Source organism: Urocitellus parryii, chromosome 10 (assembly GCF_045843805.1).
Source record: "Urocitellus parryii isolate mUroPar1 chromosome 10, mUroPar1.hap1, whole genome shotgun sequence".
In the NCBI taxonomy this organism is placed as follows: domain Eukaryota; kingdom Metazoa; phylum Chordata; class Mammalia; order Rodentia; family Sciuridae; genus Urocitellus; species Urocitellus parryii.
Genome location: NC_135540.1, coordinates 104,995,340 through 105,139,518, shown reverse-complemented (window position 1 = coordinate 105,139,518; position 144,179 = coordinate 104,995,340). Strand labels below are relative to the sequence as shown.

The 144,179-nt window shown below is 43.2% G+C and overlaps 1 protein-coding gene across 2 annotated transcripts; it reads left to right on the top strand.

Annotated features, from left to right (window-relative positions):
* The first annotated feature begins 71,421 nt into the window (after positions 1–71,421).
* Positions 71,422–119,833, top strand: Pdgfra (platelet derived growth factor receptor alpha). Of its 2 annotated transcripts, XM_077803343.1 has the most exons (24): positions 71,422–71,553; positions 74,861–75,186; positions 81,101–81,161; positions 82,696–83,013; positions 85,789–86,049; positions 87,502–87,632; positions 88,775–88,946; positions 89,038–89,227; positions 92,493–92,608; positions 94,202–94,328; positions 96,035–96,228; positions 96,969–97,063; positions 97,264–97,396; positions 99,149–99,253; positions 99,651–99,761; positions 100,015–100,168; positions 101,384–101,550; positions 106,682–106,797; positions 107,160–107,282; positions 108,603–108,714; positions 110,004–110,103; positions 110,211–110,316; positions 112,186–112,427; positions 116,778–119,833. In XM_077803343.1, exons 3-24 carry the CDS (start codon positions 81,113–81,115, stop codon positions 116,923–116,925), a joined length of 3,270 nt encoding a protein of 1,089 aa, XP_077659469.1. In that variant the 5' UTR covers positions 71,422–71,553; positions 74,861–75,186; positions 81,101–81,112; the 3' UTR covers positions 116,926–119,833. The 2 variants fall into 2 exon arrangements, with proteins under 2 accessions (XP_077659469.1, XP_026241179.1); XM_026385394.2 differs by lacking the exon at positions 74,861–75,186.
* Positions 119,834–144,179: the final 24,346 nt, after the last annotated feature.

Here is a 144,179-nt window from a genome sequence, read left to right as displayed (position 1 = left end):
CTGGGAATGGAACCACCAATGGACCCAGCTATCCCTCTCCTTGGTCTATACCCAAAGGACCTAAAAACAGTATACTACAGGGACACAGCCACATCAATGTTTATTGTTTTGTGATTTCTATTTCCTTAAAATATCTTATACATAATTAAATATTTTGTGCCTGATAAATATAATATCTGAAGTTATTGGTGTCTAAATCTGTTGTTTGTGATTTTTGTAGCCTCTCATTCAAAAGTACTTCATTTCCATACAGACTTGAAGATGACATTGGTTATCCTTAACCTCTGGAAAATCTATCTGTATGCTGAAACTTTGGATGGGTTATCTTCTGCTAGGAGCCATTTTAGACCCTTTTCTTTAATCAGGAAGTCTCAAATTTGTCATCTTCTTCCACTTATCCGAAATTCCAGTTCCATATTACAGAATTGATACCAGCACATGCTTGTAGGACAAGCTGATCTTTGCCAGATCTTAGTACTTCTGGTTTTATTTAGTTCAAGATTTTCTCATGTCAGAGGTTTGCCTTATTTCCTGAAATCCAAGTAATAAATATTTTGTTCTGTGCAGGGTCTCATTATTTTGCAGTAGGAAGTCCTTTTAGACTATCTTGTCTTCCATAATAACAAGTTTCTTATCTCTCTCCCTCTTTCCTTAGCAAAGGGTGATTTTTTCCACTCTTTTTTTAAATTATTAATTCATATGTTAAATAGTCAAACTTACTTTAAAGGTGTGTCAGAATGATAAATTTTGGCTACATAGCTGACAAATAGATTTGTGAATAGAATAGAGATTATAGAAACATATCCAGGTATTTGTTAGGGCTTAATACATGATAAGGATTGCACTTCATTAATAAAGCATGCTCACATAATAAGGGTGTTAACATATTTGTTTGTATATCTAAATGCACTGCATATATAATTTCATTATATAAATATGTGTGTATAGACATACACTAAATCTGATGTCATGATATTAAAGTAAAAGGTATAAATATAGAACACTTCTTTAATCATTAAACCAATGTTTTTTGAGTGCCTACTATATATTAGATGCTGGCAGGATTTAGGAATATAGTGTAAAGGAGATTGATAAGACCTCATGAAGCTTACATACAAATATTAATGGCCAATGCAGTGACTTTTGCTTTGTAGGATTGGGACTTGGGCCAAAGCGCACTTTTAAAATATTTTCTCTATTTTTACTTTTATTTCTACCTTACACAACACTGAATTGGAAGGCTTTTTTTTTTTTTTTTTTGAGAATGGTTGTGTGTGTGTGTGTGTGTGTGTGTGTGTGTGTGTTGTTAGGGCCAAATCCAGGGTCTCACACATGCTGAGCACATCTTACCACTGAACTATATCTCTAGTGTCAGATTACATAATTTTAAAAACCAATAAAGATTTTTTTATTCTTTTTTAAAATTTATATATGACAGCAAAAACCCAATAAAGAGTTTTTAAAACCTCAACCATTACTATCTATATGTTCAAACATTTATCTCACAGTTTCAGAAAACTCATTAAAGAAACTGGTTATTGGTAGAGTGTCAGCCTAGCATATGAAGCCTTGGATTCGAATCCCAGCACCAAAAAAAAAAAAAGGAAAAATCTGCTTGTAAAATGTGCTCATCCTAGAATTCAAAGCTTTCTCAACAATCCTGTGGAGGCATTGGGTGATCACATGACAGCAGAGATGCAATTGGTTGCTAAGAAGACTGACAAGTCAAATGACTGGTTTTGCATAGGGATAATAGTGAAAACTTGGGTTCTTTGCAGGGAAAAAAAAAAAGAAAAAGAAGTAAGAAGTAACCAGGCTTAGGGGTAATGTCCTGTAATCACAGTAATTTAGGAGGCTGAGGCAGGAGGATCTCAAACTCAAGGCCAGCCTCAGCAACTTAGTAAGTCCCTCTCCAAAATAAAAAATAAAAAGGGCTGAGGATACAGCAAAATGGTAGTGGGCTCCTGGGTTCAATTTCCACTAAAAAACAAAACTATGCTGGTGATGAAATCTGCAGAAACTAGAAGGAATTATGAGCACATCCATGCACTACTTCACCAAGTGGTATTTTTGTTGTTTTTAAGAAAAATATTTTAATTAAATTTATTTTTTGATTGACATGAAAGATTTGTCCATATTTATGAAATTTTGATTCAGGTATACATGGAATGAAGCATCAATTTAAGATAATTTGCATATCACCTTTAACTTTTATCATTTTCTATGGGTGAGTGTACTTAAAATCTTAATTTTTGATACATAATGTATTATTATTAATAACATGCATTATTAATAATAATATTATCCATAATATTATAAATAATATTTCCGATGTCATGGAACATCAGAAACATCCAATCTAACTGACAGTTTGTAGCTGTTGACTAGCCTCCCTCTATTCCCTCTGCCTCCTCCTCTCCCCGGCCTCTGGTAACCACTATACTACTCTAAATTTCTTTAGATTCCCCAAGTAAGTAAGATCATGTGGTGAATATCTTTCTGTGCCTGATTTATTTCACTTTACCAATGGTCTCCAGTTCCAACCATGTTGTCATAAATGACAGGATTCTTGTTTTTTTATGGCTGAATAGTATTCCATTTTATACATAGCCCACATTTTCTTTTTCCACCCATCCACGGATGGACATTTAAGCTGATACCATACCTGGGCTATTGTAAATGATGTTACAAAAAACATGGGTGTGCAGGTGTCTTTGTGACATGTTGCTTTAATTTCCTTTGAGACTTTCACTTGGCAGTGGAATTAATGGATCACCTGGTAGTTCTATTTCTAGTTTTTTTTTTTTTTTTGAGGAAACTTCCTATTCTCCATAATGGCTGTGCTAATTTACATCTTCATCAATATTGTCTAAGTTTCCCTTTCTTTGCATCCTTACCTGAATTTGTCTTTGTTGCTGTTGTTCCAGGGATTGAATGCAGCAGCACTCTACCACTGAGCTGCATCCCTAGCCATTTTTATTTTGAGACAGGGTCTCATTAAGTTGTCCGTGTTGGCTTTGAACTTGGGATCCTTCTGTTTCAGTCTCCCAAATCACTGTGATTGCAAAGACCTGCCTCAAAATGGAGTCTTTGAACCACTTGCTTATCACCCAGGAAGATGTCAGGATGCACATTCCTGCTCCCATTTTAGACTGCCCACATCACCCCTCCCACTGGGGTCCTGTATTGTAAGCAGACACTACTTGACCTGCAGACAAGTGTTAAACACAATCTAGCTCCTGGGACTCATTACACCAGAGAATGAATTTGCCTTTCCTTGGCCAAATTTACTCTGGATTCTTTTTTTTTTTTTTTTTTTAATCGTCAGCACAAATAAGAATCTGTTACCAATTAGTTTTGTTCCTTATTCTAAAAGGTCTATGTATCTCATTAAATCTAATAACTTGATTGCTAGGGGCTAAAGTCTACAGAGAAGATAATGCTATTTTTGGTGTTTAATTTAGGCACCAATTAGTAATTAGTGAGTCAAGTGTCTGTGCTCCTTGGCAGCGAGTGGCTCTGAGTGTTTCTTCCCTGGTGGAAGCCCCTACACTCAGCCCCAGTCTGCCCTGCTACTCTGCCTTTTCAGGTGTTGAATTCATTTGAGCTGAATGGGAACCTTCACCATGGCTCCCTCCACTCTCTACTCACCAGGGAAACTTCACACATTTTGTTCCTGAACTCCACTTCATACAGAATCAAAAATACCTGGAGCTGGCACCAGGGCACATGCCTGTAATCCAGGATTGGGAGGCTGCTGAGAGCCATAGCCAAGTAGGAATGACGCATGGCATTTTGGGTTGAAAGGTGATGCCAGCAAGCCATTGAGATGATAATGATTATGTTAAGATGTGCATTCAATTCGAGATTAGACCCCTGCTGTCCGTCTGCTACTTTGGAGCTCTGGGACTTCCAGAGAGTTCCCATTGGTTGGGAAAGTGCAGAAGGAAGGAATTCCGGAGGAGGGATTTCCTGTTGGTGTAGTGTGTCCCGGGAGAAGGCCGCGTGCGTGGCATTCGTGGGAGTTTTGGAAATAAAGTTTGTTCCTGCTTGAGTGGCTCGTGATTTTGTGCCCAGCCAGACTGCAGCAGGAGGCTGAGGCAGGAGGATGGCAAGTTCAGGACCAACCTCAGCAACTTAACAAAGCCCTATGCAACTTAGCAAGACTCTGTCTTAAAATAAAAAATAAAAGGGGCTGGGGATGTAGCTCAATGGGAGAGTGCCCTCGGTTTAATCCCTGATACCCAAATAATACTAATACTATTGCCATTACTATTACTAATAGTAATAATAGATAAAATAATGAAAATGAGTCATTTTTTTATGATTCCTTGCTCTTTCTTTCTTTTCTTTTTTTTTTTTTTTTTATTAATGCCCAGTTTCTAGTCATGATCTAGCTGGATAAAGAGCCACCTACTCTTATTCCATTTAAGTGGCTGATGAGTTCAGTAACATGATGTTGTTAATTGACTTTTAAGCACACAAGCAACAAATAGACATATCTTCTTCATTAAAAATTGATATTACAAATATGGCTAAATCCCCCTTGACCTCCCCAATCCTGCTCTTCTTCTGTTCTCTCTAGTGGTATCATTATTTAGTATGTATTCCTTTAGGCCATTTCTGAGGCACTTAAATAGACAAATACGTGTTATGTGTATATATATCTATATTTTTTTTAAGAAAATGATAATCAATGAATCATTCTGCAATTGAGTTTTCATACTCACCAGTAGATTTTGAAGATCTTTCTAGGTTAGTATATAAAGATCCATCTCATCCTTATTAATAAGTGCCTCATTTTTTTTAACTGTAGAACTATATTACTACAGTTTATGTAGCTGTTCATTTATTGATGGGCATTTTTAGATAAACATTATGTTAGTCAGCTTTTCCTCTCCGTGACAAAATACATGAGATATCAACTTATAGGGTGGAAAGGTTTATTTTGGCTTGTAGTCTTGTAGATTTCAGTTAATGGCCACTTGGTCCTATTGCATTGGGCCTGTGGCAGACAGCACAGTATATCATGGAGGGATAGTGTGGTGGAGCAAGACCATGCACCTCATAGCAGCCAGGAAGCAAATAAAGAGAAAAGGAGGGACTGTATCCCAGTATCCCAATATTCAAGGACATGACTTCATTTCCTCCAGCTAGGCTCACATCCTAAAGGTCCCACTACCTCCCAATAGTACCATATGCTGGGGACCAAGCCTTTAATACAGGGGCCTTTGAAGGACGTTTCAGTTCCAAACTATAACAAACATATTTACTATTTTAAATAATTGTGCAACAAGTATGCTTATATATTTTTTCTTTGTATGTGGACATGAAAATGTAGACTCATTTCACCTTCGAAGTTTTATTTATTTATTTTTATTTAATTTTTTCCTACACAGTTTTAAAATCCCGGATTTCTCTCTCCCTCTTTCTAATTTTGCTGTTTTCTTTTTTTTTTAATTTATTTTTTATTAGTTGCTCGAGACAATACAATGATCTTGACATATCACACATTTGACTCAAATGGGGGTATGAATTCTCATATTTCCACGTGTACAGATTGCAGGATCACATTGGTTATACAGCCACGTATATACATACAGCAATACTAGTGTCTGCCCTCCCTGTTTTCTATAGGAAATAAACAACTTCATGAATGTGAAAAAAAAAATTCCAGTAGAATATTTCACATTTCCCTTAAAGGCCTCAGTATCAATTCCTGCTCCCAGCAGCACAGAATGAAAATGCCTATCTTGCTACATGTGGTGTGCAGACTTATAATTCTTGCTACTTGGGAGGCTGAGAGAGGAGGAAAGTTCAAGGCCAGCCTCAGCAACTTAGTGAGTTCCTAAGCAACTTAGTGAGACCCTTTCTCAAAATAAAAGATAAAAAACCTGGAGATGTAGCTCAGTGGTTAAGCCCCTCTGGGTTCAATCCTCAGTACCAAAAAAAAAAAAAAAAAAAAGAAAGAAAAGAAAAGCCTATCTTCCCATAGTCTTCCAATATTTGAAATTGTTAAACTTGGTGTTTTTGCCAACATATGAAAAAAAAAAAAAGTTACTCCACTTTTATGTTTATTCACTTTTTTTGCCATTTTTAATAAAGTGGAGTCTTTCCATGTTTACTGTTTCCATTTCTATTTTTTCAAACTACCTATTGATGCATTCTTTAAATTATAGTATTTATTTATTAAGTAAATTAAGTTACAGTTGTGCAAAGATTTTAGTTGGAGTTCTGGTGAGCACCCTAGCAATGTCTATGAGGCCGGCATGGATCATATACACTGCATATTTGATTTCAAGCAGAAGACCTCTCCTAACATATTCTATGATCCATTTTTGTCAATTCAGATTGGTGATCCTCAAAAGAGTCCTTCTTTCCCCTTGCTGACGCTTGCTTGTGGGGGTGGGCTCCTGTATTCCCACTGGCCCACTGGCCTGCTCCAGCTTGCCACCCAATGTGCAGAAGGAGAAAAAGAAGAAAAGGAAGATAGAGGGGAAAGAGAGAGAGAGAGGGGGGAGAGAGAGAGAGAGAAGAGAGAGAGAGAGAGAGAGAGAGAGAGAGAGAGAGAGAGAGAGAGAGAAAATAACAAAGGGGAGGATTTGGAACTACATGTTCAAGTGCACTGCTTTGAGAGATGCTGGACACCTGTTGATGTGTTCTGGTGTGCGCTTGTGTCAGTGAAATCACTGGTTTGGGGAATAATGGTTTTTGTTTTGTTTTGTACCCAGAATTGGACCCAGTGGTGCTTAACCACTGATGCATACCCAGCTCTTATTTTTTTTTTTTTTATTTTGAGGCAGGATGTCCCCAAGTTGCTTAGGGCCTCACTAAGTTGTTGAGGCTGGCTTTGAACTTGCCATGCTCCTGCCTTAGCCTCTCGAATTGCTGGCATGACATGCATGCACCATTGCACCCAATTGGAAGTAAAAGTTTTTAACCCTAGACAAAACTGAGAAGCCAATTCATCAATGAGACTTTGGAGATGGTGTCCTAGTCTAAATATTTCTGTGCCCCACCCATGACTCATCCTTATGTTGAAATCCTAACCTCCAAGTTTATATGGAGGTGGGGCTTTTGGGGAGGTGATCAGATTGTGGGGATGAAGCTCTCACAAACAAGATTTGTGTCCTTATAAAAGGGGCCTGTTAGAAAGGGGACCTTCAACCAGATACAAAATCTGTCTGTACCTTGACTTCTGGACTTTCCAGAGTTCAGAATTGTGAGAAATAAATTTCTATTCTCTACAAGCTACCCAGTTCATGCTATATACTATAACAGCCTGAACAGGTGAAGACAGTGGGATATGATTTCTTATCAGGATATACTGCAGTACAGTTAAAATGAGTTGAGCTGGGCACGGTGGCACACACCTGTAATCCCAGCAGTTTGGGAGCCTGAGGCAAAGGATTGCAAGTTCAAGAATGGCCTCAGCAATTTAGCAAGGCCCCAGGCTGCTTATGGAGACCCTGTCTCTAAACAGACAAACAAACAAATAAATAAATAAAAATAAAAAAGGGCTTGGGATGTGATTCAATGGTAAAATGCTCCTGGGTTCATTTCCCAGTAACACCACACACACATACACACACACACACACACACACACACACACACACACGTTAAATTTGCAGCAGATAGGACTAAACCATTGATCACATGGTCCAATGCAGTGTGCAGCAAACAAAGGGGAATCCCCCCCCACCAATCTCCCCCAGCCAAGGTGTAGAGCAGGAAAAAGCTCTTTCAATTAGAAAGGAACTTAGATACTTATGAAGCCATTGGTTTTGAGAAGAAGCAAAAGTTGGTGACTGACTAGATTTTTGGCTTCAAGGTGGCTTCATCATTGCATCCAGGGTCCAGTGGTCAGGAAGCCAATATGTCTGCTGAGTGAACAACGACACATGTTGCACAGCTGCTGTGTGCACTCCCATCTGCTGGAGCCCATGCTTCCTCTAGGACCTCCTCAGAAAACCATTGGCTGCCACCTTGCTTCTGCTTCCAGATCTCAAGTGTCTCAGGGGCCCAACCCACACCTCTCAAGGGGACTGGGAACTCTCATGTTTAGCGGTGGATGCTGAGGGATGGAGCATGTTTGAGGAGGACGGAAATACACGTGCAATAGCAATAGTCTCCGTCTTCCCAACACAGTATTTAAACCTTGGTCATCGCTGGGAGGATACTAAGAGCCTACTCTGTGCACAGCTTTCTCATTTATCTTGACTAACCACTTCATAGGTAGAGTTTCCATGAAATACCAAATGGTGGACAGACAGCACTCAGTCTCTGCAGTGCTCAGCTACTCTCTCCAGGTCTCAGGCTGGCAGGTGCAGGTGTGGGGTGGGAGGCAACAGAAGCTGTTCTCTGAGTCCCTTCCCCTCCTGAATTGTCCTCTTCTCAGTGGCTCACCTTCACTTCCTTAGCAGCTCATTGTAGAACTTGAAATAATGTCTGTTTTCTCACATTTTCTTATCAATAGATTGCATTTTGGGCTTAAGAAAATTTATGTCATAGTCCTCTGCCAGCCACTTTCATGGGATATTGCTCTATGGGACATTTACAAATTATTAAAAAAAATAGAATGTGAGGGCTGGAGATAATAGCTCAGTGGTGGAGTGCTTGCCTAGCATGTGTGTGACCCTGAGTTCGATCCCTAGTACTACAAAATAATTCAATGATAAATAAAAAACAATCCAATAAAATGTGGCTCTTTTGTATTCTAAACATATTTACAAAAGAAAATGGGGAAAAATCAATTTATTGCTGATTAAATCTTCCTAATAGATGACAGTTAATGAGTTCTCAGTTTAATATCATCTAAAAGTTGTATGGGCAAAAGCTACTTTTATTTTCTTTTAAGGTTTGTCCAGAACTCAGGCACCCCATGCCATTCATTGTTTCCTGTGGTTTAGCCAGGCTTCTAGAATATATATTCTTTAGATATTACCTACAATTATTTCTTGGAAGTTATTTTTTGGACTATGTCCATAGGTTCCACATTCCAAGATCCAACCAACCCCATATCTAAAGTATTCATAGGGGGAAAAAACACATCTATACTGAAGAGTTTTCTTATCATTATTCCCCTAAAAATACAGTATAATAAGGATTTGTACAGCATTTACATTGTGTTGGTATTATAAGTAATCTAGAGATGATTTAAAGTATATGAAAGATACATGGGTTATATGCAAACACTACTCCATTTTATATAAAGGACTTGAGAATCTGCAGATTTTTGGCATCTGTGGGTGAGGGAATAGTGGTGTCCTGGAACCATTCTCCTGTGATACAGAGAGAGGAATTTTACACACACACACACACACACACACACACACACAGTATAAAGAGCTAAATTGGGGCTGGGATTGTAGCTCAGTGGTGGAGTGCTTGCTTAGCATGTGTGTGAGGCACTGGGTTCAATTCTCAGCACCACATATAAATAAATAAATAAAATAAAGGACATCAATAACTGAAAATATATATTTTTTAAAAAAGAGCTAAATTGTTGCTCATACACATAAGAACAGTTATGGGCTCAGTGGTGTATGCTCAGGAGCCTAAGGCAGGAGGATCATGAGTTTAATGCCAGCCTCGGCAATTTAGGGAGGCCCTAAATAACTTAGTAAGACTCTGTCTCTGAATAAAATATTAAAAATGGCTGGGAATGTGGTTCAGTGGTTAAATGCCCTTGAGTTCAATTCCCAGTACCCCCCCCCCAAAAAAAAAAGTTTCCAAACTTTTGAGTACATGAAGTGCAGCAGCCAATAGCAAAGGACAGAGCAACTGTGCTTTTCTTTCTTTCTTCCTCTTCTTAAAAAAAAAAAAAATTTCTTTCCTTTTTTTTTTTTTTTTAAATTGGACTTTCTTTCTTTTGGTCTACTCAGAAATTTTCAAACCTATAGGAAATTACCCAAAGGAAATGTAAATCCTGTGGGGAGGATATAGTCACAATGTTTAAAATGTGTCCTTGAAAGAGTACATACAGTGTTTTTTAATTGTTGGGAAATAGTTTATTCTCAAATGTGTGAACCTTTGTTTTAATTTGTCACATTCCGAGAAAGGGAGTGTAAGAGGACATAGTTTTTAAGATATATTTTATAAATTCTAGAACTTTTTGATCAGAGGACTTTCAAATGAAATGTATTTAGAGCTGGGGCGGTAGCTCAGTGGTAGAGCTCTTTCCTGGTGTGTGTGAGGCCCTGGGTTCCATCCCTAGCACTGCAAATAAACAAAGCAAATGGAATATATTTATAGAGTTGAAATCCAGAACATAATTTAAAAAAATAAATAAAAGTGAAATATGTGACCTAAATAGATTTTGAATTTATCTATAATTTTGTTTTCTAATAAGCTTGAATTTAAAATGAAGAAGTAGGGATGATTATTACCTTTTAAATTTTTTTTTGCATTGTTTTTGAAACCATAAAAATAAATTGTATCTTTCTCAGAGCTCCCACAAGCTATAAAAATCCATAGCTTATCCTTGCAAATAAGCTTTACTTTCAGTCTTATCAGGAATTTCAAAAAAATTTCACTTTGAAGCAGAATTAGTGGTATGAAGAGTACTGAACTAGAAGATTAAGGGCCCAGCTGGGTTTTAGCTCTGGGTGCTTTTCTTACAACAATTATTTTTGCAAAAAAATAATTATTGAATGTCTCTCTCTCTCTCTCTCTCTCTCTCTCTCTCTCTCTCTCTCTCTCTCTCAACTAGAATTAGATTCCCAGCCCTTTTTGTTTTATTATTATTATTTTTTAATTTTGACATGATTAGTGCCCAGGCTGGCTTTGAACTTTCAATTCTCCTGCCTCAGCCTCCAAGTCACTGGAATTACAGATGTGCGCTTATTGGGCCTGGCTTGTTTAACCTCTTTGATCTGCAGTTTTTCTTATTTGTAAAGCAGAGAGTTGTGAGGATTAAATGAGATAACATACGGACAGAACAGTACCTTGCATACTAAAACACCATGCAGATACTGGGTTATGAAGCAGTTTAGTCCAAATCCCAACAGCTGTTGAAAGATGAAGATAAAGGATAAAATGTTTACATGATTGGTTTTATAGAGTGAACAGGAAGATGGCCAGGACAGTAGAGGATGGGGAACTAAGGCTGTCATCTGGAGAACTGAACACTATTTGTAGCCTGGCCTCATGGAAGCCCTTCTGTGTGATCTGGCCTAACCAGTGTCAGACTTTTAAAAATATTTCTTTTTAATTCAGATATGAATTATCACCTTCTCTCCCTTATTTTCCCCTCCTTTTAATATTCCCTTAATCTAAAAACCAGAAAGGGAGGCCTGTCTTCACGTGTTCCAGGTTGGTGTCTCTGTGCATGCAGAATCCTTTCAACGCCAAAAGAGAGGTAAAAGTGACATTTGGACATGGTCCCAAGACAAAGGTCAACACATTTATCCTGGAGGAACGTGAAGGAAATAGAAATGAAAGAGGAGGACAACAACAGGTCAAAAAAGTTTGACCTTTGAGGCCCCTCGGGACTGGGAGGTGTTGAATGGCAGGTTGGATGTACTTGACTCGGCTTCTCAGCGCAGTGGTGTGCTCAAGCCGATTGCTCAGGAATGCACTGTGTGTTGGGAACATCAGTTTGCATTCAACCTATTGTTTACGTACTTTCTATTGTTTAATCAAATTAAGATTGATGTTTGGAACTCCAATTCCCAGGCATTCCATTGTTTCTCTTTTCTCATAATAAAGATTCTGCCTTTCTCCCTCTTTTTAATTCAATCAAGTAAGACAGTGAGTTTAATGAGTTTTGATGTCTTCCAGTACGGAAGACCTGTCAATATTTCGTAGCAAGCAAAAAGAGGCACTAAAAGGGTCCTATTAAAATATTTTAGTCACTTCTGAAGATGTGAAGACAGGTTCCTTTTTTTTTTTTTTTTTGCAAAGCTTTATTCTCTTTTATGAATTCCTCTCTTTGCTGATTTGTCTTTTGTGATTACTCAAAGATCCAGCAGCTCATACAACGCAGGAGTCCGTTTTATGGATCTGGCAAGGTAGCCTGTTGACTTGCCTTCTTAGCTGTCAACGTGTAATTAAGTTGTCATACAATTTCAGCTCACTACCTATTTTCTGTATAAACAATTGGTTGCTGGTTTCGAACTATTTGTGAATACGGGAATTTTTTTAAAAAAACATTTCTTTGGTTTTAAAAGAGCATCCTTAAAAAAAGGAAACTTACAAAATAGTTGATGTTTCATTAGAGATATGAATATTTAATTGGAGTTGTAATTTTTGGCATAATGAAGAGTGAAGCAAAGATTTTGAGAGATTTGAGGGATTTCATTGTGTGAATTGACAGATATATGTGTATGGTTATAATAGCATCATCATCCCCGTGGAAGTGGCTTCATTAGCAGAAAATATAATATTCAGGTTATATAATTAGAAGCTTGCTGCTCTGAATGCTCCTTCTTTCATCTATTTATACTCTGTACCAAGGAAAGGCTCTCCCTGAAAATGCAGTGGGCTAGATACGAACTGCTCCATGATATTTGATGTATGAGTTGCTACCTTTTATCTGTATGCTCTAATCAAATTAGCTTTGATCCTTGGCCTTCACTGGCCACAGCAGTGAGAAAGTCCACTTCCATGATGTTGTGGGGATTTCTCCCTCTTATTAGGGTTGTCTAAAAATCCGGGTTGGATGGGGTCATTGTCTTGTCCAGCAAATGGGAGGGACCTGGTCTTGAGTCCAAAGCCCTGGACTTCACAACTCTTCTTTCCTGCCATGAACTGTCCAGCTGCTCCAGCTGCTCCTCGCTGCCAGTCAGGCTCAAAGACACGGTGACTATTTGCCTTAGCTGTGGAGACACTCCCTGGGGTCCCCAAGCTTCTTGTGCTTGGTTCCTGTCTCCCAGGGCTTCCTGCAGCCATTTTTCACAGGATGCTGTGTTCAAGTACAACCTGGGCCTCTATTGCTCTCCCTACGGCTCCCAGCACCTTCGTTCTGTTTAGTCTCCAGAGATGACATTTTTTTCCTAAGTCACCAGCTTCTCCTCCTTCCCTTTGGTAGACTTCTACAACCCCCCTTGTCCCCTCTCTCCCTAAAACCAAAATAAAACAAGCAAAGACAACTTGTGAGGTTCGACTTCTAGGATTTGGCCACAGCAGATGTTAGCACCAATCTACCCATCTCAGCCCCCAGGTGCCCTCCAGAGAGGTGGTGGTGACACAACATTATGACATTGTGAGTGTCCCACATGCCATAGAATTGTTAGTGGGTTTTTTTTTTTTTTTTTTTAACTCAGGAAGCTGAGGTAGGAGGATTGTAAGTTCAAGGGTAGCCTGGGCAACTTAGCAAGACTCTGTCTCAAAATGAGAAATAAAAAGGGCCGGGGATATGGCTCAGTGTAGAGTAATTGCCCAGATATGCAAAGCTTCCGGGTTCAACTCCCAGTACTAGGCAAATAAATAACTGTGTTAATTTTGTGTCTACACCAGTTTCACCTAAATAAGTTGTTAAAAGAAAAACAAAGTCAGTTGATTCTTCACGCTGGTGCTATGGATTCCATGCCCAGGTAGCACAGTGAGCTACAAAGAGCCACCACTCACACAGGCACCCCCCTCCCCCCCACTGAGTCAAGTACCTCATCCCCAGGTTTTTCATCCATAAAATGGTGAAAATAATTCTCATCCAGTAAGGATACTGTCATGACAAAATTAGGTAATTTGCATAAGGAGCAGGCACAGTGTTTAGTCAATTAAGGGAGTGATATGGACAGAATTATGTCCTTCCAAATTTACATGTTTAAATTCTCATCCCCAGTATGAAGGTCTCTGGAGATAAAGTCTTCAGGAGATAGCGAATATTAAATGTATAGGACATGGTGGCACATACCTATCACAAGTTCAAGGCCAGCCTCAGCAACTTAGTGAGATCCTGCCTCAGGAAAAAATCAGAAAGAGCTTTGGATGTAACCTCAGTGGTAGAGCCTAGCATCCGAGAAGCCCTGGGTTCAATCTCTAGTACTACAACAAACAAACAAGCAAACAACAACGGAGATTAAATCAGTGGGACTGAGTGTGTAGCTCAGTGGCAGAGTGTGTGCTTAGTAGGCATGAGGCCTTGGTTTGCATCCCCAGCAACACACACACACACACACACACACACACACACACACGCAAATGTGGCTGTAAGAGAGGGACCATAATCCAATAGGACTTCAGCCTTATATGAAGAAGAGGGAGAGAGATCTCAGTTTCTCTTTCCCCCAAGGAAGGACATAGTAAGAAAATGGTCATCTTGAAGCTAGGACAAGAGTCCATAACTTAATCAAATAGGCTGACTTTATTTTTAGTAACAGGGATAGAACCCAGAGGTGTTTGACCACCGAGTCACATCCTCAGCCCTTTTTATTTTCATTTTTTAAAATTTTCATACAGGGAGTATTGTATCCTCCCATAACACTCAGGGTCTCATTAAGTTGCTTAGGATCTCTCTAGATTGCTGCGGCTGGCTTTGAACTTGTGATCCTCCTGCCCTAGCTTCTAGAGCTGCTGGGATTACCGGTGGGGGCCACCGTGCCCAGCTGTGCTGGCATCTTGATGTTAGACTTTCCAGCCTCCGAAACTGAGAAATGACATTTCTGTTGGTTAAGACACCCAATCTATACTATTTTGTTATGGCAGCCTAAGGAGACTAATATAGATGTGCCATGAAGTGTCCCCCAAACACCCACGTGTTGAAGACTTTCTAATGCGGCAATGCTCAGAGGTGGGGATTTGGGGAAGTAATTGTTATCAAGAGGTTTCTGATCTCATCAATAGATTAATCCATTTAGGGATTCTATAGGTGGCATTATCAGGGGGTAGTGACAACCGTAGGTGCTCGTTGGAGCTCTGGGGCTGCACCCTGGAAGGGTATGTCTTGTCCTGGCTACTTCTTCACTCTCTGCTCTCTGGCTGCCATGAGCTGAGAAGTTTTCCTCTACGATGCCCTTCTGCCATCATGTTGTGTCAAAAACCTGCCAGCTGACCATGGACTAGGACCTGTGAAATTGTGAGCTAAGATAAGTTTTTCCTCCTCTCAGTTGTTTTTCTCAGGTATTTTGTCCCAGCAATAAAAAGCTGACTAAGATAGGAGGTCACTTTTCCACTCCAGCTCCTGATCCCTGCTTCTTATGTAGATGATACGAGTTCTGCCAAAGCCTTGTTTTTTACCGACTGGCTTTGGGGGATGGAAGGAAATGTCATCACCACAGTAGGAGAAGATATTGGCTAGATGGAAAAAGATGCTCTGGGCATGTGCTGAATTTGAGAGAATTATGGAGTGTTAACAGGTCGGGAGCTGGAGACTGGGCAGCATACGATGGCAGTTGTTCTGTATGTCTTAGATTTGAGTCATCCGTATGTAGAGGTCTTCAGGAAGGATATGCCTCTTGGGGAGACTGGAGTAAAAAGGGCAGAGGGCTTGGGATGAAAGATTAAGGAACACCAAAATTCCAGAGTTGGGTAAGCTGGGTATGGTGGCACACACCTGTAATCCAAGTGACAAGGGAGGCTGAGGCAGGAGGATCGTAAGTTTGAGGCTTGCCTAGGCAACTTAGTGAGAGTGTGTCTCAAAATTTAAAAAACGGGTGGGGGTTGGGATTGTGGCTCAGTGGCAGAGCGCTTGCCTAGCATGTTCAAGGCACTGGGTTCAAGTCTCAGCATCACATATAAATAAATAAAGGCCCATCAATAATTAATAAAAAATAAAAACAGGTGGGTGGTTGTTCTGGAGTTGTAGCATCCCTGGGTTCAAGGACCACTCCTGGAAAACAAAGTAACAAAAAAGGATTAGGCAAATCCTATGCTCATTAATGTCATTTGGCCAGCTCTGTCCCAGCCTACTTGTCCCTCGCCATCTCTGCTTCCTCCGTTCTGACTCTGCTCATCTCTCTAGACTTCTGACTGTGGAGTTTTTCTGCTCTTGACATTTGCTTGGTTTGCTTCTCTGCTCTTGGCTCAGAGGATTGAACCCAGGGCCTCACATGTGCGAGACAAGCACTTCACCACTGAGCCCCAGCCCCAGCCCTTCATCATCTTTTCTAATATGTAAGTTTTAAGATTGTACTATGTGTTTGTTCTCTCCATTCCCTTCTGACAGCCCTCAGAGATTCCTGCAGATCCAGCTTCCGTCTGGATTCATTTCTCTTTAGCCTCAAAAGCTTCCTTGAGTGCGTCTCATAGTTGAGGCCTGGAAGTGACAAATTTTCTCTGTTTGTATTTTCATTTTAATTTTTACTTGTATTTTATTTATTTATTTATTTATTTAGGTACTGGGGAGTGAACCCAGGGGCACTTAACCACCGAGGCACATCCCTGGCCCATATTTTTACTTATTTTTTAATTTTTGGTTCTGGTGATTGAACCCAGGGACTCTCTTGTCTTCCCCCATTTTTTTTCCCCCTACCTGTGGTACTGGGAATTGAACCCAGTGTTGCTCTACCATGAACTGCATCCCTAGGGCTATTTTATTATTTATTTTTTAAAATTTGAGACAGGTTCTTGCTAAATTGCCCGGGGCTGGTCTCCAGTTTGCTGTCCTCTTGCTTGGGCCTACCAAGTAGCTGGGATTATAGGAAATTGCCACGGGGCCTAGTTTCTTACCTTCATTTCTCTTTCTTTCTTTCTTTTTTTTTTTTTTTTTTTGGTACCAGGGATTGAATCTAGGGCCACTCAACCACTGAGCCCCATCTGCAGACTCTTTTCATTTTTTATTTGAAGCAGTGTCTCCTTAAGTTCCTGAGGCTGGCATTGAACTGGCAATCCTCCTGCCTCAACCTTCAGAGTTTCTGGGATGAGAGTTGTGTGCCACTGTGCACCTGGCTATTGACCTGTCTTGGAGTTCATTTATTCTTTTTTTTCTGTTATATTGATTGGTGACTCAACTCACTCAATGGATTCTTCATTTTGGATATTGTGGAATTCTTTTTTTAAAGAGGTTTCCATTTCTTGGCTACAATTCTTTACCTCTTTACTCATTTGGCTCATCTTTTTATCTAAATTTTTAATATTTTTAATATTATTTGACCAGCTCATTTGTTTGCTAATTCCAACACTGGGATTAGTTATAATGTGGGAAACTGAATCCAGGACCTCACACATGCTAGACAAAGCCTTTAGCAGGGCTTTGAAGTCTTGGTACCATGGAACTACAGGATCGTTGCTCTCTAGCCCAGTCATTGGTTTTTTTTTTTTTTTTGTGTGTGTGTGTGTTCGTGTGTGTGTGTGCTGTAGGAGCCAAACAGGTAATTTAAAAGGCAGGAGTCATGAAAGTGGGGACTATTGTGATCTGGAGTGGCGGGGGGTGGGGTGCGTGATGATGGTGGGTGGTGTCAAAATTGACTCTGTGTTACTGATACCATGTAGGAATTTGAGTCCTGGCTGTCAGATTGTCTCTTCCTTCTCCTCTGCTGCCTCCTCCTCTTTTCCTGAAAGATTCCTGAAATTCACATCCATTCATGAAATTTCCCAGCATTTCATGTTGGTGAATGTTTCGAAATTCTTTGAAAACACAACTCAGGCCTAATAAAATATGTTAGCTTAACTCAGTATATGGACTACCAGTTCTCAGTTTCCATCGTGGTCTGACTTCTTCATGTTAGATAAAAAGCTAAGGCCCCAGAGGACTTAACCTTAGTTCAGCAAAGAGGACTTTCTGGAGCTAAAAACTAAACAAATGAACAATGAAACATTCTTAGAAATTAATACAATTTTGAATTTGATTGCAGCTTTATTATGTGTTTGCATCAGATTTTGCCCAAGTGAGAAAATATGAAAATGATTCATTCAGTGGAAAATGGGATGGTGGATTAGTTCTAGAAGGAAGTTTAATCTTCTAGGTGTGATGGCACATGCCTATAATCCTGGGAGGAAGTGGGTTAAGCACCTTCTGGGTCCAATATCTGGTATCAATAAAAAAGGAAGTTGTGTCTAAGTGTAGATTTTCTACTTCGAAGACAGGTATATTAATAGTTTCTGATAGTTAAAGAAATAGACAAAACTACTCAATACCAAATAATGGTTTTTACCCTATAGCCATGTATTGCTTTGCCCTTTATTCTCAGAGAAACACAAATATTTTCTCTCCACAGCTTATTTCTGTGTTCATGAGATCTACTATAGAATACAGCCATAAGTATGCATTCCAGGAAAACTCGTACTTTAAAGTGATTATTTTTTGCAACTTTTCATATCAAAATCTTATTTTCTATTTATAAATACCCATTTGTAGCCAGGTGCAGTGGTTCACGCCTGTAATCCCAGCACCTTTGGAGGCTGAGGCAGGAGGATCTCGAGTTCAGAGCTGGTCTCAGCAATTTATCCAGGCCCTAAGCAACTCAGTGAGACCCTGTTTCTAAATAAAATACAATAAAGGGCTGGGGATGTGGCTCAGTGGTTGAATGCCCCTGGATTCAATACCTGATTAAAAAAAAATCCTATTTGTTTCAGCTGCTGGTCTGGTTGGAATGACAAAGAAAGTGTTTTGAATATGTCTCCCAAAAGTTTCTGTTAGAAACTTTATTCCCAAATGCATATGTTGATGATACTTGGAGGTAGAGACTTTGGGAAGTAATTAGGATTAGATGAGAGGACAAGGGTGGGGCTTCCTCATGAGGTTTTTGTAGTGTTACAAGAAGAGAAAGAAAGAGAACTGATTTTTTTTTGGTTGGGAGGCGGTGGCGGGTGGGGTATTGGATGGGGTATGGGGGATTGAACTCAGGGGCACTTGACCACCGAGCCACATGCCCAACACTGTTTTGCATATTATTTAGAGACAGAAGTTTTTGCTGAGGCTGGCTTTGAACTCTCGATCCTTCTGCCTCAGTCTTCGGAACCACTGGGATTACAGGCATGCACCACCGTGCCTGGTGAGACATCTGATTGGGTTTTTTTTAGTTGTCAATGGACCTTTATTTTATTTATTTATATGCAGTGCTGAGACTCGAACCCAGTGCCTCACACATGCTAGGCAGGTGCTCTGCCTCTGAGCCACGAGCCCAGCCCCAGAGAGAACTAATTTTTAAGCTGCAGATTCCTTGCCCTCCATCATGTTATGAGGCCACAGTATAACAGAGGCTGGCACCCTGCTCTTGGACTTCCAGCCTCTGGAACTATAGGAAAAAGTTGTTTATTTGATATAAGTTACCCCGTCTCAGCTATTCTGTCATAGCAGCAGAAACAGACTAAAACAAAAGACAATGGATATTCCTTCCTCATAACTGATTTAATGGCTGCTTTTCCAAAGTTTCCCTAAACAAACATGATTATGGGGACTGGGGTGCTGAATTTTGTAATTAAATCCTAAAGGTCATCCTTTGTCTTCTGTCCCTTCACATCCTTATATCTAGTCACCCTTCTACTTCCCACAGGCACAGAATCACAATTCTACAACTGACTGGAATGAATGTATTTAAGGTGTATTTATTTCTCTTTCTAAGCTCTGGATGAAAAAATGGGCTATAAGCCGATGGCCATTACATACTTGCCAAGAAGCTACTGTTATTTGTTCAAAACATATTCATAGAGTTGCCACTATAACGACTTGGAAAGTAGTTTAAGATCCTCTTCCATCCTCCAGCAAATCTGCGTTCCGACTCTCACTGAACATTTCAGGAATAACCAACAGGACTCAGATTTTTGTTTTTTAAACCGGTAGGCTTGGCATTTGAGTGGTCCTGGGGTGTAAAGTCTTGGAAGGTGCTATGCTTTGGATATGTTTTGTCTTCAAAGATTCATGTGCATCAAGCCTGGTCCCCAGTTTCAGTGTGGAGAGGAATTGGGGTCTTTGAGTGGGATTGATGCTTTTCTCATAGGAGTAAGTTCTGACTCTCTTGGGACTGGATTGATTATTCTGAGAGTGGATTGTTTTAAGTGTGCCTGGCACTTTTCCCAAGTCCCTGTTCTACACACACACCATGGCTGCTCTCACATGTGTTTCCAGTGTGTGATACCATCCACCATGTTGTGAAGCAGCATGAGGCCCTCACCAGAGGCCAGTGCTGGCATCTTACTCTTGTGCCTCCAGAACTTTGAACTTAATCAACATGTTTATAAAGCACCCATTCTCAGGTGTTTTGTTAGAGCAACACAAAATAGACAAGAAAGTGTGATCTCCTTTCCCTTTTCTTGTCCCTAAATGTAGATAACCCTAAGATTTTGTCCTTTCCTTACTCCTATTCTATTCCTCAGAGCTCTCACCCATGGGATCAGTGATTTCTTTTGTAAGGATGGTTAGCAGATCTAGCATCTTTTGTGCATGTGTGTAATATAAAAATAGCATGAAATTTAAAATATATTCTTCAATAGTATTAAATGTTCAAGCATCACCACTATCATCCATCCCCAGAACTTTTCATCATTCCAAGCTAAAATTCTGCATTCACTAAATAATAATTCTGTTGGGCACAGTCGCATACACCTATAATGTCCATGAATTGGGAGGCTGAGGTAGGAACTTGATTGCACGTTGAAGGCCAGCCTTAGCAACTAAGTGAGGCCCTGTGACACCCTGTTTCCAAATAAAATATAAAAAGAGCTGGGGATGTGTCCCAGTGGTTAAGTACCCGTGGGTTCAATCCCTGGTATAAAAACAAAAACAAAAAACCCTGCCAACTATTCATTCATCTCTCTGTATAGCACCTAGCAAATGCCCTTCTACTATGTAAAATACCAAGGCACAAGGATTACATACTTCTACTCCAGCATGGGCAACTTATTGAGTCCCTGTCTCAATATTTAAATAATAAAAAGGGTTGGGGATGTAGCTTAGTGGCAGAGTGTCCCCCCTGGGTTCAACTCATCATACCAAATTTTTAAAAAGCCATTCTACTTGCTGTCTCTATGACTTTGACTTGTTGTATGGAATCATATATAGGTGGCATCATAAAATACCTATTTGAATCTAGTTTATTTCACTTGGCATAATGTCTTCAAGGTCCATCCATGTATGCCATGCACCAGAATTTCCTTCCTTTTTAATACTGAATAATATTCCATTCCATGCATGTATATGTCACATTTTGCTTAAGCATTAATCTCTTTGTAGATAGCTGAACTGTTTCCACCTTTTGGCTCTTGTGAACAATGCTGCTATGTAGGTGGTGTGCTAGTATCTGCTGTAACATCTCTTTTGGTGGTTTCTGTCCTTAACTCCATCTCCACGTTTCCAACGATTTCTGGATCTTTTCCTTTAGCTAAACTCCTTCTGAATGAGATTCCTGCTTCCCCAGCAACTTGAGCTTAAGAAGTACAATTATCATTTACTTTTAATTCATTTTTAATGATGTCAACATCTAAACTGAGGCCCTTAATATTTCTTCTGTTCTTCCAATTCATCCTGTTCTATGCTGCCAACATAAGTGTCTTAAAATATCTTCCATCACTTTCCATTCCAAATGCCTCTATCCTTTATTGAGGATTGTCCAAAATTTTTGGATACATATTTAAGACCCTCATTTCCTCTTCTTCTTCCTCCTCCTCCTCCTCCTCCTTCTTTTTGGTGGGGAGTGTGTGTGTGTGTGTGTGTGTGTGTGTGTTTCTGGGAATTGAACCCAAGAAGTATTCTAAAACTGGACTATATCCCCAGCCCTATTTATTTATTTATTTATTTATTTTTGAGACAGGGTCTCACTAAGTTGCCAAGGCTGGCCTGGGGCTTGTGATCCTCCTGTCTCAGCAGTCCCTGGGACTACAGGGCATGCACCACTACACCTGGCTAACATTTCTGTTTTCATTTCAGTTGACTCATCTCGGTAACCTTCTACTTCACTTTATCTCTGCCCATTAAACTCACTAAATGCTGTGGGTTTTCCTGCCCCGGTAACCTAGGAATCCTTTCTTCCCCTCATGCCTCTTATCCTGGCCTTTGGAGACACCTTTGTGTGCACCCCAGCACGCACTGACCTCTCCCCTTTCTGGATCTCTTTAGTAAGTATTTCAAATCTCTCTTTTAGCCCATAGCAAATGGCTGTCTTGGTATTTTCCACCTTCCTAGGTCTCAGCACCCAGTCTGGATTGCATATTCTTGGAGCCAGGGACTTATTCATTTCACAGTGAGTATCTGCTGTTATGGCCCTGTCCTGGGTTACAAAGCTGTTTGTAGTATATGCTTTGATTCTAAGAGAGTCACATTGTCACATCGGATTGTAGTGGTTTGTTTTTGTAGGGATGAAGGCACAAAAACAAACTACTACAATCCGATGTGACAATGGCTTTAGAAGAGCTACCAATGGCAAAGGAATGGTTAACTTTGCCCAGGTGAGCTGGAAAGGGCTGATGCCTCTTCACATTTCCACATTGACTAACAGCCTGGAAATCACAGAAGTTCCTTGTAGGTGACAATACATGATTTCTCACAATTGATTTCTCTGTCTCCTTGTAAAACCGTTAGTCTCTTCATGCATTGGCCTGCAGCATTCACATGCATAAAAGTTTTTAAACCACTTGTTTGAAAAAATGGGCCCTAACAAGTTAGACTGATGATTCTCACAATTCAGATTTATGATGGATACATATGCTGCCCAACCTTGAAGACAGTATTCCAGGGGCCAGAGGAAATTCATCAGGGTACATGACCCAGAAACCTGGCTGATTAATGGAGGAGTGAGCTGGAAAGTGACAGCATTCAGGTGTCAGTGCTCAAGAGAAAGGGCCATCAAATTTTGAAAGATGAGATTATTTTTGATGCGGGTGTGTGCATTCCTGCTGCTATAACAAAACACCACACACTAGGTTATTTATTTATTCATTCATTTATTTATTTGTTGGTACTGGGGATTACATGATTTTTTAAATTTTTAATTTTTCTCTCTCTGTCTCTCCTTTTTTTTTTTTTTTGGCAGGGATATAGAACCCAGGTTTACTTAAATACTGAGCCACATTCCCAGCCCTTTCTATTTTATTTTATTTTATTTTTGATACAGGGTCTCACTAAGTTGGTTACAACCTCACTATTTGCTGAGACTGGCCTCAAACCTGTAGTCCTCTTGCCTGCAGCCTCCCTAGCAGCTGGAATTGTGTGTGCCTCTGTCCATGTCTGGCTTCTTTAACCTCTTGTATAAGAACACTTAATACCATTCATGAGGTGGACTGCTTATGCCCTAATTACTTCTCAAATGGCCTGCCTCTTAATACTATCACATGGGGTATTAGGTTCCAATATATGGATTTTGGAGGGACATATACATTCAAGCCATAACAGGGTGGGCATCTGACATATAGTCTTTGCTGCACTCTCCTTCCTATGAGGTCTATACCCCCAAACCTGCTGCATGCAGGTGATTTCATGGGTTAGAGAAGGGAAAACCCTTCCCTGTTTCAGACCGCCTTTGCCAGCGTTCAACTAATTAGAAAAGGGGAAAATCTGGACTTGAAATTCTTCCCCCACTGGGTGCTATCCCAGCTCCTTGATGCTGCATCTACAATATTTCTCAGCTGTAAGTTCAATGAAATTTGAGGCCCTGCCCCACCCCCCACCTCCAACCATCACTACGGAAGATCACCTGCCTGCTAGGGGCTCAGGGTAAATCACACAATCTAGAGGAGGGACAAGCAACTTCACAAACCAGAGGAGATTAGACACTGTGACAGGGTCTAGGAAGGAAGCACAGATTGCAGTGACAGAGAAAAATGAAGTCAGAGCCCTGAGTTTCTCCAGAGAGGGGTTTTCCAAGAGGATCACCTTTAAATTGTCAGAAAGAGAAGAAGGAGCCGGGTACCCTTAGAGAGGATGAAGGCATGTCCCAGGGAAGAGAGAAGAGCACCTGTGAGGGTCCCTGGGTCAGGGTGTGTGTGGAGGGGACAGCCAGAGAGCACAGCCTCTAACAGGGCAGGATGGGATGGGAGTTACAGTACAGACCCGGGACTAGGCTGCCTGGGTTCAGGCCCCGGTTCCACCACCTCTGGCTAACCTGATGACCTCATGTAAGTTTAACTATATGTATATATAGCCATATCTTATCTCGCAGGGTTTAAAGAGAGGCTTTTTTACATGCAATCTCCCAACATTTAAATTTTGATCATTAATTTTAAAAGAACATTTAAAAAAAATAACTGAGCAATTTAAGCCCCACTGTGAACTCCTGATGACTTAGGGTCATCAGTTTCCAGCCTTTCATTGGGAGCCTCATACACCATGCACCATGGTTTGATTTTTTTTCCCCCAAGTATTTTGGGAATTCATTGAAGTGACCTGGTCTGTCTGACCGTTTTTGTTTTTTTTCTCCTCTACTGGGGCTTGAACCCAAGGCCTCATGCACGCAAGGCCAATGCTCTACCACTGAACTATATCCAGCACTTATTTTAATTTTAACACAGAATCTTGCTAAGTCGATGCAGCTAGCCTTAAATTTGTGATCCTCCTGTCTCAGCCTCCCAAACTGATGGGTTTACAGGTGTGTGTCACGACACCTGAGTGGACCTAGGTTTTAAAGGTGCTGTGATTGCCAGCAAAAATAGTGATTAGAGAAGATAACAGTGAAAATAGTGAAACTCGTAAAGACTTGGATGCAATTTCTGGAAGGACCCCAGAAAATGTTAATAATCCAGCTGTATTGTGCAGTGCTTTCTTTTCCATCTCACCCATCCAAAAAGCCACAAGTCCAGAATTATTTTAAGACTTTCTTAGGCCCTATTTACTTTGGGGAACTCCAGCCCACACTGTCTACCTACCTGGGCATCTGTCCACCTGTTCAGCAAACACTTCCTCATTGTTTTCCTCGGTGCCAGGCACTGTTCTGAACACTCGGCTTTTACTTCTCACCGCCTTCTGGAGGTAGGTTCCCTTATTATCCCATTTTGTAGATGGGATAATAATATATCCTATTTCTTGCCTAAGGTGACACTTCTAGAAGGAGGAAAAGATTTTTTGTCTGAACAGCCTGGTTTCAGAATCTTGTCAGTGTTTGTTCTTCATTCTGAGCATTTGCTGCTACAATATCCTACTTTGAATATGAAATATTGCTGGGCGTGGTGGTGCACGCCTGTAATCCCAGCAGCTTGTGGGGGCTCAGGCAGGAGGATCCTGAGTTCAAAGCCAGCCTCAGAAAAGTGAGGCTCTAAGCAACTCAGTGAGTTCCTGTCTCTAAATAAAATACAAAATAGTGCTGGGGATGTGGCTCAGAGGTTGAGTGCCCCTGAGTTTAATCCTCAGTACCAATAAATAAGTAAATAGAATGCATAGTTTGTTGGGGAAAATGGTGGCGATTGCTACAATTTTGATTTTGAAAATACATATCTTAGGATCTCAAGCACATACATTCAGTGACTTGGGAGGCTGAGGCCAGAGGCTGGCAAGTTTGAGGTTAATCTTAGCAATTTAACAAGACCTTGTATCAAAATAAACTAAGAGGTGTTGAATGTAGCTCAGTCGTAGAGAGAGCCTTGCCTAGAATGTGCAAGGCCCTGGGTTCAATCCCCAGTACTACAAGACAAAACAAAACAAAATCAGAATCTCACTAAATTTATGGTAGATATGCTTACTAGGAAAATCTTACAAATGAGAAAATCTAATCTACAACTAATTTTCAATGTTGGTGAAATGTTGGTGAATACTAAATTAACCATGAGTGACAGTGACATAATGCAAGGGTTTGTAGACATTTAATCTTTAATTTTGAGTTTGCTGATTCAAAAGCATTTTATTTCAGGTTCAAGGTCCACGGAAATTCTTCCTGTGGACCTTGAACCCTAAGAAGCTCAGCTCCTGCCCCTAGTGCCCTGAGGAAATGGGCTAGTCCTGTGCTCCCCTGTCTTAATGCCCCAGTCTGTGTCTCTGTCCTCTGCTCCAGTCTCCATCTGTATCTGGGACCCCTGGCCCTGCTGGCTGAACCTGCTAAGTGCCTGCTCTGGGCTGGGTTCCTGCCCCTCGGTTTCCTCTTGCTAGTTGTGTAACAGGGGCATGGAATCTTGTCTCAGGGTTCAGGGCACTGAGTCCTAAGAAGCCGTCCTGGGCAGCCTGGCCTGCTCTCCTGCCCTGTGAGCCTAGTCTGCAGCTGAATCCCACTCCATCTTAGATTATCAGACTGGAAATCATGAGCTGCAACCACTTCTGAATAAAGGCCTGAGAACACCATGCATTGTGCTCCTTCCTTGGACCCTGTGCCATTTGGGCAGAGTTGCTGTTCAGCCTCCTTCATACCCTACAGCTCAGGACTTGTGCTGGGCCCTCATGTGGGTTTGGGTCTTTGCCCACTGTCTCCTTTACATTTGCTTATGTGATCCTTTGAATCCAAGTGGCCTTCCATGCTCTCCATAGATTCTGCAGGGGCAGGATGAGTGTGGCCCAGCACTGGGTCCCAGCACCCCACACAGGGCCATGTGCCTAGAAGGTGCTCAGTGTAGCTTTATTGCCAAGCAAGTGACACAGATACTTTTTTGACTGACTCTTCCTCTTTAGCGCCAGTCTTTTCCCCCTTTCCATTTTCCCCTGGTTCCTCTTCTTGTCCTCCTCATACTCTTGATCCCTTTACGTGATAAAAGGCATTTCTCCTTTCATGGCTAATGCTTTGAAGCAAAGAGCTGTTGTCCCACCACCAAACTCTCATCCTCATTTTCAAACGTGTGGTCACTCAGTGCTGCTCCTCCCTAATATATATGGTAGCGCCAGCGAATGAGATCACGAGGTGAATGCACATATAGTACCTTAAATTTAGTAACACGTAAAAAGAATGGTCAGATGAGAAAGACACGTAGACTCTGCTCTGGAATAAAGAGAGTTGGTAATAGTTGTCAAAAATGTCTAAATCTCTCTATGGGCTTTCCTTAGGAGACAACTTGTGAATTGTTTTAAAACTTCAAAATTTGTGTGCACAACAAGTCCATATAACTTGATGAATCACAAGTATGTTTTGTTTTGTTCCTACTTGGGATTGAACTAAGGAGCATGCTACTTCTGAGTTGAGTCCCCAGTCCTTTTTATTTTGGGATAGGGTCCCCACTCAGTGACCCAGTCTGGTCTTGAACTTGGGATCCTCCAGTCTCAGCCTCCTGAGTAGCTGGGATTACAGGTGCCTAGCTCAGACATGAAGAATGAGGATTCTTGTCAGATTTGGACATAATAACAACCCATTAATCTAGACCTCTTTAAAATAAGACTCTTTCTTACAACGATTTTCTTTTTTGTACTAGAGATTAAATCCAGGAGCACTTAACCACTGAGCCACATCCTCAGCCCTTTTTGTATTTTATTTGTAGGCAGGGTCTTGCTAAGTTGCTTAGAGCCTTGCTAAATTGCTGAGGCTGTCTTTCAACTCTTGATCCTCCTGCCTCAGCCTCCCAAGTCACTGGGATCATAGGCGTGCGCCACCACACCCGGCACAATAAATATTTTTTAATTCCTAAAATGCTTGCCTCTGAGGCCTTCCAATTGCCAGCCAATACAAATGGTCTTACATTCCTGTGGACAAATGCATTTCATAATATTCTGCACTGTGGACAGTGTTTCTTGGGGGAGCCTGAGCCTAGCTCATCCTCAGGTCAGTGAGACAGAGAGGCAAGGATACACTTAGGACATGAGACTTCCTATTTTATAAGCCAAGAAATGAATGCCCAGAGGTCAAGTGACCACACAGCATTTCCTGGATAAACAGATGGAACTATGGGGAACTTGCAGAAAGCCCAGATTTCTCTTCTGGGGCTCATTAGCTCTGAGGAATTAAAGGAAAGGGGAAATCTTGATTTGTCCTTTGTTGAAAAGTTCGTTAATCTTTTGACCCTCACATAATTCTGGGCTATTCAGTATTCTTTTATACCATTAGGAAGTAAACCAATAGATTGGTTGGTTTGTACATTTAGGACAACTTTTCTGGAATCTTGGGGAAAGCCACACTGCAGAGAGAGCAGCCGTCGGACGGCTCAGTGTCTCCAGTCCTGGTCCTGCCATGGAGTAACTGTCTGTGTGGCCCTGGGCACATCATTCCCTGCTCCAGACTCAACTCCTCAACCATCAGAAGAGGTGGAGCTCAAATGATGAAAAGAAAGGAAAGGAAGAAGAAAGGAAAGGAGGAAGAACTGAACAAAACTATCAAGTTATATATTAGTCGTAATAATCAAAAACATGACTCTTTGTAAAATTTCCTGTTTTGTCCAAAAAATTATTTTGGTTCTTAAAAAATTATTTTTACTCTGTTACAACAGTTTCATAAGAGCTACCTCATAAGAGAAAATATGAAGTCATGGCTGATACACTGGACTTTCTTCCTTCTGCTTCTGGTAGGATATCCAATGAACGTCTTCATTCTAGAATTATTATTATTATTATTATTATTATTATTATTATTTTGCTCTGTGTTTTCTCATTAAAATAAGAAGCTGTTTAATCACAATACCAGGCCTTAAATTATACTGCAGAGCTATAGTAACAAAATGGCATGGTATTGGCACCAAATTAGACATGAAGACCAATGGTACAGAATAAGAGTCACAGAGACAAACCCGCATAAATACAGTTATCTCATACCAGACAAAGGCATCATAAACATGTATTGGAGAAAAGATAGCCTCTTCAACAAATGGTGCTGGGAAAACTGGGAATCCTATGTAGTAAAATGAAATTAGATCCCATCTCTTACCTGCATAAAAATCAACTCAAAGTGGATCAAGGACATAGGCATTAGACCAGACCCTATACCTACTAGAAGAAAAGGGCCCAAATCTCCATCATGTTGGCTTTGGAGTGAATTCCTCAACAAGACTCCTAAAGTGCAAGGAAAAAAAAATCAAGAATCAATAAATGGGATGGTATCAAACTAAAAAGCTTATTTTTTTTTAAAGAGAAAGTGAGAGAGGAGAGAGAGAGAGAGAGAGAGAGAGAGAGAGAGAGAGAGAGAGAGAGAATTTTTAATATTTATTTTTTAGTTCTCGGCAGACACAACATCTTTGTAGGTATGTGGTACTGAGGATCGAACCCGGGCCGCACGCATGCCAGGCAAGCGCGCTACCGCTTGAGCCACATCCCCAGCCCCTAAAAAGCTTCTTCACAGCAAAGGAAACAATCAAGAATGTGAAGAGAGAGCCTACAGAATAGGAGAAAATCTTTGCCACCTGCATCTCAGATAGAACATTAATCTCCAAGACATATAAAGAAATCAAAAAACACCCAAACCCCCGAATAACCCAATCAATAAATGTGCAAAGGAACTAAACAGACACTTCACAGAAGAAGAAATATAATCAGTCAACAAATCTATGAAAAAATGTTCAACATCTCTAGCAATTAGAGAAATGCAAATTTAAACTACACTGAGATTTCATCTCACTCCAGTCAGAATGGCAATTATCAAGATTACAAGTGACAATAAACATTGGCGAGAATGTGGGGGGAAAAGGCACACTCATATATTGCTGATGGGACTGCAAATTGGTGCAACCACTCTGGAAAGCAGTATGGAGATTCCTCAGAAAATTTGGAATGGAACCATCATTTGACCTAGTTATCTCACTCTTCGGTATATGCCCAAAGATCAGCACACTATAGTGAAGTGACCACATCAATGTTTATAGCAACTCAATTCATAATAGCTAAGCTATAGAACCAACCTAAGTGCCCTTCAACAGATAAATGCATAAAGAAAATGTGGTACATATACATAATGAAATATTACTCTACCATAAAGAAGAAGGTAATCATAGCATATGCCAGTAAATGAATGGAATTAGAGACTATCATGCTTAGTGAAATAAGCCCATCCCTCAAAAAACAGAAGCCGAATGTATTTTCTGATATGCAGATGCTAATTTAAAATAAGTGGGGTGGTGATGGAGGGGAAAGCATAGAAGTTCCCTGGATTAGACAAAGGGGAATGAAGGGAAGGAGGGGTGGGAATAGGAAAGACAGTAGAATGCATCAGACACAACTCTCCTATATTCTTATATGAGTACATGATCAGTGTAACTCCACATCATGCACAACCACAAGAATGGGAAGTTATTCTCCATGTAAGTAAAATATGTCAAAATACATCTATTGTCATGTATAACTAAAAAAAAAAAAAAAAAAGAAGAAGAAGAAGAAGCAGTTTAGCTATGCATGGTGGCACAGACCTAAAATTCCAGCTACTCAGGAAGATCACAGATTTGAAGCCAACCTGGGCTCCAAAAAAAAAAAAAAAAGGAAGGTGGGCAGGGGTGGGGGGCTGATATAGCTCAGAGGTAGATTGCCCCAGTGTTCAATCCCAACGTAGCCAACAACAACAACAAAAAAAAACAAAAACAAAAAACATCAAAAAGGATTTAACCAGTCTGGGTCATAAGAGGACAGACACCCTCTGCTCCATGGCTGGGAGAGTTGAACAGGGGCAGAGTTGCTGGCTGACAGGGGCAGAAGCTGCAGGGGCCCTGTGCTCTTATTTCCTTCTTATGCTGTGGGTCAGGTTTCTAGAAAAAAACATGTACCCAGTCTGGGGAATATAGGGAGGTCAAATGCACTGTCCCCACCGAAGTGAGATCTGGATGGATGCAGAGAAATGGGTTCCTTCTCCTCCCCTTTGTTTACGTGCTTAGTGCAAAGGCTAGAAAATTCCTACTCAAATTAACCTCAGCAAGGGGAGCTCCTGGGCTGCTGCACATGTGACAGTTCAGGCACAGCTGGATTGCAAGATGCAGAGGATGTCACCGAGGCAGGCCTACGTCTTACCTCGACCTCCCCGCCAGTGACTTGGCTCTCAGGCAGGCCAGTAGAGTAGCCAGATCTATCTTCACAGTGTGTGTCCAAGCGACACCGAGTACCTGTTTTTCTGGTCTCCTCAGCCAAAGTTGTGGGATTGGTTCCCAGTGTGTCTGGTTGGGTGGGGCGCCCTTCCTGAATCTGTCACTCTACTGCTGAACGGGGTGCTTCAGGTCTTGTTAAAGGTCGGTACAAGGGACTGGGCATGGTGGCAAATGCTTGCAATCCCAGTAGCTCAGGAGGGGGAGGCTGGAGCATCGCTAGTTCAGACTAGCCCAGGCAAATTAGGGAAACCTGTCTCAATAACTAACTAAATAAATAAACATATAATAAAAGGGCTAGGGAATATAGCTCAGTGGTAGAGCACCCTTGGGCCCAATTCTTATTACTGGGGAGGAAAGAAAAAAAAAGGTCAATTCAAGGAGCTAAGAATGTGGCCATCATCTTAACTACAGGAATTGATAGCGTGGAGGAAAAAGGAGAGACATAATTATCTCCCAAAGAATAAGAGAATGCTGGCCAGGACTATGCCAACCACCTTATTCCACAGTATGAATCTCTCCACTCAGGAGAGTAAAGGGGGCTGGACAGGGGGTGAGAAATGGGAGATCAGTCCTGTTTAGGTTGGACACTAACTTAACTCAGGAGTGTCGTTTTCTGTGGATTCACTGGACCAAGTAGTAAATCTGCTTGTCCACTTCTCTGCAAATCTTCATCACATTACAAGTTAGAATTCTTACCAAATTCTTATGGAAGCTGCTCCTTACAATGTGTACACAGGGTTTTAGTAGATTATTGTCCCAATGTTGAAAAGGGTTTCTTATTTCATCCCTCATTCATGTTGGCTTTTCATAGTGTGCAATTTTGCTGCATTTATGATCATTATGCACTTTGTTTAGGAAGAATACATTTTGTCATAAAAGCTCTTCACAAAACTAGAAGAATGATCAGCATCACCATCAATATCGCAGCACAACCTGTTTTTTTTTTTCCCCCCTGGCCTGAGAATATTTCAAATAAATTGTGAAATTCATATGGATAGCAATTGAAAATAGAAAACTGAAGCGAATTGGATTCTCTTAATCAAGAAATAATTAATTTGTGCATAACAATATTAGAGTACTGCATAAAAAGGACTGGACGTATTATTCCTCTCCATTTTCCTTTCAAGAAGTTACAATTTAAATCCAGCTTTGTTTGTGATATAATAATGTAGAGCTTGTGCACAAAGTGAGACAAAACTAATGGGAAGACTTTTCTTATGAATAGGAGAAATGAATGTTTTTTTAATTTAAAGGAAACGGTATTTAAAATGCAATTTTTGGAAAATATAATAAAGTGAAATATAAATATTGTGAGCAGATGTTTCTTAAGAAGCTTCTGAAATGAATAGTCACCATCTGGAACTATTCACAATGAGAAGAAGGTAAGCAGGCACCTGTTCCTTTCTTTAAAAAGATGCAATCTTTGTACCAAATTATAAACAAGTATGGTAGTTTCCCTAAAAATGTTATATTCCATTTGCCAAACTTTAGAGAAATATTGATAAGAATGTTGATGGTTTAGAAAAGTGTGCTTCTAAAAGCCTTCGTCTGATTTCAGATGTCTTCGCTTACTTGTAATTTTTTTTTAAGATAAAACTCTTCAAAGTGGATGAATGTCCTATATTTTTTAAATTATGTGGGGAAGAGGAATGTGCATTACCGCGGCCACTGCCACCACTGTTGGCCAGGTGTCTGTTGGCCCTTTACCACATTTTAGATGCTGCTGAGGACAGAGGAAATCTCTACCATCCTGTATCCTTGGTAGATGGATTGAATTGATGGTTCCAGTTTATGGCCTTTCCGTATCCTTGTCCTTGGGTGTGGCTGCAACTCCCACCAAGAGGTGAAGCTATTTTCCCCATCCACTCCATCTAGGCTGCATTTCTGATTTGCTTTGGCCAATAGTATGCAGGGAAAGGGTTGGGCATAGTGATGTGTATGTGTGGTCCCAGCTACTAGAGGAGCTGAGGCAGGAGGATCACTTGAGCCAATGAGTTTAAGATCATCCTGGGCAACACAGTGAGATTCCATCGAGAAAGAAGGTAGGAAAGGATGGGCCAGTGCAAATCTAGATCTTAAAGAAATTTCAGGCTTCCATTCTCTCTCTCTCTTGTGGGACTGAGGATTGAACCCAAGGGATGCTGTACCACAGAGCCACATCCCCAGCCTCTTGTATTTTTTATTTGGAGACAGGGTCTCCCTAAGTTACCCAGGCTGGTCTAAACTTGCAATGCTCCAGCCTCAGTCTCCCCAGTAGTGGGAATGACATGCCTGTGCCACCACTATCTGGTGCAGCCCTTCTCTGTCATGTAAATAAGCTGGGCCAGCCTGCTGGAGGGTGAGAGGCCACACAGAACAGAGCCTAGTTATTCCGTGAAAGCCATGCTAGTACAGCTATAGCCAACTGACTCTCCAGCATGTGAGGGCCAGCCAGGATCAGCAGAGCTGCCTGCAGGGTGCACAGGCCCTGGCCTTTTTGCCTCCAGAGAGAGGGCTTTGATTTCTGCATGTCTAAATGGCTGGAGTGGGTGATGCAAGTTGCTAAAGGATATGGGAACTTCTGGCTGCTGTTCTTGAGCTTTTGGCACAGGTGCAGAGAGAGAGTTCAAAACAGAAGATGCTGGGATTTACAGATCTTGATATGAGGTCGGAGGCTGTAAATACATGAAGGAAAAACAAACTGAGATGATATTAAAACATGGTTAATTTACTGAATAGGAGAATCTATTTTTTCTATTGTTTCACTAATTTCTGGATATTTATGACTATAATTTAAAATGATGCTGCAGGCCATGGTGGTGCATGCCTGTAATCCCAGCGGCTCTGGAGACTGAGACAGGAGGACTGTGAGTTCAAAGCCAGCCTTAGTAGTTTAGTGAGGCCCTAAGCAACTCAGCAAGACCCTGTCTGCAAATAAAAATATAAAAAGGGCTGGGGATGTGGCTCAGTGGTTGACAGCCCCTGGGTTCAGTCCCTGGTACAAGGAAATAAAATAAAAGGGCTGGGGATGTAGCTCAGTGGTAAAGTATCCCTGGATTCAAGCCCCAGTACAAGAGGGGGAGGAGGAGGAGGAGGAGGAGGAGGAGGAGGAGGAGGAGGGGGAGGAGGAGGAGGAGGAGGGGGAGGAGGAGGAGGAGGAGGAGGAGGAGGGGGAGGGGGAGGAGGAGGAGGAGGAGGAGGAGGAGGAGGAGGAGGAGGCTAATCTTTTTGTCAAAACTTAACCTTTCTATGAGGGAATTCTTGTTCAACATCTGGCTCTGCATGGTATATGTTCTTTTAAAATTTCAACCAATTAATTTATAAAGTAATTCTACTTGTTTCCTGGTCAGTTAATCTTAATTAAAATAGTTTTACTGTAACTGAACTAATTGAGTTGTATTAACCCTGTTAATAATAGATTGACCTTATGGCTATTGAAGCTGAGTTTCAAAGAGTAAAGCAACGAAAGCTTATGTTTTATATTTGTGATGATCATTTATTAGTTACTTTCCTGCCATCCATTTTTCACTTTTTTCTCTATCCTTATTTCAAAACTATTTTCCCTTATTCCTGGTCCTGTGGTCTGGGTAGAAATAACTTTACAAAAAAGTTTCAGGATGGGCTCTGATTGGCTAATGTCCCCTGGCCTCCTGGATTGGTTCTGGAGAGATGAACAACACATTCAGAGCCAATCAGACACAAGGAGATGCTTGGGGAGCTTCTGTTATTGGGAAGCTGGGCTGTACCCTTGCATGCTGTGAGATCTGGAATTAAGGGAGTCTTTTTTCCAGAAGGAGATGCTTGGTTGCAAGTGGGCCACAAAATACAGCCTAAGTGTAGAGCCAAACCATAGAAAGCAGAAAAAAAAAAAAAAAGAAAGAAAGATATATAGAGAAAATAAATGGGTCATTGGAAACAATGAGCTGCTGGATATAACCTTGCCTGAAGTTAACTTTATCTTTGGAGTTTTCACTGAGGTGATCAATAAATCCCTGTGTTAATCACTGTAAGTGAAAAAGGCACTCATTATACCTAGTCTACTGATCATTCCAGCTTAGCCACACAGAACACGGAAAAGTGCTCATTTTCCCTTTCACGATCAGCTGGCTGACTGGGAGCTATGGCTTGCTACCCTGAATCTTGAGAGAATCCTGTATATATTAGTAGCCCAGGAAAAGGCCCAAATTTAAAATTTAAAGTATGATCTCCTCTGAATGTGTATCACTTTTGCATCATCAAGAGTAAGAAAATGTCCAGGTATGCTGGTGTAGGCCTGTAATCCCAGCCACTCAGGAGGCTAAAGCAGGAAGATTACAAATTGGAGGTCAGCCTCAGCAACTTAGTGAGACCTTGTCTCAAAATAAAAAGTAAAAAGGACTGGAGATATAGCTCAGTTGCAGAATTCCCCTGAGTATAATTCCCCAGTACAATACGGGGTAAAAATGGGAGTTCATAATCTGCTTGAATCAAATGTATGAAATATGGTATGTCAAGAGCTTTGTAATGTTTTGAACAACTAATAATAAAAAAAATTTTTTAAGAAGAAAATTACATCTTACCTACAGGAGATAAACAATTTGAATGGCAACAAATTTCTCAGAAGAAACTACATATACCAAAAGGAAGGGGCACAGCATAATAATAATAATAATAATAATAATAATAATAATAATTCCCCAGTACAGGTGGTGGAGAGGGCAGGTAAAAAAAATCATCAGTTGGACTGCTGAAGGTGGGAATGGTGGGGTGCAGGAGATCAAGCCCAGGATAGGGCACATGCTAGGAAAGCAGTCTTTCACTGAGCCACATCCCAGCCTTGGTCATGCCATTCTCCTGGCTTGGTCATCCAAACTCTCAGTGACTTCCATGAGGATGGAATGTGGCTTTCCTATAGCCTTGGCCTAAATATTATCTTTCCCTTTAAAAGATACTTTGAATAGCTGCCATGGTAGAGCATGCATGTCATCCCAGTGACTCAGGAGGCTGAGGCAGGAGGATTCCATGTTCACAGCCAGCCTGGGCAGTTTAGTGAGACCCTGTCTCAAAAAACAAGGCAGGAGCAGGGTGATATAGTCTGGGGATGTGGCTCAGTGGTAAAGTGCCCCTGAGTTGAATTCCCAGTACCAAGAAAGAAATGAAATCTGAAAAGCACCTTTTTTTTTTGGGGGGGGGGGGTGCTGAACTGAAAATAAACACAAATCTTTCTTTTTTTAAAAAAAAATGTATGCTCAGATACACATGAAGTATTGGAAATAATTTAAAAGAAAAATGAATGCTTTGCATAAAATCAATTTCTTAAAATATAGTTCTAGGTTGTAAAACAAAGAAGTGTACACAGATGCCCTTTTTAAAAAAACATTTAAAACCCATTATTTAAATAAGTTTCTTACAAGGCAATAAAATCAGGAAAGCAAAGAAGTAAAAACTTCAAATCTCTCTGACATATTTCTATTTTTGTGCCTTATTTGTCACAGTGGAGGGAACTGCTGACAATAAAGTTAGAAAGGTGATGTAAATAGAGAGGCTGTTGCTAACTATAAGGTTACAAGTTAAAAGTTGAATTAATTTTCATTGCATGTGATTTTTTATAAATTCTTTTAGGTGTAGTCTAAATTTTAGTTTAATGCACTTAAAATAAAATTTATGCCATTTATCAAAGGGAAATGTGGGCTGATTGTTGCTTCAGCCTTTGTATCAGGGATAAATGAGTCAGAACCTTCTAGCACCTAAGCTTTTCTTAGATAATAAAGAAAGATTCTTGGAAATCTTTATTAACTCTTTCTAGCCACTTGAGCATTGTTCAGAGAGCTACAGTTTGAAAACTGTGCTAATAGAGAAATTGGGAGGACCCAGAACTCAAACTGATTTCATTCTCTTATTCACTCAATAAGTTATTCCCCATCAATCAAATATCCAACCTTTAGGATATTTGTCAAATACAGATAGTTTGTTTTGAAAAATTAACACCTAATAACTGTATTTTTTAAAAATTATTTTTTGATCCTGGGGATGGAACCAGGGTGTTCTACTGAGCTACACCCCCAGCTCTTTTTATTTTTAATTTTGAAACAGGGTCTCACTAAGTTGCTGAGGCTGGCTTTGATCATGGAATCCTCCTGAGTCAGTCTCACAAGTCACTAGGATCACAGGCATGGGCCCCCATACCTAACTATTTTGTGATCTTGATAATAATTGATAGTGCTATGGGAAGTGCTCTGCAGGAACTATATTGTTTTATCCTTGCGACAATCTTGTTATAGGAACTATTACTCTCTAGTCCCTTTATACAGTGGAGGTAATTGAGGTTCAGAGCAATTAAGTTGACTACAATCACCCAGCTAGGGAGAGTGGGAATTACAAGCCAGATTTTCTGAATCCAAACCCTACATTTAGCCACAATGGTGTAGTACCCCTCACCAGAATGTTCCTAACCTAGTAAGGTGTAGAAATAACACCACCAATTTCTGAGGTAATAATGGAGAGCTTAATTTAAGCTGTATTTAGAACTTGAATTTCACATAGCAAATTTTTCCTCACAAGGACAGAGTTTTAGCAATCATAAAACCTTCCTTTATCTAGAAAATAAGGACTTCTCTTATCTCAGGACATTTGGTGGTTATCAGTATCACTTTGTTTTCCAACTACTTGTTTTAAAATAATTTAAATTCTATTGGTATAGATAAATCCTGCCCATCTCCCTATCAACCTTCAGGAAGGAAAACTTGGAAATCAAGGTATTAGCCTGATTGATGAGAGAAACATGACAGGGATGATGAGCTGACAGATTCTCAAATCTCAAATCACTTTTTCAAAAAATAAATGCACTTCGAGGAGCACTATAGTCCAGACTTTTTCATACTTGGCACAAGACATTTTAAAATGTAATTTAACATTTTTTTTTAAAAGGAGCTGACTTGCACTTTGAAAAGTCACAGCTGTGTTCTTGAATTTGTGGGTGCCTAGGCAACACCTCTAGATCACCTTCAGCAGACATTCATTCCACTGCCAAAATAATAATGTTTGGGGACAGGTAAGGCTGCTCTGACCTTGACTTCCCAGAATGTCCGGGATGAAAGGAGAGAAGCAGAGGTTACAGCCTGAGAAAGAAAGGGACAGAATCTCAGGCAGACAGAGCCCACGAGAAGCCCCTTACAAAACACAGAACTCCTGAACAGGAGAAAGTGGGCAGGTCCACGTTCAAGAAAAACTGCAGGGCTGGGGATGTGTCAAGCGGTAGCGCGCTCGGCTGGCATGCGTGTGGCCCAGGTTCGATCCTCAGCACCACATACCAACAAAGATGTTGTGTCCGCCGAGAACTAAAAAATAAATATTAAAAATTCTCTCTCTCTCTCTCTCTCTCTTTAAAAAAAAAAATATGCAGCCCTGTTTCTGGATCATGGCGAGATGAGGCTGTCTCCTTTCAGCCCTCTTCCAGCCCATGAGCCTGAGTCACTTAGGCCTTTGACTCTGTATTTTGCAGCCAGGGTGAGGCTTCCCCGCAAGGCTTGCCTTCGGTCATCTGTAGGGAGATTCTGCAGCCCCTGTGTTCTGGGATCCTGTAAACAAAATCCCCAGGGAAGAGGAGAGATAAGGAGCAGATGTGATCATCCCAATCTGAAAGACAAAGCAAAGCAAAACAAAGGGCAGAGTTTCCTCCAAGGGCCCATACCACACGGATCAAGACAGGTTTCTGGAGATGATTGGGTTCTCCTAGGCCCAGGGTGCTGTGGGAGGGAAGTGAGCCTCCCCAGCACAGAAAGCAAGGGTCTCTCTTGGCTGTGTATCTAGAAGGTATTTCTGGATCAGCCATTTGGATTTGCAAAGGTGTCAGATGAATGCCCTCTCTGTCGGAGTCTGGAAGACCAGTTCTTTAAATGTGAATTTCCCAGAAAAAAACATTTACTAAAAAAAGTTTTAAAAAGTACAGTTCACTTGGAATTTTCCATAATAGTTACAAGTGCTTTTTTTTTTTTTTTTATGAACAGTTTAGTGCAGCCATGTGGAAAATATTATTCCTCCTCTGGGCTCTGCTGGAAGGCTTTAGATGGTGTTCTCCTTCACCCTCCTGGTGTTTATCTGTGGCTGACAAGCCACCTTGACAGGTGGCCCTGAGAATTCTCCAGGGGCCCCGTGAGGCCTGGCCCCCGCTCCTGGGTGGTCTGAGCCCAGGGTGTTGGGGAGCCAACTCAGCATTCTGGGTCTGGAATCATTTCTCCATCCCCTCCTCAGAGCTGCTGGTGGTGAAGCTATTTTCCTTCCAACATATGAACGGGGATTTGGGCTGCGTGAGCTCATGAAGAAAGCTCATGTCGCTGTCACAAGCGCAAAACGTGTTTCAAATGTTCCTGGAAGACTTTCAGCTGGTTCTGTCCCTGCCTAGGTCCTTCCTCCGATTTTCCCTGTTCCTCCCCTCCCAAGATGACGGGCAGACTGGCTGGGTGTTGGAGATGGTGAAATCATTGATGTGGATGACTAATTGACATTGTAAAGTTCCTTAGGGATGGGGGGAGGGGGCTTCAAGGCTGGATTTATATTAATGTGGCCAAGAAATAAAATGTATAATAACCTTCAAGAATTTAATACTCTTTTGCAGACAGGCTCCCAGAGGATCTTATTAAACACACAGGCTTATTTTGAAGCAAAGAAACTCAATGGTTATAAAAGTAGAGGGGGAAAAAAATACACCAGCCTTTATTTGCAAACATTTATTTCGGATGGTATTTTTCCTACTGCAGCCTCATTCAAATGTATTTTTTTCTCTCCTGTTTTTTTTAGCTTAGTTATTCTGATTTTTTAAAATTTTAATTGACAAAAATTATATATATATCGCTAGACGCGATGGTGCATGCCTGTAATCCCAGCAGCTCCGGAGGCTGAGACAGGAGGATCACAAGTTCAATGCCAGCCTCACCAACTTAGATGGGCCCTTCGCAGCTTAGTGAGACCCTGTCACAAAATAAAAATAAGAAGGTGGGGGGAGTGACTCAGTGGTTAAACACCCAGGGTTCACTCCCTGGTACCAAAAAAAAAAATTATATTTATGATGCATAACAGATGTTTTAAAATTTGAAATGACTAAATCAAACTAATTAACATATGCATTACCTCATTTTATTCTAAATTTTTTTGGGGGGAGGGCACTGGGATTGAACTCAAGGGGCACTTGACCACTGAGCCACATCCCCAGCCCTCGTCTTACTGAGTTGCTTAATGCCTCACTTTTGCTGAGGCTGGCTTTAAACTCACAATCCTCCTGCCTCAGCCTCCTGAACTGCTAGCATTACAGGTGTGAGCCACTGTGCCCTGCCTCAATTTAAAAAAAAAAAATTAATTGTGTGTGTGTGTGTGTGTGTGTGTGTGTGTGTGTTATAGGGGACTGAACCCCGGGGCTCACTACTTACATCTCCAGCCCTTTTCCATTTTTTGAGACAGGATCTTGCTAGGTTGCCCAGGCTGGCCTCCAACTTGCAATTCTCCTGCATTAGCCTCCGGAGTTGCTGTGGCTACAGTTGTGAGCCACTGTTCCTGGCTATTTATTCTAATTTTTAATGAGACTCCCACCCCCAAAAAAAATGTTTACTGGGATGTGGCTCAAGCGGTAGCGCGCTCGCCTGGCATGCGTGCGGCCCGGGTTCGATCCTCAGCACCACATACCAACAAAGATGTTGTGTCCGCCGAGAACTAAAAAATAAATAATAAAAATTCTCTCTCTCTCTCTCTCTCTCTCTCACCTCTCTTAAAAAAATTAAAAAAAATGCTTACTGAAATCCTTATGTGTGTATAGTCGGCATGGCTAAGAAGAACCGCAACGGAGCACTTTGGAACTGTTCTGAGGTCCTTGGGATATTTTTCTGTTTTCTCCTCTTTCTTTTGTGAAAGAAGCTTGTGCTAGTACTAAAGCTATGGCATAACCCAGTCCCAGTCCCAGGGGATCAAGGAGTATTAGCTGCGTTCAAAAGAATATTACTGTGGTTTGAACAGGTGTTCTCCTGTTAAAAGATGGATCTCCAGCCTGTGGTGCTATGGGAAAGTGAAGGCAACTGCAGGAGGTGATGCCTTGTGGGAAGAAGTTAGGTCATTCTGGATGTCCCCTTCAAGGGGATAGAGGGACCCCAGCCTCTTTCTCTTTTTCTTTGCTTCCTGACCACCAGGTGAGCAGCTTCTTCTGCATGTGCTCCTGAGGATTCGTTTTGTGTCACTGAAAGCCCAAACGCAATGTTGCCAAGAGACCATGGACTGAAACCATGTGTGGACACATACCTTTCCTCCTTTTAACTTGTTAACTTCAGGTATTTTGTCACATTAGTGGAAAGCTGACTAACCCAATGATTCTTAAGAGAATGAAATGACAGGACCTGAAAAAATTATTTGCAAAACATATATCTGATAAAGACTTTTAAATCCCAAACACGCAAAGAACACTTACACTCAACAATCAAACAAAAACAATCCAATTGTTTTGTGGTGTTGTGGCTCAGTAGTAGAGTACTTGCTATGTGTGGGGCACTGGGTTCGATTCTCAGCACCACATATAAAATAAAAAAATTTAAAAAAAAGTCCATCAACAACAACAACAAAAAAATCTGAGCAGACATTTCACCAAAGATGTGCAGATGGAATAAGCATATGAAAAGGTGCTCCACATTGTGTACCCTTAGGCATTGTCAACAAAAACATTGAGCCAGCACTGTACACCTGTTACAATGACAAAATCCCAAATCCAGTAACTCCCATTTATTGCTGGTGAGCATGCAGAATGACAGTGGACAGTTTGGCACTTTCTTACAAAGCTAAACTTAATCTTATTGTAGGATCCAGCAATTTTGCTGAAAACCTATGTCTACTCAAATACACATTACAGGTGTGGTGGTGCACACCTGTGATCCCAGAGGCTTGGGAGGCTGAGGCAGGAGGATTGTGAGTTCAAGGCCAGCCTTAGCAACTTAGTGAGGCCCTAAGCAACTCAGTGAGACCCTGTCTCTAAATAAAATATAAAAAGGCTGGGGATGTGGCTCAGTGGTTAAATGCCGCTGGGGTCAATCCCTGGTACCAAAACCAAAACCAAACCAAACCAAACAAACAAAACAAAACTCTTTACATAAACATTTATAGCAGCTTTATTTATAAATGTCCAAACTGGAAACAACCAAGATATTCTTTGATAGATAAATGGGTAGACTGTGGTATATCTGTAAAATGGAATATTACTCAGTGATAAAAAGAAATGAGCTATTGGGTTGGGTGAATCCTGATATAAACTATGAATTTTATTAATAACAATATATTAGTATAGATTTATCAATTGTATACATATACCACACTAAATGCTTATTGTTAATGGCAGAGCAAGATTGGTATTGGTGGGGTGTATTTGGAAACTATGAACTCTTAGCTCAATTTTTATGTAAATTTAAAAGTTAAACTTAAACCTAATGCCTGCTTGGGCCTTGGACCTCTTATCTCTGCTCTCAGCTGTGGCCCTTAATTAAGGAGATACCAGACAAGGGGTAACAGGTGATAAAGAAAAGACAAACAGACACACACAGAGAGAAAAAGTTGGGGCCAGGTGGGCAGCCAAACTCTAATGGAGCTTGACTGACCCAGAGCCAGCTCAGATTGTTTATTTTATAGGTTTCATCAAAAGGGAAAGTTTCAGCAAAGCAGGCAATCTGAAGGACACAGGACTGGCAAAACATTAGGGTCATCTAGTTAGGCTCAGAATTCTCTATTTCTGGGAGTTGGTGGCTGAGCTCAAGGTCTCAACTCTGGCCTTTGCACTAGGTTTCCTCTGGCCAGTGTCACCATAGCAACTGGGCCTTCTTGACCTGCATCTTTGCACAGGCAGTTCCCAGCCCAAATGTAGCCATGAGAGAGTCAGACCATGATTCAAATCACTGCTCTCCACATGTGTGCATATACAGATATGTAACTACAAATGCTGTCATTATGTACAATTATAATGTACCAATAAAAATATATGGAAAAAAAAAGATAAAGCCTATTACCAAGTATGGTGGTGCACACCTGAAATTCCAGCAAATCAGGAGCCTGAGGTAGAAGGATCCCAAGGATCACACGTTCAAGGCCAGTCTTGGCAATTTAGTGAGACTCTGACTCAAAAGAAAAAAATTAAAGGGGCTAGGGATGTGGCTCAAGCAGAAGAGCGCTCGCCTGGCATGCTTGTGGCCTGGGTTCGATGCTCAGCACCACATACCAACAAAGATGTTGTGTCCGCTGAGAACTAAAAAATAAATATTAAAAATTCTCCCTCTCTCTCTCTCTCCTCTTTCACTCTCTCTTAAAAAAAAAAAAAAAGAAAGAAAGAAAAAAAATTTAAAAAAAAAAAGGTCTGGGTACATAACTAAGTGCAAGAGCACCCCTGAGCTCAATTTCCAGTATTTTTTTCTTTTTTTTTTTTATTGGTTGTTCAAAACATTGCAAAGCTCTTGACATATCATATTTCATACATTAGATTCAAGTGGCTTATGAACTCCCATTTTTACCCCAAATACAGATTGCAGAATCACATCGGTTACACATCCACATTTTTACATAATGCCATAATAGTAACTGTTGTATTCTGCTACCTTTCCTATCCTCAACTATCCTCCCTCCCCTCCCCTCCCATCTTCTCTCTCTACCCCATCTACTATAATTCATTTCTCTCCTTGTTTATTTTCCCATTCCCTTCACAACCTCTTATATGTAATTTTGTATAGCAATGAGGGTCTCCTTCAATTTTCATGCAATATCCCTTTTCTCTCCATTTCCCTCCCACCTCATGTCTCTGTTTAATGTTAATCTTTTCCTCCTGCTCTTCCTCCCTGCTCTGTTCTTAGTTGCTCTCATTATATCAAAGAAGACATTTGGCATTTGTTTTTTAGGGATTGGCTAGCTTCACTTAGCATAATCTGCTCTAGTGCCATCCATTTCCCTGCAAATTCCATGATTTTGTCATTTTTTAGTGCTGTGTAATACTCCGTGGTGTATAAATGCCACATTTTTTTTATCCATTCATCTATTGAAGGGCATCTGGGTTGGTTCCACAATCTAGCTATTGTGAATTGTGCTGCTATGAACATTGATGTGGCAGTATCCCTGTTGTACGCTCTTCTAAGGTCTTCAGGGAATAGTCCGAGAAGGGCAATAGCTGGGTCAAATGGTGGTTCCATTCCCAGCTTTCCCAGGAATCTCCATACTGCTTTCAAAATTGGCCGCACCAATTTGCAGTCCCACCAGCAATGTACAAGTGTACCCTTTTCCCCACATCCTCCCAGCACTTGTTGTTGTTTGACTTCAGAATGGCTACCAATCTTACTGGAGTGAGATGGTATCTTAGGGTGGTTTTGATTTGCATTTCTCTGGCTGCTAGCGATGGTGAGCATTTTTTCATGTACTTGTTGATTGATTGTATATCCTCCTCTGAGAAGTGTCTGTTCAGGTCCTTGGCCCATTTGTTGATTGGGTTATTTGTTAACTTATTGTCTAATTTTTTGAGTTATTTGTATACTCTGGATATTAGGGCTCTATCTGAAGTGTGAGGAGTAAAAATTTGTTCCCATGATGTAGGCTCCCTATTTACCTCTCTTATTGTTTCTCTTGCTGAGAAAAAACTTTTCAGTTTAAGTAAGTCCCATTTGTTGATTCTTGTTATTAACTCTTGTGCTATGGGTGTCCTATTAAGGAATTTGGAGCCCGACCCCACAATATGTAGATCGGAGCCAACTTTTTCTTCTATCAGACACCTTGTCTCTGATTTGATATCAAGCTCCTTAATCCATTTTGAGTTAACTTTTGTGCATGGTGAGAGGAGGGGATTCAGTTTCATTTTATTGCATATAGATTTCCAGTTTTCCCAACACTATTTGTTGAAGATGCTATCCTTCCTCCATTGCATGCTTTTAGCCCCTTTATCAAATATAAGATAGTTGTAACTTTGTGGATTAGTCTCTGTGTCCTCTATTCTGTACCATTGGTCCACCCACCTGTTTTGGTACCAGTACCATGCTGTTTTTGTTTCTATTGCTCTGTAGTATAGTTTGAAATCTGGTATTGCTATACCGCCTGATTCACACTTCCTGCTTAGAATTGCTTTTGCTATTCTGGGTCTTTTGTTTTTCCATATGAATTTCATGATTGCTTTCTCTATTTCTACAAGAAATGCCATTGGGATTTTGATTGGCATTGCATTAAACCTATAGAGAACTTTTGGTAATATCGCCATTTTGATGATGTTGGTTCTGCCTATCCATGAACAGGGTACATTTTTCCATCTTCTAAGATCTTCTTCTATCTCTCTCTTTAGGGTTCTGTAGTTTTCATTGTATAAATCTTTCACCTCTTTTGTTAGGATGATTCCCAAATATTTTTTCTTTGAGGATATTGTGAATGGAGTGTTTTTCCTCATTTCCGTTTCAGAAGTTTTGTCACTGATATACAGAAATGCCTTTGATTTGTGTGTGTTGATTTTATATCCTTCCACTTTGCTGTATTCATTTATTAGTTCTAGTAGTTTTTTTGTAGACCCTTTTGGGTCTTCTAGGTGTAGAATCATGTCTTCCGCAAATAGTGATAATTTAAGTTCTTCTTTTCCTATTTTTATGCCTTTAATTTCTTTCATCTGTCTAATTGCTCTGGCCAGTGTTTTGAGAACTATATTGAAAAGAAGTGGTGATAGAGGGCATCCCTGTCTTGTTCCAGATTTTAGAGGGAATGCCTTCAATTTTTCTCCATTCAGAATGATGCTAGCCTGAGGCTTAGCATAGATAGTAGCTTTTACAATGTTGAGGTAAGTTCCTGTTATCCCTAGTTTTTCTAATGTTTTGAACATAAAGGGATGCTGTACTTTGTCGAATGCTTTTTCTGCATCTGATCATATGGTTCTTATCCTTAAGTCTATTGATGTGGTGAATAACGTTTATTGATTTCCGTATATTGAACCAGCCTTGCATCCCAGGGATGAATCCTACTTGATCATCGTGCACAATTTTTTTGATGTGTTTTTGTATCCGACAATTTCCAGTATTTTTTTTTTTAAATCATAACTGGTACAAGTGTCAATCTTTGGGGAATTGGAGATCTACATTTAGCCTGATATTGTTACTGGCTGTGTGGCTTGGGGCAGATCATTTATCTTCTCTGAACTTCAGGTTGCCTATCTGTTACATGAAGATGATTTTATCTGATCTGCCTAGACCTTGAGGGCTCTGTCCAGGATAAATGAGAAGATGCAAGAATGGAGGCAAAAACACACTGGGGGAGCCTCTTTATGTCTTCTTCACTAGCTCCCCAAAGTCATGACTCTGGAGCCTCGCTGAAGGTCTGAAGGCAGCACCGTAGGCCAGACCCACCCGCCAGTCACCTGCCCAGGCATCCGGCTCATGGAGGTCTTGACCCCTCACTTTGTTTACTGGCTCCTCAGGGGGGTGGGAAGCACCAAAGTTCACTGGAGAAGGAAGACTCTTAATGAAGCAAACTGTTGGAGGAGCAAAGTGGTTCCTGCTTGTAATTCTACCAACTGGAATTGGGGAGCTGGGGCAGGATGATGTCAAGTTCAAGGCCAGCCTGGGCAACCTAGCAAGAATCCAGTGAAATAGCTCATTGGCAAAGCACCCTTGTGTCCAATTCCTAGTACCCAAACAAACAAACAATAAAAATAAAACATTCTGGGGAAAAAAAACAGACACTGACAAATGAAACCAACCGAATTATGTTGTGTGAATGTACGAATACACAAAAATGAATCCCACTAATATTTATATGTATACATGCACATATATAATTACAATGATGGTGTACCAATACAAAAATTTTAAAATAAATTGAAAACATTCTGGCCAGATATCATCGTGGTACATGCTTATAATTCCAGTTACTTGGGAGGCCAAGGCAGGAGGATAACAAATTCGAGGCCAGCCTGTGGAACATAGTAAAGTCCTGTCTTAAAAAGAAAGAATTAATTCTGATGTTTCAATGTGCTCTTGGTCATGAGATGCTTCAGAGCTTCTGTTCTGAAGGTGGAAGTGAGCACTCACACACGTGTGCATGCAAACAATGTGCATGTGTCTAAAGAGAAAGCAGTTTATTTTCTCTTGCTATATCAGAATACCTGAGACTGGGTTACTTATCAAAAAGAGAGGTTTATTTTGGCTCATGATTCTGAAGGCTGGAAGTCCAAGATCACTGTTTTCTTTTTTGTATTGTGGATTGAACACAAGGGTGCTTAACCACTGAGCCACATCCCCAGTCCTTTTTATTTTTTTTGAGACGGATCCTGCTAAGTTGCTAAGAGACTTATGAAGTTGCTGAGGCTGGCCTTGAACTTGCAATCCCTCTGCCTCAGCCTCCTGAGTCTCTGAGATCACAGTCATGCACCACTGTGCTCGGCTTTTTGTTGTTGTTGTTTTGTGGTATTAGAGATCCAACCCAGAACCATGAGCATGCTAGGCAAGCACTCTACCACTGAACTACAAACCCAGACCTTTTAAATTTTTATTTTGAGACAAGGACTTCACTAAATTGCCCAGGTTAGCTTTGAACTTGTAATCCTCCTACCTCAGCCTCCTAAATTGCTAGGATTACAGATGTACACCACAGTGCCTGGATTTGACTTAAGTTCTTTTTTTTTTTTTTTGGAGGGGTACAGGGGATTGAACTTAGGGGCATTCAACCACTGGGCCACAACCCCAGCCCCATTTTGTAATTTATTTAGAGTCAGGTTCTCACTGAGTTGCTTAGTGAAAACTTTTTTTTTTTTTTTTTTTTTTTTGCATTTGCTGAGGCTAGCTTTGAAATCCTGATCCTCCAGTCTCAGCCTCCGAAACTGCTGAGATTACAGGTGTGTGCCACTGCACCGGGCTCGATTTCAGTTCTGACTGAAAAAAAAAAAAAACACATCCAAACCAGAGCAGAGAGGCCATTGTGAAGCCTTTGGGAGGGTGATTCCCGCTTGATGTATATAAGGTATTCCTCTCCTGGGGGTAGGAGTGTAAAACCTGTTGTGTTATGAAGCTGTGGGCCCTTAGAAGATGCTGTCAGAGGCCATATGATTGTTCCAGAGGGTAGACTCAAAGTTAGACTCAAAGGATGGTTGGAGGGTGGGAGGCAGGAGGAAAAGGTCTTGGGGGATGGGTGCAGTGTCCGTGAGGCTGCTAGTGCCTAGGTCCACGCAGACATCAGCCTCAGAGGTCATTCTGTAGCAAGAACCACCGAGGGGTGTGTGGGCGCAGTCCAGAGCAGTGGGAGCAGAGGACTCAACCAGGACTGGACCCAGCGCCCCTCCCCCAGCCACGATGGCACTGCAGATCAGGGCCACCCATGATCTGTGAACCTTGGTGAGTTCCTTCAAGGCAGCTTGGCTGCACCCCTGGACATTGAAAGCACAAGGTGACCTTCATGGTGAGGGGAGGCTGGGAGGGCAGACGCTGTTTGAGACTAGGTCACTTAACCTCTGTAAGCCTCATTTTCATCCTTTGTAAAATGGAATCACGATTTCTGTCTGGGTGGGGATGTCGTGCAGTGGTAAAGTGTTTGTCTGGCTGTCCAAGACCCTGGGTTCAATCCCCAATGTGGGTAAACCAAACCCAAACAAACAAAACACCCTCTACCTAGTTACCTATAACAGGGTTAGAGATGGAGGGATGTAAATCATATACCGTGTCTGACCCATTGTGAGAGATCCATCAATGCCTGTTATTACAGTTTCATGGGATACTTAAGTGAGTAATTTGTATAAACGCATAATTTGCATCTTATTTGATGACATGTCCCTTAGGGAGAGGCTCTGGGTGTGTTCATCTTTGTCTTTTGTTTGGAAGGCTGGGCATTAAGTCCAGGGGTACTTGACCACTGAGCTACATCCCTCGTCATTTTTAGATTTTAGTTCAAGACAGGGTCTTGCTAAGTTGTGGAGGCTAGCTCTGGATTATCCTCTTGCCTCAGCCTCCGAGTTGCTATGATGATGGGCATGCGCCAGCAGACCCAGCTCCATCTCTGCATCTCTTTAGAAGGCAGGGACTGCTTCTGATTCTTCTAGATCTTCATTCCCAGCAAAGGGCAGCCACGTGGTAAGCAGTGTGGAAAGCATGAGGAGTGAATGAGTGAGAGCCACGTGGAGATGAAGGGAGTGGAAACCGGATCCGAGTGATTTCCATATGCCTGTTATTTTTTGCTTGAAATTCATTCCCAGATCTTCTCTGCTGGGATCTTGGCTGTCTTGCATTTGCTGGGGTTGACTGGATTATTTAATTGCTGTTTTCTGTCTCTAACTACTGTGATTATGACTCAAGTAGTGGATACGTTTAGAATGCTATATAAATAATAATTATTTTAATTATGGTTTGACCTGTACGATATACTCTCACAGCATAGCTGACTGTGCATTTGCGTACGTGCCCTCTCCAGAGTGGCACAGAAATCTCTCATTGTGAAGATACAAAGGAGTCGCCCCTCTGTGCACATGGTGATTTTGGAATTATAACAGGGAGAAGTATAAGACTGCAGTGATTATAGCAAGTTTTGCAGAAAGAGATGGCTTTGAAATAGTATATAACCTAAGTGTCTGGTATTTAGATAAGGTAAAATTTAATTTTATTGACAAGGCTTTATTTTTAGAACCAGGAAAAATGGGCATAGGGCATTTTTTTTTCAGATTTTTCTCTCTGAGAATGAAAGTACCTTGTTGGTTTAAATAAGATTTAAGCAAAGTAATTTGCATAGTGTTTTCAGCTAAATGTCTGGCATTTAGTAGGTGCTTGATGAGTTTTAGGGATCATCATTTAGCAACAGTGGATATCTAAGTAACCATTTAAAGCATCCAATGTGTCTATATGATTTTTAAATGACCTCCATTGCAACAGGGGTTCACTTGATGCTTTGACTATATCCCTTGTTGCTTTTTTCCCCAACCTTATTTTTCCTGACCTTCTCCTCTCTAATCTTTTCCCCGATCATCTTTTCCCTCATCTTCTCCTTTCTGATCTCTCCTCTGTAATTTCACTTCTCTGTATCACCTCTTTAAAAAACCCCTGCTCCCCATGATGGGTAGAATCACTGGCTCGGGGACAGGAGACCCCTGGGTTTCTCCTTTGCTAGCCAAGCAATAAAACATTTTCCTCTTTCTCAAGACCTTGTCTTGAGAGACCTTGTTATTGGCCTGGCATCAAGGACAAGGACTGAGCTTTTGGTTATGCCATGAGGAACTCAAATTTGGTTCACATGGCACCTTGGAGACACTTATCAACTCAGCTAACATTATTTTTTGCACTTGAAGTGCTCAGGGACTGCATTAGACACTGGAGGAGCAGACAATGGTTGGGGCCCATGAATAGAAAAAAATGAAAAAGATAGTACCTGCTCCTGTGGAACTTAAGTCAAGTTATTAAAGGTCAACATTCCAACAATTAACTTGAAAATCTTGACTGGTGCCTGGTTTGGTTGCACACACCTGTAATTCTAACTAACTACTCCGGAGGCCGAGGCAGGAGCGTCTCAAATACTGAGAAACCAGCCTCTACCTCAGAGCAAAGCCTGTCCAAGGAAGGGAGTGTGACCCTTGTTCTTGGAAAGACCCACAGAGCACTCCTAGGCACATTTCCACCCTGTTAAGTTGTTTATCTACAAATAACAGGAGAGATCTGCTGCACCAGGTGTCCCTGACTCAGTCAGGCTAGGTGGGGACCCATAGCAACCCCCTAGCAGCCACCAATCAGCATGAGACAGGGAAATACCTAGGATGCCAGATGACCCTCCCAATAGTTTTTGGTGGTTGATAACATGTTGGGGGAACCATGTAGTTAAGCAGGAACACCCCTCTTGGCTTAAACCAATCAGTTCAAATGAATCCCCCTCTTGTAGTAACCAATCACCCCTACCCAACTTGTTCCCACCAGTGAATGTGCTAATCATGTTTTAGAGTTGTTGTTTGATTGTCCCTCGGTGTGTGATGATTTGCTAAGAGATGCTATAATGTATGTGAAGTCCCTGCCTTCCCCAAAGAGTGTATAAAACTGCTGCAAACCCTGGGCTCAGGGCCTCTCAGCGTCACCAGTTGCTGTGTGTGTGCGCGCGCAGAGGACCAAGCTAGCTCGCAATAAACACCTCTTTGCTGTTTACATCGATCTTGGTCTCTGGTGGTCTTTTGGGGGTCCCGAATTCGAGCATAACAGTACTAGGCCAGCCTGAACAACTTAATCAGACCCTGTTAAAAATAGTTTCAAAAATAAAAAATAAAAAGGGGAGAGTGGTAAAGCACCCCTGGGTTCAACCTCAAGTACCACAAACAAACAAACAAACTTATTTGGCTTTGTTTCTGATTACAGAATCAGGCAACATTTTATTCCATAAAAGTAGAATAAGTGTCCCAAGGAGCCAAGCAGAGAGGTTGCTTTTATAGACAGGGAAGAGTTGAAGAAAATAGCAGGAACAAAAAGTGGATCTGAGCTGGGCACAGAGACCTATTCCTGCAATCCTAGCAGTTAGGGAGGTTGAGGCAAGAGGATCACAAGTTCAAGGCCAGCCTCAGCAAATTAGCAGGGCCCTAAACAGTTTATCAAGATTTTGTTTCTAAATAAAAATATTAAAAAGGGCTGGGGGATGTGGCTCAGTGGTTAAGTGCCCCTGGGTTCAATCTCTGGTACCAAAAAAAAAAAAAAAGTGTGTGTGTGTGGGGGGGATCTGTTATTTCAAAGTTTCTTTCCTTATGAAAGAAGAGCCTGGGCAATAGATAAACAACTGATTGCTAATATTAGAGATTAGATTACTTTCTTTGTGTGTAAGGATTAAGGAAGGGGGAACTTCATTATCATGCTGATAGAACTGGTCTGTAGGTTGTTATCTCTTTAATCTTGATTTCTTGGAAAGTCCCATAAACAGTTTAGTGATTTGGACCGTCAATCCCCCACCCCCGCAACTGAAAGGTTTATTTAACCAAGTGAAAAAAAACAGACAATCATGGAGCAATAATAAGACTCATACTGGGCATCCACAGTACTGTTCTAATTGTTTTACTCAACCTAACTCTTGGACCTTTACCCAGGGAAGGAAACTGAGACAAGGGGTAGAAAAGGAGAGTGTTAGCAGATGGACAGCAACCCCGCTGACTCCGGAGGAGTCCATGTTTCTGACAACAACATTACATTGTCTCCTGAGGATGTGCAGATGGCAGTAGTGCAAATATAATTCACAGCCAGGTGTAGTATTGCACATCTGTAATTTCAGCAACTCGGGAGGCTGAGGCAGGATGATGGCCAGTTTGAGGCCAGTGTGGGTAACTTAGACTCTCACCAACTTAGAAAGACCTGTCTAAATAATAATAATAATAATAATAATAATAATAAATAATAATAATAATAATAATAAAAGAAAAAAGAAAGAAAGAGAATGGGGATGTAGCTCAGGGTTAAAGCACACCTGGGTTCAATCTCTAGTACCCCCCCAAACAAGCAAGCAGACCCAAATATAATTCACAGAGAGTGGAAACAAAACCACCACAGAAACATTCCAGTCAAGTTCATAACTCACTTGAATCAAATGTATGAAAGATGATATGTCATGAGCTTTGTAATGTTTTGCACAACCTATTAAAAAAAAAAAAAAAAAAAAGAGGTCAGGAATACTCCCAGGAATGTCACTGAGCTGAATTTTGAAAGGCTAGAAAAAAGAATGTCAAATAAAGAAGAGCAACTTCTAAACGGGTTTGCCTAGCACCCCCATTTCCAACCCTTCTTAGGGTTCCCACATCAACTCTAGTTAAACTCAACTGTAGCTCAGCACATTTTACACAATTACCTTTTATCTGTCCTTTGCCTGTCATGTGCAAGCTCTCTGAGGACAGGGACCTCGCCTGGACATCTTTGTCTCCTGAGCAGCCAGGAGACCCTCAAGTTTATTGATAGGACCTGTGCAATTAACTTTCCCCCTGAAATTAGATGTTTATTCCAATAAAATGACCACTTTTAATTTAAAATACCAGATGCCCTGCAGAAATGCACGTTTATATGGGGCTAAGATATGTTGAACATGCAGCTTGTGATGTGAAACATACTTTTGTGGCTAAATCAGCAGGATCACTGGAGCCAAAGTAAACCCTTAAACGTATACACCGCAGAGGATGAATGCGTTCCAATTATCTGGAAAGTTAATATGGCATTTTAAATGAAAATGACAGTAAATCCTGCTCTTGTTCTCATTTGAATACTTCGTGCTTCTCTATTCCGCTCACACAGAGGCTGCTTAGCCTCCCTGGTCCAGTAGGAAATGCTCAGTGGTGGCTGTCAGGTGGATGCTGTTTGATGGGATAGACAATAGAGGGAAATCAAGTTGGCACCAGAGAGGCCGAACATATTTAAGAAATGCACAAAATCACCAATTTATGATAATTAATGTATTCTCGAAAACCTTCCCAGGAACATTCTTTTTTATGTTATCACATTCTCTCCCCATTGTTATTGAAACGTTATTCTTTCTTGCACTAAAGTTACTGTCTTCAGGATCTGAGCCAGCAGCTCCCTAAGGCCTGAACAGCTCTCTAGGAAGGATTGAAGCTCCAGAGACCAATTTAAGAAAAGGGGCATTCTTCCTGGAAGACATTAGGGTGCTTCCTGGAGACGTGGAGGGATATTGGATTATTTGCAAAAATTCATTTTCTGTAACTCCCAAATCTTCCCCCAGGGACGAGGCCATAGTCTCCTTTAACAGGAAATCTCTCTGGATTAACTCGACTCCTGGACTTTCTGGAGCCTCCTCCCTCACAGGCAAGCTCTGGGCTCCTTTTGCATTGCTCGATCCATCTCTCAGGGCCTCTCCATGTCCACTCCAGCCATGCAGTTTCCATACAGCTAGGCAGACTCCTTTCTTCAGGTGGTATCAAAATTCCCCACTCAAAGATGAGAGTCAATGTTATTTTACTCACTGTCTGAAATAGACAGGATTCATTCAGTCATTGTTCCCACTGACATTTGATGAATGCTCAGAATATGCCAAACACTATCTGCTAGGAACAGGTACTGCAGCAAGTCATGAAGCAGACAGGCTTCTTATCTTCAAGGACTTTACAGTGTAATGAGAAAAAGAGAGAGGGAGGGAGGAGGGAGAGAGAGCACCGATAGATAAAGATGTAAGCACAAGCTGTGATTAGTGCTGTGTGGTAGTTTTGTGGCAGAAGAAAGAATGGGAAAGAAAGGGGACAGGGACCCAAGGTCTTGAAGTCTAAGATATGAAGCATTGGAAGGAAGGCTTATGAAGATGGTGGGGAGGGTGAGAGGAAGAAAGTTTTCAGGCATTGGGAAAGCAGTGTGCAGATTTGGAGGAGGGAAATAGCCTGGCAGATTTTTAAGAAGAAAAGACTATTGTAGTGAGAGTGGTATGAGTTGCTGGGAACTGTGGCACACGACTGTCATCCCAGCAGCTTGGGAGGCTGAGGCAGGAGGATCTTGAGTTCAGAGCCAGCCTCAGCAGCTAAGCAAGACCTTAAATAAGATATAAAAAGGGCTGAGGATGTAGCTCACTGGCTAAGCACCCCTTTATTCAATCCCTGGTACTGGGGAAAAAGAGAGAGAGAGAGAGAGAGAGAGAGAGAGAGAGAGAGAGAGAGGGAAGAGAGATGACTTGGGGGAGGTAGGCATGGAGTCCCTTTTAAATTCAATGAGATGGCTGGGGGTGTGGCTCTGTGCTAGAGCTTTTACTCAATATACACTAGGCTCTAGATTCAATTTCTGGGACACACAAATACAAAATCAAATGAAAAGCCATTGAAAGCTATTAAGCAGGAAGTGACATTGATTAAATTAATGTAATAGCAGGCTGCCCATGAGAATGGATAAAATGAAAAAGACAGACAAACATCATGGGTTGGATAGGATTGAGAACAAATGCAGTGTTCTTACTTCTTAGTGAGAGCAAAAACTGGTGCAACTGTTTGAAAAATTGGCAACATCTACTAGAGGATGCATACCAGGAAGGACCCAGCAGTTCCACTCCCTAGTCTATTCCTAACAAAAATGCATTCATATGCTCACCAAAAGGAGAGTGTTCATGGCAGCATTATTCATGATAGGTATAAAATGGAAATTACTCAAATATCCATCAAAGATAGGATGGATAAATAAATTGGGGTGAAATCATACAATGAAATGCTTCCCAGAAAGGAGAATAAACAATCTCCTACTCTAAGCAGCAATGTGGATGAATTTTATTAACAAATGTTGAGTGAAAGGAGCCAGATAAAGAAGTGTAACCACAAGATGAATCTATTTATATAAGTTATAAAACAAGCAAAACCAAACTTACTGTGTTGGAAGTTAGGGGAGTGAGTACCTTTGGAAGAGGGGATCATGTAGAAGTGAGGTGATTAGCTTCTGGAATACCGGTCACCTTCCACATATGGAGCTGGGTGCTGGTCACGTGAGAGTGTCCTTTCGTGTAAAATCACTTGAGTTATATACTATGGTTTGTGTTCTTTATATATATGTATTATGTTTCGATAACATAAGAAAGAGATTATATTTAAAAAAAAGAGTGACCCGACTGCTGTGTGCAGAGTGGGTTAACAGGCAGTGGTAGACACAAAAAAGTCATTGGAAGTAAGTAAGAGAAGTCTCTTGGGAACAGGTGGATGGCATGGAGTGGGAGGGAGTAGAGGACAGATTTGAAATACTCTTAGAAGGTAAAATTAATAAAAGTCATTAACAGCCTGAAGGGAGGAACAAGAACAAAGAAAACCTCTAGCTTTAGGGTATTAGACAACTGAATGAAAGGTGGTATCCTTACTCCAGAGGTGTAGGACTTGTGGAGAATCACGTTTGTTTGACAATGAATTCCTTGTGACTCAAGGCTTCCCACCATGGGGTTGGTGCTGGCTGGTTCCAGGGGAAATGGAGAAAATCAAAAGGACTCAGACAGAAAACCTGGAGCATTGCCAATCCTGAAATGAACTTCCAGGATAAAAGGGGGAAATAGTCATACTCAGATAGGGTATTTTTTTCCCCCAGAATTCCAGAATCTCTTTTTCATCTCCCTGATTTCCTTAGCTCAGATCAAATAACACCACAAAAGCAGTAAGGAGATGCTTATAGTCTTGTCTTGGTCACAAAGTGGAAAATTCCCACCTCTTATTATTCTGTTCATAGAGTGTTGCAATAGAAGAAAAAAATTTTCCTAGGAAAAAAAGAAAAGGAAACAAAAATACCAACCAGAGAATATACAGCAGATTGAGATATAAAAAAATGTGTTGAATAAAAATTATGGGAGGCCATTGTTTTGAACTAAATTCTTGAAAAGACCAGGTTAAATAGTTCTTGAAACACTGGCCAGAGCAATTAGACAGACGAGAGAAATTAAAGGGCTACGTATAGGAAAAGAAGAACTTAAATTAGCCTTATTTGCTGACGATATGATTCTATACCTAGAAGACCCAAAAAGCTCCACCAGAAAACTTCTAGAACTAGTAAATGAATTCAGCAAAGTAGCAGGTTATAAAATCAACACCCATAAATTAAAGGCATTGCTGTATATAAATGACAAATCTTTTTTTAATATTTTATTTATTTTTTAGCGGACACAACATCTTTGTTTGTATGTGGTGCTGAGGATCGAACCTGGGCCACACGCGTGCCAGGCGAGCGCGCTACCGCTTGAGCCACATGCCCAGCCCCATAAGTGACAAATCTTCTGAGAAAGAAATGAGGAAAACTACCCCAATTACAAAAATCTCAAAAAACAAACAAACAAACAAACTTGGCAATCAACTTAACAAAACAGGTAAAAGATGTATACAATGAAAACTACAGAACCCTAAAGAAAGAAATCAAAGAAGACCTTAAAAGATGGAAAGATCTATCTACCTTGCTCTTGGATAGGCAGAATTAATATTATCAAAATAACCATACTACCAAAAGCACTATACAGATTTAATGTAATTCCGATCAAAATTCAAATGACATTCCTCATAGAAATAAAAAGAGCAATCATGAAATTCATCTGGAAAAATAAGAGACCCAGAATAACTAAAGTAATCCTTTACAGGAAGAGTGAAGCAGGTGGCATCACTATATCAGACCTTAAACTATAGTACTGGAGCAATAGTAACAAAAACAGCATGGTATTGGCACCAAAATGGATTGGTAGACCAATGGTACAGAATGGAGGACACAGAGACTAACTCACAAAATTACAATTATCTTATATTAGACAAAGGCACCAAGAACATGCATTCAAGAAATGGTGCTGGGAAAGCTGGAAATCCATATGCAACAAATGAATTAAACCCCTATCTCTCACCATAAAACAAAACTCAACTCAAAGTGGATCAAGGACCTAGGAATTAAACCAGAGACTCTGTGTCTAATAGAAAAAAAAGTAGGCCCTAATCTTCATCATGTGGATTAGGCCCCAACTTCCTTAATAAGACTTCTATAGCACAAGAATTAAAACTAGGAATCAATAAATGGGATGGATTCAAACTAAAAATGTTTCTTCTCAGCAAAAGAAACAATCTGTGAGGTGAACAGAGAGCCTACATTTTGGGAGCAAAATTTTTTTTTTAAGAGAGAGAGAGAGAAAGAGAGAGAGAATTTTTAAATATTTATTATTTAGTTTTCAGTGGACACAACATCTTTATTTTATTTGTATGTGGTGCTGAGGACTGAACCCAGCACCCTGTGCATGTCAGGCGAGCACATTACCGCTTGAGCCACATCCCCAGCCCCTTGTGAACGAATTTTTAACCCCACATATCAGAAAGAGCACTAATCTCTAGGGTATATAAAGAACTCAAAGAGCTAAGCACCAAAAAAACAAATAGCCCAATCAATTAATGGGCCAAGGACCTGAACAGACACTTCTTTGAAGTGATATACAATCAATCAACAAATACATGAAAAAATGTTCATCATCTCTAGCAATTAGAGAAATGCAATTCAAAACCACTCTAAGATTTCATCTTATTCCAGTCAGAATGGCAGCTATTATGAAGACAAACAATAATAAGTGTTGGTGAAGATGTGGGGGAAAAGGTACACTCATACATTGCTGGTGGGACTGCAAATTGGTAAAGCCAATATGGAAAGCAATATGGAAATTCCTTGGAAATCTGGGAATGGAACCATGATTTGACCCAGCTGTCCCATTCCTCGGTCTATACTCAACGGATTTAAACACAGCATACTTCAGGGACACAGCCACATCAATGTTTATAGCAGCACAATTCACAATAGCTAAACTGTGGAACCAACCTAGATGCCCTTCAATAGATGAATGGATTTTAAAAATGTGGTATTTATACACAATGGCATATTACTCACCAATAAAAAAGAATAAAATCATGGCATTTGCAGGTAAATGGATGGAGCTGGAGAAGATAATGCTAAGTGAAGTTAGCCAATCCCAAAAAACCAAATGCTGAATATTTTCTCTGATATAAAGTGACTGATTCATAGTGGACTAGAGAGGGGAAGCATGGGAGGAAGAGATGAACTCTAGATAGGGCAGAGGGGTGGGAGGGGAAGGGAGGAGGCAGGGGGTTAGTAATAATGGTGGAATGTGATGACATATTATCCAAAGTACATGTATAAAGATACAAATTGGTGTGAACATACTTTATATACAACCAGAGATATGAAAATTTGTGCTCTATATGTGTAATAAGAATTGTCATGCCAAAAAAAAAAAAAAAAAGGACCCGGTTAAAAAATCCAAAATGGACTCATTCACATTCAAGTTCCAATTCGCCAAGCTGAAACTAAGCTGTTTAGGTGACCTTCTGAGAAATCAAAATGAGAGCGGTAACAGTTGAATTTCCCAAACAAGTCAGTTTCAACTGGGATCCCCATAATCTTTACACAAAACAATTAACCTGAAATAATCTGAGGATAACTTATCAGTTTTTTCTGATAGTTCCCTCCACTACACACACACACACACACACACACACACACACACCCCTTACAAGGACATCACCTTTAATTTGACATCACCAACTTGCTTTTTGTCTTTCTCTTTCTTCAAGTCCTTCTGTCTACAAAACCAATTTCCTTTGCTTGGATCATCAGAGCACTCAACATTCTGATTCTATTTTACAGAGTGAAGTGTTGTTGCCTCATTCTATCATCAAAAACAAAGCCAATTAAGATGGTTGAATTAAATTGCAGTGATTTTTTTTTTTTTTTTTTTTTTGTCCACGGACAAGTGTTTTCTGAATTGTCTAGATTCTGATCTAAAGAATAGGTTGTCGAGGTCTGTCTGGGTGCTGGAGCCTCAGAGGGCAGGACAATCCTGGAGATGGTGTCCGGGACCCTCCATGGTAGCCTTTGTAGGCTGTGGCAAGGATCTTGGAACTCTAACAGTGGTCCACTTTGTGCTTTGAAAATGACCCTTACTGCCCAGCCACTGAAATTAATTTTAATCTTTCCCGTACTCTCATCGCAGGGGAAACTACCTTGCTTCCCCATTTTAGGCAGATTTATCTGTCCTTGAGTACACACCCACCATAGAAACAAAGAAATCCATACTTTGGGGATGGCACTGAAGACCTCAGAAATGACTATCTCCCAAGTTAATAAGCAAATTACAACTCAAACAGAGAACGCGTGGAATGTAGCCTTTGAGTCACCCCTGTAAAAGCCCCTTGTTCCCGCTGATGGGCAGAATCACAGCCTTTGGAACAGGAGTCCCCTGTGTTTCTCCTTTGCTAGCAAAACAATAGACCTTCTTTTTCCTGTTTCTCAAAACTGTGTCTTCATTATTGGATTGGCATCAGGGACAAGGACTGAGCTTTGGCATCAGAACTACCTGTGGGGTACATCTCCAGCCCTCAATACACCTTTGGAAGTGAGTGGCATTTATGCTTTTGAAACACAATACTGGGGGGGGGGGGAATCACAGGAGGAAGAAAACTCAGCTTGCCCAGCCTAGGGGAGAAAAAGCACATGTCAATTCTGAGCTCTCTGATTAGCAACTCTGTCCCCATCAGGGTCCACCTCATAGACTGTTTCCAGCATCCAAGAACACCTTGCCCACTGTGGGGCAGCCATTGCCCCAGGCCAGAAAGGTCCTGTTCCTTCCCTACCTGAGTATGCACAGTAGCTTTGGCAAGTCGGAGACCTTTCCCACTCTGTCGCTGCCCTGGCTGTCAGTGGCTGGGAGGAGCATCAGATAAACTAGCAGTTTCAGAAATGCTTCGGAAGGAGCACAATGGCATCAGAACTGAGGGATTGAATAAAATGGAATAGAAACCCTGGACTCCCATTGGTCTGGATTCAGAAAGTATGAGGACAATTAAAATATTTATTTTTCATACAACCTTCCAGCAAATATGTTGACCTGGTTGGCATTTAATCTCTGGATGGTGTGTGTGATGGTATGTGTGACCCAGGGAAAACCATGTGTCACCCAGCTATGGAACGAAGCTTGTACTGGTCAGGGAGAGAGCTGTGCATTTTATTTATTTATTTATTTATTTATTTATTTATTTATTTATTTATTTATTTTGAGGTGCTGGAGATCTAACCTAGGACCTCAAGCGTGCCAGGAGAGCACCCTAGCACTAGCCACAACCCCAGGCCCCAGGTATTTTAGCTAGAGTTCTTGGTGACACTCTGCAGAAAGACCCAGTACTAGGCAGAATCCATCAGACAAGCCCTTCCTTTGTCCTCCAGATGGGGTGGGGTGGGCAAATCTAGAGTCTCCAATTCCACTTTCTCATGTTTTATTGGTGGCTTTAGGGAAAGCAAACAGGAGCCAGGCAGATAAGATAACCACTCTCTGAAGTGTGAGCCTGTAGTTTTAAATTGTCTTTTATTTGGAAATACATTCACTCTCATTTGAATGCAAGAGCAAAACTTAAGCACATAGCAACAGACCTACTCATGTATTCCATATGCAGAATAAAGATATGATGTCTAATTTCTATTGTCAATAGATTAATTTTGTATGCTAGGTATTAGGTTCAATGAAATGAATTTTTGATATTCAATTATTTTTTCTCCCTTTCAGTACCAGGGATTGAATGCAAGGGCATGTACCTCCTGAGCTACATCCCCTAAGACAGGGTCTCCTCTAGTTGCAGAAGCTGGCCTCCAATTGGTGACCCTCCTGTGCGAGCCTCTCAAATCACTGGGATTACATTGTTGTAATCACTTCATTGTTGTTGTTGTTTTAATCTAGAGAAATAGAAGCTATGTCTCATAGAATCTTCAGATCTAATTTGAATTGTACCATTGAAAAAGTTAGGTGATCCATAGAAATCAAGGACAGTGTATTTCAGGTATTTCTTACTTTGCATGTGTGTGATAATCTGATGTGTTTCTATCTCAAGGAGTCTTGAAGTATATCTTAAGTATACTTTCAGGCTTTTTTTTTTTTCAAATGAAAATATGGCATTCCACATTTATTTAGGAGATGATGGGTTAGTGTTAGAGGATTAAATGCAAAGTTCAAAGTCATCACAGTTATGGCTAAATTTGACCAGTATAAAAATAGGCATTACATCTGAATTATCAGCATCTTTCTTTAATTTATATGCATGTGTCTGTCAGGCCCTACTGGCATTTGTAACAACATGAATTAACCAGAAAGACTATGAATCTTTTAGTTGGAAAAATCATTTAGGTTCAATCAATCTTTATGTTCCCAAGTGGACAAAAAGGGGCTAACCCACAATAATATTAATATCAGGTTTTTTCCATGGTTTCTTAGAAAATTATATGGTTAGAAATATTTTCTATAATCCTTGTCCATTTTGGAATGCTATTTCCATGGGAGAATTGCTGAAAGTTAAGTCTTTTCACAATGTGGGACAGTCTGACAATATTGTTTTAGTGGTAATAAAAGTAAAATTTACTATGCCATTTTTTTTTTTTTTTACTAGCAGCTCAGATTTTTTTCCACCCCCAGTGGTGCTGGGGAATCAAACCTAGGGGCACTATACCATCAAGCTACATACCCAGCTTGAGATTTTTGTTTTGATATTTGAAAATTCTAGCAACTGATGCTGGTTTAATATTATGAGGTACTGACTGGATGTCATAGAAGTCAATGTTGAGCATTTAACTAACTAATTTATTATTATTATTATTATTATTATTACCATTACTATTTTGATATTGGGGATTGAACCCAGGGATACTCTACCACTGAGCCACATCCACATCCCCCACCCCCCTTTTTTTTTGAGACAGGGTCTGGTTAAGTTGCTCCAGGCTGGTCATGAACTTGTTATCCTTCTGCCTCAACCTCTGAGTAGCTGGGATGCACCATCACACCAGAAGCTATTGAGCATTTTAGTTTGAATTGAACTGAAGTTCAAGTTCAGGGATATATTTCTGCAGTTCCTGGGGCCTGTTGGATTTCACATTGGCTGTAAAGCACACATAGGGGCAAGGACTGCCAGTCCCAGCCAGGATGGAGTGAGTACACGTCTCTCTCCCCACTTCCACCTCCGTGCCTTTGTGTATACTGATCCCTCTTCAAGGAACATACCTCTGGCTTTCCATCCTTAGTTACTTATTTACTCTTCAAGGCTTGGCTCAGACAGAAGCCACTTCAGGAAGCTCCCCGACTCCGTGCTTTCACAGCTCTGCATTTGTTCCTTTCCATTTGAAACCACCCGGGTACCTAGCACAGAGCAGGCAGCAAGAGGGATGGAAACCGGTCGTGGTCAGTTGGAATTGCATCACTCCCTCCTCCTCTCCCCCAGCACTTATCTGCAAACCTTTGTGCCCTGAGGATGACTCCAAACAGGGTTGGACCATCAAGGGTAACCTCTGGCTTGTTGAAGGCTAGACTGCAACTCCGCCAGATTCCAGAGGTGACTGGGGAGGCTTGGGGCCCTGATCTAGTTCCTCTTCACAATATTTGGGAACACTTGGCTGAATTTCCGGCACCAACTGTGGACGCTCCCAGGGTGGATTTCGATTCTGAGCTGGCCTCTTGCGCCCTCTAGTGGTGGAAAATTACAGCCCGGTAGCGCTAGAACTCAACTAGGTCCTGTGCTTTCTTTCTGTCCCCGCCCCCACCCCCAAGGAGGACAGGCACTAACCTTTAGTGAGCAGTGAAGTCAACGCATAAGTACATTTACGGAGCAATAAAATAACTAACAGGATACATACACACAACAAGAATCTTAGACCATCTTGTTGGATCATTAAAGGGCCTTAGGCATCTTATTTTGTTGTGCAAACCCAGATAGCCTGTAAGTAATCAGTGGATAATTGAAAATACACCTTAATGAAAGACAATCACTTTGTCTTTGTGAGCCTGTGAAACATTAGCTCATGGAGCTGGACGACAGCACGAAGTCCTCTTATCTCCCCAAGATAACTCCACCCCCGGGATGACAGATTTGGAGATGTCATCAGTTTGGAGTCTTGGTTATGTTCAGATTTTGAGATAGCCAATCCTAGGGGAACAGGTTATCTCTCTGAACAAGGACAGTTCCTTAGTCAAATGCATTCAATTGTTGTGTGCTTCAATGTCACCATTACAGGACACTAAAAACAGTCCTTTCCAAGAGACAAAGACTGCTTTGCTAACTTTGTACCCATCCAAACAAACACTTTTTTTTTTTTTAATTTAAAGAGGGATTGAACTTAACCACTGAGCCACATTCTCAGCTCTTTTTATTTTTTATTTTGAGACAATCTCACTAGTTGCTTAGGGCCTCACTAAGTTGCTGAGGCTGGCTTTGAACTTGCCATCCTCCTGCCTCAACCTCCTGAGTTGCTGGGATTACAGGTATGTGCCACCACCGAGCATACACTTTCTTATACTTTTTGAATGATTTAAAAATAGTATCTGAATGTAACTTCTTTCCTTGAAATTGCAAGAAGCTTTAAACACCTCCTTCTCAGGGAAAATTTTTCTGGAGGGACAGGACCAGCCTGGGCTTCTCATGATGGCCACAGTACCAGGTGTCCATGGAACACTAGTCCTGTCTACCATTTAATCAGGACCTGGATTGTTTTCTGTCTGTCTCCCCCACCAGAAGCTAAGCCCCACGGAGGAGTTGTCTGTTTGTCCATGACAGAATCCGAGTCTAGCACAATTCCTGGCACAGGAGGTATTGAATAAATATTTGTCAATTTCTACAGTTCAGTGGGGGAAAAATACTGAGGAGAAAGGCCAGAGGGGAAAGGTGATTTCAATTCTTGTTAGGTCTGTGAGGGAATCCACACTCAAATTAGGAGCAACAAAAATAAACGAGTCAAGATCAGGGACAGCTGGATGGAAGGCCGAGATTGGCACCTAGAGGGTCCATGCACCGCCATAGCCACCTTAGCCCAGTGAGGGGAGAGAAACCCAGAGTTCTCCCATTGGAGCAGAAGCCATCATCTCCTGGCCTTGTGCAGGATATGATGTTGCCCGAACCTCCAAAGGATGCTTTCCTGGCAGGATTGTTTTAGAACCTTACAACAACGGGGCAAATTTCCCTTTCTGAGAGTGTATTTTTAAAGCACTAACCGTCCATGTTGCAAATACCTTGAGGCTCTGGAGCTGCAAAGAAGGAAGGTCTGTGGGAATAGAATTAAAAGCCAGAGTAAGACCAGAATGAAGAATGAAACCATGAGACCAGGAGAAAAGAGAGGGCCCAGAAAACTGTTGGACCTCTTATCCCCTTCAGCTTTCTTTTAGTGTCCCTGACTCTCCAAAGACGATTCAGTTGGACCAGTAGCATGTACAAGTTCAATGTTGTAAACGACACACAGGGACTTCAAATCCCACAGGGAAATGGTAAATGAGCTCATCAGCAGGAAGACATCCAGCTTTGGTAGGCTGAACCGGGATGTCACACAGCTGTGTGTGTCTTCAGCCTTTCCGCCCTGTTTCTGAGTGAGGGTGGTTGTATTTGTAGTTAGAATGAGTAAAACCCTTTTGGACTCGATCACTTAGGCTAGTTTGGCTACAAGTAATGGAAAAATTCAAAATAAGTGACTTAATAAGAGAGAATTTTAATTTCACTGCATTTTCAAGGAGAGAGAGGCAATTAGTGTTGGTTGGGGCCTCCAGGGTCAGGGACCTTCTACTTTGTTGCACCCTGCTGCCTGGTTTACATTTTCCAGGTGGCCTCACAGCCTATGACAGCTGCTGAAGCTACATACATCTACTTTCTACCCAGCAAAAACACCCGTCAAGGAAGAATATGTCGTTTACTTTCTTTCTTTTTTTCCTTCAGTACTAGGGATTGTGCCCAGGGTTCTCCCACTGAACTATATCCCCAGCCCTTTTTATTTTTTATTTTGAGACAGGGTCTCAGTGAGTTGCCAAGGCTGGCCTGGAACTTTGGATCATTGAGATTATAGGTGTGCATCACCCAGGTCCCACTGTGTCCTTTCCTCTTTGGGTACTTATTGGGCAGTTTCACCTACCACTACTAGTACTTCTTCTTTTCCTCCTCCTCCTCCTCCTTCTTCTTCCTCCCCTCCCCCATCCTCCTCCTCCTCCTCCTCCTCCTCCTTCTTTTTCTTTTGATACTAGGGATTGAACCCAGGGATCCTTAACCACTGAGCCACACCCCTCTTTTAAATATTTTATTTAGAGACAGGATCTCACTGAGTTGCTTAGGTCCTTGATAAGTTGCTGAGGCTGGCTTTGAACTTGCCATCCTTCTGTTTCAGCCTCCTGAGATGCTGGGATTACAAGCATATTGCACCATGCTCAGCTTACTGGATACACCCCTTCTGCTTACTGGATATTGACCAGAACTCTTCTTCAAGACCACCTCTACCTGCAACAGAGATTGTTAAAGGAAGGTTTTGTCCCAAGAAAGTGGGGGGCGGAGGGGAGAAGTCAGTGACTCTATTACTGAGAAGGAAAGAATAATTTCTAGAGGAAAATATACATCCTTTGTCTCTGGAATCATACATCTATTTTTTCCTTCCTGAGAGAGAGTCCTGCCTCAGTCTCTCCAGTGCTTGCTGGGGTTGAAAGTGGGAGAATAGAAAACTAGTATTGAGTCTCATTAGGACAGAGTTCTGGCTTTAACTCCACTTTGAGTCTTTGGGTGATCTAAAATCAAAATTGATATAAAGTGTATTTAAGAATCAAAATAAGGGGGAAGTCTAGTTTTGTCAGTCATATAATAACTAAAGTTCTTAGGTTTTCATAGAATTTTTATTATCACTCATAAATACAAAACTATCACTTAAGTCTCGCTACAATTTATAATGTAAATTTTAGTTGATAAGTGCAGTTGGCTCTAATGTAAGCATCATGTAGGTTTAAATTTTTTAGTGGCCACATGAAATTAATCTCAATAATATGTTAAATCCAAAATATAATTTTTATGTACATACAAAATTTTTTTTAAAAAGTGCAATTGGCTCTTTATATTCAAATAACCCTCACTTTATGGATTCAGAGAAGTCCACTGATATTCAGGAGATAAAGATTTCTGGCTGATCTTTCTCAGTTATCTTCTGTGCCTACTGGAAAATGCTAGAGTTATCCAAAAGTCTGTCCTGATTTTTCTTCTCATTTTAATCCTTTTCCTGAAATTTTTCAGTGTATCATGTGTAAGAGTAGCCTCATCATTTTCCTCTCTAAATCTGTTCCTGGTTGTCCACCAACTAAGCAAAAGTCACCAGCTACGGCTTAAGCCAGGGACCACGCACGCTATTGCTCACAGCTCACATTCCATCATTCAACCAGTGACTGTTGTGCCTTCTACTCCCCTCTGTATGATCACTTTTCAATCTCTCCCAAACCCGGCCACCACCCAGGAGCCCAGGAAACTTCTCCTTGGCTAGGTGGCAGCAGTAGCCTCCCTGCCTCCTGGGATCATCCAGATGCATCTTGCCTGAAATTCAACTTTGCTCCTGTCCTGAGCCTCCCTAAATCAATTCTGGTTCTTCCATAGAATTACACACAGACTCTTAGCATGGCCTAGAAGACCTCCTCCATCTGGCCTTCTAGCTCATGCTCCTTCCCACCTAGAGCTATTAAGAACACCAGTCACTCTAAACCTCTTTTACTTCGGCTGACCTCATGTTCTCTCTCACCTCTAAGCCCATGCACATGAGACTCCTTCTCAAAGGGATCCTTAGGTTCTCAGAGAGGATGTCTTTTTCTTCTAAGAAGCCCTCTCCTATCGCTCAAATGGGCTTCCTCTCCTCCTCTGTGCTCAGACACCACTCTCTATATTTAATACTGCTATGGTATTACAGTGCAACTCCATGTATGATTGCTTGAATAACCCCAAGAAGGCAGAGCTGTATCCTTGGTCCAGAACCTTGGGTATCATAGGCTCAGTACATATCTATTGTATTGAATTATGGTATGGAAGTTTGAATAAAAGCCACATTATTTATTTTGGATATTATTTAATTCCTAAGACAACCACATGGATTATGTATGATTATCCCCATTTAATAGAGTAAAGGAAGAGCCCAAGGTTCCATTGGTTTTCCACTTCACAATATCTCCTCATGGAAGATGTTTTTCCTTCCTCTCCTCCTCCTCCTCCTCCTCCTCCTCCTCCTCCTCCTCCTCTAATTCACAGGGCTCTGTTGTACTACTGGGACTTGCAGAGGACAAGGCCTTTCTTCAGTCAGACTGGTCTAAACAGAGCCAGCCCTCCTTCCCCTCCTTCCCCTCCCAAGCCACAGCTGTGTGCTGGAGAGCTGGATGGCTGAGGCCCCTAATAAAGAGCAGACCTCCCAACCTCCTTACTCCCTCCCCCACCCCTCACACGGTTTTTCAAATTAAAAGCAACCAAAACGTAAGGCCTCAAGGGGAGCGGGAAGTTAGGAGGACAACAACATCCCTAGATAACACAAAGCCAGGCTCTCTCGCAAGGTAAAAGGGTAACCAAAAGCCAGATCCACGGACGACCGGTCCTGCCACATCTGTCCCAGCTCTGAGGAATGTATGGCCCACCTTGGCCGGGCTGGACCATTCAGCCAGCTCTGGTTCTCAGGATCATTAAACAGGCTGTGTGTTAGGTATCATCCACAGGGAGCTGCCTTCTGCTACTCTCTGGAGAGTTCCAGAAAACACGGAGGTGACCCTGCATCTTGGACTGAGCCAGCGACCACGGAAGAGGTGGGTCAGGGGTCCTGGAGAGAGGGTCATTGCCAACCAATTTACACAGGCCTGTTGGACCTTTCAGGAGAACTCCTCTTTTTCCAAGTCTTGGACGGCTTTCAATCTTAGCGTGCAAAGAGGCTCCTGGGGCTGGCTAGCTTCCGAGCCTCCGCAGGGGGCAGACCAGAGGCAGGCGCTGAGTCCTCTTCCCTTTCAGGGACCCCACATCTGTGCGCTGCATCCGCGACCTCAGCGGAGCCTTCCTGGGAAGGACCCTTAGCTGGCCCCAGGGAGGCAGCGCTTCCACACGCAGACCAGAGTTACAGGGGGTGGGAGAAAGGGCAGTCAGTGCAGTTTTCTTTTGCAAACCACCAAAGGCCCTCATGTTCAATTCAAGAGGCCAGAAACACCCTGGCCCCAGCCCATCGACTGCATTTGAAAAGAAATTCGCAAGTTTCTTAAATGTGATTTTCACAACTAAAGGCTCTGGTTCCAATTACATTCTTAAGTCTTAAGCAAAAGAACCTTTTGCTTCAGGTCCGAGGAAAGTAGTGTTGGGGTGGGGGTGGAGCTGGGGAGCAGAGGAGAAGCCACAAGAAGCCAACTCGGAGGGAAACGCCCACGAAAGGCAGAGGTGTGGCGCCGCGAGCTGCTCTTAGCCAGGAACTGGGTCGAAGGAGCTGGGGACACCAGGCAGGGCAGGCAAGCCTGCCTCCCCAAACAGTTACCATTTTGATCTGGTTGTAAAAGGTTTGCGGGACTCTCTTTTCGAAGGTTAGCTCACCACTGCACCTCTTTATACACTTGCACCCAATTTCTGGTCCCTAGAGGCACAAAGACAGGGCCACAGTCACCGCGCTTCGCATCTCTTTCCTCAAACTTCCCGGCCCAGATCAGTTCGGAAGTCGGGCCTCCTTCCCCCTGCAGTCTCAGCCATCTGGACTCCCGATTTTCAGAGAAAACCTTCACTCTTCACCCCTGGGGTGGGAGTGGACACAAAAATCAAAACACAAGAGAAAATCACCATCCGGGTGCGTGTTGGGATCTCTGTACACAGCCTAGGCTGGCGAAGGCCAGGACTTTGGGATCCCAGAGCGACATGGTCCCCTCAGGATCTCCAGGGCAGACACCCAGGAAGGAGAGAAGGACTCCGCTGCCAGCCTTGGCCAGGCAGTGCGTCTTGCCTACTGCGCCTCCGAGACCACCCAGGACCCCGGGCGTCGAGGGAGCAATCTGGAAGGATCTTAGAACAACACGGGAAGAACGCGGCTGGGCTCGCCCCACCTCCCCCCGACGCCCCGGACTGACTGACGGGAGCAGACCCGACCTCTGCAGGAGCCCCGCGGACCGTAGAGGGCGGAAAACACGATTCAAACCCGCCTATGAGCAGTGGGAGGGGCGGGGGCTGCAGGGGCAGGACTGGGTTTCAGAAACCACCCGCCTCAGTTCGAGGGCCTCCTGCCCGGAGGTTGCTCCTGACCACTGGGTTTATTTTGCTTTGGCAGGGGAGGCAGATGTTGACCTCTCTTCATTTTGCTCGATCCAGCCTCGCCGAAATCTCTCCCCCCCCCAACCATTTGCTTCCCTGCGCCACCCCCCACCGGGTCGCTGTCCCAGGAGTCAGCTCCCCAGGCCTTTAAACCTTTGAGAATGTCACACATGGAAACCTTTAGCAAATGTTTGTTAATGATCATAACAAAGGCATCATTCAAATTAGGCAGGTAATTACTACCAGAAGGACAACTGGGTCCTCGCTTGCTCATCCATTTCTCTCTGCTTCAAACTCCGGAGGAGTTTCTGCTCAGAGACACCTCCGCCTAGCCCGCATTTTGGGCCCCTCTAAAGGGCTCTAAAATGAACTGTGAAGTGACCATTTGCGGGGAACGCTGGGCCCCTGCGTGCTAGATAGAGCCCGCGGCGGCCTGAACAAGCTGGCCGTAAATGCGTCGCAAAGGGGGGCCCTCCTTGGCAGGCTCCCTACCTCGCCTCTTTCCCTTTTGGGTTCCAGGTATAAAAACTCAGACCTCAACTTATAGTTAATAATAGCACGAATGCCTGTACCCGCTTCCCCCTTTACCTTCGCACTCTGATTTTTTTGAAGGGGTCCTTAGTCCCCGTTCGTTATCTACAAACATTACGGTATCCTGCTAGCATTCCGAACAAGGGGCTGTTCATACATTTGCCTTCAATGATTTCCTGAAGGAACATGTGGAAGTAATAGCGAGCAGTGCAGTCACTCGAGCTGAAGATGCACGAGAAGGGCGTGCAGAAGAGCCCGGGGGAATGAAGCCCCCAGCTCCGCCCTAGGAGTTTTTTTTTGTTGTTTTTTTCTTTTAGAGTTTGACACCCCACGATCCTGTCCCAGTTAAGTACAGCTCCGCGCTCTTTGGAGCTTCTCTCTATGACCCTCCTCTGCCCGCTTTCCTGGGTTCACCCTCCTGGTGAGGCAGAGGTGTTGGCTATTCGACGTGCCAGTCTCAACCAGGTCGCTCTGCCCACTGAAGGGTGTGTGGAGTGGATGGTGGGGTGGGAGAGGAGGATAAAGGATGACTCCCCCCACCTCTCCCAAGCAAGATAATTCAAAATTCGAGCGCGGAAGGCTAATGGGCTCCCCTCCCCCGCCCTCTCTGGGCTGTCCCACTCCGCGCAAGTCTGGTTCTTGGAGCATCAGCGCCCCCTTTCCCTCGCAATCAGGATTGTGCTTTTCCAATACTGTCTTTTCTGGTCTGGGGCACGGAGTTTGAGGCTCAACTTTAGCGTTCGGTGGGAAGGAATTGAGGGAGAGTCAAAATGCACCCTTCCCGGGGATGCGGAGGTGGCAGGCTTGTTTTAGACGGTCCTCCAGAGACCCAAGCCTGAGGTCTTTTGTATTGAGATAGAAGCTAGGGCAACCTCTCCCAGATAATCCCCATAACAAAGGCACAACAAGATAAGTGGCTCCTAGGGCATAAAGGTCGTTCTGTGCCAAAACGTTCCCAATTTACGCAGACTCTCGGTTATTTGTACTCTATCTCCGACTCCATTTAGTCTTTCAAAAACCAGTCATCATCTTATTGGATTCAACCGTTTGCCTAATCCCATTAAAGGATTAACAGCTACATGGTTCCCCCCCAACCTCCCCCCCCCGCACCCCCAGTACCCCAAGGATCCTAGTTCAAAACGACGCAACCTCTTAGAGATTTCGCTCCAGGGCCCTATTTCTGGTTAGGCCAGGAGTTGCTACAGAGGGACATTTCTCAAGTCCAGATTATATTCTTTCTGGGCATTAACTGCAATTTTACGTGATCTTTTTCTAATTCTCAAAAAGAATACACAGCTATAGCATCGTAGGAAAATATCCCCCAAATTGGGAGGCAAACTCTGGAAATGACGGTTTGTTTGTAGTTCCACGAAACCCCTTTCCCGGCAGAGCGTCAACACCTCCCCTTTCAACCACCCCCACCCCATCTGGTCTGCTCCCCGCCCGCCCCCTCTCAGCCTCCCCCCAGCCAGTTGTTGTTGAAGTCTGGGGGTTGGGACCGGACCCCCTGATTGCGTAAGAGCAAAAGCCAAGGCGCAATCTGGAGACTGGGAGATTCAGAGTGCAGGGAGTTCTAGGGTAACTTTTATTTTGAAGAGGCCAAGGAAGGGGGGGTTCATTTCCTGACAGCTATTTACTTAGAGCAAATGATTAGTTTTAGAAGGATGGACTATAACATTGAATCAATTACAAAACGCGGTTTTTGAGCCCATTACAGTTGGAACTAGAAGGAGAGAAACAGAGGAGGGGACTGCAGGAGTGACTTGGAGGCCGTGGACATACTTTTTACTCCATGTATAGGATTTCCATTTCGGATTGACATAGGAGGAGAAGGTAAGAGAAAGGAAAAAAATGATTTTGTTTCTACATGATCAGACTCTGGCTCTGGAAGAAGCGAAGTTAACTTCAAACTTGGAGCGAGGAGAAAAAAGAAGAAAAAAATGTGGAGCTGAATTTCAGTTATGTATCCAGAGAGTAATTTATTCTGAATAAATTTCAGGGGTTTGGAGGGTGTAACCATAGAGTTAGGAAGTCTGAAATTGAACAACAACAACAACAACATTTTCCAGACCTATTTTTTAAAAGCAGTGTTTTTCTAACAACCCTATGGCCTCCCAAAGAAACTGTTTAGGCTTACATTTTTGAGGTTTCTTTGGAGGTGGGGTGGTATTCGTGGATACTGGGACAAACACCAAGTAACGCTGGGGGTGGAGGTAGAGGTGTTTGCCCTCTTCTTGGCAGTGGGTCCTGGAAGGCGACAGGTTTTTAATGAGTATTTTCATTCCTCGTTCGCGGTTTGGCGGGATATTGCAGCAGCCGGTGGTGTGGAGCGCGGCTGGAGGACCCGGAGAGGTGGGGAGAGCAGGGCGCCGAGTGGGACGCGGGAAAGGGTTTTGAGGCGGGGGAGGTGTGAAGGGCTTGCCTGGAGGAGGCTGGACCTCGGGTGCCTGCCGGGTGCACATGGCGCCAGCCAACCGCGCGTAATTACTGGACGGCGCTGCGCCTGGTGCGAGCCGGGGCCAGACTCAGTGCTGCGGTGGAGGCAGGACCAGCCGAGAACCGGCCTGGGCGAGGGTTTGGGGAGCTCCGGAGCGATTTGCTGGGTCAGTGAGGTGTGAGAAACAGCCGGCACCAGCCCCGCAGTGCGCTCGGATTGAGTGCCTCTGGCGGGGGCGACAGCGGCGGCGCGGGCGAACGGTCTGGAGTAATGACAAACACATTTGGCCTCGAGTGAAAAAGTCGTCGTTGCCTCGCATTCCAGCAACTGGGATTTAAGGAATTTGGAGCTGCACTCCAAGGGGCCCTCATTGTGCACGGTGGTCCCCACCCCCCACTGGTCTCCACTCGCCTCCTTCTCAGTGGAATCGTTTCTGCAAAGCCCGGTGCTCGTTTTTCTGCTCAGTCCCGGCCGCAAGCAGAAAAGAGTGCAAGCTTCCCCCAAAGTGCTGACCTTCTTGTGAGGAAGTTAGAAACTACCCGAAACGGACAAAGTTGGCTGCTGGTAAGACAGGTGAGAGGCCAACCGTCCTCACCCATCCTGTGGGCACCCCAGCCTGGGGTACTCTCTCCCCTTGGTGCTTCTCTCGGTGTTGGGATGCGTGGCACTGGCCGCCCGCGCTCATCCGGCGCAGCTTCATCCTCACCAATCGCCCTTTCTCTATTTCTTTCCCAGAGGCGGCCTCCCTGCGGGCTTCCGAACCTTCTAAGCGCATCTTTCCTTCAGTTTTTACACCTGAGATTAACTCCTCTGGGCAGCGCCAGGGGAGTGGGCGGCGTCCACTTGGCTTTGAAATTATTGGGGTCAGCAGTCTGTTCGGAAAGGGTGTTGACCAGCCCATTGCTAAAGGGAGAGTGTGGCCCTACCCGAGCGTGCAGACGGATGGTGTCTGCACGGCCCGGCCAGGTGTACAGAGTGCCAATGCCCCTGGCGTCGCGCCTTAGTCAGAAAGGAAGTGCGGGGCACTCTGTCTACTGTAGGTCTCTTTCCAAGCCAGGGCGCCCGTCCCGCACTAGACATCCCCCAGCCCAGGCTACGACCTCGGGATGTGCGGAAACTGCTTGGAGGAACTTGCCACTGAGTCCATCTTCGAGGGTGGGAGGAAAACACTGGCTGGGAGGGATCGTGGATGGTCCCTATGAAGTATGGGCCGCCCTGCGCGGGGCTGCACTGCCTGGAAAAGTCCCGGACTGGGCGGTGTGGGAAATAGCTTTTTGGCTCCATGACCGTATTGCTCAATGTTTTGGACCCACTCGTCTCGCCTCGATCGCTCCCAATCAGAACTAGGAAGCTTTATGGAGTCTGAAGGCAAACGGGGCACGACATCCCTGCGAGGTCCTGGGCCGCAGGAGGAGAGGGAGGGGCGCCCCCGAGCTTGCGGACCTCACCCACAGCCGCGCTGGCTCTGTTTTTTACATAACCCTGCTCTCCATCGGCCGACCTGGACTCTGCGGTTGCACCTCCTACCCGTCCTCGGCCTCTTCCTTTCTACAGTCCTCTTGAAGAGGAACATTTTCTTGACTCCCAAACAGCCGGGGACCTGTTCTGTCCTACTGTGACGCCCTGGTCAGTCCCTGCGTCGGAGCTCTTGCCTAGTCTTGCTTTTGGATTCACCCAAGTACAGCTGGACCTTGCTCTAGAGAGTGAGTGGGCGCCAGAGGAGAGGGAGGCGCCAGGATGGAGTCGTAGATGGTCCCTTGTGCCCAGCGATCTTGATCCAGTTCTTAAATCGCCAGGGACTTGAAACAGAGCCCAGGCGCCCAGCTCTCGGCCGGGGCTGCTTTCCTCCCGGGGCGCAGACAGGGGAGGGATGCAAGGGGAGGGGCAACGGGCTGGGCTTTGCAGCTGAAAACGCGTCTGGCGCCGAGGCGGGCCCGTTTTGTGCCTCCTGGGGACAGGCCGTGGGCGGCGCGCGTCCTGGGGACGTGGTGGCCAGCGTCTTCCTGTAGACCTCGATGGGTGGGACTCCTTCTGGCTTTCTGGGAGCTGGCACTAGGTTACACACTGTAAAAAGTGACAAATTTGGCGGAAAGAGCAAAACAACTGAATAAGTGTCCAAAAGGTGCGGCTTTTAGTGTCCCTCGCGTCCAGCGCGCGGGGTCTTCCCTGCAGCATCAGCCTTGGGGAAGAGGGGCGTAAAGAATGTTGCGGGATCGCGCCCAGCGCGGGATTCAGGGCCAGGGGAGATTGCTTTTCCCGACTACACTGTAGCCCTGCCGGTGCTTGCCTTTTGCTGAAATGGCTCGGCGGCATTTCCTTTTGTTTTAAACTGAACGGCGAACCGGGGATGGGCTGGGAGAGTGGATGGTGGGAGGGGATAAAAGGGAACCTCAGACTAGGGTCGCCTCCTTCCCTTCCTTCTGCTACAGTTCTCCCTCCCCGATGAAAGGGGAGCGAGAGGCGACAGTGGACTAGGGTGTGCTCGGGGGCGGTAGCGGCTAAGGCGAGCGTCGGGCCAGGTGGGTACCGGAGAAGGCCAATTTCTTAAAAGCTGAGGGGGCTCAGGCTTCCCTCGCCTAGGTCTTACCCTCTCACCGCCGCCCGCGGCCGTGTGGCTCTCTGGCCCACAGGAGGCGCTGGTGCACGCTTGTAACCCTAAACCCCTCGGCCCCTCTCCCTCCACCCCGCCCGGCCCCCTCTCAGGTCTCAGTCGAAAACAATGCAAACGCCGAGCGTCGTGCCTGGGGTGTGGCGGCATCTTCTGCTCTGTGGCTGGGAGCGCGGCGACTAGGGGAGTGGGACCTCGGAGCGGACCGGCGTCACCACCAATACAGTGGCGACCGAGCCTCCCAGAGCGTGGAGGAGACGGAAGGTGGAGCGGCCCACGCCGCGAAGGTGTGGGTGTGGCGGTGACGGGAGCAAAACGTCGCTGGTGCGGAACCTCGGAGGGAAGGTTTGCAAGTCGCGGTCCCAGCAGCGCTGCCTGGGACCTGGAGTCTGAGCTGCGGGCTTCGGAGCGAGCCAGCCGGGTAAGATACGCGGCGCTGCCGCGCCCTCTAGCGGGATCCCGGGACGCGCCCCGCGTCCGCTAACCCAGGGTCGGCGCCGCAGTCGCGGAACGGAGCTGGAAGCCAGGGCCCCTAGAAATTAGGATCATCAGGGTCACCTTTACCTCTTCTGGGGGCCTTGGATAACTCCCGGCAGGCGCTCCTGGTACCTGGAGGCGCTGGGTGGGCGAAAGGGAGCTAAGGTCCCGGGTTTGGGTTGGATAATTGGAGTGTCAATTATAATTCAGTCTGCGGGGGACCAAAGTCCCGCGCTCTCTTGGGGGACAGTTGCCAGCTTCTGCGTTCCAGCCTGGCACAAGTTGCCCTGCCGCGCCAGCGGCCTGTTGCTGTTTGTTTGTTTTACGACCCTGCGTTATTGTGCAGCGGAAAGGTCGTTTCCAATCTGCCAGGCTGCGGTCCCTGCCGGGCGGGTTTATGAGGGGTGAAAATGGCAAGGAACAGATTGGACAGCGCGGCTGGGGACCTGCATCGCGGACCCCCTCGGCTCGGCCCAGGTGGTCTCCCTGCTCAGACGGGCTGAAACGCGAAGTGGTGAGGGCGTGGACTCCACAATACCTGAGAGACGGGTCCTGCTGAACTTTTACTGTCTGGCAGAGCAGCGTCCTCCTGGATGCCGAGGCCAGGTTGCCTGGCGCACCGCTCCTAGCGACATGGTGGCGGTGCCCGCCTCTAGCCGAGTCTCCTGGGGCCCTGAGGGGATTCAGGCATTTTCGACAGCAGTTTTGCTATGTTTGATTTCTATTCAAGGCTTTCAGCAGAGGTCACCACGAAACCCAAAAGTACAGCCTAAGAAAGGAAGATTGTAAGTTAAGATTTGGGGAATTTTAGCTCAGAATTCTTTGCAGTGACGTCTGTGTATCAGGGAACCCAGGGATGCACGTCTTTGGACCAACACTGCCATCTACTGGCCATTCTAAAGAACTGCCGTGACCCTCGGAGTAAGCTTCAAGGAGATTCCAAGCAAGGGGGAAGAAACGTTTTTCGCCAGTTAGTTAGGAGAACTTAGCTGCAAGAAACGTTGACGGACATTTGTTTTGTGGACATTTATGTAGTTTTCTGCCGTTTTTTTTTCTTGTTCTGGGGATGGAACCCAGGGCCAAAGGCATGCTAGGAAAATGCCCTACCACGGAGCTACACTCCCCAGCCCTCGGCCCAGATTGTTAATCATCTAATTTACTAATGAGCAAAGGCTTTACCTTCCACTTCTGATGATCAGGGTAGAACTGTGAGGAGATAGGCGGGCATTTGAGTTCCTGTTACAAGCAAGGAGACCTAGTTTGGGGGATTTGGTGACCTCAAGTTAAATGCTCAATAAGGTTGTCCCATTAAGAGACACATCAGTTTAGTGTTGATTAGAAGAACGTGTCATTTTGTTCTCCCAAGGTTAAATATCTGGTTCATGGAAGCAGAAAGATTTATGAATTCTGATTGTCCCATAAAATGCTCCCGAGTAAAAATCCTCCAGCTCCCACCCATCATTGGAATGCCTGATGGAGCTCCGGGAAGAGCAAAACAACAGAGTTCTGGTGGGGCGCAGATCCTGGGAAACATAGTCTTCACTGGAAAACACAAGTGGCCACTGAGGTAGACCTGAATTGGGGTTGCCTGGGCCGAAGTTATGAGACTGCAGAGAACTTTGCTGAGAACAAGTAAGATGTGTAATTTTCACAGTTAGAATTAACTTAGGAGAGCCGAAATTAACCCGACCTCGGAAATCTGAATCTTGAGGTCATCAGTGGCTTTGGGGTGGTGAGAGTGTCTCTTGTGGTCTTTAATCATGCCAGGGTGGAGTGAAATTCAATATTCGATGGTCCTGCGGTGGGACGTGTTGTGCTGGTGGTGATGGAGAAGCTGGCTGTGATTGGATGAGAGGAATGACATGGTGTTTTGGACACAGGACCCTTGCATTGCTTGTTTCCTCTTCACTCTCTGAGCATGGTTGTCTTCCCTTGAAGTCCATCTTCAATGGCTCTTCACTACTGATTGCAGGGAACGAGATGGTACACTGTTCAAGAGAACAGGTGTAGCTGCAGTCAGACTCTTCTCTCTTCATGGGATTGTTTATATCGATTCATCTCCTAATACTTTTCACAGCTACATCAGGCGGGAAGTGGCAAGCACATGGGAGTGGATTGCTGGCCTGGGATGAATTCAGAGTTCAGATCCACCTCCCTCCCCAGTGATACAGGACAAGGCTGGAAATAGCCACCTCGGATGTTGTTTTCATATAATACATCTTAGGAATCTGTAGAAAAAGAATCAATCTGAAAACTAACGCCCTTTGAATTCAGCTATTTAAGTGAGTCCTGCATAATGTTGAAGGGCCAGCAAGTCAGGTATTATTAATCCCAATTTATAGAAGAAGAGACTGAGGTTCAGAGAGATGGACAAAGAGTCATATTTGGGAACAGAACCTAGTCCAGTGTGATTTGTACTGTGTTTTCTGAGAGAAGGAACAAAAAAACCACGTCACCTGCTTGAGAGCAAACGTGGCACAGATCTCTTTTCCCAGCTTGTTTCTCTTCGCTTGTAGAAAATGCTTTTTGAGCTGTGAATATGGAGGATGGTTGAATCCAACATATCGTTGGGTGAGAGAAATAATGAATGATTAAAAAAATGATCTGAGGGGCTGGGGTTGTAGCTCAGTGATAGAGCGCTTGCCTAGGATGTGCAAGGCCCTGGGTTTGATTCTCAGCACCGCATAGAAATAAATAAAAATAAAGTTCTATCCACAACGAAAGAGAGAAATGATTTGAATGACATCTGCTTTTTCTCCCTGGAAAGTGTCTGTCACCACTGACTCTCCTGGCACCTCAGAATTTGTAACCTCAGTGACTTGTTTTTGCCCACCTGACTTGAGGATGATGTTCAGGATAGGAGGAACATTTCCTTCCAGAGTAGAAAAGCACCAGGAAGAGCAAGACTCACTCCCACAGGGCCAATAGGTGAGGGGCACCTCTTTCCCGTCACCTCCCTGTGGGACGGACACTCTGCAATCTTTCACCAGTACGTGGTCCGAGTTACCCGTGAGTAATGACATGAAATTTCACAAACACGCCTGGGTCTCTAGTCAGGGAACTGGTGTTATCTGAGACGGGATTCTGAGATCTTAAGCGTGTTGATGCTCAGCCTTGGTGTCACTATCGCTCTGCGGGGGGCCCTGTGCTCACTGCCCACTTTGTGTGTCAGTCAGTAATCCTCCCTGCAGCAGGTCCCCGCTATCTGGACACACAGAAGGAAATCTGGTGGGGCCTGGCCAGGGTCATATGCTCCTCGGAGCCTGCTCTATAAAAGCAGGGAGTCCCTCTCCTAAACTTGCCAATGCTTGAAAGAGACATGGCCAGCAAGCCTGGCTGCAGAGATGCCGAATAGAAATTCGATAAAAGCCAAGACATCAAGCTGGCGCTGGAAGCCACTTTGAAGTCTGCTAAGAGGGTTATCAGCGGGAGGATGATATTTGTATGTACCAACACGCAGGCCGTTACTGCTAATTGTGGTAAGTCAGGCGGCCAGCCTGGCTCTGGGGGCCCCTGTGCCTGCTACCGCAGCTGTGGGGAAACCCTGTGTCTCCCAGTACCCGCCAAGATCCCCAGAAGCCGTCAGCCAGCTAGCATCCTGTGAACTGACTGCACTTGGGTTCACAACACTGCAATCATTTCTCCCACTGTGGTGAGCAGGGAAAGAGAGGGAGGGGGCGTCCCATTTGCATTAGGAAATAGTGGGCATCTAAGAGGACAGGACACTGACCTTCCCTTGTGAGAGACCTGGAGTGGAGTGGAGAGAGTAGAGCTTTGGCATCACAGAGACCCTGTTACAATCCTGGTGCTGCCACCAGCTGTGTGTCTTTGAGTCATTTGCTAAACCTCTCTGGGCCTCAACTGCCACTTCTTGGACTTAGCTGTCACAGAGTTATTCAAACAAGGGATACACATACAAACTTTGGCTTAGTAAATGAAGATTTCTCATTCTCCTGTATTTTCCTTTCCAACTCTCCCACCTCCAGCATTCCATCTTTCAGCGGTCCTTCTTCTTCTTCCATTTTTTTCTGATAGAATCCAGTGAAGCAGAAATTAAATTTCTGCAACCGGGTCACTGTAAAGCCAAAACACATGACCAGGCACCACCAGGAACTACATTTAGGCCATTATCGACTGGATCCTCCTCAACCAAAACAACCAAATAACAGCTGGGGCTAAGCAGGACATAGGTTGACCCCCAGCCCCCCAGGCTTGTAAAGACAGCTACCCAGGAATCCTAGGCACACAGCTTAGTCTCAGAGGTGACAAACCAAGTCCCCTTAGCTCGCTCCATTGCATGAGCTGGGGTGCAGCGGGACCCCCACTAGGATTATCTTAAAGCTTTCATTCCTGCTCAGGCCCTAGGAGTGCAAGTTGGTTGCCTGTAGGCCCCAGTACCTGCAGGCCCACTTGCAGCTCCTTTTCATTGATTTCAGCAAAAGGGCTTATCAGTGACTTGACCTGGGAGGTAGAGGAGGGATAAAGTGAGTGGAAGAATAGATGAGAAAGAAAAGACAAAGGGGTTCTTTCATCGAGCCACAGAATAGACGGTCAGTGGTTTTACTGCAGGTGACACGGACTCCTCTGTTTATTTTTCATTTTTTTGGTGGTCCTGGGGATTGAACTCAGAGGTGCTTTACCTTTCAGCCACACCTCCTTTTTTTTCTTTATTTTTAAAGTTTTTTTTAGTTATATATAGACACAATATCTTCATTTTGTTTATTTATTTACATGTGGTGCTGAGGGTGGAAACCAATGCCTCAGATGTGTGAAGCAAGTGCTCTGCCACTTAGCTCAACCCCAGCCCAGCCCTTTGTATTTTGAGACACGGTCTTGCTGAGTTGCTGAGGGTCTCAGACAGTTGCTGAGGCTGGCCTCGAACTTGCGATCCTCCTGCCCCAGCCTCCTGAGTTGCTGGGATTACAGGCATGTGCCGTGGTGCCCAGTTTGATTTCTTTTTCTCCCTGAATTTTTGTTTCCCTCCCTTCTTTTCTTCTTGCCCACTGCTTGGCCCGTTTGTGTCTTGTGGATGTTCTGTTTCCGTCTCTTTCTCCACTTCTCCACTCCCCAAATTTTGTTGTGGGAAATAATAGGTCTCTGCAGTGCTGTTTCCTTAATGTGAAAGGGAATGATTTAACATAGGAGTTCAGGCACTGTCCTCACCTGTTTCCTCATTCAAGCCGTGCCCGATGTCCCATGCCTTGCTTAGCCCTGTTGTAAATCCTCCTGATCTTAACCCGAACCCCGGCTGGGCTTGGGATGTTGCTCTGTGCCCCAGCTTAGTCTCTAGCATGAGGTGTCCTGTAAGTGACATCACTGAGTGGGACTTTCTCAAACTCTACATCAGAAAGATACTTTCATATTAAAAGTTGTTCCAGCCCAAGCAACTTTTCTGAAAGTCGTAGAGGATGAGACTTTTGATGAATTGTGATATGGAAGGAGGGACAATCCAGTTGGAGAAAGAACTGCTCTAGTTGAGAAGCTGAGAAAAAAAAATCCATTAACATTATTTCTTTATTTTTGTATTCTTAATTTAAATGGTCTAAAGAACAATTCTCCTGTATTCTCCAAGACAATAAATTGGGACTTGTTGGAATTCTGAAAGCTACAGGCGATCCAAAAGGTATTTCGGCTTCAGATCCTGTCATCATCTTGGAGTCCCACCAGGCTATTTGATTCTTTCTTTTTAGACCTCTGACAGTGGATCTTAAATGTGGACTGTTTTTTTTTTTACTTTTTATTTTTTGCTAAAGTGTTGCAGTTGACATTTTTGATCGTGCAAAGTATAAAGAGAACTAGGCTCAAGGGTTGTTTCCTATTAGCTAACACTGTTTCTGTTTGGCTTTTGACTTTTGCAGTTTTCCGGAGCTATGGGGACTTCCCATCAGGCCTTCCTGGTCTTCGGCTGTCTCCTCACAGGTATGATCCCTGTCCTGGGGAGCCCTGTCTTCTGTGTACTCTGAGCATGTAGTTCACAAGATTGCAAACCGAAATGGAAAATTGTCTAGAATGATCACGGATTATCAGTTTCCTTTGCTGCTTTGAGTTAATTCCATTTCAAAAAGATCTCTTGTGCTGGTTTGAGACAAAAAAAAAAGTATATATATATACCTGGCATTGAAATGTTAGTTATAATAGTCCAATCTTGCCTGCTACCTTCTTCTGGGCTGCTGGGAGAGGTGTATCAGAAAAATTCAAGCCTATTCAAAGGAAATAAAGAATAGAAAATTCTTGCCCAGGCCATCATACCTGTCAAATCAACTTGCCCTAATGAAAAATGCTTATGATGCTTGGAAGTCTCCAAGTCACCCCTACCCTGTCTAGGAATCTAATTGATAGGTAAGTGTTTAACTCTGGAGGAATACTATTGTACTTTCTCATCGAGAGAATGCCATGTGCCATTTCTTGAAACATTTATCAGATTTCCCTAGTTTTCACCCAGGTATTTATGCAATGCAGATGCTCCCCTGAATCCACTGCCTTTCCAGCCGGAGGAGTTAAGTTAGCCTCATGTCTTTATGTTTACCCACATGGGCACCATGGAATTGAGCAAGACCAGAGACTTAATAATTCTAAGCTCCACTAAGTGTGCCCCACCTATAGGGTGTGGGTTGGCCCAGTAGCCTTGACAACTGCTGTCCCAACAAGCCCGGGAACCACAGTGGTGGCATGTTGAAGTTGGATGGGATTATTCCCACATTAGCCTCCAAGGTATATTAGAGGCGATTCATTAAGTTATTATCTCTTCTGTCTGTTCTATAGATGAGGGAAGCTAGACTGAAATTTGAGGTCCTAAGATGAACTTAAGAGTTTGTCTATTATTTGTGAATGAATCTGCATCATCCTGCTTTGGCTTCTTCAAGTCTTTAGAGAGTGACAGCATTAGAGGGCTGGAAGAAGTGGCAGATGCGTCATTCTTGAGCACAGATCTGCTCTGTGCTTCATTCAGACCATTTCCCTGCCCTTGTCCCCCCCCCTCCCTTTTATTGTGGTGCATGCATCCTAGGCAAGAGCTCATTTGCTGAGCTACATCCCCAGACCCCTCACCTTTTTTTTTTTTTTTTTTTTTTTTTAACTAAGGGGAATTTCTTCAGGGAATGTACAAGATAAAGGACCCATATGTGCTTGAGCCCATGCCGTCTTGGGATATTTCATGGTCACACATAAGAGACTGAAATATGGAATTGGGATCAGATGTCCTCCATCCATCTGAGTGTTTGGAGGGGCGAAACTGGGGGCTTTGGTGGGGTTATTGAGGCCCTTGGAACACTTACTGCTCTCAGCAGATGCAGTGGCTGTTATAATGGGGGTCCTTTCATGAGCATCCAGGCTAACGGATTTTTGCGTAGAAATGGTCATTGTTCGTGTGGCTGCCACTGTGGCTCCTCTCAGTTCCCTGAGTGAGACCGTCCTTTCTGGCTGCACCCTATTCAGAGCATGTTTCCTTTTACAGGGCCGGGCCTAATCCTCTGCCAGCTTTCATTACCCTCCATCCTTCCAAATGAGAATGAAAAGGTTGTGCAGCTGAATGCATCCTTTTCTCTGCGGTGCTTTGGGGAGAGTGAAGTGAGCTGGCAGTACCCCATGTCTGAAGAAGAGAACCCCAATGTGGAAATCATAGATGAAGAGAACAACAGTGGCCTTTTTGTGACAGTGCTGGAAGTGGCCAGTGCCTCGGCGGCCCACACTGGCTTGTACACTTGCTATTACAACCACACTCAGACAGAAGAAAGCGAGATTGAAGGCAGGCACATTTACATCTATGTGCCAGGTGAGTTGGAAGGCTCCCCTGGATGGGCTGCTTGGCCTGTCTCTCAGGATAACTGCTTCATGTGTGTGTGTGTGTGTGTGTGTGTGTGTGTGTGTGTGTGAGGGGCAATCAAATGCAAGGTCTTTGTAACTGTGCTAAGATTTTTTAAAATGTAAAATTACTAAGTATTTCTTAGGGAAAATTTTAAAAATAGAGAACACGCAAAATTAAATAAAGATCCATTTGTAAAACCATTATCAAGAAATATTCATTTTGAGCCAGGCACAGTGGTGACCGCCTGTAATCCCAGTGGGTCGGGAGGCTGAGGCAGGAGGATTGCGAGTTCAAAACCAGCCTCAGCAAAAGCAAGGCGCTAAGCAACTCCATGAAACCCTGTTGTTAAATAAAATACAAAATAGGTCTGGGGATGTGGCTCAGTGGTCGAGTGCCTCTGGGTTCAATCCCTGGTATCACTCTTCCACCCCCAAAATATTCATTTTTAGAAGGAGTCTTTGCTGTGTTGTTCAGGCTGGTCTTAAACTCCTGAGCTCTAGAGATCCTCCCACCTCAGCCTCCCAAAAAGCTGGGACTATAGGTGCACGTCATTGTGCCTAGAGGAACATGCAAAATAAAATAAAGATCATTTGTAATGTCATTATCAAGCAATATTTCTTGTTGATACTTCAGATCTGTACTAAATTTTGAAAAATCATCTTTCATATGGCGTGTCCTTGATTGGCATTGTGCAGAGTCTGAAATAGACTCATTTCTACTCACTTTAAGTGAATTTAGTGAGGGAAGACCCCATGCTAATGACGTTATCCTGTGTCGAGATGGGAGTAAAATGGGATTAAGCAGGTGAGGGTGTTATCAGGGGGAAGGCCTAGGAGAGGAAACGGGAGGGATCCTGCAGAGGCTGGGAGAACCATCATACTGCCTGGTCAGTGACTCTGTGGGGTGACTGGGTTCCAGCCTGCTGTGCTGGCTGAGGAGGTTGTGGGAGACCCCAGCCTATGGACCCCGTTTCATTAATTCATTGGAAGAATTATCCCCAGGGAGTGTGGCTGTAGGATTCCATGGGCTTCTGGGCCAGGCCTTGGACCATGCTGGACCCTGTGGTCAGAGGGAGGGATGTGAGGTGCCGTGGCCGAACAGCCCACTGCCCAGGCTTACCTGTGAGCCTGCAAACCTTCTGGTCTCCCTTCGGCCTGGCCCTCCCTGAGTGCTCCTTTATGATTCTCTTGCTGTCCTCTGTCTCTGTGTATATTGCCTTCTGTGGAGGACAACTGTTCAAAGTAGGACCCTTCTGCTGTTTAAACACTGTGCACCATGGTAGGGAAGAGGAGCATTTTAGTGAAGTCCTGGCTGATGTATTCTGTTTTTTTTTTTTTTTTTTTCTCTGATGCTGGGGATTGAACCCAGGGCCTTGTGCATGTGAGGCAAGCGCCGAGCCATATCCCCAGCCCTGGGTTCTGTGTATTTTAACCTGAAATTAATTGGCAGCTTAGTTTGCTGAAATCCTTAGTAACAAAGATCAAGCATTTGATCTAAACACAAATGTGAGTGATAGGATTTGGGTATTTTGTTGGGCGGATTAAAGAGGGCTACTGTTAAATGTTAAACTGTTTATAATTCTTGCTGTTCTTGTTTTGGGCTGGGTCAGGTAAGGAGGTTCTTCTTACAAATTGTTTTTGCCTTTCTTTTCCTTTTTTTTTTTTTTTTGTACCAGGGATTGAACTCAGGGCCACTCCACCACGGAGCCACATCCCCAGCCCTATTTTGTATTTTCTTTAGAGACAAGGTCTGGAGTGGGGAATGGGGGAGGGTGTTCTCTCTGCTGTGAAGAGAACAGTGGGAACTAGGAACATAGGTTTGTTAAAGGTAGGTGAGTCGCAAAGTGTTGATCCACCTAAAATTGTCCAAAAAGTATTTTTTTTTTGTTCCCTCCCACCCCAAACCCCATCCAAGCAGTCCCTGCTTTGCTGACCCACAGGGGTCTTTTTCTTTGTGATTGGGGAGGGCCAAGGCTCCTTTCTGCAGCTGGTGCTTGAGACTCTTCGTTCTTCTTGCCATGGTTGCTTAACTCATTGCTTCTTGGAAGAGAAGATTTTAGGCCCTGGAATTGTAAATTTTTTTTTCTTTTTTCTTTTCTTTTTTTAGGTGAGGATGGGAATAGAACCCAGGGCCTTGTGGAAACTAAGCACATGCTCTGCCACTGGGCTGCATCCCCAGCTAGGAACTTGATTACTTGAGTCATTATTTTTTAATAGATTTCTGTACTGCTCTTCAGTAATATTGGCTGTAGGAATTACCGGTTTCTAAAAGCATTTCCTGATATAAAAATTATGACTATGTTCTCCTGTTTTGAACAGAGTTGAACTGTCTTATTTTGTTTTGCATTTAAAATTTTTGACTTGAATTGCTTGCTAGTATTTCTATTTATCATCAGCAATTTTTTTTTTAAACTAGGGTATGGGCAGTTTGATGTTATTCAGAGTTTAAAAAATTACCTTCGGCTGTCACAATGACTCATGTTGGTGGGGATGCTCTTCTGGAAATATTTTAAAAAGTAAAATTCATACCTAATAAGAATAATGCCAGGCTGTGGATGTAACTCAGTGGTAGAATGTTTGCCTAGCATGTGTGTTCCTGGTTCCAGAATTGCAAAAAAAAAAAAAAAAAAAAAAAAAAAAAAGAAAAGAAAAAGAAAACACCAATGGAACAATTTTTCTGTATATATATGTGAAAAAGTGAAATTAATGCTTAATTGATTCTTCTTTACTTTCTGAACCACAGACCCAGATGTGGCCTTTGTGCCTCTAGGGATGACAGATTATTTAGTCATCGTGGAAGATGATGATTCTGCCATCATACCCTGCCGTACCACAGACCCGGAGACTCCTGTGATCTTACGCAACAGTGAGGGACTGGTGCCTGCCTCCTATGACAGCAAACAGGGCTTCAATGGGACCTTCAGCGTGGGGCCCTACATCTGTGAGGCCACCGTAAAAGGGAAGAAGTTCCAGACCATACCCTTTAACGTTTATGCTTTGAAAGGTACTTGTACCCTCTTCCTCCTTTAAATAAGAGCAACAGGCAAACTCATCAGATGCTTGTAGGATTTTTAATTTAATCCTACTTCCTGGAAACGGAGAACTGGAATTCTGGTTTGGGGATTTAGGACCCCACCTTTACTAGACAATGCTGCTGACTGCAGTGGTCATAGTTTTAATTTTAATAAGTTTTAAGCTTAGCATTAAGCTTAAAATCACTAAAGGCTAAAGTTTGCTTACCCATAAAAGGTTTATGTTTTATCGGCTGACTTTAAAATACTGTAAGGAATTCTTTTTGTGCATAAGCTTCTTACTATTTGATTCATGTTCTTGACGACAGAGACCCTAAAAACAAACACACACCCCGGGGGCTTAGATGCCTGGATTAATTTTAGTAATTTAAGAATTAAGTGATTTTAGTTATGAGAAAAGGCTCTATTGTAGACTTTAGACTTCATCCCTTTGAAGTGAGTGGTTAGTGTGAATGGGAAGGTCTAAAGCAGATGGGGGGGTTGGGATGGGTAGATGTTTCTGGAGCATTCACCCTACACGTAGGCAAGGGTATGCCATCAGACTCTTGTTCCTTAACAAGAGTTTTGTGCCAGACACATACTGGGTTCTGGAAAGGAGCTAAAAACAACTGAGGAGCAGAGTGGAAGAAAAATGATGGGACAGGAGTAAAGTGCCTATTCCCAAGTAATGGCACCAGCCCAGGGGTCTGTCAAAAGATGCAGGGATAAAGAAAATGTGGTCTAAATACACTGTGGGGTTCTACGCAGCCACAAAGAACAAAGTCATGTCATTGCTGGAAAATAAGTGGAATTGGAGACCAGGATTTTGAATGACATAGTCAGACTCAGAAAAAAATGCATACTTTTTCTCCCCTATGTGGAATCTGGAAGGAAAAAATGGGGGTTGGGGGAGAGACTGCATTAAACTAGAAGGGAAACTATCCAGGTAGAGAAAGGGGATTGATGGGAGAGAGGAAAGAAGGGGTAGGGGAGATACTGGGGAGTGACAACCAATTATGTTTTTATGTACGCACAAATACACCACAATGAAGTGTACCAGTGCTTATAATTAATATGCACCAATTGAAAAAAATTTTAAAGTTATCTAGAACAGTGTTGGTCAGTAAGGATTGGTGGATTAAATGAGTGAATACATCAGTAAGAGTGATTGAAAAAATGGTCAACTGTAACTAACCCAAATGTGGTGTTCTGTTCAATTGTAATTTATTTTTACTATTGTTATTATTTTGCATTTCTATAGTATTATAACTACATGCCAAATGGTGTACACTGACTCAAAATGAAGGTTTCTGAGATTTTCCAATCTTTATCATGATTAAACTTTTGCAGATTATTTTTCAGGGTTTTCTTAAACAAACCTAAATTTTGTAAGACTCTAACTATATTATGAATGTTTAGGTCTTTGTATTTGTTGATTTTTATAGCAACATCAGAACTGGATCTAGAAATGGAGGCTCTGAAAACTGTGTATAAGTCGGGAGAAACGATTGTGGTTACCTGCGCTGTTTTTAACAATGAGGTGGTCGACCTGCAGTGGACTTACCCTGGAGAAGTGGTAGGTACCCTCAAGAGGCATGAAGGTTCTGCACTGAGCCCTCTTCTTCATACGTCAGAAAGAAATAGGAAAGTTCTGTGGCTACAAGAAAACAGCCAAATAGTTAGAAAAGCAAACAACCCCCCTGTTTTTTTTTTTTTTTGTATAAGGGATTGAACCCAAGGGTGCTTAACCACTGAGCCACATCCCAGCCCTTTTTTATATTTTATTAGAAACAGGGCCTTGCTATGTTAGTTGCTTAGGGTCTTGCTAAGTTGCTGAGGCTGGCTTTGAACTCGCCTTCCTCCTGCCTCAGCCTTCCTGAGCTGCTGGGATTATGGGTGTGTACCATTGTGCCTGGCCCTCTGTATTTTCACATTCATTTAATTACTGAGGAAGCCATTCATTCTCATTGTCTTGGCTCTCATGCTTTGGATTTGAGGCATCTGATAGGATTGGTTACCTGCCCCCTTTCTTACTTCTTTTTTTCTTAAAAGATGTTTTAGTTATAATTTCCCAATTTTTTCTTTTCTTTTTTTTTAATTGGTGCATTCTCCCTTTTCTGCTGGTTGGTACCCAGGGACACTGGCCCTTCCTGTTCTCCTCCTATCTGCCTGGCCCACCTTCAGTGAACAGGCATCTCTATAATCATTCAACAAACATTTAGTGATGGTCATGAAATCCTAAGCACTGTGCTTAGGATGACAGAAAGATGGTGGAAAGTGGAGGGACTAGCTTTTGTTTTTGTTTTTGTTTTTAGACTTTATATATTAGAGTGCCTGTAGGTTCACAGCATGATTGAGACATTCCTGATGTAACCCCTATGCATATTTATAGGCTCATTTATTATCAATATCCTCCACAAAGTAGGCATCTGTAATAACTGATGAACTGGTATTAAGAGCGAGCATTGATTGTTTTTGTTTTTTGTTTTTGGTACCAGGGATTGAACTCAGGGGCACTCAACCACTGAGCCACATCTCCAGCCCTATTTTGCATTTTATTTAGAGACAGGGTCTCACAGGGCTTCACTGTGGCTGAGGCTGGCTTTGAACTAGAGATCCTCCTGCCTCAGCCTCCCGAGCCGCTGGGATTACAGGCATGGAACACCACGTTGGGATAGGAGCCAGCATTTTAAAAGTCAGTTTTCTTCCCTTCTGTAGAAAGGCAAAGGAGTCACGATGCTGGAGGAAATCAAAGTCCCATCCATCAAATTGGTGTACACATTGACGGTCCCCGAGGCCACGGTGAAAGACAGTGGAGATTATGAATGTGCTGCCCGCCAGGCCACCAAGGAGGTCAAAGAAATGAAGAAAGTCACCATTTCTGTCCATGGTACATTCCGCTTTCTAAAATGTCAGTCGTCCATGCTGCTTGGGATCCATATTCGGTTATCATTATTTATCAGAAACTCTTCCCTGTACAGAGAAAGGGTTTGTTGAAATCAAACCCACCTTTGGCCAGTTGGAAGCTGTCAACCTGCATGAAGTCAGACATTTTGTGGTGGACGTGCAGGCCTACCCTCCTCCCAGGATATCTTGGCTGAAGGACAACCTGACTCTGATTGAAAACCTCACTGAGATCACCACTGATGTGGAAAAGATTCAGGAAATAAGGTACAGAACACCCTCCCCAACTGTGCTTTTATAACATGTGTATCCCTAGACAGACTGAGGCCATCGCGTGTTCCACGGCCCAGACCAAAAGGCCATCTGGTACAAATGGCAGTGCGAGTTAAGATACAAAATCACCTCCCTTTAATTATAACATTCCAATATGGTAACAGCATATTTTTGAATATTTAGTGATAAAACGAGAAGAAAGAACTAAAGTAACTTGTCTGCTCCAATGTCAGACAAGTTACTGGATCCAGCTAGGGGTGGAGGAAAGATGTTGAAATCCGAAGCACTTGGAGTGAATGTTTTCCTTGATTTTTGTCATATCATAAGTAGCTGTGTGGGACGGTTCCACTTGTGAGGCAATTATCACATAAGTTTATAGGAAACAAGCCTCAGGGGCTTATTGGGGGCACATTTGCCCCTCTCAAAGCCTCCACAGGAATTAAAAGTACAGCCTGGCTGAATCTGGTCAGGAGAGAGACATGGGGTACAACATGGAGATCTCTGCCTTTGAGGAGAGTGGTGGATTGCTCACTCCTTGACCTTAGTCTCCTCATCTATAATATAGGATTAATCATGCTTTATGTTTTTTTAATGCAAAGAATTGGATCAGATGCTATCTGGAGGTCTCTTGAAATTTTAAGTTATGATTTGAATCCACAAGTCAGAAGGTGCCTCTTGAAGGGCCAGCCCATTCAGTCCGATGTCCTTGTTGGAAATTCCCATGAGACAAAAGTCCGTTCTTTATTTCAAGCCTGCAGAAAAAAAAAGAAAACAGAACCTTTCTCAACAGTTCACTTAACTCCAGAGTCTGCTTTTTACTTTTCGACCTGAATTCCATATGTAATTGATAAGCCACGTCTGAGAAAATGGAACGTTTCTCCCTACAGTTCTGTGGGATCAAACCCAGGGCCTTGTGCATGCTAAGCACGTGGGCTGCATCCCTCACAGAAAATGGAATTTTATGACCTCTATAGAGCAGTGATGGAAGTAGAAGTGGAATAATGAATCTGGAAGGTTTTTTTTTTGATGATATGAAAAGAAGGTGCACAATGAGGTGGGCAGCTTCCCACAAGGAACTTTCTAGGAGTCTGTTGAGGCCAAAGAGAAATAGGGTCCGATCTACAGGCTGTAATCATCAGCAGCAACAAGTTAGTCCTGCCAACTAAGTGGTTCTGGAAAGCTGCCTTATACAGTGATTCAAAAATCTTTCAGCATAAATTTTATTTTCCAGTTTATATTGTGGGCCAGGAAGCACAGGAATGAATATGGTGAATGGTATGTTTGGCTTCATGGAGCTTAAAACCACTGGACCCACTCCACTGGGTCAGCTTCCTTGGCTGAACATACATAGGCAATGAAGGACAGAGAATCACTTGGCCATCAGCAGCTCGTGTGCCTAAGGGGGCTCTCAGGAAATCCAGTGCTGAAGCAAATCCAATATGGTGCAGCCCAGGGAAACTCAGCCCAGGCTGCTCTTAAAAAACAGGTCCTGTTGCTCCAGCATTCGTACAGTGCTTCGGAGCCCAGGAAGTACTTTCCACATAGAATCTCATTTAACAAGTCCTCAGAATGACTGCTGTGTGCACAATTGCCAAATTTTGTACACAAGGAAATTGAGGCATGGAGAATTTCAATAATGCCAAGGTCTTCTCACCTTTATAAAATAGCATAACATGCTAAAGTTACAGGAACCATGAAGAACAGCGACTAATTTTTGCATATTGTGATGTTTTATAAAGGACAGTTAAATGGGAAAATATTTTTACACACACACAAACACACACACACACAGAGCCAAATATCATGTGTAATATGCATAGGAAATCTTTTGGGGAAATGTTCATTTATTAAAGTATGAAGAAGTATATTTTTCTAACTTGTTTTCTTTTGGTAATGGAATCCCACACTTTATAAACAAATCAAATGAAGAGGGTGCATCGCATAAAACTTCTTCCTATTTCTGTCTCCGTCTGCCCAGTTGCCTCCTCCTCTTTACAGGAAAACACTATTTAAGTATTGGGGATTGAACCCAAGGATGCTCTACCATTGAGCTATATCCCAAGATTATTTTCTTCTTCTGTTTTTGTAAGACAGAGTCTTGCTAAATTGCTGAGGCTGGCCTTAAATTTGTCCTCCTGCCTCAGCTTCCCGATGTGCTGGAATTACAGGCAGAAGTCACCATACCCACCTAAGGAAACACTGTGATTGGTTTCCTTAGGTTCTTATGAAACTGCCGCAGTCTGGCTGGGCACAAAATCACTAGCCACTCAAGCAGGAACAAACTTTATTTCCAAAACTCCCGCAAATGCCATGCACATGGCCTTCTTCCAGGACACACCATACCAACAGGAAATCCCTCCTCCGGAAATCCCTTCTACCGCACTTCCCCAACCAATGGGAAGAGCTCCAAAGTAGCAGGCCAAGGCGGACAGCAGGGGTCTAATCTCCAATTGAATGCACATCTTAACATAATCATTATCATCTCAATGGCTTGCTGGTGTCACCTTTCAACCAAAAATGCCATGCGTCATTCCTAGGCTATGGCTCTCAGCATGAAACTTTCCAGTTTCTTGAATCAATACAGGCAGTTAGCAATGCTGAGTCCTGTATTCCTCTTCATATCACACTTAGAGGCTATCCTCATTTTTTCCTCCAATGGTGTTGCTTTTTTGGCTGAACTATATACATGACATGTATTTAGGGGAAGAAAACAAGTAAAAATCAAGGAGTTTTCTTTCCCCTCTTTCCCTTCCTCCCTCTCCCCTATTCTCCTCTCTTCCCTTCTCTCCTCCTCCTCCCCCCCCCATCGCTTTCTTTTTGAAAAGTTGGTAGTTTATTCTCATTCAAAAGGGAGACCTTACCAGAACTAATAGCTCTTGGAGATGGCCTTTGCTTATCTCAAAATGTCTGGTTTTCTGTTGTTAAGAATTGTGTCTAGGGCTTGGGATGTGGCAAGCGTGAGACACTGGGTTCAATCCTCTGCACCACATAAAAAAAGAAAAATAAAAGATATTGTGTCCACCTAAAACTAAAAAATAAATATTAAAAAAACGAATTGTGTCTATTATTCAGATCTTTGATGTTTGGAAACTGTGTTGAGAATTCCAGGAAAGAGATGATAACAGATAAGAAAAAAAAATGTGTTTTACTTTTTGACAAAAATAAAATGAACCTTGGAAGACTGTCATTCTTTGAATAGTTGGAGTTTATTTAGCTATTGCTTATTGAAACAAAGTTGTTTTTGTTTTGTTTTTTTTAGGTATCGAAGCAAATTAAAGCTGATCCGTGCTAAGGAAGAAGATAGTGGCCATTATACTATAATAGTTCAAAATGAAGATGATGTGAAGAGCTATACTTTTGAACTATTAACTCAAGGTATGTACAAGCAGTATAAAGGTATAGCTTGGTGAGTGGCGCTCCCAAAGACAGCTTGGCAGAAGGAGAAGAAACCCTTTACAGGAGAAGCAGGGCCCGGAGATGTCACATGTCAGGGATAGCTTTGTTGTACTTATGAGTTTAGGTACTAGTACTATAGAAATAATCCGTGGTCCGAATAAAGTCGGCAAACTAATCCCCAAATTGGAAATGCTCCAAAATCTGAAAACTTTCTCATGAAAGTATTGACATGACGCCACAGTGGAAAATCCCACACCTGACCTTTTTGTGACAGTCACAACAGGTCACGGTCAAAACACAAGCACATCCCTATGTGCTCATGAAACATAAATGGATTTCATGTTTAGACCTGGGTCCCATCCCCAAGATTTTTCATTATGTTTATACAGCTATTCCAAAATCTGAAAAAAATCTGAAATCTGAAACACTTCTGGACCTAAGCATTTCTGACAAGGGTCACTTGACCTGTAATTCTGAGGCATGCTGAGTTGCTCTGGAGCACTCTGGGAATTCCTAGGCTCTGCAGCTTCCTTAGCATCTGTCTAGTTCTGAGATGGGTACAGTGATGCTTTTTGGTCCAGATGACCTGCAGGTGCTCTGGAGGGGTCTGCGTAGCTCCCCTGTAGACATGGGACAGTGGTCCCTGCGGAAGAGAGAGGAGTGGCCGAGTCTGTTACATTCAGGTTCAACTCCTGTTTACTAAGTCCCTCCATGTGCCAGGTACCATTTGAGGTGGGCTCTTTTGATCCTTACAGTAAGTCTCTGATACAAGTCTTAGCCTATCACGAACTTGGCCACAGATTCTTTTTTTGAGGGAGTGGGTATTGGGGATTGAACTCAGGGGCACTCGACCACTGAGCCTCATTTTCATCCCTATTTTGTATTTTATTTAGAGACAGGGTCTCACTGAGCTGCTTAACACCTCAATTTTGCTGAGGCTGGCTTTGAACTCGCCATCCTCCTACTTCAACTTCCTGAGCTGCTGGGATTATAGGCGTGTGCCACCATGTCTGGCTGAACACAGATTTTTTTATTTTTATTTTTTTTTATCTTTTAGTTATAGGTGGACACAATATCTTTATTTTATTTTTTATGTAGTGCTGAGGATGGAACCCAGTGCCTCATTCATGCTGGGCAAGTGTTCTACCTCTGAGTCACAACCCCAGCCCCACAGATTTTTTTTTTTTTTTAAAAAGAACCTTTATTACCTAACAAAATCCTGCAGATGCAGTTGGGTAGATAACTGCTTTTGATTATATTTTCACTGAATCTATTAGTCAAACCCCAGCTCTCAGATAATTTGAAGAGCCCCTTGCCTTTCAAGCCAAATGACTACAGGCACTTTCCAGTCCTCACTCCAGATTTTACACACCACAGGCACAAACCCCAAGGCACTGAAACTGAAACGCTTCACCCAGCAGGGGCTGTCACACTGGAGTGTTACCCCAGCAAGTGGATTCAGCCCCTCTAGCATGGTTCCAGTGCAAGGTGGTTGACTTCTGAAGTCACCTGCCGCTTTGGATTCCCCACGAGTTCTGGTGTTTGCATCTGACTTCTTTCTGCCTCTTGCAGTTCCATCCTCTATTCTGGATTTGGTCGATGACCATCATGGCTCCAGCGGAGGACAGACTGTGAGGTGCACGGCTGAGGGCACACCTCTTCCTGACATTGAGTGGATGATTTGCAAGGATATTAAAAAGTATGGAAACTGGACGTTCCTTATTCCTTGGTGATCATATTACTTCTCTGACTGGTGCTTTTTGCACTTGTGGTTCTTATTTGACATAAGGCTCATGTTAGGATTTTGAACATGGCCCCCAGCTTCCTGGTGTGTGTGTGTGTGTGTGTGTGTGTGTGTGTGTGTGTGTGTGTCGTGTGCATGTGTTCATGAAGAGCTGTAAGAAGAAGTTGTAAGGTCCGTGGCTTTCATTGGATCCTCTCTGAGTCTCTAATGTGAAAAAATAGTGAATTTTAAGAACCACTCTCCTATGAGGATCTTTACTACTCTGACCCATATTTTTACTTCATATTTATTTTCTGGCAAATTTATTTTTTAATTGGTGAATTATAATTATATATAATGCCAGACATCACTATGATACATTCATATCTGCACATAGCATAATTTGGTCTTATTCATATCCCTGTATCTTCTTTTTCCCTTCCTTCCTTCCTACCTCTAATTCCCATCCTCTACTTGTCTCCCTTCTATTTTCATGAGATTCTCTCCCAATTTTATCTTTAGTTTCCATATATAAGAGAAAACACAAGACCCTTTGTATCTGGGTTATATCCCTCAGCATGATGTTTTCCAGTTCCCTCTACTTTCCTGCAAATGACATAATTTCATTCTTTCTTATTGCTGAATAAAACCTCATCATGTATCCACACAATATTTTCTTTATCCATTCACCTGCTGATGGCTACCTGGACTGGTTCCATAACTTGGCTATTGTGAATTTTGCTTCTATAAACATGAGTATGCATGTATTGCTATAATGCTGACTTTAATCCTTTAGGATAAATACCGTAGAGTGGGATAGCTGGGTCATATGGCGATTCCATTCCTAGCCTTTTGAGGACACTCCATACTGATTTCCATAGTGGTTCTAGTAATTCATAATCCCACCAACATGCATAAGTGTCTCTTTCCCTCTACATCCTTGCCAGCATGTGTTATTATTTGTGTTCTTGATATTTGGCAAACTTTGGGTGGCTAGACTGGCGTTTGTACATAAATGAAAATGGCACCCATGTGATTGCTCACTCCCTCGCTCACCACCTGCTGTTGGGTGGGAGTTAACTCACCATTTCCTCATTCGGCTCTCATTTCTCTGCCTTCTTAGGTGGGCCCGTGGCGTCATGGGCACTGGCTGTGTTCTGAGGCCTTGATTGCTTCTTCCTAAAGACTGAGACTCCTAGTCCTCCCTTCTAGAACTTAAGGATGACTTGCATGCTGACTGGGGCTGGAATCTGGGTCTTATAACTCAATGTGAAGGATGAGTTATAACCCTTGTGACACCTTCAGAGTTGTTTTCAGTGTGGATGTTGAGAAGGGCCTACCCCAGGCCTTTTGGAAGGGGTGGGATATTGGCATCATTAAAGATGCTTGATGTTGAACTGCTCAGTTCACTCATAGGGTCAAGGTTTGGGATCAGTAGTTACATTTTATAGAATTTGTTTGTCTCTGCCTCCTCCACAGTAAACTCTCAGTTATTCTCATGCAGGTTATTTCCTTTTGAGTATGAAAGTGAGTTTTACTGTTAATATGCACAAAAATCAAGAAAGTTATCCCATAGGCACCTGCAAACGTAGACAAGGTCAGCAACGTAACAAATTCACCAACCCACTCTTCTCCCTGACTGCCAATAACCAGCCCTATATTTATGTGCTTTTTCTCTGTAGATGTAATAATGAAACGTCATGGACAGTCTTAGCCAACAATGTCTCAAATATCATCACGGAGATCTACCCTCGAGGCAAGAGTACCGTGGAGGGCCGAGTGACATTTGCCAAAGTAGAGGAGACCATTGCAGTTCGATGCCTGGCTAAGAATCTCCTTGGTTCTGGGAACCGAGAGCTGAAGCTGGTGGCTCCCAGTGAGTTGCTCAATAGTCAGGGGAACTCCAGCTCACCAGCTGGGCCTCATCTTTCTCAGGAAGCATGTGGAATCCCACATAGGGTGGTATCAGAATTCAGGTCCCCAGGCAGAAATTCAGCTTTGAATGCAGCTGAATCTAGCCCTTTCTTTCTTCAAATTCATATACCAAGCTGCATCTTGCAAAGGACACTGGACATTTTGCTTGTCTAATAGTATAGCTACTCAGTCTCTGAGTTGCTGAACATCTGAACATTTGCATGTGGGATGGAGAAGGAGGAAGAAGAATCTTCCATCTCATTGCTCCTTGCGGTAGTTGAGACAGATTGAATTCTTAAAACAAACAAATAAACAAAAAACCATGAAGTCACAAGCAATAGAAACAAATGCCACTTTTCAAAGTAAACTTTATTTAAAAAGCTTATGAAATACAGACTTTTGTACATGAAGTAGCACTCAATCTCATTTTTCAGTCTTTATTGTTCCCTTTCCGATTCTGTCTGAAAGGTTATGCTAAGAGCATCTTTGGAGAAAGTGCTGAGTTCCCCTGATTGAATTTTGGTGTAGTTTCATGGGTGTAAATGTTTGAGAGATGGTATTGCCCATCCCTAAAATGTGCCAGGCAGCCCCCATTCTTCCCTACTGGCAGTGAAAAATTCCTGGCCAGGTGTAACCAACACCTTCCTGCCTTAGGCCTATCTTCAAGGAAATTCTCCATCCTGTCTCTTTCTGATCCTCCAGCCCTGCGTTCTGAGCTTACGGTGGCAGCCGCAGTCCTGGTACTGTTGGTGATTGTGATCATCTCACTTATTGTCCTGGTTGTCATTTGGAAACAGGTAGGTATTTTCCCAAAGCACTAAAATCTTTGAAGCCTGTGAGAACAACAGCTTAGTTCAATGCCTGGCACAGTGAAGGGGCTCAGTGATTACAGGTGGATGGATGTGGTTAAATCCTACTGCAGCTTGCTGCTGCAGTGGGCGCTCTGGTGCCTTGGGACTTTGGTAATTCATCAGTTACCTGTCCTGGTCCTTTCTAGAAACCAAGGTATGAAATTCGCTGGAGGGTCATTGAATCAATCAGCCCTGATGGACATGAATATATTTATGTGGACCCGATGCAGCTACCTTATGACTCAAGATGGGAATTTCCAAGAGATGGACTAGTGCTTGGTAAGTCCCTCTGACTGTGACCTCCCAAGACACTATTTTCACTTGTACGCAACATCACTATTTAAATCCCTGTAAGGGACCTGAGCTTTGCTTAGTAAGAACTATGCAATAGAAATTCACTTGCAGAAATATATTTCCATCTTGAAAAAGAGTTAATTGAGCCTGAGGATGTAGCTCAGTGGTAGAGCCCTGGCCTAGTATGCATGAAGACGTGGGTTCAATCCCTAGCACTGCAGGGTAGGCATGGGGGAGAAGAAGAAACTATCATTGCAATGAATTTTAAAAATCTAATACCATAACAAATTATGGCTAAAGAAAATTTTACAAAGGGAGAAAGGAATATAAGGAGGCCTAGCAAAGATACCCACCAACATGGCTTTGCTTTGGAAATGACACCAATCGAAAATGAAGTGAATTTCTACAACTCAAAAACAGTAAATGAGAAATGAATGCGGACAGTCACAAAGTAGGTTTTGATTCAGTACATTCTGAGGGTGCATAAGAAGCTTATATATATATATATATATATATATATATATATATATATAAGATATTAAAAATATGGGTACATCTTAAAGGAAAACATATAACAATACCCAAGCCAACTTGTCACAGATTTCAAATATTTCAATCTTGGGCTGAGATCAAATACATGAAGTCCAAGGGAGTTTTATTTATTTTTATTTTTAAAAATCACATTCTGAATGAATGAAAACAGGACAAAGGCAAAGTTAGAGCTAGAGGTTGTGTCACAGTGAATAATATAACTAAATACAGGTTTTAATCATCTACCTGTCTCATTCCAAAATATGGCAGAGTTTAGATCTTAGAGAGTTACTAAAACTGAAATCAAACGAGGTATCCTCCCGGCTCCCAATTTCAAATGCTTTTCCTTAAGCTTTCTTTATTATATTTTCACCACTGTTTCCCCAAAAAGGATGAGGAGCTTAGGGAAATTAAAAAGTAATAAAATTCGGGGGAAAGCTATGCCAAGGGGCACTGCTTGGTCTCCCTGTTCCTGAGCCCTGTCAAGTTACTGGTGAAGCAGTACCTTTCCAGGAATTGCCAGCCATGCAGCCCTGCGGATAGGGGCAGGGTGGGCTCTCCTGGTGTCTTTCATGAGCAGAATCTACCCTGGCTGGGCTGTCCACAGTCAGGCTGATTATCTGGAAGCCTCTCCCTGGACTGTGAGCTCTTCAAGGATGGGACAATAGTTTCAGTTTCTCTTTGTCTCTCCTGACATGAGGCAATGACTGGGCTCAGGGCATGCTGAGCCTCTGTGGCCTTGCTGGCAATGGGCCGCAGTGGGCCCAGCTCAGTTTTTACTTGTCTACTCCTTGGAATCGGTGGTATTTTGAATACTCAAGTATTTCCAGTGGTTAAGGATTTATTGATGCAAAGGATGCCTCTGTTTGTGTGTGTAAAACAGAAGGGTGTTGAGCCAGGGGGTATGGGCAGGAGCCGGGAGGCAAAAGCAAAGGAGCCCAGGGCTTGGCCAGCACCCAGCTGCTAGCCAGAGAGTTCACACCAGGGAGGGCTGCATCCTCCTCTCTCCCCGTCTGTGTTTTCCTTTCCGCTGCAAATGTTATTTGACAAAAGCAATTACTCTAATTTCCTCCCCTGTGGGCTCCATTCTTTTTTTGACAGGATGACTTGGAGGAGTAATTAGGCTTACTCAATATGGGAAAGCACCCACCCAGCTGTTCACCCCGCAGAGGAGCCCGGTGTGTTGATGGTTCTTCTTGTCCACAGGTCGCATCTTGGGATCTGGTGCATTTGGGAAAGTGGTTGAAGGAACAGCCTATGGATTAAGCCGGTCCCAGCCTGTTATGAAAGTAGCAGTGAAGATGCTCAAACGTAAGTGTTGGGAGGATTTGAATACGAAGAGATTAAGTGAACTGATCAAAATCGGGTCGCAAATTGAAATAGAGCCATCGTAGCAAATTTAGGATTAGATTCTGGTTCTTTGACTCTAGATTTTATGTGTGTTTAGAAGTTTGTCAGTTCATTCTGTTTTGGTTGTTCTTGTCACTTGTATTTTGGAAAACGAGGAGTTATTTCTAGTGACTTCTTTATATCCTAAAGACTAGGGACTGTCACCAGAGTCCAGACTCCATGGGCCCTCTGCTTCTCTTTTATACACTTGGTAAAGGTAATAATGTTGAATTACAGGAGCAACCACATTCTCGGGGTTTTCTGGAAACGAGAGCTAGGTAGTTGAGTTGAACTGACTCATGATTTATTTCTTCAACAGCCACCGCCAGGTCCAGTGAAAAACAAGCTCTCATGTCTGAGCTGAAGATAATGACTCACCTGGGGCCACATTTAAACATCGTCAACTTGCTGGGAGCCTGTACTAAGTCAGGTAGGCTCACCTACCTTCCTGGGAGTCAGGGTGTGCTCTGAACACCTGCGGTTGTGAAAAGCCGTCAGACCAGACTCAAATCCCCCCTCACACCCCAGCCACACCAGTGAATATAAATCTTTTCCTTGGAGTCCTCTCGCTCCACTGAGCTGATGGGAGTCACTGTTTTTGAGCCCTATCTCTTGGTGGTCCAAACACAGCAATTCATGGCTCCCCTGTCCTTGGGTTTTCATTCTGGTTTTGGTCCCCACAGGCCCCATCTACATCATCACTGAGTACTGTTTCTATGGGGATCTGGTCAACTATTTGCATAAGAACAGGGATAGCTTCCTGAGCCGCCACCCAGAGAAGCCAAAGAAAGAGCTGGACATCTTTGGATTGAACCCTGCTGATGAGAGCACACGCAGGTGAGTGTACAGAGACATGGCTGTGTCATTGTCCTATAAGCCTCACAAATGGAGAGAACCCGTGTTCTGACAGAATCCATGTCTGCAGGGTCAGGGCCCAAAGTAACAAGACTTGGAGACAAGCTAGCCTGCCCAGTGGTCCCCGACAGTGCCCATGGATACCCTATGTCTGTAGGCACTTTGGACTGGAATATCATGGAAGGCCTGGAACATCATGTAGGAAGGCCTTGCTGATAGGAGTTAAGGGGAGTGAGAGTTGGAATCCTTCTGGAAGCCATTCTCCTGTTTATGTGTGATCCACTCTGGATATATGAAATGCAGCACAGGCCGTGGACGCCTGAGTTTATATACCTTGTGAGAATCTGTCTGAGGATCTCCAAGCTCCAGCTGGTGGTCCTTGCTGAACCTGGGCCTGTGGATCAAGCCAGTGATGGTGGTCTCCACTTCAGAAATCTGCCAAGTGACTGTAAAGATCTCGAAGGCTATGAAGATCCGTAAGATCAGAAAGTGCAGGGAGTTGGCTTTATACACATTTACTTAATGGATACTAAGTGGGTGCGAATTTATCAAGTAGCAAGAGTTGTCTCCTCAAGCCACAGGGCCACAAATCCCATGTTCATGGTTTATAGACTGAAAAACAGAGAAAGAGTAATGATGGGCCTTAATGTCATGATTTTTTTTTTCAAATTTAAAGTGTCATAGACTTATAACATTTTATAAATCTTTGGGGACATAGCCCCCTGTTGTAGATGTCATTTCAGGGTGTCTGTCTTCCCACTGAAGACGTGTAGAGGAGTGGCACTGAAAACAAATACATAAGTGAAAAGATAGTAAGAACCGTGTCAGCCAGAGTTAGCAGAACCTGAATAATCCCCTGGTCTTTCCCATTGTAAATGGTGGTCATTCTACAGCTTATGAAAAGTGCCTCCTTCATGCCAGAAGGAGTCATTTTCCTTTCATGCCACTGGAACCTTCCTGCCGTCCCCATGCCTGGGTCCGAGGTGCCCTGTGTGTTTGTGGGATTGTTGGAGTCATCTTCTCAGGCCCTTCTCCCTGCCTGGGCCACCCCATGTGAAGGGTACTCTTTGGTTTTGCTTTTGCTCTGCCTCCCTCAGTACCGGGCACATGGCAGGGACCCACATCATCATCTGCTGAAGCATCTGAGTGACCACTCCAGAAGGGCACCTGGGTGAGATGTGTTTTCTGTTTTTACAGTTACGTGATTCTGTCTTTTGAGAACAATGGTGATTACATGGACATGAAGCAAGCCGACACTACACAGTACGTCCCCATGTTGGAAAGAAAAGAGGTCTCCAAGTATTCGGACATCCAGAGATCACTGTACGATCGCCCGGCCTCGTATAAGAAGAAATCTATGTTAGGTAAGAGCATTTTTATCACTCTGCTTTAATATGATACTTAAAATACTCAGAGGTGGGTGAACAGGAATGATAAGTAGACCTGTCAGGCCACGTGGTCCCTGAATGCAGGTCTGCTCAGTTGGGTCTGTGACAGGTTATTATAGGTTGTGGCCTGTGAATTAAAAAGGATAAAGACAGATTTCTTGCAATGAATTTCCCAAACTTCAAATGTGATTGCTTTATAGAGTCATTTATTCTGATATGATAACCTTTCTTTTTTGTTCTTCACATGTCTTTTTAATTGGAAAAAAATTGTTCTCAATAGATTTACTAATTTTTGCAATACAGGGGATCAAACCTGGAGCCTCATTTATGCTAGCCAGTTACTCTACTACTGAGCTACAGCTCCAACCTCCTTTTTTTTTTTTTTTTTTAAATGAAAACAGTGAGAATTGATTGTTTTGTTTTGGTGATGATTGAACCCAGGGCCTTGTGTATGCTCAGCAGATGCTTCACCCCTGAACTACATTGCTACCTTTGATAATTGATTTTTTTTTTCAGTGCCCTTACTTGACAAACTGCAAGTTAGGAAGCTTTTGTTCTTTCTTCCTAGTGGCTTTTTCTTAAGTTTTATAAGACTTATATCTATGAGTTCAATAACCCTTAATTTTAGCTTTCCTAACATCCAATTTGAGATAAAAATTGGAGAGTAGACAATTGGAGATGTATTTTCTGACAAGTGTTTCTATTGACTGTTGTCTGAAGGCAGATCTGTTTTCAAAACAGAGGTGTAAATGGAGGATTGGATGGATTTATTAACCCCAGGGTGCCCAGCTGATGCTATACCAGATGGACCACCTCCTATGTGCTCGGGGGTGGCCCTTCTGGGGCTCTGGTCTAAATCACAGATTTGAAGTAGGATAGTTGTAGATAGGTCTGACCTTGGCTTTTTCTGTGATGTTGTTGTCTTTGGGGCCTGAGCCCTCGCATTGGTTTATGCAAAGTGTTGAGCTGCCATGAAATTGTTTGGAAAATCACTAATGTGCTCGGAATATTTTCAAGGTTCTTAAGCAAAAGGTACGAATCCATTAAAAACAGAATGTGCTTGTTTCGCAAAGTTCAATACACAATGATATTTTCCATTTCTGCAGTTCTCGGTTCCATCCACTTCACGTTGCCAAATGGGTGAACTTCCAAGCACTTTACAAAGATTAGCCAAGGAGGGTTATCGGAACCAGTGCTTCCTCTCCTCTCCCATATTTTTAAAAATAGTTTACATCGCTTCCCAGGCTGAGCTGGTAGACTTGGCACCAGACATTGGGGGACCTGAGTCACGCTGAGGCCCAGGCCCTGTTGGCAAGCACATTACAATTTTCTGGCTTTCCTGTAGCTGGCTAGAAAAATGTGAATGGCTGAAGCTATTCTTTACTTTGCCTGAAAATCCTCAGAAGGACTGAGAACTACTGGCCTAGATGGCCTTCTTCATCGAAAACTCTGGGACCCTTCCAGATGGGATGAACTGGGGAAAGTTACAAACAAAGGGAAGTCAATGCAAAGTCACTGGCCCTGGTTTTTTTCCATATTTTTTTATTAGTACATTATGGTTGTGCATATTGATGGGATTATTTTATATATCCGTACATGCATACAATATAATTTGGCCAATATTAGACTAAGAATGTTCTCTCTTAGAACATTCAGCCTTTGGATTTTGGGGGATTGGCTTTTTTCACTTAGCAATACCCTTTAGATCCATCCGTTTACTGGCAAATGTCATAAAGTCATTCTTATTTATGGCCAAGTAATACACCATTGTGTATATATACTGCATTTTCTTTATCTATTTATCTGTTGAAGGGCCCCTAGATTGGTTCCATAGCTTAGCTATTGTGAATTGAGCTGCAATAAACATTGATATGGCTGTGTCACTATAGAATGCTGATTTTAGATCCTTTGAATATATACCAAGGAGTGGGATAACTGGGTCAAATGGTGGTTCCATTCCAAGTTTTCTGAGGAATCTCCATACTGCTTTCCAGAGTGGTTACACTAATTTATAATTCCACCAACAATGTTATAAGTGTACCTTTTTCCCAACATCCTCATCAACATTTATTGTTACTTGTATTTTTGATAATTGCCATTCTGGCTAGAGTGAGATGAAATCCCAGTGTAGTTTTAATTTGCATTTCTCTAATTGCTAGAGATATTGAACATTTTTTTTCATATATTTGTTGACCGTTCATATTTCTTCTTCTTTTGAGAAGTGTCTATTTAGTCCCTTTGCCCATTTATTGATTGGGTTATTAGTTTTTTTTGATGTTAACTTTTTTGAGTTATTTGTATATCCTGGAGATTAATGCTCTATCTGAGGTAAAGGTGGCAAAGATTTTCTCTCATTCTGTGGGCTGTCTATTCACATTCTTGATTATTTCCTTTGCTCTCCAGAAACTTTTTAGTTTGATGCCATCCCATTTGTAGATTTTTGATTTTACTTCTTGCTCTTTAGGAGTCTTGTTAAGGAAGTCAGTTCCTGAGCTGACATGTTGGAGTGTTGGGCTTACATTTTCTTTTAGTAGGTGCAGGGTTTCTGATCCAATTCCTAGGTCTTTGGTCCACTTTAAGTTGATTATTGTTCAGGGTGAGAGATAGGTGTTAAATTTTATTCTACTACATATGGATTTCAGTTTTCTTGGCACCATTTGCTGAAGAAGCTATCTTTTCTCCAATGTATGTTCTTGGTGTCTTTATCTAGTATGAGATAACTGTATTTATATGGATTTGTCTCTGTGTCTTCTAGTCCATTGGTCTTCTTGCCTTTTTGGAACCAATACCATGCTGTTTTTGTTACTAAAGCTTTGTAGCATAATTTAATGCCTGGTATGGTGATGCCTCCTGGTTCACTTTTCTTACTAAGGAGTGCTTTGGCCCTTCTAGGCCTCTTATTTTTCAAAATGAATTTCATGACTGCTTTTTCTATTCCTGTGAAGAATGTCATTGGAATTTTCATGGGAATTGCATTGAACCTGTACTGTCAGCTCCACTCCCAGGGTGGAGTCACTGCAGGCTTCCATGAAAGGAGTTCCCGTAGGTAGAGTTCCTGAAGGTGGGGGCTTAGGTCTAGGCAGGCCCCAGGTGCTTTGTTGAGTGGCAACTAGTTGGGCGATATTAAAATCTCTCACTTCTGGGGCCTGGTAGCTGCCCATCTACCTGGGAGACTGCACCCAGGAGACTCCCCAGGGTTCCACTCATGAGGGGGAGGAGCCAATCCTTTGCCTTTTAGCTGACTGTGGATCCTGCCTTTCCTGGCTTCCTGGGCTCACTCCCCAGCACAGTCACACACACTGGTTCAAATTCCTGCCTGCCCTGCTCTGAGCTGCCAGACTGAAAAGTGGCGGGGTGGGCAGCCAGGCTCTCCCCAGGCTCCCTGACCATACACTCCGTACCTGCTTTCCTCTTGATTTGTTAGGCACCGTTTAGGTGATGTGGCAGGTGTCAGCTGGACCAAGATCTAGACCCAGCTCAGATTTCCTGGATCCTGGTTCCCATAGTTGCTTCAGAATGGCTCCTGCCTCAGCTCTCCGTGGACAATTGGGAAACACCATGTGTCTTTCATGCACCAGTGGACTATGCGGGCAGCCTCTGGACCAGCCAGTGTTTTGATCTCAGATTTCTGTGCACTAAGCCATGCCTGAAATGCAGCTTCCTCAAGTTGCCCTTCCTGCTTTCCCCAGGGGCGGGTGGGCTCTGGTAGCCACCCTTGGTGGTTGCGGGCTTTCTCTTTAATTTTATTGTATCCAAACCTTTTGAGTCTCCATCGTCTCTGAGTGTCCAGTATTCAATTCCAGTGAAATAACTCTTCCATCCACTTCACTGAGAAGCCATATATCCACTACCTTGGTCTCAGCCATGGAGTGGCTTAGAAAGTAGCCTCCTGTACTTCCCACCTTCCCTGGTCTCCATTGACCCTGATCTTTAAGCTTGTCTCCTTGTCTGATTGGCAGTTGATTTAATTGATGACTTATAAGCCAAAGACTAGGAAGGTAGTTTGAAAAATAAAATAAAGCAATTCTTGGAAATTATTTTTTTCTCCTTGTCCTCATGTGTATTTGTCACAGAAAATTTCAATGTGTATGTGTGCGTTTAAAGATGGCTGGTGTGATGACTAACTAAGGTTGGAAAAGAGAAATCTGGGAGGTAAACAAAATCGTTATGTGCTGGGCATGGTGATACAGGCCCGTCATTCCAAATAATCCTGAGGTTGAGGCTGGGGAATTGCAGATTTGAGGCCAGCCTCAGGAACTTGGTCCTATCTCAAAATAAACAATGAAAAGGGCTGGGGATGTGGCTCAGTGGTAGACTACTTGCCTATGACGTGTGAGTCCCTCGGTTCGATTTCCAGTACTTCAGAAAACCAAAAAACCAAAACCCAACAACAATACAAAACTACATGTGAGAACCCATTAGGGAGAAGAGTTTTGATTGGTCCTCATGGCCCTGTGTTCTTACATACTCATATATAAATCAGGGATGTCTTTCTGTATTTAGGTTGACTCTCTCTTTAACTGAAATACTTGGGACCAAAGGTGTTTTGAATTTTGGATTTTTTTCAGGTTTTGGAACTTTGCATATATACAATGAAATATCTTGGGGATGGGACTGTAGTCTAGACACAAACTCATTTATGTTTCATCTATACCTCTACACAGAGCCCGAGGGTAACTTTACACAATCTCTTCAGTGTACTTGCATTTCAACTGTGACCCATTACATGGGGTCAAGTGTGGAATTTTCTACTTGTGCCATGTCAGTACTTAGGATTTTGGAGCATTGGGGGGGATAGGAATGAATGCTCAGCTTGTACCAATTTATTTTTAAAGAAAGAACCTTTTCATTTTTTTAATTTATTTGCACTGCTGGGGATTGAATCCAGCGTCTCATGCATGTGAGGCAAGTGCTCTTGCCCTGAGCTTTGCCCCATCTCCTTTGCACACTTAGATACCCACCTGGGAGGTCTAGAAACTGCATAGGGAAATAGCTTTGGATGTGTTCTTTGGACAAGCCTCTGTAGTCTGACAAGCAGACCAGCCTCCTGGGAGTCCTAGTGGTGGGTGAGCTCTCATGCTGTCCTGCTCTCCTTCCTGTTCTGCAGACTCAGAAGTCAAAAACCTCCTTTCAGATGACAACTCAGAAGGCCTTACTTTGTTGGATTTGTTGAGCTTCACCTATCAAGTTGCCCGAGGAATGGAGTTTTTGGCTTCCAAAAATGTAGGTTCAAGGAACGGTGATGTCTTTAGACCTGGCTGCAGATTTCAGAGTGAGGGGAGGGGGGAAGCCGTCGGCAGGAAGACCTGGGAGAGGCCAGTGACAGTAGCTGCTTCTCCTTTACCCCTCTCCTCCTCTCCCCCTAGGGAGGACCTGGGTCCTAGCAACATTGGCTGCCTGTTTTTCTCCAGAGTTTTCTGTGTCTTAAAGGGGTTTGGTTAAGGGCAAGCCCACCATGCCAGGACAGACTTCCTTAGGTGCACATCCTCAGCTTCAAGTGCCACCATGGAGCAGCCAGTCTGGCGGGAGAGCTGCTGTTTAATCACAGATGGACTGACCCTCAGTGTTCTTGCCTTTCCACCCAGTGTGTCCACCGGGATCTGGCTGCTCGCAATGTCCTCCTAGCACAAGGGAAGATTGTGAAGATCTGTGACTTTGGCCTGGCCAGGGACATCATGCACGATTCCAACTACGTGTCGAAAGGCAGTGTATGTATCCCTGTCCTCACTTGGCCTGCTCCCCTCCTTCCCTTTCTTCTCTGAAGTCAGCTGCTGCTTCTTGCCACTGGGAGCCTGTATCTTTTTAATAAGGAGATTCATGAATGGGATTCGGGGGTTCACTAAAGCTCAGGCCTGAGCAGGAGTATCTGCACCACCTTGTAGGAGGGCTGGGATTTGGGCAAGTTCCTTGCCCATTCTATGCCTTAGTTTCTGTCTGTGGAATGGAGGCAGTAGTAGTGCCTTCTCCTGAGCCGCTGTAGGGGGTTAAATGGGGAAATTCATGTAAAGAGCTTAAGGCAGTGCCTGGAATATAGACACAAACAGGAAGTGTTAGCCGTTGATGAGCAAACTGCATGCGTGCAGATACAGGCAAGGCTTTGCAGAGACAGTGTTTCAGCTTTTATCAGATTTTCAAAAGGGGCACCTGTGACCCCAAAAATGTTAAGATCATTTGAGTTAATATGTCCTAGAGGTACAGTTTCCTTAAAAGTCATTGAATCGTCTGCTCAAACTGTTCTCCCCATCCCTTTCACCTGAAAGCAGATGAAGCAGTTTAGAACACACCTGCCACCCACAGGTGCAACTCCACCTCACCCCACTGCACTGGCTGTGAGACAGCTCACAGGGGTTGTCTCATCCAACTAGAGACTCTGTCCTGTGCCTCTGCTCTGTGTGCCGCAGGGACTCATGTGGCCATGACCTATGGCTGTGGCTTTTCCTAGGCACCTTGAACACTCTACTAAACTTTGGTATTGGTAGAGCCAAGCTCTCACCTGTTTATGTGAGGTTGTAAGTCTCTGGAAGGATGCTAACATGATTACTTTATGTATCTACCTCAGTTTAGTATTTTCCCTGAAGTTTGGATCCAGTTTTACAACAGAGGCTATAAAATACATCTCAGTGTGTGATTCTTTGAAAATGACTACACATTTATTAATGTTCAGAAGCTAATAATCAGCTCACGGATGGCTGGATCTTAGTTTTGTTCCTAGGATTCCCTGCCAGGAGGGGACAGGTCTGTTCAGGGCTCACACTTTATGGGCAACAGTTCAGGATTAAATGTTTTTTGGACATTATTCCTTTGGAAGAGGTGGGAAGCAACATTGACCATTAGTCGCCAAATATGGATTAAGAACCCACGGGGTAGCAGGTCCCTTGAGTGCTGCAGTAAACAGTACACACAAAACCCTGCAAGGCGACATCATTAGTGCCAGTTATTCTCAGCCCGGGAGGACCCCTTTCCACCCCCACCCCTGCAGATCATCACTGAAGAGGCTGGGGGTTAATGTCCTCCCTTCTTCTCCACAGACCTTCCTTCCTGTGAAGTGGATGGCTCCCGAGAGCATCTTTGACAACCTCTACACCACGCTGAGCGATGTCTGGTCTTATGGGATTCTGCTCTGGGAGATCTTTTCTCTTGGTACGGGCCTGGCAGCTCTGCTTGTTTGGATTGTTCTAGAACTGCTCTGGAAGGGAGAGTGTTTGTCCCAGCTCCAGGACTTGATTGCTGCTGGGCTGCATGCTGTGTGAACCCACCATGGGTCCTTACTGTGTTGTGGGCCAGTGGAGACTGAGAGGGGGATCTGGGGGCTGCATCCTGGCCCCTGGACTCTACTCTGGGCTGTGTCACAGTGATTTTTCTCCTACATAAGTGCTCCCAATGACACCCATTCCCTGGCTGCTTCTTCATGTGGGACTTTGGGTTGAAAGGTTCACCAGGTGTGAGGGAGTGTTTCCTCCTCCTCACCTGATGGTGATGGGAGCCGGGGGAAGGTAGCCTGGGGAGGGAGAGGAGCACGGCTCCCTTTCCTGGTCACTCTGGAGGGGAGAAACTTCTTAGGCATTGAGCCAGTCAGTCTCCAGGGACTGAACAACCCAGGTGTCCCGTGCTGCCTGGTGAGGGCCCTACGAGAAGGACAGGTCACTACCCCTGCCCTCCAGATGGTTCACACAAGGAGAGAAGATTCACACACTTAGAAAGTCTGTGGTGCTGACGGAGCACTGCAATGCGAGCCCAGAGGTAGAAGAGAATCCTGGAATAGTTTTGGAAGGCTTCAGAGGAGGAACTGAACTTGACCTGGCTCTGGCTATAAAAATAGGAAGGGTTTCGTGAATGAATGTGGGTGTTCTCCTGGGGAAAGTCAAGTGCTTCTTCCCTCCTGGGTCTCCTTTTTCTACCTTAGTTCTCCTTGTAGAAAGGGGCATTATATGGATCATGTGGCCCAACAGAGAGAGTCTCACACCCCCCCCCGCTGAAAAGCAGAGAATTATCTAGACAAGCCAAACCCCAATTTTGACTTTTGCTTTAATTATTTGAGCTTTTCTAGTCAAAATAATTTTCTTGCCCCTGATGATTCAGAATTTCCCCTGGCTTTTCTGATTTGCTTATGTATGTAGCTCCAATCATCTGAAGCATGGAAAAACATTTTAATACTCTTTCTAAAAATGCACAATTTTTGCCCAAGTTACTTGGGCTAAACAGACCTAGAGTCCTTGTTAAGTTTTTTTTTTCTTTTTTTGTGTGGTACTCGGTCTGTGAATGCCAGGCAGGCACTCTACCACTGGGCTGCATCCCCAGCGTCCCTTTGCAGGGAGAACCAGGACATTGAGGCACCAGGATCACCCGTGTTCCCCAGTGTGCTCTGTCACCTCAAGCCTTCCAGCAACACTCGGACCATTTGCCATCCTCTTATCTTCTCTGCCTCTTAGGTGGCACACCCTACCCTGGCATGATGGTGGATTCTACTTTCTACAATAAGATCAAGAGTGGGTACCGGATGGCCAAGCCTGACCATGCCACCAGTGAAGTGTGAGCTCCTTCCCCCCCCTGGTCCCACGTCCCTGCCATGTAGTCTTTGGGGTCGGGGGTGCCCACCTTCTCTACCCATGCCCACTCTGAGCCCTGTGTCTCTCCAGCTATGAGATCATGGTGCAGTGCTGGAACAGTGAGCCAGAGAAGAGACCCTCCTTCTACCACCTGAGCGAGATAGTGGAGAACCTTCTGCCTGGACAATATAAAAAGGTTTGTCTGGGCCTGTTAGGGTGGTGGAAGACCATGAGTCCTCGGGGAGAGAATGGCTGGCATTTAGGCCAACACCGTTAGCACTGATTGAAAACAGCATTTTCAAAGGAGGACACAGATTGTGTGATCCTGTGTCTGGGGCTTCATGGAGCGCCCCACGAGCTCCTGGTAAGCAATGATGAATGAAAACCTCCCGTTTCTGCGGGGCTCCCCTTTCATCTTATGTCCATGACATCTGTAAGCACTTTGTTCTCCAGATGTTTCAGGATCTGAAACTCCCGTGTAGTTAGAAGTGTCAGGACAACCACGTTCATTAAATTGTTGATTTGAATGCATTTAAATCCATGCATTTAAATCCATGGTAAATTGGCTTTTACCAGCTGACTGGAAGAAGTAACCTGACTGTTATCTGTGGCTCCAGCTGGTTTTCTGTGGCAAAGGAAGCATTGTGCAAAAGAACAAATGTCATTCCATGGATCCAAGCAGGAGGTGTAAATGAGTGAAACGATTTTCTGCCGAGGCCTTAAAAGGGCAACTCAGGCGAATTTGTAATAAATTCTGTTTCTTTGATTTGCATTAGTCACTGTGTAGACTTTCCATGCTTAATTCTCTTCCACCTCAAGGAGATACAGCATTAGGAGATTGCACTGGAACCTCCCATGTGTTGAACTGTGAATTAATTACTTGAGTTGGATTACCTCAGTGCCCATTACAACTTCTTCTTTTTAAAAAAAAAAAAATTGTTTAAATGCCTCTTTTATTTGTTTCTTGTTCTTTTTAGTTATATATGACAGTAGAGAATTTTTTGACATATTTATATAAATATGGAGCCTATCTTATTCTAATTAGGATCCCAGTCTTGTAGTTCTACAGGATGTGGAGATTCACTGTGATGTCTTCATGTATGAACATAGGAAAGTTATGTCAGATTCTTTCCACTGTCTTTCCACTTCTTATCCTCCCTCCTTCCCTTCATTCCCCTTTGTTTAATCTATTGAACTTCTTTCCATCTCCCCTTGTTGTGGGTTAGCACCCACATATCAGAGAGAACATTGGAACTTTGGGTTTTGGGGATTGGCTTATTTCGCTTAGCATGATAGTCTCCAGATCCAACTTCTATAAGGGTGGATGCAGAAGGAAAATAACCTTAGGTTGGCCAAAGATGCTTTGATTGGGAAGACATTGAAATTATTGTTTAAAATAGGGACTGAACCCAGGACCTTGTGCGTGAGTGCTCTACGACTGAGCTAGAGCCCTAGCCGTTTTTATTTTATTTTGATACAGGGCCTTCCTGAGCTACTCAGGCTGGCCTCAAACTTGCCATCCTCCTGCCTCAACCTCCTCAGTAGCTGGCATTTTTGATATTGGAGGTTAGACTTCCCCAACATTTAGGGATCAGGAAGGTGTTGGGTGTTCTGCCCCTAGGAGAAGTCCCCACCCCTTTCTATAGGAACCTGGAAGGGACTATGTGAGGAAGGCCCTGGGAGTGCTGGGTGGGAGTCCTAGCTTCTGACTTGGGGAAGGGGCTCTGGATATCTGAAGACCTAACAGCAGAAGAGCTCCACCATGTCCTCATCTTTGGGGAGCAAGATGCACAATCCCTAGGGCCCTGTGTAGTTTTGAAAACACCTCTCACATAAGTCACATGTGTCCCCTGACTCCTGGGGCTGTGTGTGGGCGAGTCATGCTTCCTTGGCAGAGAATCTTTGACCCGGGTCCTCAGGACATAAGATTGTCCTTTGATTATCTAAATCCCATGTCGATGAGGTAGTCTGGAAACACATTTAAACTGTAATAAGTTCTGAATGTCTATATTCATTGAATTTTATCAATGACATTTGACTAAATATGTGAAATGAATGTTCCTAGAGTTATGAAAAAATTCACCTGGACTTCCTGAAGAGTGACCATCCCGCTGTGGCACGCATGCGTGTGGACTCGGACAACGCATACATTGGTGTCACCTACAAAAATGAGGAAGACAAGCTGAAGGACTGGGAAGGTGGCCTGGATGAGCAGAGACTGAGCGCAGACAGTGGCTACATCATCCCTCTGCCTGACATCGACCCTGTTCCTGAGGAGGAAGACCTGGGCAAGAGGAACAGACACAGGTAGATGTGGGTAGCCACCCAACTGCCCGCCTTACCGCCCCCAGCACTCCCAAAGGGGAGAACCCAGGCTACTGACAACGAGGCTCTCCTGGATATCAAACTGTACTGGCTGATCAAGGTGCACAATCCCCAGGGTTCCTTTGCAGTTTTGAAAACACCTTCTAGACTCTTCTAATCTGTCCCTACACCTGGGACTGTGTGTGACAGAGTCATACTTCCCTGGTGGAGAATCTTTGACCTGAGACCTTGTGCCATTTGATCACACCAACACAGCAGCTGTGAGGATTGGTAATACATGCCTTTTCTCCGTTGTCTTAGAAAGTCACTGAGCTGAGGCTGGAGTGGAGAGAGACTCGGGGCCAAGTTATTTGATTCTCCATCAGTGGTTCTTAATCTTGGCTGCAAATTGGAATCACTTGGAGAGGATTTAAAAACTACTGATATACAAGCCACATCCAGGCTGATTTGTTCTTTTTTTTAAAAAAAAAAAAACTTGTATTCTGGAGAATTTCTAACAAATGCACAATTTACAAGGTATAGTAGTGTCAGGTGTCCATCACCCAACTTTGATGTGTCCAAACTCAGGGCTAGTTTGATGGCATGCACAACCATACCTTCACCTCCTGGGTCCCCTCTGGATTATTTGGAAGCAAACCTTGACATCATATCATTTCATCTGTCAATATTGTTGTAGGTTTCTCTAAGAGATAAGCGCTCTGTTATAAAAAAAAAATTGCTACAGTTATTAAAAGTTATTATAAAAAACTACAGTGCCATCTTCTCACCCTAAGAAATGGGCCATGGTTTAAGAGCAACAGATACCCAGAGTTGCAATTTCCCTGGTCATCTCACAAATGTTATTGTACATTTGTTTTTTTTTCTATTCAAGACCCAAATAAAAGTCACACATGGCATTTGTTGATATATCTCTATAAGTTCTCCTGGCCTCCTTTGTGGCCCCTTGTATATCATTGGTGAGGAAACCAGAGTGTTTGCAAGTGGGGCTCCATGTTCAGAATCCTGCTGCTCCCATCCCTGTGGTGTCTTTATTTTCTCCTGTATTGGTCGTATTACTGGGTGTTGGTTCTGAGGCTTGACTGGGTCAGGTGGATTTTCAGAAGACATGCTTCAAAGATGATGTGTGTCCTTCCGTCAGGAGGTACAATTATCCTACCGCCTTTTGTGACGTGAGCAGTGTTGGTGATCATTACTGAGATTCATGAATTCATCACCTTGGTGATGCTAATGCTCAGCCACGTCTGAGAACTGCTAGCTCATGTGGACCAGATGGACAGGACCCTGACCTTGTTCCCAGCTCTCATCGCCTGGCCCTTGGCGGGGTGATAGTGACTCCTGGTTCAGGGTCCACGTTGCTCATGGGTCTTTGCTCCCTTTGTTCAGGACGTTGCTTTACCTTCTTCCTTAGTCATTCAGTTAAATACATGCAGTTATTTAGGCAGAAGAGCATAGCAGTGTTTTGGAGGTTTCTGATTATACTTTCTCTAACCAATATAAGTAGAAGGTACAGTCAGCCCTTGTTTATCTGGAGGCTCTGGGTAATTTGGAAGCACAGTTTTTGTTTTTGGAACTGGAGGTGGGGCCAAATGGCCTGTCTGATTTACCTTTCTAATCATGCTTTGTGTAGGCAGCTTTTACAATGGGCTTATATTCCTTTGGCAAACAGTGTTCCTCCACATTTGGGAGCCTGTGCTGGAACTTCAGGTGGAACAGGGAAGGCTGGGCAGTGGGTCTAGAGGCTCTCTCAGATCTTTTCTCCATTTGCTTTCTTCGTATTGAAGAGTAATACATCACCTGTGAAAGGGTTCAAAATAAAGTTAGAAATCACAGGGTGATATCAGATGAATATTTCTGATAAAAAAGACATCAGAAAGATGCCTAGGAGTTTTCTAGGACTATACCAGGCTGGGTGGCAGGATTTACATTCTATAAAGAGAACAATTCTAGTTGCTAGGTATTTGTTAGATTTGCTAATTTGGACTTCTACGAGGGCAATGTATTTGGTCTTCTTAGAAACACTCATGATATATCCCAAATATCCTCACCACATCAGGTGAGACTCTGGCCCTAAGTGGTGAGATGGGCTGAGTGGGAGAAGATCCAGCTGGGAGGCTTTGGGCTCAGGCAGGCAGCAGTCAGCCAGGAAGTTATGAGCCTTCTCCTAAGGCTCATTTTTTTGGCCTTGGGAGGGGAGTGGGCATGGAAAGACAGGGTCTTGCTGTGGAGGGCTTGGAGTAACAGGTTAGAACTCACTGGAACCAGGCCTTGGGCTACAAGGTGGGCACAATTGCTCAGGAACCAGTTGAAAGTCCAGTGGTCAGCTGTCACGGTGAAGCCTGAGCTTGGGTGCCAAAGCATCTGGCAGGAATGGCTCCTCACTCCCAGTGGCAGTTACCTGCTTTTGTCCCCACATTCCTGCCTCTGGCCTGTAAGATAGATAAGCAGAGGGGTCTGACTTACCTGTCAAACTCCCCCCTCCCCCTGGGGGGGTGGGGGCAGCAGTTCCCACCATGGCATTCATGGTAGTGTCATCAGTGCAAATCTTAGTTAGGTTGGGGCAGTATCCAAGGATTCATTGGGCCTCTAGCTGGGGCCAGGGACCTATAAGCAGCATCCAGCTTCCAGAGAGAGGCGCGTTAGGACTAGGTGATCATCCAGACCAGCCAAATAGACTGGGGTTCAAAATGAGGTGCCAGGACCAGGGTATAAATGGGGAGGCAAAGGCTCAGTTCCAGGGAAAGTCCCAGTCTGGGATCATGAAGGGACAGCACAGCTCAGGGTTCTGGGAGCTCTCCAATCACTGTTTCTAGGCTTCCAATTGGCCAGCCTTGGTTCCCCGCTTGGGAATGGATAGAGAGAGGAGGAACATGGACCAAGGAGTCAGAGTGGGCCAGATAGGACGTGGCTGGAGGGTGAGAGCACGTGTGAGGGTGTGTGAGTGTGGGTGCACACAATGTCCTTATGGATGGCCACGCTCTCTTTATGGTCTATAAACCATGTGTACAGCAGCCTCACAATTGGGAGAATAAACTTTGGTCCTGCCCATCAGCAGAGCATGATGAGTTTGGAGCAAAAAGATATACAGAAAAACAAAGATAGCAATACAAAGCAGAACAAGGATAAGACTGTAAGGTTCACAGAAGGGAGGATAGATGGGGAACCATGACAGGCTGGTGACTTTAGGGAAAAGAATTTTCCCAAAAACTTTGGTGAAAAATGCTTAAATGTACAGAGATGTTGTAAGAATATATCTACCACTTAAGTTAACAGTTGTTGACATTTTGTCACATTGGCTTTATCTAGCTCCATGTAAGTAACCGATGTTGTGCGTCACCTATTATATGTAGAATGTGTACGCACAGCATGTCACATACAGCCATATTCAAACTTTATGTTTCTTGATCCATCATTTGCAACTAGATGGGAAACACCAAGATACTTCCCTCCCAGGGTACAATACACACTTCCTAAGAACAAGCGTACTTTTCCACATGATCACAATATTGTGATCAGACGTAAGAAAATTAAGAGCTCTTCCCTGATTATCAGGTAATGCCCAGACTTTATTCAGATTCAGAATACAAGTTTGAATAATAATTGCTAACATTTATTGAACATTTGTATGCTTCATGATTATGACCTTATTTAATCACCCCAGCAGGTATACAGTTGGGCATTCTTGTCACGCCATTTTACAGGCAAGAAGACAAGTTCAAGTTCAGGATGTTAAGTAAGGTGTGTGAAGACCACCCCAGACCTAAGGCTTTTTTACTCTAGTTACCCTCCCTCTTAGCTCATATTCTAGTAAGGAAGAGCGTTCACCTGGTCCTTTGAGACTTAGAGGGTGCAGGATGCAATCAATGGGAAGGGGGAACAGACATTTCAGGAGAGAGGGGTGAAATCCCCAGAACTCAGTCTGGAAGCTCAGGAAGTCTCAGGGAGAGCAAGTGGATGCTCTGGCTGTGCTTGCAGCTGGTTTCCTTTCTTCCCTCTTCCTTCCTGAGGACTTTTTATCAGCCGTTGCTTATCTTCTCTTCCATCAGCATTGCATAGGGAAAGTAGAAATTATTACAGCTTGTTTGCAAATCAGATGTAAGACCTGGGAGAAGGAAAGCTGAGTAAAGAAGGCCTGTGCACTCTGGTTTTCCATGTGACCCGTGCAGCAAGCTGTCTGTCATGGTAGCAGGCAAGCCACGTCTGGCAGCCTGAGTGTGAGGGCCGAAGAATCTTGCGAGTGTTGCTCATTTGCCTTGGCAGCCATCCTGGAAACGGGGTCACGGCCTAGCTGATGCGTACCCATGCCTCACCTTTCCTTTTCTCCCCCTCTGCCAGCTCACAGACCTCTGAAGAGAGTGCCATTGAGACAGGTTCCAGCAGCTCCACCTTCATCAAGAGAGAGGACGAGACCATTGAGGACATCGACATGATGGACGACATTGGCATAGACTCCTCAGACCTGGTGGAGGACAGCTTCCTGTAACCAGCAGATTTGGGGTGTACCTTCTACTCCAGGAGCCACTTTCGGGTCCCTCTAAGAAAACCACTTTATCACAATGCAACGGTCCAGAGGAGGATTGGGTGATGTGTGAAGTTCCCAGCCAAGGGCCTCAGGGAGCCTTCTACATAGGAACGAATGGGATACTTTGAAATGAACTTTTTCAGCGTTGTCTCTTGCAATGCTTCAGGAGCATCTCAGCGGTGTGTGAAGTTTGGAAATAGGTGGACAAGGGAATAATAAGGCCACAGAAGTCGAGCTTTGTGTTTCAAGGGCATTGGTGAGATTCCCACAGACAGAATTCGTACTGCAACAAAACTCCAGCATTGTATTTATGTAAATAACTCTAACCAAGGATGTGTTTAGATTTGTATTAACTATCTTCTCTGGACTTCTGAAGAGACCACTCAATCCATCCATGTACTTCTCTCTTGAAACCTGGTTATCAGCTGCTGTTGAACTTTTTAATGAAGTGCATGCAAAACCACTCTTGAACCTTAAAAGGTACTGGTACTATCACATTTTACCTTTTTTTTTTTCAGCGTTAAAGAGATAAAAGATAACAATTAACCAACCTTGTTTGATAGATTTGGGTCCTTTAGAAGCCCAACAACTCATTTTCGTATTGTAATCAATGTTTATAATAATACTACTGTTATCAGTAATGCTAAATGTGTAATATGTAACATGATTTCCCTACAGAGAAAGCACAATTAAAAAAAAAAAACCCTTACTAGGTAGGTGACAAGTTTGACAGTTTCTGACATTTATATTAAATAACATGTTTCTCTATAAAATATGATAATAGTGTTAGTTGATTAAACTTAGTAAGCATAGAGAGCAAAGTATAAGTAGTGATGTCCAGGAAGTCAAAGCTTTTAATTGTGTACTAAATAGGTTCCCTAATCCATGATACTAGAATCAGTTAATGACCCACAAAGTAATGGGATTAGAAATAAGCAAAACCCCTGAATCCTCAGTGTGCTCGATAGAAAGGCATGAGCCTGTGCCAGTGACTTCTTGTGTCATGATCCAGTGGAAATTACAACAGTCAGCAAGAAGAAAGGATTTGCAGAGAGACTTCTTTCATGACCTGTGATAACTATGGTGGATCCCCAAATCTACAAACCTTAAGAACCAGAAGGATGCTCTAACATCAGCTTCTTTCATTCATCTCTTTCCCCCAAGAGAGAGTTTAAAACCCTGAGATGATAAAGGTGTTGTTTCATGAAGGCTGTGTGTGCATTAGCCTGACACTAATTCCCACATATGACCGGCAGCTACAATGACTAGATTCTATGTCTCCATTCCAGAGATTCTGGATTAGTTTGAGGGAAGCAGGGACCTCTATGTTAATAACTCCCTGGCTATTCTGATCAGTCACTTTTCAAAAACACTGGCTTAGGTTACAGGAGGTTGCCATGGGAAAAAAAAAATAATTGGAAATTTGGAACTGAGCTAAAAGTCAACCATGCCGGAAGCCTACTATTTAAGTCCTTTTGGCTTTAGGTCACTGACATTTAATGCCATATATCTAGCAATTGCTGCCCTTAATTTAACTTTCCTGTCTTAGTTGAGGCTTGGAAAGCTAAATCTTGGTTTTGGCACATCTTCTAAAAGTTTGAGACAAAGCAAAGTCACAGCTTCCTACTGCACGGTGGAACCGATTTGTCCCCCTCAAGGAAAAGGGCATAAAATACATGACACAATTCTGTTTGCAACATTTCCTGGTCTCTGGACAGATAGCCAGGTCAATATTCTGGTGAAAAAGATTAAAAAGTTTTCCTGATATATTGGGATTAGGTGGGAGGATGGACTGTCACATCCATCCAAACTGTCAAATTGGTTAGTGTGGGTTCATCGGCATTCTCCGCAATGTTCTTAATTGCCGACACCAAATGAATGAAACATGGGCTGTGATTACTGCAATCACTGTATGTGCTTCCGGCAGGTGATGCTTTGGAAGATGTAGCAGCAATAACAAGGTACTTGACTACCCACTGGTGTCATCTCAATGCAAGCCCCAACTTTCTTACCCATCTTTTTCATAGGAAGTGTGAAGACTGAGCCAGATTGGCCAATTAAAAACGAAAACCTGACTAGGTTCCGTGGAGCCAATTAGACTTGAAAATACATTTTGTGTGTTTCTAGAATCACAGCTCAAGCATTCTGTTTATCACCCACTCTCCCTTGCACAGCCTTATTTTGTTGGTGCTTTGCATTCTGATGTTACTTTGAGTCTTGCATGACATCACCGAGGCTGAACAAAGATTCTCAGACCAGCCACTTTCAGTCCTTACAAATGCTCCCACCTAGGATGAAATGGGACTCTTTTTTTTCCCCCTTGCAGTGTTTTCGGTGTATCTCAGATTTGCTTCCTTTTGAATCTCCTGCAAAGTCCCCCTCAAGAAAAATTGCCAATCCTTCCTTGCTTTCTATTTTTATGATGACAATCAAAGCTGGCCTGCGAAACACAATTTGTGACTTTTTTTTTAAAACGATCGGTGATATCCTTAAAATGTGGTCTGCCAATCTGTACAAAATGGTCCTATTTTTGTGAAGAGGGACATGAGATAAAATGATGTTATACATCGATATGTATATATGTATTTCTATATAGACTTGGAGAATACTGCCAAAACATTTATGACAAGCTGTATCACTGCCTTTGTTTATATTTTTTTAACTGTGATATTCCCCACAGGCACATTAACTGTTGCACTTTTGAATGTCCAAAATTTATATTTTAGAAATAATAAAGAGAAAAAATACTTACATGTTCCCAAAATGGTGGTGTGGTGAATGTGTGACAAGAACTTGCTAGGGAAGGGCCATCAATACAAAATGTATTTCAAATGCCCCTGTTCGTTTTTTTTCCCTCTTAAAACCTGTAAATGAAGATCTTTATATTTCAATAAATGATATATATGTATATATAAATATAATTTAAAGTTTTGCTGAGGTTCCAGCATTTTTTTTGTTTTGTTTTTAGTTTGATCATGTATATTAAAGCCATCCTGTTCAGCTTTCTTAGCAACATTACAGTAGGACTCTATGTTTCTAATGGACCCATAGACATCTTAAGATTTAAGATGTTATTTGGGTTACTGAGTTTTCAGACACATCACTTGATGTAAAGATGATTGGCACTTGGCTCATTTTGATCCTGTCTCTTTGTTTGCTTACCTGTCATGTTGGGTGGTATTTTGCTCTCTTACGTAAGGAACAGAAGGCTACGTTTACTCTGTACAACATTCAAACAGTGTAGAAGGGTAAGAACTGTAATGTTAAAGCCTCTTTTCCTCCACTGTATCTCTTCCCTGTCCCTCTCTTATTTTCCAGAAGCAAAACCACATCACTGTTTTGTATTCTTTCACTCCTTCGATTTCTTTTCTGGGCATCTGTGTCTATAACCTAATCTCTATTTTCATTTTATGTTTAGCCTAAATGTGATTGCATTTTATGTAACACTTTGCAATGTGCTTTTTTCCCCCTTTTTCTTTTTAAATTGACTATTTATTAAAGCAGTTTGAGGTTCACAGCAGTGAAGTGAGTGAAGATGCAGAGATTCCCCACATGCCCTCCACCCCCACATATACACAGCTCCCCCATTATCCACATTCCCCATCAGCATGGAACACTCATTACAACTGAGGAACTTGTATTGACACGTCATCAGCTCCACAGAGCTTTTGCCTTTTTATTCTGCATCTTGGAGATCTCTGTGGGAAGTATATATAGGTAGACCTCTCAATTTTTTATCAGCTCCATGGTATCCCATTATGTAAATGTACTTTATTTTATGCAATCACATTCCTGCCAAATAGAGTTCTTTGCTATTAAAATGACTTTATGAACATCCTTGCACACACATCATTGGACACCATAGTAGTGTTTTGTTCAAATAGATTGCTACAAATAAAATGGCTAGGCCCCAAGGTAGGCAGAAATAAATTGATGTTGAGCCCACATCTCCCTGTACGATTGCCATGTAAATTCTTGAAGGTCTGCATGAGAATTACTGGCTTTGCAGATTCTCTGCAGTTTCCTAAACCCCCAAACCCCACATCACTGCCATTGCTCAGGAATTGTAGTCTTCAAAACTAGGTTGGAAGAGATGTGCTGGGGAAAGTGCAGGAGTACTTGGGCTTGTGTTCTGACGTATGCCAAAGTAAATGTCTAAGAATTTTTTAAAATGATACAATTCACCTTAGTTTCAACTCATGGATAATGGAAATTCTGTTGTTAATAATTGGACTATAGCATCCTCTTCTAATATAACTCCTGACTGCCCCAGTATGAATAGCCTTCAGATCCAAGCAGATCTCCTTAGGAATTTGGCCATAGGTTGGATATCAGCTCATCCTAAGTTCTGGGAAGGAGACAGATCCCTGGGAACAATAATCTTGCTGATTAAACAAGAGCTCTCTAATGTAGCATCAACATGGAGTGCTCCAAGCTTGGCTAGAGAGATTATTTGGTCATCTGTTGTTTTCTTTTACATCTTAATATAGTACTGACATCTCTACCTACTTTATCTAGTCCTGATAAAATAAAAAAGACTTTTGTTTTTGGACGGTTTTATAACTTTTCAAAGATCTTTCACATTTATTTTTTTCTACTCTTACAATTGACTTTTCCTCTTATTCCTACAATGACAGGGAGACATTTTATAGGTGAGGAAACCAGGGTACCACAAGACAAATAAGTTCTCTAAAAATGATATAGCTGGGCAATGGTAGCCCTGGGATTAGAAATTCCAAACACACTAATTCCTCTGTCATTTACACTACACCACACCATGAGAAAAGCAAGCGATAAGGGGAAATATCAGCTCTCAGAAGTAGTTTGTTGTACTTCAATATTTTCAAAGACAAACGATAGATAAGTTGCCTGTGAACCTATCCTACTTGTCTGTGATCAGAACAATTTCTTTTCAGGCTATAACACAAAGAGCTGATAATGGGTGTTATGACTCTAATAGGGTTGTGTTTCATGAAATGCAGCTCAGGATAATGGCCTAGAATATCAGAATCCATCATAGACTAGACAATTTTGTCTGGGGTAAGTGTGACAGAAATGCTTCATTATCTCTGTCTCCAAATACATGTAAGAATTAAATCCAATTGCATTGTTTTAGCAGAATTAATATACTGTGTTTCCAACAGACACAAATTTTCACCCCCACAATTAAGCTATATAGGAAAATACATATGTGGCCTTAATTAGTAGATTAACACATTCTGTTTCACCTGGCGACGTAAATAGCACCCGTGTCCTGAAGAATAATGAATGTAATCTTCAAAATGTATTCATACACTGGTAATGTTTCCATCACCCACATATTAGTTTACATATAAAGCGATGGAGACATCAAGGACACATGGTCTCACATGGTAGGGGAACATATTTGCTCCCTGTTTCTGGTTTATAGGCTAATTGGAATTTTAAAAAGATTTGCCACATTATCCTGGCAGATGGTATTTTGCTTTATCATTATTCATGGGTATTAATGACTTCCCTCTGGAGCATGTGTATCCTGTCTATTTTGAATTTCATTACATTTCATGCTGACTGCTCCAAACAGAATCAGATCCAGTATTTTCTGTGCAGTACTTGAGCTGCAGACCCTTTGGTTGGTCAAAGCTTTAGACTTGACTGGGAATTAAGTCACTTTTTGAAATGAAAGAAACTTTTTTTGTGTGTGTCTTTTCTGTGTATTCCTTCACACTTCTAATTTTGTTCAGCTTGCTCTCCCGCAGGGCTGCGGGTAGGATCAGGTGGATGCAAAGACATTTCCAGAGAGAATGCATCTTTCATTAGCCTGAGATGATTAGGCATCCTTTCTTTCTCCCTGGAAAGACTTGGGTTTGGTTTCCTATTCAGAAAATGCATGAGAACATGATGCAATGATCCAGCTGCAGAAAGTCATTTTTTAATTAATTCCTTCCACAAATATTTATTATAGAACAGATTTCTCTTTGTTGGGTTATTCTGTAAAATGCTTAAGCCTGAATGAGGCAGCCGGCAGAGTTCACTCCATCCAATTCATTACCTGAGGGGACCATTACATCGCAGAGAAGGGCACTGCAGAGCAGAGCATTGTGGGAGGTAGAGGCCATGGTCCTTCCTTGGAGTCACAGAAGGCCAAGCGGGTAGATTCAGAGTGCAGCTTGCTGAAGCCTTCTGACAAAACAGGAGCTTTACTGCAGTAGAGGACATGAAGCGGCCAGAGCATTTGAGTGTGGGGAGCCGCGGCTTCTTGCAATCCGCGTCCTTGCTGTGATTTCAGGCACTTACACGGCTACTTCCACATACATCCTCCAAACTTTTATCTCTCTATTCTACAACTCTACAGAACTAAGCACTGTTTTAGGTCCTCGAATTTGGCAATTATCGCAATGGGCAAGACTCCTGCATACATGGAAATAGTGCCTTTATGGAGCACAGGCAGAGCTGTTTGAGGCTCAGAATTGTAAAGACAAAGTCCCCCTCTAGGGTAGAGCTTGGTCAGGTTTGCTAACAGCTCATTAGAGAAGACTGGAATTTTCTAGTTGTCCCCTGATATCATGAGGAATTAGCTCCAGCGCACCCTGTAGATGACCAAATCCACAGACATAGATGTTCAATCCCTTATATAAAAAGGCATAGTTTTTGCAGATAATCTATGCACGTCCTTCTGCATACTTTGTCATCCCCAAATTAGTTACAATACCTAATATGATGATGGTAAAGAGTTAAGTGTAAAGAGTTGTCATACTGCATTATTTAAGAAATAATAACAAGAAAAATAAAGCCTGTGCATGTACAGTACAGATGCAGCTGTCGCAGGCCTATAGAATACATTTTGCCCAAATAGGACAGGGGCGAGACATGCTCCAACCACAAGGGGTGGAAGGGCTGAGGCTCCGTAACATCCCGCTGCTGCAGCAGGGCGCGCATGCATACCACTTCTTTTGCGTAGATTGAGGAGTTCTGGATTTATGGTAAATTCAAGTTTCACTTTTTGTATATATATATTTTTTAATTTGCTTATTTTTTTTTTCCTGGTACTGGAGACTGAACTGAGGGACACTTTACCACTGAGCTACATTCCCATCCTCCTTATTTTGATACAAGGTTTTGCTAAATTGCCCTGCCTGGCCTGGAATTTGCGATCCTCCTGCTTCCACTTCCAAGTAGTTGGATTACAGTCCTGGGGGTTCACGACTGGTTGAATCTGTGGATGCAGAGTCCCCTGATTCAGATGGCCGGGTATTTTGATGTTTTTACTGCAATTACCTATCCTTTGATAATTTACTTAAAAGTGGTTCATGTTTTGATGCTACTTAAGTTGTGTTTTTTCAATTTGTATTTGTTGGTCATTTATGGAAATCCAATTGACCTTATAGTTTGCCACCTTGAACATTCCTTAGGACATTTTTACATAGATAATAATGTTATCTGTAAGTAAAGACAGTTTTACTTCTTCCTTCTCAATGTAGCTGCCTTTCATTTCTTCGACTTCCCTATTGCACTGGCCAGGAACTCCATCACAAAGCTGGATAGAAATAGCAGAAGCCACAGTCTTGCTGGGTTCCTGATATTATGGAGAAATTATTCAGTTTTTCACCATTAAAAATAACGTGTAGCTTGGCATGGTGGTGCCTGTCTGTAATCCTGGTTAGTTGGGAGGCTGAGGCAGGAGGATCACAGGTTCAAAGCCAGCCTCAGCAATTTAGCAAGGCCCTAAGCAACTCAGCAGACCCTGTCTCTAAAAAAGAAAAAACAACAACAACAACAACAACAAAAAAACAAAGTGTAGGTTTTTCATAGATATACTTTATCAGATTAAGGAATTTTCCTTCTTGGTTTGGTGAGAATTTTTATCTGAAGTAGGTGTATTTTGTGAAAAGACTTCTTTTAAAATCTACCTTGATATTGTCATATGGTTTTTCTTTTTTTTTCATTCATTAGTGTGGTGAATTATATTGACTGATTTCCAAGTACCCAAATAATACTGCATTCCTGAGTTAAAATTTGTGGAGTTATGATTTATTATCCTTTTTATACAATGCTGGATGTGATTTGCTAATGTTCTGTAAAGTAGGAGTTTTAAATCTGTGTTCATGATTGATAATGACTTATAGTTTTCCATTCTGGTCATGTCTTTGTCTTCGTTTGGCATCCATCTAACAGTGGTATCAGAGAATGGGTTGGATGTGTTGCCTCCTCTTTTCTTTTCTAGAAAGATTTGTGTAGAATTGATATTATTATTTTTTTTTCTTAAATGTTTGATATAACTTGCTACTGAACCTATCCAGGCTTGCCAGTTTCTTTGTTGGAAGATTATAAATTACTAACTCAGTTTTCTCAATAGATACAAGGCTATTCAGATATTTTTTCATTCTTGAATAAGGTTGGGTGGTTTGTGGTTTTGAAGGAATTTGTGATATAAGTTATTGAATTTACGGCATGAAGTTGTTGACTTTATTCTTCACTATTCTTTAATATTGGAGGATCGAAGTGTTGTCTTCCCATTCATTCACGGTATTGATCATTGTTGCCAACTCTCCTTTTTATTGATGATTTTGACTGGAGGTTTACCAATCTTATTACAGTTTTGAAGAGTCAGCTTTTGGTCTCATAGTGTGGGTACTTGTTATTTGTCCCATTTTTATTTTATTGATTTCTACTCTTTATTAGTTCTTTGCTTCTGCTTACTGTAGGCGTAGTTCTTATTTTTTTTTCTAGGTTCTTAAGGTAGAGGCTTAGATAATTTATTTAAGACTGTAATTCTTTTGAAGACAAGAATTTAATGCTATAAATTTCTTTCTGGTCATTATCTTAGCTGCATCCTACAAATTTTGACTAAGTGCAGAGAAAAGAACCTTTCATTAGCAAGGGGAACTGAAGGGTATATGTGAAATGAGTTTTAAAGGATTTTTTTTTTTTTTTCCTGAAGAAGGTAGGAGTAGTCTGAGCCCAAAGAAAGACAGGCTGGAATGTTTTAGTTGATCTTCCCCTTATAAAATGTGCTCATGAATCTTTGATAATTGTACTCTACAGATAGAACATCTCTTTGAAATGCAGGGACAGAGCCTGCCAGGCCCATAAACCAAAACTGATGGAAAGGCTGAAAAGTTGTCTGGCTCTTTGAAGTTGACCTGTTAGCTGATGCCATTTCAGATGAGGATGATATTGGTCCAATGCAGAGTGAAAAGAAGGGCAGTCATATGTGAAATTTGGGGGTATTGATCAGAATGAAGACAAAATGAGGCTCATATGGAGTGATAGGACATGCTCTGCTTAGATATGGGTACAGAGTCTTTAGAAATCTAATCAGAGTGACATTACTGTGGATACTCCAGCCTTTCTACAGCCATGAGATCCTTATCTCTGCATAATTTCTCATCCTCTGCAGCAGATATCATCATCTACGTGAGAGCAGATTGGCTCACTTTTCCTTTCGAAATATCATTTTATTGCTTTTTTTCTAATATAAATGTAGAAAATCAAAATTCCCTTCCAGCTAGAATTTGATTCCGGCCAATACTATGTAAGTATACTTTTGGAGAATGACTTCCCTAGTGCATTAAAAAGGCCAAAACTTGAGAAGAAGTTTTTCTTTTTCACTTTGCCCTTCCCATATTTTCTTGCCTGGGACTTAGTAATACTGCCTGGAGTTGCAGCAGCCATCTTTTGAAATGTAGTTGAAAACCACACAATGAAAATAGCAGTCCAGGAGTCAAAGGACAGGCTCCTTAGTGACATTCTTGCACAGTTGCATTAGCTCCTGACCTAATTACCTCCAGATTCCTTTTTTTTTTTTTTTTTTGCATGAGAAAAGTACATATGTAAGTGACTGTCTTGGTGTTGTCCAGTATTTGGAACAAATGCATTCATAAGCAATGCAACATACTAAATAGTTGGAGATGCCTGTCATTGTAGTCTTTAATATATTTTCCTCATGGGGCCTACAACATCTTTTGGTTGTCCTGTTAATTCACTGGTTACTTTTTCTCAGGCTTTTAGCTGAACCTTTGTTTTTAGAGTGCCCCTCCCCCCTTCATCTAATCATGGCTTCAAGTACCTTATTGATGCTGGTAACTCCTAAATGTGTGTTTCCAACCTGGGCCTCTTCCTGAACTATGGATTCACATGTCCAGCTGTCTACTCAGCATCTTCATGGATATCACATAGTAGGCCTCTTTTCCCCTCCCACATACTCAGCCTCTTAATTTCAAAACTGAACTCTTCCTTCTCTTGGATTTGACCCGTCCTCTCTTTCCATCACGATGACCACGCTTATCTTCCCATCATCCATGACTCAAATTGGAGTCCTCCCAATTTGACCTTCTCTTTCTTGTCCTGTATCTTAGCTGTCAAGACTCTGGCTCCACCTTACCCACGGATCTGAAATGTGATCAGAACCCGATTAGACCCCTCCACCTCCAATGCCACCACCAGTCCCTTTCCTGGGGTCACTGCCCCAGCCTCCTTCAGGGCCTGACTGCTTTGCTCTTTCCCCTCCCACAAACAGAGTGATCTGAAGCCAGGGTCCCTCCTCTGACCAGTACCCTGCAGTGGTCTCCTTTTTGCTCAAAGTAAAACATAGTCTTGAAATGAGTGTCAAGGCCCTGCACGATCTGCCTTCTGTCACCTCCCTGATGTCCTCTCCTGCTCTCTCTTCTCTCTTCCTTCCAACCTCCCTGGTCTCACTGCCATTTCCATGAAGGACACACCCCTACAGTGACCTTCAGCTGGCTTTCCCTTTGCCTGTAATGCTGTTTTTCTAGTGATGTTTGGGTAACTCCCTGGCTGCCTTCTTGGTTCTGCTCAAGTCCACCCTTTCCAAGAGGCCAACCATGACTGTCCTTCTTAACACTGCCTGGGCACCATCCTGCCACCCACCCCACATGCCCCTTCCACTTCTTGCCCCACTCACCCTGCTGCCTCTTTCCAGCCTTCTAACACATGGGGTTATTGATCCACAAGCTCTTGGTCTCCTCTGCTGGAAGGTGAGCTGCACAATGACACAATGTTTTGCTCACTGAAATATCCCTGTGCCTCGTTCCATGCCTGGCCCAGAATAAGTGCTTAGGAAATATTTGTTGCTGGATTGAATGAATCACTCATCCACAGAGGGAGGAGTGACAGGGGGAGGTTCAGGGCTGCACACTAACTGAGAAAGCAAGCCTCAAGTCTCTGGCAGCTCACCAAGCCAAATGGTGTTGACCCCAAAGCTCCTGCCCACGTGGATCCACTCAGATGCCTAACGCCTGATGGCTGCACTCCTCTCAAGTGACAAAACACGACTATCATCATGACAGTGAATGGATGGGGCATTTTAGACAAGGTGGCATCTGAAAATCGCTCCTTATGTTGAAATAGAGCTTCTTTTGAGCCCAGAAACATCGAGCACTCTGTGGAATGCACTCATTTGCCATCAGACTTAGAGGGAGAATGCCATTGCTGGTTGCAAACAAAACTCAGAGGTTTTTCCTTTTTTAATAGTTTTGTTTTTCTTCTTAATTTGTTAGTTTTCTATGGCCATATTTAACATTGATTTTTTTTTCTCAACTTTTTTTTTTTAATGAAAAAATTTCAAACATCAGGAAAAGTTGGAAAACACTGTACAGAGAACCCCCATTTACCCACCAACCAGATTCTGTAATTGACAACAGAAACCCAGAGTTTTGTTGGCAACTCGTCCAGTGCAGGGGGAGCGAGGAGACGGAAGTCAGGGGTGGTGGAATTTCTGGTCCCAAGCACTACGGGAATGGAGTGCTTGGGTGGTCTTGGGTGGTGGCTGTTTTTGTAAGGCATGCAAATTTGCAGAACTTGGGGTGATTTTTTTTTTTTCAGAAAAAACGAACTTCTACCTCTCTGAGACTGAGAATTTGCTCCACTTCTGGTCTGAATAAGCAAACACTGTTTGCCTCCGTTCCTCTTCAGATTCGGGAGTTTCTCGATGGGCGCTACTTGGCAAAGGACCCGGTGCCTCCACAGAGGCTTGCTTCAGTGTGGAGCCCACACTCAATGGTCTGTATTTAGATGGTGCGACAGCTGAGGAGGAACCACTTCATGGAGCTGCGCTGAGTGACGGCTTTAGAAATTCTCTATCCCCCCAAGCTGTGCAGCGGGAAGGGGACCCGGGACACTGGCAGAATTGGAAGTTGGGGTGGCCCTTAAATCTTGGACCCCAGGCACCTCCTCTGCTTCACCCCCACCGTGGTTCTGCTGTAATCTGCTCTGATTCTGAACCCTGTGGAGCTGGCATTAAAAGCTCCAGGATACCTGGCATTTCCACAAGCTGAGCTTGAGGCCACTGTGTTGTCCCCTGCTCTGATAAGCCTGTCCTTGTTCTCATCATGAAACTGCCAGGGGCTCTCTGTGCAAAGTTTTACACACACACACACACACACACACACACACACATAGATTCTTTATTTCTCTTTTTTAAACAGTGATAAGTATAGAGTTTAATACCATTTGGTGGTTGGAAAAGACCATTTTCCTTCTGTTTTCTTTTTTTTTTCCATTCATGGATGACCTTCCTTTGCAAAACATTATTATTATTATTATTTAAATCAAGGCATTGTATTTAGAACAACAGGAATTAAAAGTCTGATGAGAAGTTTCTGTAAACTAAAAATTGAGTTTAAACACAAGCTTAATAGTCAGGTCCTGGTTTTGCCAGGTCTGTAGAACTCTTGTGCCTGGGACCCGGATTCTGATGACTTCAGGGTACGGTACAGTTTCTTAAAGCTGAAACCTCTTGCAGCCAAGGGGTGGAGCCTCTGAGGCCCTGGGCTGCAGATGGTGTCCAGTACCACAAGGGGTTGCTAGACAGCAGCAGAAAGGAAACTACTTCAGTGTGTCCTCTTATGGCCTCCTCCCCTTCTCCTTAATCTTGGTGGAAGTAGGTATTTTCCTCCTTTGGGGGCGATATTTACTCATCTTTTCATATGACATTTCTTTATGACAATCGCTCAGTCTCTCTGGTCTTTGGAGGGACTCCTAAGATGCTTTTCCATCACCCCCCATGAGAAATGAGGAAGCCATTAAAGTTGATGTGGTCTGCAGAGGAGAGGAAAAAGGAGGAGGGCCCTTCCCTCCATAGGGACCCAGCTGGCCCACCAGTGGTCTTTGATCAAGGACAGATGAAGAGATTCCAAAAAGTGCTGCTGCTTGCAGGATGAGCTGGCCCTACCACAGGGCGGCTTGGGGGGAGGAAATCAGGCTGTACTCCTTGGGCAGGCAAACTGGACAGACTTCTAGAAGAATTATCAGACTAAAGGGAGCTGAGTCTAAGGAGATAGAGAGATAGATAGGTGGATGGATAGATAGATAGATACAAAGAAAGAATGTATGTATGAACTCCGTACCAAATGGGGATGTACCCCATGCAGCCAAGAGACCTACTCTTTCTAAATTTTCTGAAATGTTTTAAATGTTGCAATTATTCCATCAGAGCTGTTATATCTTATACACAATGAACACTATTTTTGTATTTTTTTTTCAGTACATTCCCTTGTGATTCAATGATTCTTAATTGCTGATAGAATCCCAAGGGAGGCCATTGAATGATCTCTTTGGCTTATTGCAGTGTGAGTCCAAGACACTGAAAGAAGTGTAGAGGTGTTCCCTTAGGATGTAAGAAAGAGCATTTTGTTCCTTCATACACTAGTCTAACCTGCTTTCTTCTTTCCTGTACATTACTACATGGTCTCTTTCTTGAATTTACTGTCTTGTTGGATTATCATATGAATGATCTATCAGATATGTTGATGCATAAATTATTAAATTCAAACATCAGTGGTTTTATAATGTAGAGGCTTATATTTTATTCCACAACACTGAAATTTGGAAGTCACCAGAGACCTAGAAACAGTCTTTCTGTCCATTCCCCATTCTTAGTATATAGCTTCTGTCCTCATGTAGGTTACTTCATAGTCCAAGATGGCCACTGAAGGCCCAGCCATCAGGCCCAAGTTCTAGGGAGGAATTAAAAAAAGGTAATAGAGCAAAAGGGTGTATGTCTCCTTCCTCCCTTAGGAGGACTTTTTAGAAGTTTCATTCAAAAGCTTCCATTTATATCCCATTAGCTATCACTATCAAAAAGTGCTGGGCACACCAAGATCCTGGACAGTATGGGAGTCTGTTATTAAGGAAACATGGAGAATGGACATAGGATAGGCAAATGGCAGCCGCAGCCACCTAAGAAATCCAATTCTCCGACACCCATGAGAATACAGAGGACATAAACCTAGGAGTTAGCACTCAGAGAGCTGCACTGTCTTTCTGCCCTCACTTCGCCTGTCTATCCACTGGCCATTCGGTGGAGTCCCTCAGGCCTCTCTTACCTTGAACTCCCCTGGAGTCATTTGCCAACGAATCTTCTCTATTTTCTGTGCTACCCTCTCTTCTGGTGTCCAGACTCACACAATCAATTATTGACTAGGGCTCCTTGTAGGATCCTCAAATTTAGGAAGTCTTAAAGGAGCCTTCCTTCAGTGTGCAGGCACCAGTTGCTCCAGCCCCAGGCTTGGATGTCATTCTGACCTCTTCTCCTGGCTCCTCACACCCTCCAAGTTCTGCTCCCTAAGTGTCTGCCAGGCTCTCTCCTCCCCCTCCCTTCCCTTTCCACAGCCACCACCAGGAACAAGGCCACTTCACCTCTCACCTGGGGCCACAATTCCTGAGAGGTCTGGGCTCCTGCAGGCCTCCCTCGCTCTCATCCATTCTCTACACAATAGCCAGAGAAACGATTAATTTTTATTTTATTTTACAAAATAAGGCTACTTATGTCACCTCACAGCTGAATATGCATCAGTGGCTTCTTGCTGTCTCCAGGAGAAGGTTCAACTCTGTAAGGAGTAGGCAGCCCTTGGTGAGCTGGCCCCTGCCCTGGTCACTTTTTGCCACTCTCCCTTTCTCACTGGCCAGCCACATGATTTTCTTGCTTGCTTCTGTGCTAAACTCTTTGCTATGTCAGGCCTTGGCACACAATTGTCTCTCTGCCTGGAAGGTCTTTCCTCCCATTGCCACCTCTTTGTTTAGTGAATCACCATTATTTTTTTTTAATATTAGATACACACACCCCCAGACCATGCCATATGTTAGTAAACTCAGAGTTCACTGTCCTTGTCCTTTGAAGTGTTCATCAGTCTTCTAATTACTTGCTCAATGGTAGGTTCCTTGAAGCCAAGCTTTCTTTGTCTTCCCCTATACCCCAGTGCCTGGCACAGAACTTAGCACCTATTCACTCCGTGAATACAATCCTTCATTCCTTTACCCATGAATTCAAAAATATCTGCTGACACTCTTGTCTTCCTCTGTGGTTCAGTGGTCAGTGGAGAAAGACTTAGGAAGATAATTACCCAAATAGTTACTTCTTTAGGGTTTTAATCAGGGATGCAAACAGAAAGCTGGAGCATTAGAAATGGTGTAAATGGGACATAGGAGGGTCAAGGAGAAGGAGTGGGGAGGGGAGGGATGAAAGGGGAGCTTTCCATCCAAGAAGCAAACGGGAAGATTTCTTCGTCTCCATTCCCTCCCATAGCCTTACGCTGGACCATCAAATTACATAAGCCCAGTGTGAGACAAGCTCAGTAAAAGTATTTTTTAACCAATTACATATCATTAGTGCTGCTTCCTTGGAGCTTGGGATTTCAGAACAATCATCCAGGAACTGTTGACCACTAGTTCCTCTGCTTGGCCCTCCACCATTTTTTTCTCCGACTGTCAGAATCTGCATGGAGCAGGTTCCATACACCAGCTACACAGGCACCTGTTAATTCTCCACTAGGCTCCCGAGGTAGGCCAACGTGGGTAAGTGAGATGGTGGCTCAGTGAGTGCTCAGCCTGTTGTGGCCCCAGGATGCTGAACAAGAGGGGCTTGGAGATGGGAAAGAGTTAGAGGGGGTCCTAGGCACCCCTCTTTTCCTCCCTCCCTCCCTCTTTCCCTCCCTTCCTCCCTCTCTTGCTTCCTTCCTTAGTGCTGGGTGTGAAACCCAGGCTCCCAACCTTGCATATGCTTTACCACTGAGCCACACCCCTAGTCTCCTAGGACAGCCATCTTAGAGCTTTCTTTGTCAAGATAAATAAAAAGAGCAGTTTTCTTTTCTTTCTTTTTCTTTTTTTTGTACACAGAATTGAATCCAGGGGTGCTTAACCACTGAGCCACATCCATAACCCTTTTTATATTTTATTTTGAGACAGGTTCTCAATAAGTTGCTTAGGGCCTCACTAAGTTGCTGAGGCTGGCTTTGTACTTGTGATCCTTCTGCCTTGGCTCCCAAACTGCTGGGATTACAGGCGTGTGTCACTATGCCTGGCAAAAATAGCAGTTTTCTAAAAATGCTTTTATTCAGTATACACACACACACACACACACACACACACACACACTTATAATGAAAGAATAAGAACACCAAGAGCCTGAGGGCAGCCTGATGAAGATTAGTGGTGTTTCGCCACCGACTCTGCCCTGTGGTCATCTTGTGACATCAGACATTGCTTCCAAGCAACTGACACCCTCAAGATATATTGAGCATTTGTTGATGGCCAAGCACTAATGTGTCCCAGAGAGTCAGATGGGGAATAAGGGTGAAGTTCCTGGCTGGGGGCTAGAGGGCAGAGACTCCATTCTGAGCCCTCATCTTTGGACTCGGGGGTTTCTCATGGGCCAACCTGCCCTCCACCTGCCTTACCCACGTGGCGGATAGAGTTTGTGTAGAGGAGTCAGATTTTTCACATGAAATCTGTGAGCTTGGGGCCTGGGAGAGCCCACGCAGATGCAGGTGCTTTACCTGCGCAGGTGAGCCATCCCTGCGCCGAATGACCTTGGGAGAATTCTTCGCTGCTTGTCCAAGGCTGCAGGTTGGCCACCAGGGGGAAGCATCGCACCAGGATAGCGCTCGGCGGACCTGCTCTTTGTCCCGCTCTCCTATTGTCATCCGGAGGGGAAGGCAGGTGAGGGCCACCGCAGGCAGCTATTGTCCAGCCAGCAGAGGTGACCATGCCGCCTGGGGTCTGCAACACAGCCAGGCAGCCAGTGGACACTGGTGAACAGTCACTGCCTGTCAGTGAATGTTCAGGATGGAATTTATGAATGAAGGCAAATAAAGCACTGAGAAAGATCACCCTTGGCGACCAGGTCTTGGATTCCAAAGGTTCATGGAGCGTTGAAAAGTGGGGAATCAAAAAATCAGCTGGCTTTGAGATGTGGTCCTGTGCTTCTGGCCGAGACTTTTAGCCTCATCTTTCCCACAGTGCACTGCGGCTTTCTGTCCAGATCATAGTGCTGTCCTGAGGCTGCAGCCAGAAGCATGGCCCAAAGTACCTTAGAAAGGATGGCCCAGGACGGCAGAAGTACCAGCACCACTGCTCAGGTGAGCAGGGAAGAGCCGCTCTAAGCTGCCCTGGACTCTGGTTCACTTGACCTGGCAGTGAAGGGTTGTCCGGGCCTCGTTGTCCTTTTGTACTGCACCCCGGTGGAGTACTCGGAACCCTTCCTGCCTCTCCAGGTGGCAGGACTTGTCAACTTTGTAGACAGCGCGGGCTCCCACTCTGGGGACCACTAGAGCCTTCCATCTCACAGCCTAGGAGCCAAGGGCCATTCCTGGGTGATAGCCAGCAAGACACAGGACTTCAGTCCTACGGACACACAGAAAGGAATTCTGCTAACCCTGGAAAGAGCATAAAAGTGGATCTTTCAGCCAGGCGCCGTGGAATTACACGCCTGTAATTCCAGCAGTTCTGGAGGCTGAGGCAGGAGGATCTTGAGTTTAAAGTCAGCCTCAGCAAAAGCCAGGCGCTAAGCAATTCAGTGAGGCCCTGTCTCTAAATAAAGTACAAAATAGGACTGGGGGTGTGGTTCAGTGGTGGAGTGCCCCTGAGTTCAATCCTCCATACAGACCCCCCCCCCCAAAAAAAAAGTGGACCTTTCAGTAATTGATTTTCCTTTTCCTTAACTTTATCCCCAAGCCAGGTCAGCTGACTTCCTGTTCTTCAGTACCTCTCCCAGCCTGGCTGCTTGGGGGCCATCTGATCTTTATGGGGAGACCTTGAGCAACAGAAAGTGATTCCTTGGGCTGATTTACTGTGCACCTTTATGGTAATGCCCATCCCTGTGCTTGCCCTGTTAGAATTGGATTTTCTAGAGTGTTCCCAGAACGCAGGGGAACCAAGCACCACCCCAGATGTTCTCAGCCTTCCTCTTGCCTTGCTGGGTGCTTATGGTGAGTGTGTTAGGCAGAATGCCTCAGGATTTCCAACCCTGGTGAACTCACACCTTCTCCTAATATTCAGGCAAACATAAATCTGGGTGCTATGGTGAGGGCTTTGCAGATGTGATTAAAGTTACATATCAGTCGACCTTAAGAGAGAGAGAGAGAAGACCCAGGTGGGCCAGACTCAGTCGCATGAGCCCTCTAAATGAATGTCTGTCTGGAGGTCAGGGACAGGCAAGGCAGAGAGATTGCAAGTGCGAGAGCCAGCAAGATACGGGGACCTCAGTCCTTCTACTGCAAGGAGAGGAACTCTGCTCAACTGGAACAAGTTTGAAAGGGGATCTTTTCCTTGTTGATTCTCTAGGTAGAAATAAAGCTGGCAGACAGCCTGATTCTGCCTCCAGAGAACCTGGACTGAGGACCTGGCGGAAACAGGCTGGACTCCAGACCCAGGGAAACCGTGAGTACATTTATGTAGCAATAAATCACTAAGTTTGTGATAATTTATTACACAAATCATACATCATATAATTCACTCATTTAAAGGTGTATCCCATATCCTGACTGGCACTCTGTAGAGGTGTAGAAAACAGATACACTGTGTCTTCTTTGGGTGAGGGTCCCTATTGGAGAGGAAGCTGCCTGACCTCCCTCCTTTCTTCTCAACTCTTTTCTCTCTACTCTCTTTCCAGTCAGAAGAGCAGGCTCTTCTCTCCCCTCCACCCCAGACTTATGGCCTTCCTACCAGGTGGGAAGGACTATTTTCCCTACACTTCTGGGGAAATCTGTGATTTGAGACCTGCTCTGAATGTTCTGGAATGATACAGAATTGAAGACAACTAAGGATTTATATTATGGCCTGTGGTCCCTCAAATATCATCCCCGTCCTATGCTACAAAGATGCAAAATGTGATATGTGATCACATTATGAACTGGCGCTCTGGACAAGAAGAAAAACAATTTTTTACTTCCTAATCATTTTCTGACGAGGTCTTCAACCATATTCAAAGTGACCTTTTTCTTTTTTCTTTTTTTGTCTTCCAAATTAATTTCTTCCACAAGTATAGTTTCAGTTCCATGGTATTGTAAGTGCTACTGTGATTTGAAATACTTATTGGCAACACGGATTTAACATTATCAAATCATCTTTGTGGAATTTGTTTTCTTTACTAGAGGATAGTCGGCGATGTGTTATGGCCTATTAGAAGGCACAGAATCAAAGCAGTGTTTTATCCTGGGGGGGTAAATTTTCTTTGAAGACTGGAAGAACAAACTATGTGCTTTTGATTTATAATCTAAAATTTATTTGTGATATTTAAAGATTTAGTGATTAGTTTTGGAAGAGAACGAAACATATGCTGGATTTCCAAGACAAAAACCATTTGGTTTCAGAAAATTCATGGGCTTGTTTTTAGTCTTGTCAAGACGAGGCTGGAGCTGGGACTCAGCAGGTAGAGTGCTTGCCTAGCGCATGTGAGGCACTGGGTTTGATCCTCAACACCACATAAAAATAAAAAAATAAAATAAAGGTATTCTGTCCATCTACAACTACAATTTTTTTTTTTTTTTAAAAGAAGAGGTACTGAGCTGGGCGTGGTGGCACATGCCTATAATCCCAGTGGCTCGAGAGGCTGAGGCAGGAGGATCACGAGTTCAAAGCCAGCCTCAGCAAAAGCAAGGCACTAAGCAACTCAGTGAGACCCTGTCTCTAAATAAAATACAAAGGAGGGCTGGGGATGTGGCTCAGTGGCTGAGTGCTCCTGAGTTCAATCCTTGGTACCCCCACCCCCAACAAAAATAAAAGAAGAGGTGCTGCCTAGGAGATAGTAGGAAGAAAAAATTGATGGTGCTGAGATCTACTCTTTTTGAGGCTGGGGAATCCTGGACATACATTTATTTATTTATTTTAATTTAGAGACTGGGTCTCCCAAGTTGCTGAGGGTCTTGATAAGTTGCTGAGCTGCCCTTGAACTTGCAATCTTTCTGCCTCAGCCTTGCCAGGATTACAGGTGTATGCCACCATGCCTGGCAGGTTCTACTCCGAAGGAACCCTGAGGACCCAGGGCTGGTTGGCTTAAAGTCAGAGAATCATGGAAGATGTGAACTAGAAAACTTTAGTTAGCCAATTTTGAGATATGTAAATGGTACTACACCATCTTGGAGGATTGTTTTGTACATATTTCTAAATATTCAAGCACAGGTATATTCCCTCGAGGAGGAACATTTTGGGGATGCAAAGAGAAATAAGGAGTTGGAGTTGAGGTTTTGATGGCCCAAATAGACTCTCAGCACCCATTTCAGCAGTCTGAGTTGGAAATGCCACTCACTGAATTTCAAGAGCTAGAGAGAGCTTGAGAGAAAAAAAAATACCATATTTTTCTGTACTCCCAAAGCTTTTCTTTAAATATTGAATATGAGAGTTTGGAGGATGAAGCATAAACATTTTTTTCAGTATAAACCCAAGTGCTGGAAGAATGTAGGATATGATAGATTCCATTTCATTCCACCAAGGAAGGCAATTTCACTTTCTGAATTAGTAGGAGGAGCTTGGAGCCCTCCAAGGCTGAGGGCCCTAGGAGCAGGTGGGCAATAGACATTCCCCTGGGAGATCAGGGGGTGAGAGGATGGGAGAAATTTGTACCCCACATCCTGACTCAAACTCTGTGGGGAGGGGGCTCATCAAATATCCTGTGCCTGTACAACAGAAGGATTCAGTTCAACCTTTAAATTCCGTGAGATCTTTCAGATGGGAAACTCTATAACTTCAGTTTCTTCTGATGGAGAAGATTCTTCTGTTTGCCATTCTGGGGTCACAGGAACTACAGAGAGGCGTGAGGTAGGGATTGGGATTCTTGTGCCCATGACTCCTTTCTCTACTCTGAACCCAGAGGGTTCAGATGACCTCTGTGGACCACTCTGAGAACTAAAAAACCAGAGCCATCTTCCTCTTTGTGCTTAGTGAGTTAGTACAACAAGCACAACATTGACCAATGGGAGAAAATCTTGATGAGGAGGCCCATAAGGACTGCTGATCATCTCTTTATTTTAGTTTAGTTTTTAAATTAATTTTTAAAATTTATATATGACAGCAGAATGCATTACAATCTTATTACACATATAGAGCACAATTTTTCATATCTCTGGTTGTATAAACACAGTATACTCACACCAATTTGTGTCTTCATACATGTACCTTGGATAATGATGTTCATCACATTCAACCATCATTTCTAACCCCATGCCCCCTCCCTTCCCCTTCCACCCCCTCTGCCCTATCTAGGGTTCGTCTCTTCCTCCCATGCTCCCACTCCCTATCCCACTATGAATCAGCCTCCTTATATCAGAGAAAACCTTTGGCATTTGTTTTTTTGGGTCTGTCTAACTTCACTTAGCATTATCTTCTCTAACTCCATCTACTTACCTGCAAATGCCATGATTTTATTCTCTTTAATTGCTGAGTAATATTCCATTGTGTATAAACGCCATATTTTTTTTATCCATTCATCTATTGAAGGGCATCTAGGTTGGTTCAACAGTTTAACTATTGTGAACTGTGCTGCTATAAACATTGATGTGGCTGTGTTTCTGTAGTATGCTGTTTTTAATTTCCTCCGGTATAGACCAGGGAGAGGGATAACTGGGTCAAATGGTGGTTCCATTCCCAATTTTCCAAGAAATCTCCATACTGCTTTCCATATTGGTGCACCAATTTGTAAACCCACCAGCAATGTATGAGTGTACCTTTTCCCCCACATCCTCACCAACACTTATTATTATTTGTCCTCATAATAGCTGCCATTCTGACTGGAGTGAGATGAAATCTTAGTCAACTCTTTATTTTTAAAAAAGAAGTTTTTTGAGAAAAAAACCAACTTTTTTATACTAAAAAAAGAAGTTTTTTGAGAAACAATTCATAGATTATAAAGTCCACTTGTTTAAATTATATAATTCTGTGTCAGTTAGTACATTCTCAGATATGCAACCATCATGACAGTCAACTTTAAATATTTTCACGACCCCCAGAGAAAGCCCTGTATGCTTGAGTCCTTCCCTCAGGACCCAGCTTCCTGAACCCTAGATAAACATGAAGCTACTTTCTGTCTCTATGGATTTGACTGTTAGGGACATTTGGTATTTGTGGAATCATTTAATGTGGACTGTTTGGGATTGTTTCAGGTTTTCCCCATGTTGTAGCATATATCCAAATGTCATCTTTTTTTATGACCCAATAACATTCCATTGCATGCATCTGGTACCTTTTGCTTATCATTTGACAGATGATGGACGTTGGGATTGTTTTCTCCTGAACTTCATTCTGTTAGTTCTATGGTGTTGACGGTCCTACTACCAGGCACCCAATAGTGAGACCTGCTTCCCTTTCCTGGAAACATAGACGAAGAAATTCTGATCTTTCTAGAATTTAGACAAATCAACTATTAAAGTGTTGAGTGGCACTTGAAGTGCTGCAAACCAGACAGGCCAGTGGCTTAGAGAGGGCTTGGTGGTAGTTTGTCTAGATAGCAATCCAGAATAATGCTTCAGAGAGGTCTAGGTTCTTATGTCCAGAGTGATCAGGAGACCTGACTCACATTTACCCAACTTATCAGAAACTCCAAGCTATCTGATAAACCAGGAAGCTGACTGATGAATTTACAATATCAACAAATAGACCTGGACTGAGGAGTTGGCTGGTTTACAGGTGATCTCCCTGTAGGAAAGTCTACGTGAGAAGTCAGGTTGGCATGAGTAGGTTGCCTTGTGAGGACCATTGCAGGCACAGGGGACTGGATGACCTGAAATAATTGACTTTTAGACCATAGGAGCTGGATCTATCTTCTGTGTATATTTGATAATCATTCTCTGATCAAGGCACCTGTTTCTCAATAATGCTGGACAAACACTGACCTACTTCTGCTATTTCAATATCTCCTTCTTCTCATTCCAAGTTGGGCATTGGCTTTTTATGTACACAGAGATTTTCGTTTGTTTTGTTTTGAGATGGGGGTCTCACTATATTGTCTAGGCTGCTCTAAAACTCCTGGCTTTGAGAGACCCTCTTGTTTCAGTCTGCTGAGTAGCTGGGACATGTCACTGTGCCTGGCTTTACACTGAAAAATTTTATAATTATTTAGAACAGAAATATCCAAACTTCTTTTATTATTTTTAAATGTTAATGTTACATATATAATTTGCAAATTATATGCATTGGCTACTATCAACCTGTACATTAAAATGAAGATTTATTTCTATAAATTAAAAAGCATATTAAAATATGATTTTTCTATATCTCAAATTGTCTTGGTCTCCCTATTTGAAGAATACTTTTTAAAAGAATGTTGTTTTTTTTTATTTTTTAATTTTCGCATTAAATCCACCTCATGTTCACGATCACATTTTAATCATCTTATCTTTTGGTTGGGTTTGTTCTCGTTAGTATTAGCCTCATAAACTTATCTTTTAAGGTAGTTATTTAGGTAGGAGAGGAAGGGAAACCTCATTAGTTCTATATGGATTCCATTAGTTTCAGTTTAACTAAGGTCACGTTTTCTGTTTAATTCCCAAGATTCAGGGAACCGTCTGCAGCAGCCTTATCAAATCCTGCAGGGAGCTGATGTTTGGCCCTGGGGCTTCTCTGAGAAGAGAAGTGGTAGGAGATGAACATGAATGGGGGTCACTCCTAACAGAAATGTGAGTTAATGGCACCATGATGGTAAAATTTGAGATCATAAAAGAACTTGAACAAGAGTCACTGAGGACTGGCAAGAGTCACTGAGGACTGGCAAGAGTCACTGAGGACTGGCAAGAGTCACTGAGAGCCCAGGATTGTGAGTGACCAGCCTCCTGAAAGTAGTGCAGGACTCTTCCTTGCTAACCGCACCCAGTGATGTATTGGTTGCACTGTGGGGACTCAGAGGAACTGAAGTGACAGTGGGTTCCCCAGAGCACAGAATAGGCTGGTTCCAGAAAATTCTCTGGTCACAAATGATAGATGCTATAATTGAGAGATGCTATTAGATTAGAACGTGGGTATCTTAGAACACTTGTGGCTAAAACAATAAAGGGTGAGTTGGCTTCCAGGTGGAAAAAAAAATCCTGCTTCTTGAGATACCAGCATTGCTAGAAGAGAGACTTCTCTCCCTGAACTAGTCCATGGTTCTTAATGTTTGGATCACCACCAGAGATTCTGATTCCACTTGTCTGAGATGAGGCTTGGCCATTGGGATCTAAAACAAAACCAAACCAGACAGATAGTTCCAGATGATTCCAATGTGCAGCGAAAGCTGGGAGCCACTGGACTAGAGATGGAAGAATGGGCGACCCCAGGAAGTTGTGGGAGGAAGCTTAGGGGAACGAGGGGTGATCTGAAACAGCCTAAGTAACCCCAGCAGGCTGATGGCAGGGCCTCTCCTGACCAGAGACACGGGGTTCCCACAGACACTGTGAAGAGGGAATTCAGAAGGAAAAGGAATCAGGGCAAGGTGGGAGAATCTGGTGGATGGTTTTTGGAGGTGCTTGAGAATATTCTAGAACCTTCTGCGGAGGGAGTGTCTTCAGCACTGGTTCCTCCAGGTGTCCTTCTCTCTGTGCCCATGGAAGCCTGGGGAAGGTGGGCGAGCTGCCTTGTGCCCCTGCGTTTTGCCCTGGCTCTTAGCAAATGCTCTCAGATCTGAAGGCAAAACCCTGTGTGTTTTTCTTTAACCCTCATGTTTCCATCTCATCTGGCCATGGAATTATTTTTTTTCTGCTTAGCACATTAACATCTTGCCTCTTTCTCATGACACACTTTTGGGAAACTGCCCCAGAAACTCTAATCAGTGGCTTCATTCACAAAGGACAAAGAAGACAGCTGCATCCTACACACATGAAACAGGGCGAGAACCCCGGTTAGGCCCTGGCCCCTCACTGTAATTGTGCCCTTTTCCCACCCCCGTCGCTGCCCCCCTTCCCGTTACCATGGCAGTGCCCCAGGAGAGTAAGGACCAGGCCTTCTATTTCTTTCCTGCATCCCGCCTCCCCACCCCCCTTGGTGTCTAGGAGAGAGCTGAACACACAGTAGGCGATGCTGTGGAACGTTGATTGATTGAGAGTTTGAGGGGGTTTCCCTCGGGCCATCTGCAGGTGGGCTGGGCGGAGGAGAGGGCCTCCTACCGTTTGCTTCTGTGTTTCTGGGTGGAGGAGTCAGGCGAGAGGGTGGGAGAGAGCAGGTCTGGAAGCTCACACAGCTTTGGCTTTTTTTTTTTTTTCAATATGCTATGACCACAGATATTTCACAAATGAAGAATGGCGAAGGGCACATTGGAAAAAGAAAACATTTTGATTTCTTGGCATGTTCAGTTCAAGGGTATTTTTTTTTCTCTTTGTAAAATGGTTATGCAGCTTGCGATGACGTTGTTTTTTTCAATAAATAAGGTTCTTTGAAGCTGGAAAAGAAAAGGGCCTCCTACTCTCACCACTGTCTCTAAATGCTGAATACAGTTTCAAAGGCCCAAACCAAGTGTCAGGGCCTGCTATGGGACCCAACAGGATAGAGGAGGCTGATAGGGCAGAGGATTTGAAATGCAGGTCTCCGTCTCAGAATACCTGGCCTCCTAGCTGCCATGCCCCATGAGTGAGGGGTGTCATATCTACCGGAGAGAGGCCAATTTGGATATCCATTAGTGAAGCCTGGGGACCTGTATAGTTTCTAAATTGATAGCCCATATTTAAAAAAAAATTCTATTTATTGCCACGAAGTCAACAGCAGCCTTCCTGGGGAGGAGGGTGTTAAAAAAAAGCACAGACATTCCATTCAGTGTCTGAGTGCATGAAAGACCCGGCTATTTGCAATCCCTCCCCGCTGCCCAGCCCAGGCTCGGGGCACCCTGAATGGAAGGCCTGTGGGCATCTGCATGATGCAGCCCACGGTGGGGTGGCTGCACACTGCGGGGTCTGTCTTCTGGGCAGCTGGAGAGGCTTCCCAGGGCCTGAAAGCGCAGATTCTTAAGGTGTGAGTGCTGATGGAGGATTATCATTTAAATCAGCTGGTTCTTACTTTCTTAAGTGTGGAAAAAGGAGGAGGATTAGAAGTGTGTGTGTGTGAGCATGAGGGTGAGGGGCTGATGTTTGTGGAGTGTCAGCCGCGTGCTGAGAACTGGATATGTATCTCGAGATAGAAATGGCTATCTATTTATAGCCACCTAGTATCTATCCTTAGAGAGAGTTCTGTTTGGGCCCTCCCCGACTTACAATGGGATGATGTCCCTGTAAAGCCATCATAAGTTGAAAAATCCACCCCTGAGCATCACTGCTCAGCCTCTGCTACCTTCAAGGTGCTGAGAACTCTTACATTAGTCCACCATTGAAGGAGATCACCTAACACAAAGCCTAATTTTATAACATAGTGTTGAAGAGCTCGTGCAATTTGAGTCCTGCTCTGAAAGAAAAGCAGGACTATGAGTCCACTTGGGCAGCATTGCAAAGTCAAAAGACCAGAAGTCAAACTATTGCAAGTAGGAGATGAAATATCAGTTTTATACATTCCAGCTTTACACCCATTTCAGAGAAATATCTGAATATGTATCAATATATCTGTTTCTATACAGGTCACTTTATTCTATTTTTACAATAACTATTTTAATACTAAGAAGGAAGAGAGACAGAGGCTGAAAGTGGATAAATAAGGCTTACCTGGGGTCCCACCGGGGCCTGGGCCTGCCCTCAGCTCAGGTCTTACCTCGTTACCTAATGGTTTTTACCACATTAACCTTTAAATCACTAAAGGACCGTGGTTCAGACAGGAAAGAGGCTGCAAAATGTGAGCCAAGGGATAGTGCTGTGAGTCCATCCCAGTCCCCACCTGAAATGCTCAGCCCCAAATCCTGCTTTTCTACCACATACTCCCACACTGTTTTTATTTATGTATTTATTTTTGGTACTGGGGATTGAACCCAGGGGTTCTTAACTACTGAGCCACATCCCCAGCCCTTATAAATATTTATTTAGAGACAGGGTCTTGCTGAGCTGTTTAGGGCCTCACTAAGT

Excerpts from the sequence above, each read along its gene's own strand:
- Pdgfra (XM_026385394.2), top strand. The coding sequence starts at position 81,113 with ATGGGGACTTCCCATCAGGCCTTCCTGGTCTTCGGCTGTCTCCTCACA. Across the intron at positions 86,050-87,501 it reads TAACGTTTATGCTTTGAAAG|CAACATCAGAACTGGATCTA; the intron begins GTACTTGTACCC and ends TGATTTTTATAG. Across the intron at positions 110,317-112,185 it reads TGCCTGGACAATATAAAAAG|AGTTATGAAAAAATTCACCT; the intron begins GTTTGTCTGGGC and ends GAATGTTCCTAG.